The 127,159-nt window shown below is 39.9% G+C and overlaps 1 protein-coding gene and 1 long non-coding RNA gene across 5 annotated transcripts; one reads left to right on the top strand and one right to left on the bottom strand.

Annotated features, from left to right (window-relative positions):
• Window positions 1–26,834: 26,834 nt before the first annotated feature.
• LOC109277204 (uncharacterized) lies at window positions 26,835–49,289 on the bottom strand. Its single transcript, XR_002085033.2, has 4 exons — window positions 49,136–49,289; window positions 48,653–48,735; window positions 44,650–44,818; window positions 26,835–27,152 (listed from the first exon to the last, which is right to left on the bottom strand). It is a non-coding gene; the product is annotated as an uncharacterized LOC109277204 (long non-coding RNA).
• Window positions 49,290–49,405: 116 nt separating this feature from the next.
• SLC7A2 (solute carrier family 7 member 2) lies at window positions 49,406–125,355 on the top strand. Of its 4 annotated transcripts, XM_019466733.2 has the most exons (13): window positions 49,417–49,531; window positions 92,402–92,488; window positions 99,945–100,335; window positions 101,367–101,522; window positions 104,706–104,871; window positions 106,272–106,405; window positions 107,876–108,098; window positions 109,979–110,118; window positions 112,965–113,067; window positions 114,723–114,928; window positions 115,916–116,082; window positions 116,825–116,933; window positions 120,061–125,355. In XM_019466733.2, the coding sequence occupies exons 3-13, from the start codon at window positions 99,960–99,962 to the stop codon at window positions 120,255–120,257; spliced, it is 1,977 nt and encodes a 658-aa protein (XP_019322278.1). In that variant the 5' UTR covers window positions 49,417–49,531; window positions 92,402–92,488; window positions 99,945–99,959; the 3' UTR covers window positions 120,258–125,355. The 4 variants fall into 4 exon arrangements, with proteins under 4 accessions (XP_019322279.1, XP_019322277.1, XP_019322278.1 ...); XM_019466734.2 differs by lacking the exons at window positions 92,402–92,488; window positions 109,979–110,118 and adding an exon at window positions 110,396–110,532 and having other exon boundaries at window positions 49,406–49,531; XM_019466732.2 differs by lacking the exon at window positions 92,402–92,488 and having other exon boundaries at window positions 49,406–49,531.
• Window positions 125,356–127,159: the final 1,804 nt, after the last annotated feature.

The raw sequence follows: 127,159 nt of genomic DNA, 5'->3' as shown, positions 1-127,159 counted from the left end.
TCATTTCTAAGAAGACTGAAGCAAAGAACACATTGCATTTAACCTTGGCAAGCCAATTATCATTCCAAATTTTATGTCTTAAGATTATTTCGCTCTAAAAAATCAATAATTTTTGAGACTTACTGAAAGTAATCATCACTAGAAAAACAACTAATCTTTCATGTGTTAATAAACTGTGCTACTATCACTAAGTAGTCAAGTAAATTAAACTCAAATCCAATTTGATACATTTCTCTGTTTTAAAAACCCTTGTTTATACCGGGTAATTAGGTTGATTTAACAATCAAAAATCAACTCCCCAGCCTCCCCAGGTGAAGAAAAATCATTTGGCAAAATCTGGCATCCATATCTGATTAATAGAACAATACTCTTACCAAACTAAGAACAGAAGGGAACTTCTACGTGGTAAAGAGCATTTACAGAAAAACTACAGCTAACATCATACTCGGTGATGAAAGCAGAAATTTTCTCCTTACGGTCAGAAGAAGTCAAGGATGTCCACTCTCACCACTGTTACTCAGCACTGTACTAGAGGTCCCAGCCAGTGCAATAAGGCAAGGACAAGAAATTAAAGATTGAAAAGGAAGAAGTAAATCTGTCTCTATTTGCTACCAACACGATTCTATACACAGAAAAATCCATGGAATCTACAAAAAAGCTATTAGAACTAACAAGCTTACAGGATGCAAGGTCACTACAAAAACTAATTATATTTCTATATGCCAACAACTAATAGTTGCAAATTAAAAATAATGCCATTTACAATAAAATTAAAAAATGTGAAATAAGGATAAATCTAACCAAAAATAAATAAATAAATAAACAAAAAGTATAACTCCTAACTCTGCAAAGTGCAAACCTTGCTGAGAGAAATTAAGGAAGACCTAAATAAATGGAGAAGAATACAGTCTTCGTGTTTTGAAGCACTCAATATTATTACTATGTTGTTCCCAAATTTACTTATAGATTCAGTGCAATCACAGTCGAAATTCCAGCAAGTTAACAAAAATTCCAGTAGGTTGTTTTTGTATAATTGAAAACCTGAGTTTATAGATCAAATGCAAAAGACCTAGCATTGTCAAAACTAAGGACGAATTTGGAGGACTCACAGTATCTAAACTTGAAAATCATGAAACTATAGTAATCAAGACAATGTGGTGGTATTGGCTTAAGAAAAGACAAATAGAGTAAACAAAATTCAGAGTCCAGAAATAAACCCACATATACATGCTCAATTAACTTTCAACAAAAGTACAAAAGCAATTCAGTGGAGAAAGAATAGTCTTTTCAACAAAAGGTGCTAGGAAAACTGGATATCCATGTGCAAAAACACCCACAAAAACCCAAAAACAAAAACAAATAAAACAAATGTGTGATCCTACTTCACACCGTTCAACTCAAAATGAATCATAGACCTAAATATAAAACCTAAAACTATAAAGCTTCGAAAAGAAAACATGGGAGAAAATCTTTGGGCTCAGCGAAGTTTTCTTACATATAACAGCAAAAAACACAATCCATTAAAAAAAATCATAAATTGGGCTTTCTCAAAATCAAGAAACTTCTGCTTTGAAAGACATCTTAAGAGAATGAAAAGGCAAGCCATTGACTGAAAGAAATGTTTACATGTCACATACCTAACTTGCATCCAGAACTTGTATGTAAAGCACTCTCAAAACTCAGTAATATGAAAATAAACCATGCTTTTTTTAAAAAGAGGCAAATAAAACACAGAAACAACTAAAGTGTCCATCAACAGGTGAATATATATAAAATTATATATTATATATTAAACATATAAATATTTAATATATAAGTTTATATTATAAAAATATGTGAATATGGATATAAATATATGAATATGAATGTATTATATATTATGAATATATATAATATTATATATTTATATATGTATATATAAATATGCAATGGAGCATTATTCGGCCACAAAAAAGGAAGGCAATCCTGCCATTTGTGACAGCATAGATGGACCTTGAGGGCATTATGCTCAGTGAAATAAGTCAGACAGAGGAAGACAAATACCGCGTGATCTAAAAACATGGAACTCATCGAAACAGAGAGTAGGATGGTGATTGCCAGGGGCTGGGGGGTAAGGGAAATGGGGAGATGTTGGTCAAAGAGTACAAATTTTCAGGGGCACTTGGGTGGCTCAGTCAGTTAAGCATCACACTCTTGATTTCGGCTCAGGTCAGGATCTCATGGTTTGTGCAATCGAGCCCCACATTGGGCTCTGCAACGACAGCATGGAGCCTGCTTGGGATTCTCTCTCTCCCTCTCTTCCTGACCCTTCCCCATGTGCATGCACTCTCCCTCTCTCTCTGTCAAAAAAAAAAAAAAAAAAAAAAAAAATTAAAAAAGAGTATAGGGGTGCCTGGGTGGCTCAGTCGGTTGAGCTTCTGACTTTGGCTCAGGTCATGATCCCATGGTTTGTGAGTTCGAGCCCCGCGTCAGGCTCTGTGCTGACAGCTCAGAGCCTGGAGCCTGCTTTGGATTCCGTGTCTCCCTCTCTCTGTGTTCCTCCCCAGCTTGCACTCTGTCTCTTTCTCTCTCTCTCTCTCTCTCAAAAATAAAACATTAAAAAAAATTTTTTTAATAAAAAAATAAAAAAGGGTAAAAACTTTCAGTTCTAAGTTGGGAGGCAGGGGTCTAAGTAAACAATACTGTATTGTATAATTGAAAGTTGCTGTGAGAGTAGCGTTTTAATGTTCTCACCGTAACAACACAATAAAATGGTAATTACGTGACTCGAAGAATGTATTAACTAGCCTCATTGTGGTAAATAAACACTTCACAGTATGCCCGTGTATCAAATCATCACATGGCATACACCTTAAACTCACACTACGTTAGATGTCAATTATATTTTAATAAAGCTGGAAAAAATTTAAAAATTAAAAATGGGCAAAAAATTTAAGCAGTTTCACCACAGAACCTTTGGAAGGCAAATAAGCACATGACAATATGCTCAACGTGATCAGTCAACAGAGAAATGCAAGTTAAGCCATAATGAGACACCACCTCACGCCTTTAAGAATGGCTACAATTTTAAAGATTAATTCTACCGCGTGTCGGCAAAGTTGTTGAACAACTGGAACTCTCGTACGTGGCTGGGGAGAAGGAGAAATGGTGAAAACACTTTGGAAAACAGTTTGGCAGTGGCTCAAATAGTTAAACACATACATACTCTGTCAGGCACTCCATTCGTAGGTATTTAACCTAAAGAAACAAAAGTGTGTGTCCACACAAAGACGTGTACATGAAAATGCTCACAGCGCACTTCTTTGTGATATTCCCAAACTCGAAACAACGCAAATGTTCATTACCAGGTAATTGGATATATAAATTCTGGCATCTCCATATGATGAATAATCCTTAGCAACTGAAAAACAATAGAGCTATTAACTCGCACAACATAGACAAATGTCAAATACTTAGGCTGAATAAAAGAAGCCAGACATCCACCCCAACCCCCGTCCACACACAGACATACTGTATAATTCTATTTATAAAAAAAATTCTAGGAAATACAAACTAATTTATAATGACAGAAAGCAGATCAGTGGTTGCCTGGGGGTTGGGAGGAGGAGATTATTTGGAAAGTGTGGAGAGAGGAGAGGAGGATCACAAAGGGCACAGGCAATTTTTGGTGGTAATTCAGTATCTTGATTGTGGTGGTTTCACGTATATGAAAATCTATCAAATTGTATATTTGAAACATGGGAGCAGTGCGTGTCAATTATACCTCAGTGAAGCTATTATACAAAAGGATTTTTAATGGTTGCAATGTATTCAATTAAGGCAGTCTGAATTATTTCCACGTCCTATGATTTGAAATAAAAAATTATTTTTGGAGGAGCTCTAAGCAGTCGTTTTGTAAGAACATTGACACACTTTGAAGGGTATAGCTGACAAAGTGAAACTGTACAGTAAGATCGGTGAAAGGATCACCGCGTGAACAAACGATCCGACGTCATTCAGTGTCACCCGGTGCTGTCCAGAGTGCTCTTGGTGAAGGGTGCAAAGGCCTTGTCTCTGGGGACTCAGAAGGCTTGTGTGAGCCAGAGCATTGCGATCCTAGGGAAAAGCTGATATAAAAGAACATGGGCCTCGTAGCTTGGATTACCGGGATGGGGAAAGCACAGGCACAGAGCTGCCAATGGAAAGGCGCCTCAGCAACACTTGTTGGAGTCCCCGTGGGGTTGGCCCCCGCCTGCCCATGCACACAGCAGAGGGGACTATCTGACAAAGTGTGTGTTTGCTCTGCTCTTCCTTCTACCTTGTGGGAAGGCAACCACAAAGCTCTGTACTGGGGAATGAAAAAGCCACAATGCACAGATCCTTGTTCTCTGTTTCCTGAGAAACCGAGAAGAACCGAGAGGGCCATGGAAATCCAGGAAAAATCTAGGCCTGATTTTTACGTGCCCGCCAATTTCAGCAAGACAGTCAAAGTGTTAGAGTCAACAATACTGTTATTAGAAACTTCAAAGCTGCTAAGAGACTAGATCTTAAAATTTTTTTAATGTTTATTTGAGAGAGAGAGAGAGAGAGAGAGACTGAGTGCAAGGGGGGAGGGGCAGAGAGAGAGGGAGACACAGAATCTGAAACAGGCTCCAGGCTCTGTCTGAGCTGTAGCAGGAGCCTGATGCAGGGCTCGAACTCATGAACCGTGAGATCATGACCTGATCGGACACTTAACCGACTGAGTCACCCAGGCGCCCCATAAGAGACTAGATCTTAATTGTTCTCACCACAAAGAAATGATAATTAATGTGACAGAGGTTTTAGCTAAGGCTACCGTGGTAATCCTGTTACAATATATAGACGTGTCAAATGAGCATATTGCATACATTAACCTTACACAATGTTATATGTCAATTATATCTCAATTTTTAAAAAAAACGTTTGGGCCACCTGGGTGGCTCAGTCAGTTAAGTGGCCAACTCTTGGTTTCGGCTCAGGGCATGATCTCGTGGTTCATGAGTTCAAGCCCCGAGTCAGGCTCCACACTGACAGCACGGAGCCTGCCTGGGATTCTCTCTCTCTCTACCCTGCCCTACCCCTCTCAAAATAAATAAACTCAAAAAAAAATTCAGTGTGATAGTTGTGCTGGCCCTGGTGGCAGTTGAAAGGGCCACTGCGTATCTGTGGTCCCAGCAGCAGTGATCAGGAGCAAATGACTTGGGCTCCAACCAGGCATGCATAACACAGCTGCACTTGGAGAGCTATGCTAGGCCAGTGATCAAGACGATGTTGAAAGCTAACCTTCTACCCAGGTGCCCCCAGTTTCTCCTAAGGTTAACAAATTATGTAACAATGTACATTTGAAGAAATAATGCTATTATCTAAACTACAGACTTTATTTCGATTTCACTTTTTTAAAACCAAATGTCTTTTTTTCCTGTTTCAAGAAACCAAATTGCATTTAATTGTCACATCTCCTTAAACTCTCCTCTAGTCTATAACATTTTTTCCTTGTTTTTCATGACCTTGACACTTCTGAAGAGGGTAAGTCAGATATTTTGTAGACTTTATCTCATTTTGGGGTAGTCCCATGTTTTGGGGTTTTTGCTTTGTTTTGTTTTTTGTTTTTTTTTTTCATGATCACACTGGGGTTATAGGTTTTTGGTAAAAATAGCACATAGGTGAGGCACTGTTCTGTTCAAATCATTATCAGGAGATGGGTTATATCCACATGGTGAGTTTAGCCTTGATCACTTGGTTGAGATGTCTACCAAGTTTCTCTTCCATAAAGTTACTATTTTCCCCTTTCCATTCTTTATTTTTTGGTAATAAGTCAATAAATCCATCCCACATTCAAAGGTAGGGGAATTAAGCTCTACCTTCTAGAGAGAGGAATAGCTACATATATTATTTGGCATTCCTATGTAAGGAAGATTTGTCCCTTCTCATTTATTCATTCATTTATATATTTAATCATTTATACCAGATAAATTAATCAATACATTTTATAACCCAATACTGTCTTTATTTGTTCAAAGCATTCCAGCTTTGTCCATAGAGAATTCTTTCAGGTAGGCTCCTATGTCCTTTGATTTGTCCCCTTCTCTTTTTCCTCTTCTTTTCCTTCTTTTCCTTTTCCTGTTGGTCCTTCTTCCTTAGTATTTCCTTACTCTCTGGCACTATGAGATGGTCCGGGCTCATCTTGTGTTTTTCCTTGTGCCAGCCCTAGAGTAAACCGTTTCTCTAAGGAGCCCTGCTTTGTTTTATTGAAGAATGATATTTAGAAACCAAAATCTTGGGACTGAGTGTGCTTATTGCTATTAGGGTGTTACAGTTGCTGAGCCAATATATGGATGTGTACTAATTTACATATACACACATATCTAAAACTACTTTTAGTTCTATTTGCATATATATTAAAATAAACATGAATTCATACTGATATCTCTGACTCAAATCCAGAACCACAGGGTTCATTTTAATTTCTCTTCTTACTTTTTTTAACTTCTTATTTGACAGTGAGAAATATAGGCTCCCACTATCTGCAATTTATTTACTTATTTGTTCATCCCTGTATGTGTGTAAAGTAGTTTCAGAATTTCTAATTTCCACTCTGGCGAGAAATAAATTTACCAACTGGGGCATACTGTTTAGTTTCAGTTCTTTTTTGTGTCTAGCCTGTCATTACCAGATAAAAAAAAAAAATTCTTTTTTTTTTAATTCCTAATTTAATTAAGGAATAATTTAATTAATTCCTTTAATTAAAAAAAATTTTTAATGTCTTTTAATAATCAAAAGAGATTGGGTACCTCAACCTCTTATACCATAACTTACAGACATTTAAAAACTCTTATTTTTTTTAAAGTTTATTTGAGACAGAGACAGTGTGAGCAGAGGAGGGGCATAGACAGAGGGAAAGAGAGAGAGAATCCCAAGCAGGCTCTGCACACTCAGTGCAGAGCCCAACGTGGGGCTCAAACTCACAAAACCATGAGATCATGACTTGAGTTGAAACAAGTCAGACGCTTAACCGACTGAGCCACCCGGTGGCCCTAAACACTCTTATTTTTTAAAAATATAGTAAATGTCCTCTGTTTATAATGAGTTTTTTGCAGTATATTTTATCCTGATGTTTGAAATCAATTATACAGAAACTAAGTCCATGGTTAAATACTTACTACCTTACTTAAAATAGCAGAAATGAAAAGCTAGAACTCCCCTCTGCACAGCTTTTAAAAAGCACTCATCTAAAAGGGAATAAAAAAATTATGTGGTAATATTGCCATTTAATTGCCATGATTAGTTGAGTTTCAACATAGGTAATGGGAAGACAACTGATCACTGGTTCATGATGTTAATTAATATTTATTGAATGAACTGTGGATGGGCCAACATGACATCTATAATCATAACCAAAAGTACTTTACAGTTTTGTATACAAAGTATGGTACTTTGTAGTACTCCTTTATTTTGTATACCAACACTCTGAAGACAGACATTATTATAATTATCATCACAATAGTGATCTCAGCTTTCCAAGAATTGAAGCTGGGTAACTTAACTAAATAATATAGCTAGATTTAAAATCAGGTGATCTAACTCAAATTCCCATGACCTATCATTTCTACTGAGCTGTTGATTAGGTCGTCTTGCTATTAGGAATATTGACATATTGACATCACATAAATCACTAGATTTTTTTCAAACGGAGGCTCACATTTGGTTCATGTGAGCTATGGGGAGTCCCTGGGCCATGAGTTCAGAGCAATAATGTATCTCCCTTTGTCTTCACATTATTAGCCACACAAATCTATCATACAGTAGTAATGCTGTTGAAGAGATGGAAAATATAAACATTTAGATTTTTAAGCCTATAAAAATTTCAACTTCTCCCCCCTTTTTCTTCTTCTCCTTCTATTTGATAAATAAAAATTCTTAAATCACTAACTTATAAAAATAAGCAACTTAGCTACAGAGGATGAAGATTTTTACGTTTAACTGATTTTTACATTTTTACATTTGGGTTTACCACGAGCCTTCAGGACAAACCTAGAAAAAGACACAGGGTCTATGTTAGTTCATTTCATGGTAGTTGCCTGGTAAATGTTTGTTGAATTAATCAATTATTCAAATCACCAAATATTTACTGGAGCAAACTCTGTAAAAGCACCAAGAAGAAAAGGTCTCTGTCTTTAAGGAGCAATGACCTTGTTGAGGAGACTAGACACAAACACCTGCTCATACTGAAAGTCAACAGTACAGATTCCAGGATAATAATAAAAAAGCTAACATGGGACTTACTGCCACTTAAATGATGGGTAATAGTTACTGAAGAATTTCTGAGCGGAAAGCAATTATTCAAGCAGACATGGTCAAGTGGGCATTTTACAGAGAAGATGGTTTGAATTTGATCATAAAGGGTGGCTAAGCTTTGGATGGATGAAGGTGTAGCGGGCTGCTTTTGAAAGTCAGGGAATAGGGAAATGCAAAGATTTCTGATCTGAGAGCTTGTTTTTCCATTAAAGATAGAGTGCAAGGGTGTTTCTTGTGTCAGAGCAACCAGTGGTCTTTACTGATCTCGAAGAAGCAAAACATGTCAAGCACTCTTTAGGAATTTGGAGACTAAAATAAATTAGCTAAGATCCAAGTTTTTAAAAATCAGATAATTGTTTCATTCTGATTTTAACTCCTTGTAAAACTACACTCTAAAGAAATATCATCTGAAAAAGTAGCTGTCTGCTTTTAGAGTTTAAAGTTTAGCTCCAGTCTCTGTGGTTTTGAGTTAAAGTTTAATTATTTAAATGATCAACAGACTCCGTCATTCTCCCTGAATGTGAGTGTTCAAAGTAATTTTCAGTACAATGTGTTAAAAAATATCCCAAGTGTTTTTGTCTTTCATAAGCCACTTCATGTTTTATTTTTCCAGCTTCTACATTTTTGAAATCATGTGCTATGTGGGGAACAGTTTCCGTTTTCTCTTTGTTTTTGTTTTGCTCATTAGCAGGACATCAGTTTTACATGCCATTCCTCTCATCCCAATAACTTGAGGTTCACTTTGGTTTCTGAGAAGAACTTTGTTACAGGGCAGCTCCACTCAGAACTTGCACTTCGAGTTTCATGCATATGTAACAATCTATAAAAGACAACAGATTGGTGGGGCACCTGGGTGCCTCAGTGGGTTAAGACTCTTGGTTTTGGCTCGGGTCATGAGCTCACGGTTCGTGAGTTCGAGCCCCAAGTAGGATTCTCTCTCTGTCTCTCTCTGTCTCTGTCTCTCTCTCCCTTTCCCTGCTCATGCTTTCTCTCTCTCTCTCAAAATATAAACTTTAAAATAAATAAATAGATGGGGTGCTTGGGTGGCTCAGTTGGTTGAGCGACCGACTCCGGCTCAGGTCCTGATCTCACAGTTCGTGAGTTCGAGCCACGCATCGGGCTCAGTGCTGACAGCTAGGAGCCTGGAGCCTGCTTTGGATTCTGTGTCTCCCTCTCTCTCTCCCCCTTCCCTACTCATGCTCTGTCTCTCTCTGTCTCAGAAATAAATAAACATTAAAACATTTTTTTAAATAAATAGATAAATGGACAACAAATTGGTTCTTAGAGGTAGATTGCCTGGTTTTAAAATGCACACTTTCTATCCAAAAATGAGACCAGGATAAAAACTTTCCTTTAGCTGAGGGAGTCTAATAAAAGAAAATGAAAAGAAACATATCTAGTATTGGAGGAAAAATTGTCATTTTCCTTCCAAATAGTGCTAGAGGCACATGTCAAAACATACTAATAATAGAAGAAAAAAAGTTCTCTCTCTCTCTCTCTCTTTATTTTTTTTACTGTTAATGTAGCTTGTGTGAGGCAGCTGCAAATCCTCATTTTCATGGAAACAATCCCACACCCTTGTTCACCCCAAAGAGCTCTTTTCTTCCAACTAAAAACAGATTTTTTTCCTTTCATAGGGTTGTAGAATTTTGAAACTTAGAGATCATCGAGGCTAATTTTATAAACTGAATGAACAGACAAGAATAAGGCAAGAAAATAATGGGAGAATCTACCCACATACCCCATCTCCCACCCTGTACTCACCTATAAGCTAACTATACTCCAGAAACGTTAAGCATTTTTAAAAGATCTGGTGATCTTAGGGTTCCATATGTTGGCACAGGCAGTTCCCTTGCCTGGAATGACCGCCCCTCCTTTATCAGGAACGTGCCTGCTCATACTCCAAGACTTAACTCAAAAGTTGCCTCAACTATGGAGCCGTTCCCAGGTCTCTGAACGAAGCCCTGACCCCGTGTCTTCTTAGAGTACCCGGTTGATAGCTCTATCGTGGTATATTACAATAATGTGTTTCATATCCAGCCACTCACTGGACTGTGTGTGACTCAGTTTTAATTCTTCATTTTTATATATCCATTGCCTAGCACAGCACTTACCACATAAGCAGATAACTGATGACTAATGATTGGCTGGAGCTTGCATACGGTTCTCCTCGGCTCTAGTACATTGATTGCACATTCTCAGATCTGTTTCTTTTCTAAATTGAAATTATTACTTGCATAATAATTTTGAGCCCCACACTGTCTGGATAATACACTGAATTAGCATGGTTGCTTGTTTTCAAATTCCTTGATATGCGTTTGAATAAATGAATAACCACAACCTACCATTCATTAAATTCAAGGTGTGTAGGGTCATTCAGGCTTCACCTTAGAAAAATTTGATCACCAGACTCAGCAAATTTAAAACAAAATAAAATTAGAGTTTCATTATTTTTGCCTTTTCTTGTAAGGAATGTCTTTGTCCTTTATTAACTAGATGGGATTAGGCTTCATAATCAAGTAACCTCTGATCCTCATGTTTAGCCCTGGGGAGTTTTCCCTCATTGGTAAGATCTCCTCCATCCAAGTATTTTAGGAACTAGGAAGGATACAGTTTAAGATAACAGATATTGCTAAAATATTACCAAATGTAAGACGTCAACATTTTAAAACTTAATTTTTAAATTTAGTTCTATCTCTATCTTCCAGTCCAGTGGTAAAATGGAAATTATTTTCTCTGGGAGCTCTGACTGCCTTACTGATGAATCATTGCCCCTGTAACACAATCCCTAGACCTGGTTCCTGCGTATTTTCTCCATTGCCATCAGTGGTTTTCTATGTTTATTTCACATGAGCCAAACTGGTGCGAACGTTTCAGTTCCTATGCAAAGACCACTAACCTGTCTGAAGGGGGAGCTCATTTAGGAGTGCTGGACAAAACTTTTGGCTAAAAATCAAATGCTACATAAAGTTTGGTATAACGAAACTCTGTAAGGACACATGGAGCCAAAAATAAATGTTGTATATTGGCAAAGGCTCAGGGCTCAGAAGTTAGACTTTGAAACTTTTGGTATAAGTTTCAAACTTTCCCTGGAAACTGAAAATATTAATGTTTGCAACTCTTCATAGTACCAAATAGTGGCTCCCCAGAGAAAAATACGGGCATTCTAAATGTTATTCTTATCTGTTTTTCCCTTCATTAAGCCAATTACTGTATTTGTTTTTTAGAAACGCAGAAAGAAGTCTTTAAAAAGTGTCTTATCATTTCCTATGGGGAGCTTTACTAAAGGTAAAATCAAGTCTCTTTAAATATGCTACCACATTTTTTCTCCCTGAAACATGAAAAGATTACAGAATTTTTATTTTTATGACCTTATCTCTGGACACCAGAATGTTTTGCCCTCTTCTTAATTTTTTATAAGTAAACACATAAATACATACATACGGGGACAGAGAGAACTCTATTCAAATTACATTTTAACCAAATTACCAGCTAGATCTTACTGACTACTGAAGGCTTATGATGGACGCTATGGAAATAATCATCTACGTTGTCTCATTCTGCAACCCAATCATACCTACACATCCCATTTCACCTGAATGAAGGTGAAGACACACTGGTAAAACATATTTATACATACACGTCCTGATTAGAGCAGGAAGTAACTGAAAAATCTCACGAGTCTTTCTTGTGACCAAGCCAGGCAGGTTTGGGGGATTCCAGATATTTACGAGCTTATTACAAACTTTGCATTGCTATCTCATTGACGCTAACCAGTGACTCACCATTATTTCATCCCTCCTCCCAACCCCACCCACTAAGATTTGAGGCCGTATGTCTTCATACGTGGAACTTAAAAACGTGCGTGGCAGGGGTGGGGGTGGGGGAATCCCAAACTACCTGTTACCTTGGCAAAATCCTTAACCACAACACTCCCATCTATCTCCTCACCCTCTCCAAAACCAACAAAGAAACTCACCAGATCACTTTCTAAAGCTTTCAAAACGTAAATCCTAGTTTTCACATATTATGCATGCTCTTTTGGAAATCACTTGTAATATTAGAGCACTGATTTATTTTCTCTTCAAGACAGAACAGGGCTGAGTGAAAACACCAGGGGGCGTGCCCTATGCAAGCCCATCTACTCCCTGGCCCTCCGCTGCTCGACAGTCCCCCCACCACCAACCCCATAATCCAAACTACTACAGAGTGCGATAGCAATTAAATATTTCCCAGATTCTCTGAGTAAGTAAACAGATTTTACATTTTTTCTGTGTGGTCTTGCAAATAAAAGAGGAAGTCTTTTTAAATCCAGTGTTCTCTCAACAGCTTTATTTTTTTTAAGTTTTTTTCTATTTATTTTTGAGAGACAGAGAGTGGGGGCGGGGGACGGACAGAGAGAGAGGGAGACAGAATCCCAAGCAGGCTCCACGCTGACAGCAGAGCCTGACGTGGGGATTGAACTCATAGAACCGTGAGATCATGACCTGAGGTGGAATTAAGAGTTGGCTGCTTAAGTGGCTGAGGCACCCAGGTGCCCCTCTCTCAGGAGCTTTAAATACAAACGAAAGAGGGGCAGGCAGAAAAACAGTGCTAGGTGACAGAATGGCATTTGGCAATTTGCCGGAGTCTGTCCCCTTCCGCTTCCTCTGTGATGTTACCACTTGAGCTGGTGCATCATTCCCGCCACATGAGTTGGTCATCAAAGCACGTGTAGAACCTTACTAGTGTCAGGTGGTCCCAAGGGGAGACTCACTTTAAATCTAAGACCTTACTTTCACTCACTGATTTCTGTACCCAAGGCCACAGAAAGTGCATCACTTTTTAAGACACTTGTGTCTCAAGATACTTGACATCACTGAGTAGCGTTGGCAAAGGATGATTCAAGCCCAGTTAAGTTGTTAGGTGGGATCAGTAGTCAGCCACCCATCACACAGTTTTGTAAGGGCAACTTCAAGAGGGAAAATTGCTTTATGAGACTAAAACCTCACTTTGTATTGCCAGAGAAAACAATGCACCTCGTTAATAACAATAAACAAAATGTGTATCCTTTCCTCTCTCAGAAATGATCATTTTCTACTGACTATACGCTAATTACAAATCATAGCTCATTCCAGTCTCGTGACAAGATAATAGCTTTTAGAACAAACCAGTTGATTGCAGCTGTGTTTTTTTTGTCTCCCAGCAAACAATTTCTGAAAATCGGGGCTCTTTTGCCCCTTGGAAAGCTATTTAAGAATATTATAAAACAAAATAAACAAACAAAACAAAACAGAAGAAGACTCATAGATACAGAGAACAATCTGGTAGTTGCCAGAAGGGAAGGGGGTAGGGGGATGGGTGAAGAAGGGAGAGGATTAAAAGGTACAAACTCCCAGCTATAAAATAAATGAGACACGAAGATATAATGTACAGCCTAGGGAATATAGTTAATAAGCATTAACAACTTTATGTGGTGACAGATGGCAGCTAGATTTCTTGCGGTGATCCCTTTGTAATATATATAAACATTGAAATGCTATGATGTGCAGCTGAAACTAATATAATATTGTATGTCAACTATACATCAATAAAAATTTTCAGTAATAAATTAAAAGATTAAAGATTATTTTTCATCTCCTATGATGTTATTTATGACTCTCGTTACACGAAGCTTAGCAAAACCACATTAAAGAGCAATTCTTTCGTAAGGGAAATGTCTTCCTTTCCAGACATGTCTAATAGAATCATGTGAAATCTGGACCGAGAGGAGCCTGCAGCAGTGATGGGTACAGAGAAGGAATCTGAGCATAGAAAAGCCGTCCCTCACTGTGTCTCCAAGCGGGTGGACTTGGTAGCATTTAATTTTTTTTTTTAAACATTTATTTATTTTTGAGACAGAAAGAGACAGAGCATGAACGGGGAAGGGTCAGAGAGAGAGGGAGACACAGAATCTGAAACAGGCTCCAGGCTCTGAGCTGTCAGCACAGAGCCCGACGCGGGGCTCGAACTCACAGACCGCGAGATCGCGACCTGAGCTGAAGTCGGCCGCTTAACCGACTGAGCCACCCAGGTGCCCCTGGACTTGGTAGCATTTATAGATGTCCTCTGCTTTGGAAGACAGGGATCAGAAGAAGAATTCAGGTATAGATTCAAAAGGAAATTCTAAGATTAGGAAACACTCCCAGAAAGAAGGAAGCAGAATTTTTTGTTTTTGTTTTTGTTTTTGTTTTGGTCTGGTCCCAATAGTTTAATTATATTTTTATTTCTCTTGCCTGAGGAGACATATTCAGAAAAATGTTTCTATGGCCAGTGTCAAAGAAATGACTGCCCGGGTTTTCTGCTGGGAGTTTTATGGTTTCGGGTCTCCCACTTAAGTCTGGAATCCATTTTGAGTTTAGTTTTGTGTATGGTGTCAGAAAGTCATCCAGTTTCATTCTTCTGCATGTAGCTGTCCGGTTTTCTCAACACCTTTTGTAGAAGGGACTGTCTTTTTGCCATTGCATATTCTTGCCTCCTTTGTCATAGATTAACTGACCATATAAGCCACGGGCTTATTTCCGGACTCTCTATGCTGTTCTATCGATCTGTGTGTCTATTTGTGTGCTGGTACCATACTGTTTTGACTACTACAACTTTGTAGTGTGTCTTGACGTCTGGGATTGTGATACTTCCAGCTTTGCTCTTCTTTTTCAAGATTGCTTTGGTTCTTCAGGGTCTTTTAAAATTCCCTACAAATTTTAGAATTATTTGTTCTAGTGCTGTGGAAAATGCGGTTGGTATTTTGGTAAGCTAGCACTAAATCTGTAGATTGCTTTGGATTATATGGGCATTTTAACAATATCAATTCTTCCAATCCATGGCCATGGAATCTTTCCATTTGGTTCTGTCATGTTCAGTTTCTTTCATCCAAGTTTTATAGATTTCAGAGTATAGGTCTTTCACCTCCTTGGTTAAGTTTATTCTTAAGTATTTTACTCTTGTGATGCAATTGAAAATGGGATTGTTTTTCTTAATTTCTCTTTCTGCTACTTCATGTTTATTATATACAAATGAAACAGATTTTTTCATAGTTTGTATCGTGAGACCCTACTGAATTCACTTATCAGTTCTAATAGTTTTTTGGTGGCATGTTTAGGATTTTTGATATATAATACTATGTCATCGGCAGTGTTTAAATCACTATGTGTAGTTTACAGACAAATATGAAGTGATGTGAAGTTTTTTCTCAGTTTTATTGCAATATAATTGACATATGCCACTTAAAAGTTTAAGGTGTATAGCATAATGATATACATATGTTATGAAATGATTACTATAAGTTTGGGTAGCAAAATCCATCACCTTGTATAGTTACGAAAAGTTTATTTTCCCTGTTATGACAAATTTTAGGATCTAGTCTCTTAGCAATTTTCAAATACCCTATATAGAAGTGTTAACTATAAATGGATCTTGAGGGCATTATGCTAAATGACACAGTTAGCCAGAGAAAGACAAATACTATATTGTCTTACTTCTATGTGGAATCTTAAAAAACAAAACCGAAACCAAAAACAAAACACCAAACTTGCAGAAAAAGAGATCAGATTTGTGGTTAGCAGAGGTGGGGGGTTAGGAGATAGGGGAATTGGGTGAATGTGAACAAAAAGTACAAATTTCTGGTTATAAGTAAGTCCTGGGAGAGTTGCCTAAGTTTTGTGGTGATTCTCAATTTTGCTCCTTCTCCTGTGTCTCATTTCACCAGGCTTTACATCAGAGACCGCCTTATGAAATGTGTTGGACTAAATTAACGCAACAATAGCCAAATCACAGAACTAAATGAGAAGGTAAATAAAAACCAATTCACTAGCATTTGCTCTCAGATATCTGGACCCAGGCAGCCCCTGCACTGCTGCATAGGTTGTATTCAAAGGAGCATTTGTTCTGTCCCGCAGGAAGGAAACCCAGTGTGTCCTGAGCCAGCATCCCTGGTCCCAAGTCTACATGAGGCTGAGCCCTGTGGGTGTATCACAGCCAGTTGGGTGGTGAGAAGGGAGCGGGGTGAGGAGAAAGGGCTTCAGAGAGAATCAGTGATTGGGAGGCAATGTGGTAGGAATGAAATGAACTATCAGAGGAGGTCGGGTTCAGGAACCTTACAAGATGTATAGAGAATAGGGACAAACTTTGAAATGAGTTGCAGTCCCACTGGAACGTGAGGAATAGAAGTGTGGAAACCAAGAGGAGAATGAGGGCGACATAGGTACCTGGTTAATGCGGCAGTGCAGGTCAGGATGGTGTAGGTTCAAATCCGGTAAGAGTCACAATTTGGGTGTGCTGTGTTTATTGCAACTAGGCTCCGGATCCAAAGATACTAGGAACTGGTGAAGTGCCTTTGGGCTCAAGGAACTGAGAACCTATGAACTCTGGTTTTTCAAGTTGTGCTGTGAGAGCACTAGAGTCCCAGAAGACTTGTTAATTTCTGTCTAGTGTCACCTGCAGCTTCTGATCTTAGTCCTCAAAGATGAGAGATCCAAAGAATACAGAGCCTCATCTATCAGAGAGATTGCCGTGGAAGGGGTTGGGATCTAAGCTGTTGGTGGTTCTCCCAATTTTACACGTATTAGAGTCACAGCGGTGGAGCTCATTTGAAATACAACCCAATCGAGAGATCCTCTTTCAATAGATTTGAGGCAACAGTCCAGAAATCTGTATATGTAACCAGCATTCTAGGCCATTCTCTTATGGGCCAGCTGCTAGCACATACGCAATGTGGTAACAGTTAGAAAAAAAGTGCCTCCTGTGAGTGGACCAAGTTAAAGAGCTCTCCTTTCTTATGTCCCTCACACTCCTGCCGGTGAGCACATCCTAGCCAGGAGTGCTGGTGGAATGTCAGCCCCGGCTCCTGACTCCTTGGCTGGGCACAATTCAACCTTCACAGTCTCTTTCAGGCACTCTGATCCTTTAAAGGTCATTCTTGAATCACAGTGTGAGAAAACCTCCTTTAATTCAACATTTCCCAAGCTGTCCTGATGACAACCATATCCTAGTAACCTGTTAGAATGAAAGATGCCTGGGTCCAACTCTAAGCCTATTGAATTAGACTCTTCAAAGGCACAGATTGGGAATTAGTGTTTTAAACACGTGCCTTGGTCATTCTCATCCTCAGAGAAGTTTAGGAAACACTGACTTACGGGGTGGTACTGGGACAACCTTTGTCCTTGGGATATTCTCCCATCTTGGGAAATTGGAGGCATCTTTCCACTCCAGATCGTATTGTCCCTCAGAATGGAACAGAAAGACAAAATAATACGAACAGAAGAGCAGACTTGGAAAACGGTCAGGGAGTTCGAAGTGCAGTGAAGAATGATAACTCGAAACAAGCTGCGTGTTTTCAGAGAAGAAATTAGGAACACTTCCCTTGCAGTTGTAAGCATGAGCCGCTCTAATACGGGGTTTCTGTCCACAATACCTCTTTCCAGTGGTCACACCCTACGAGATCATATATGAAGTAAATTCAACTTTTCATGTCCTCCCTCCTATACCTTGTAAATGCTTTAAGATATTGTTGCAAGCTTCCTTGGTAGTGAGATGTGTTCATAAAGCTAAACGACATATGTTTTCACTTTCATTTTATAAAGCAACGCCAAAATAATCTGTCCAGGAAAGAACAAAAGACTGTCTGGATACAAATGTTAGAAGTGGATCTCTGATTTAAGTATTTTTATTCCTTCATGATCTTAACTACAACAGCAGAAAGGTGAATAGAATTGTTTTAGGAGGCTGAAAATTTTCATAGGATGACCGGATCCTTATAATGTGCAATGTTATAGGATCGAATCCTACAATATGCATAGTTGTGTAGTTTGAAGATACAGTACTCGTCAGTGTCTTATTCTTCAAACACAAAACAAAACAAAACAAAACAAAAAAAATCTCCATTATGGTGACCTGTGAAGTTAGATTCTATTCTTAAAGGCATTCGGGCCAAGAATGGGATTAGCAATGGGTGTATACTTTTAATATGTGTCAGGATAACTTTTGGATGTCCCTGGCTGGTATTTGTGACCAGCTGGGGTCCTTGATTATTTGATGGTCTAATGACCACTCATACCCAGGCCTGGAGATTTGGTTGACATCTTCAAGTCTCGTGTTCTTCCAGCAGGCTTAACAAAATTGATTCCTTGTGGATGTAGATGTTCAGATCTATTTCTGCAGAGGGTATACCCATGCAGTGAATATTTGTTAACAACTGATAAAAATGAAAACATAATAACCCAAAAATACCATTCTAAGTCAACAGGTATGCTGTGGCCAAAACCAGAATTCTTTGTGAGCAAGCCAGTAGCAACCTTGCCAAATAATCTGGTTAAACAGCCAAAGGTTTGGGTGACCCAACTCCATTTATAGAATATGGATCCCGTACCGGCTGGAGACACTGGAACAGCCTCCAGCCAGGGTTCCAAGGGCGTGGTGCTAGGAAACTCTTGGCCACCAGGCTCGGCCACGGCAGAGAGGAGGAGGTGAATGTAGACCTGCTGCTCCTGGTAGTCAACAACGGTTTCATTAACGTCAAGACCAATCTCCCTGAGAAACACATTTCAGCCTTTCTTTTTCTTTTTGTAACCAATATTCTCAGATTGAAATTAAGGAGCATATTTCCCCGCGTTGGCTTTTTTTTTTTTTTAATTTTTTTAATTTATTTTTTTATTTTTTTTAAATGTTTTTATTTATTTTTGAGACAGAGAGAGACAGAGCATGAACAGGGAAGGGGCAGAGAGAGAGGGAGACACAGAATCGGAAACAGGCTCCAGGCTCTGAGCCATCAGCACAGAGCCCGATGCGGGGCTTGAACTCACAGACTGTGAGATCATGACCTGAGCCGAAGTCGGACACTCAACCGACTGAGCCACCCAGGTGCCCTCCCCGCGTTGGCTTTTAAGGCATGTATTTGTTTCGGAGGCATCTGGGGTTGCTCCAGCTTAGTTCATCGTGTGGCAGATGCTTGCGTCTTCGGTCACCACCCTGTACATGACTAAGTTCACACGTACCTCAGAGTGGGCACTGCTCTAAAACTGGTCGTGAGCCTATATCACCACACATTATAACTGTAAAAGTAGGTACTGACTTCTGAGCTACAGATACAGACTGACAGCTATGCCGCAGTGACCCACTCTGGGCATGTGCCATCTTGAAAAAAAAATACCAAAAATGGATCCTTTGGAAAATCTGTGAGTTTGGAATCTCTGTTCGTGAGAAGAGTAACAAGAGGTATCTGTCGGGAAGTTAGTTTGGGGCTGGCTTCCAGATACAGCTTGCTTAACACTGGTAGTATTGCTTTTACCCCGATACTTTCTCCTTCCCTTATTTCCTGCACTTCACAAACTACTGAAATTCAGACAAGATGAAATAGATAACCTAAATAACTCCGTAAGTATTCAAGAAATTAAATTTGTAATTTTAAAACTTCTGAGAAAGAACTATCTAGGCCCACATGTTTTCACTGGAAAATTGTACCGAACGTTCAAATAATTAATGCCAGTTTTATACAAGGCCTTTCAGAGAGAGAAGGGAATACTTCCCAATTTATTTTACAAGGCTATTATAACCCTGATACCAAAACCAGACAACAAGAACACACAGAAAAAACTACAGACCAATAGTTCTTGTGAATTTAGATGGAAAAATCCCCAAGAATAGTCTAGTAATCCAATAATGTATAAAAAGAATAATTCACCATGACTAAGTAGAATTAATTGCAGGTGTAGAAAGATGGTTCAATATTCAAAAATCAGTCAGTGTAACCCACCAACCATATCAACAGGATAAAGAAGAAAAATCATATGATCATATCAATTGATATGAGAAAAGCATTTGATAAAATTCAATAATGATGCATGATAAAAAAAATAAACCCTCAGTATAATGAGAGTCAAAGGAAATTTTCTCAACCTCATAGAGAGCATCTGCAAAAAACCTATAGCTAACATCAGATTTAATGATGAAACAATGATTGCTTTCCCTATAAGATCATCAGGAATAAGGCAAGGAAGCACACCCTTACCATTGCTATTCAATGTTTTACTGGAAGTTGTAGCCGTAATAACAAGGCAAATAAGAGAAATAAAAAGCATGCAGTTTAAAAAGGAAGTAATAAAACTGTCTCTATTACAGACAGTGAGATGAAATAATCTTCAAAAAAATCTCCTAGATTTTAAAAGTGAGCTCAGTAAGGTCATATGATGCAAATCAACACACAGAAATTAAATCTACATACTGACAATGAACACATGAAAACCAAATTTAAAAATGCAATACCATTTATAAGGAAAATGAAATACTCATGTATAAATTTAACAAAGCAGGTACTAGATCTAGTTAATGAAAATTACAAAACATTGATTAAATAAATCAAAGAAGATTTCAATAATTGGAAAGACATACCAGGTTCATGGATTGGAGGACTACACATAATAAAGATGTCAGTTCTCTCCACATTGATCTATAAGTTTAGCAAAATTCTTATCAAAATCTCAGCAAGTTTTCTTGTTGACATAGACAAACTTATTCTAAAATTTATACAGAAAAAGAAAAAACCCTAGAACAGCCAAAACAATTTTGAGAAAGAATACATTGGGAAGAATCACTGTTCTCAAGATTAAGGCTTACTACAGAACTACAGTAAACCAAGACTGTGGTAGTGGCAGAGAGATAGACACACAGATAAGTGGAACAAAATAGAGACCCAGATATAGAGCCACACAAATATGGATTCAACTTATTTTTTACAAAGGAGCAAAAGCAATTCAATGAAGAAGATATAGCCTTTCCGATAAATGGTGCTAGAACAGTTGGGTATCTAAAACAAAACATGAAAAACAAAACAACCCCCAAAAATCTATAATCTAAACCTCACACCTTATGCAAAAATTTAATTCAATATGGATCCTGGAGTTAAATAAGATATAAAACTATAAAACTTCTAGAAAAAAAAGGAGACAGTCTTTGGGAATGAGGACTAGACAAAGAGTTCTGGACTTGACGATAAATGCATATTCATTAAAGGGAAATTGATAAATTGGACCTCATCAAAATACAAACTTTGCCTCTATGAAAGACCTTGTTAAAAAGATGAAAAATAAAAGCTCCTAACTTGGAGAAAATATTTGGTAATCACTCATCCCATAAAAGTCTTATACACATAATACATAAAAAGCTCTCAAAACTGAACATTAAAAACATTCAGTCAGAAAATGGGAAAAAGACATGAATAGACATCTAATAAGCACATGAAAAGATGTTCAATATCATTACCCAGCGGAGAAATGCAAATTAAAACCATAATGAGATATCACTACGTAACTATCAGAAAGGCAAACATAAAAAAATTGATGATAGCAGGAAATGCTGGCAAGGATGCAGAGAAACTCATCACTCATTCATTACTGATGGAAATGTTAAATGCCACAGCCACTTTGGAAAACAGTTGGCAGTGTTTCATAAAACTAATCATGCAATTACCCTACAACCCAGCGATTGCACTTGCTAGCATTTATTCCCAAGAAATGAAAACATTTGCTTGAAGAACTTGTACATAAGTAGCTCTATTCATAATTGTCAAAAGCTAGCCATTAAACAAATGTGCTTTACTGAGTAAATAGCTAAACAAACAAATAGTATATGCATACCATTGAATACTACTCAGCAATAAAAGGTACAAACTATTGATACATGCAGCAACTTGGATGAACTTCAAGGAAACTGTGAAGAATGAAAAAAACCTCTTAAGAATACATATTACAAGACTCCATTTATGTGACATTTGTGAAACAATATAATTATACAGATGGAGAACAGATAAGTAGTCACCATAGGTTAGGGGTGGGGAGGAGAGGTGGGTGTGGGTATAAGAGGGTGGTAGGGAGGAGTCTTGCTGTGACAGTATCGTATCATAATTGTGATGCTGGTTGCATGAAGCTACATGTGTGATAAAATTGCACAGAGTGGGGCGTCTGGGTGGCTTAGACCATTGGGTGTCTGTCTCTTGATTTCAACTCAGGTCATGATCTCAGAGTTGTGGGACTGAGCCCTGAGTTGGGCTCGTTCCACGCTGAGTATGGACCCTGCCTAGGATTCTCTCCTTTCCCTCTGCCCCTCCTCTCCTCGTTCATTCTCTCTCTCTAAAATAATGTTTAAAAATTGCACCAAGCTAAACACACACACACACACACACACACACACACACACACAATGCTCTGTGATTGTACCAATGTCAATTTCCTGGTTTGGATATTATACTTCTATAAAAACTTGCTATACTTATTCATGACATTACATTGGAAGAGGCAGGGTGAAGGTTGCACAGGACCTCTCCTCACATTTCCTTACAGATGTCTGTGAAGCTATAAATATTTCAAAATAAAAAGGTTTCGAAAAACAAGGTGGTAGACGAGATGGGCAAGAAATAAGTGTAGCTGGTGCTCTCACACCTTTCTAAGGGCACTTCGAAGAGATAGTCTTTGGGGAAAAACCACTTGGCACACATTTTTTTCCAAACTTTTACCTAGAAGTCTCCGTTTTGGGACCTCTGGAGAGAGCATCCTTAATAAGAGAAAAGTATAAACAGGAAGAAATGTTTCATAGTGTTATTTGTAGTAACAAAAAAAATTGGATGCAATATAACTTTCAAGTATCAGTGGGAGGATTACTGACATACGATATGCATCTATCCAGTGAAACACCAGCTGTAATTCAATGTGATGGTTAAAAACACAAAGTAGCAAAATAAAAAGGACAAAATCAGGATGCCAAATAGCTTGGATTACATTTATGCAAAAAGGAGGGAACAAAAATAAGTAAGAATATGTGTGTTGGTATGATGAAAACTTGGGATTGTTTTTGCTCTTCTGCGTTTTCAATGTTTTTTTAAATATAATGTTACCTTTTCATACCCAAAACAAACAGAGAAAATATGCCACCTGCCAAGTTATACATTTATCACTTTGAGCAGACCCAAGTGCATAGCTCCTGGATAACATTATGGTTCTGGGTGTTTGGTGGGAATAGGTAGGAAGGACAAGAAAGAGCACAGATCACACTTGCCTACTTTCAAATTTGGCGTATATCAGCCTTACATCAGGAGGAAGATATTCTCTGCTTTCTATTTTCTATTTCACGCAACCCAGAACTCAACTTAGCACTAACGACAATAATGATTTAGCTATGCTATGGGTAATCTATGGCATGTGAGCTGGTCTGGGCCCCTCTTCATCACTCATTGCATTATTTCTGAATTCTCAATTGCTGTCAACAAAATTGAAAAGGGCCATTGTACACAGTTGGTAGGAAGTAAATTGGTGGAGCCATTATGGAAAACAGTACAGAGGTTCCCCAACCTCTGTATGGATCGAAATACTGTACGATCCAACAACCCCACTTCGGAATATACATCCGAAGGAGATGAAATAACTCTCTTGAAGAGGTGTCTACATCCCCATATTCATTGCAGCATTATTTACACTAACAAAATATGAAAACAACCTGAAAGTCTATTGACAGATCAATGGATAAAGAAGATGTGGTATACACACACAATAAAATATTATTCAGCCTTAAAAAAAATCCTACCATTTTCAACAACAGAGAGGACATCAAGCTAAGAGAAATAAGTCATAAGAGGACCAATACTGTATAATGCCACTTATAGGAGGTATCCAAAGAGTCAAACTCATAGAAGCAGAGAACAGAAGAATAGAATGGCGGTTGCCAGACAATTGGGGTGGGTCGGGGTGGGATGGGAAGTTGTTCGATGAGTATAAAGTTACGGTTAAAAGAGATGAGTAAATTCTAGAGATCTGCTATACAACATAGTGCCTACGGTTAACGGTACAGTGTTGTGCACTTAAAAATTTGTTAAGAAGATAGATCTTATGTTAAATGCTCTTATCACACACACACAAAAGCAAAGGGGCACAGGAAATCTTTTGGTGATCATGCCTATGATTATTACTTTAATTGGGATGATGGTATCACAGGTGTGTGCATATGTCCAAACTCATCAACACGTATACATTAAATACATGCACTTTTTATATATAGAGTATATCCCAATAAAACTAAAAAAAAACAAACAACACTGCCTTTTTGGGCAATATAGGCTATCCTTAGGGCAAGCGTATCCATCATGTAGTCTTCTAGGCACAAATCTATTAGTAATTTGGCAGTTTATAATAAACGATGATAGTCTCTATATTGTTTGCATGTGTTCATACATGTCTTATAAGCACAAGGCTTTAAAACTTTTTTTAAACATTTATTTATTTTTGAGAGACAGAGAGTGGCAGAGTATGAGCAGGGGAGGGGCAGAGAGAGAGGGAGACACAGAACCCGAAGCAGGCTCCAGGCCCTGAGCTGTCAGCACAGAGCCTGACACGGGGCCCGAACTCACAAACTGCGAGATCATGACCTGAGCCGAAGTCGGACGCTCAACCGACTGAGACACCCAGGTGCCCTGTAAACACAAGTATTTACCCCTCCCTACTTCATAAAAATCGAATAGGACTTGAAAGCATCGCATGTGGCTGCAGCTAGGACCATGAAAATGCATTGGGTGTTATGAATCCTGATATTTGCCTGGAAACAAGCCAGCTGACCAGGAGATATGTCTGGTAACGGTGCTTACAGATATCTACTGTTCCTTCACAATGTGGTGTAATTTGTAAATACACATTCATTTGTATGAGGTTTTAATGTTTCTCTCTCACTCAGTTGGAAACCCCAAGAGAACACGGTCACGTCCCTTACCTGCACTCCAGGGTTCAAGTGACCCGACAGACTGCCCAGCTCGTAGTTGGTACCTGACAAGAATGCCCTGAAATCATAAATACGCAGGTATAGGTGGTTGTGATGCTCTTTTGAGTGTTGGAATAGACAGGGAAAAAACCTAATATTTTGAAAGTCCATTATGTGCTAGGCACTGTGCATATTTTCTTATATAATTTTCATTAGAGTCCTCAAGCTGGTTATTATAATTGCATTTGAAATAACCGAATTTAAGTTCAAAGAGGTTGAACTATTTCCCCACGGTTACAGTTTCTTTGGGAATCCAGATCTGTCTGACCATAAATACTTTGTTTTTGTCTACATCTCGCAGGCACCTTAAGCCCTGCTGAGAGGAGAGAATTTAATGGCAAAATTGCCTTTAGACGGCACTGGAAGATAATGGTGGGGCCATGTATGGAATAAGTTTAATGGAGGAAAGGGACCAAACTAGGGCCGAACTCCAGGCACCCCCAGGTGGGTGAAGACGTGGCAGAGAAACCCCCAGCCCTACAAGCACTGTCTTGGGAGAAAAACTTCTCTCTTGGGGTAGCATGGAAAGTCACTGACGCCAGAGTGAAGATATCCTATGGACTTTTTCCTTTTTTTTTTTTTGTAACTCTCCTTAATCTCATTTTGGTTATATCACTTCAGCTTTGAAAGGCTGCCTGGGGAATTTTTGATGATGTAATGATCTGAGTAGTTGAAGTGTTTTAAATCTTCAGCAAAACCCAGGATCAGAGTTACCGTTATGTCTTTACATTATCTCTGAAGCATGCCTACTATAAATAAATATAGGGCCACTTGTACTCTATCCAAGACCAAAGAACCAAAAGCAGGATGCCAGTCACCTTGACAAAACCAGACATACTCATTCCTTCAACTAATAGTCTTTTGTGTGGATGTAGGAACCAAGGCTGAAGAACACAGTCACTGGTTTCCGGCTTCGTGGCACTAACACTTTAAGTTATTATAAACCATAATCAAATTCTAACCAAAATTCCCTGAACGGAAGTCCAGTGAAGAACAAGAAATGAGAATTACCTGACTCCACAGCTGACAAGCATTATTGCTTACATGAAGAATTAGAGAGGAAAGCAAAGGAATATTTTACGTTGCTTGAGGAGAGAACAGATTTCTCTTTGCAGGCCAAATTCTTTCTGTTTCCCTTTCAAAATAGTGCAAGCAAAAAGGCAGTGGGCAGAAGGGATAGTGAGGCTTTATTTGGCTAAACATTTTATACCGCTTGCCTATTTCCAAAAGATAGCATAATAATGTGTATTAAGCCACATGAGTTCAGCAAAATTCCTGAGATGGTTTAAAAATAATTATACAGTTAAATGCAATCCAATTTTGCCTTTGAGTTTTATTTCACAAGGATAAGCATGGTTTAGAAGCTGCTCAGACTTCAAGAAGCTCGCACAAGCACATTTTGATGAGTTGAGTGTCAATGTATCAGAAACATACGGATTTCATTTGCTTTGAAATACATATAAGCCTAAAAATCAAGTAGAACAGTGGTTGTCAAAACATATGCTCTGGGAAAAGCATGGTGCAGTGTTTTCCTCAAGCAGACTCAGTGAAATCCTTCTCATTTGTATCCTTTAATGGATTCTAGTCAAAACTTGGCACACGGTTGAATTTTACTTTTCCTCATTTTAATGTCTCATCTGAGAATAGCTCTTTTTTTTTTTTTAATTTTAGGCCTTATGGATCACCATTGTATTGCTTATGGATTTCTATTAAAAACATGAAACTAAAAAGGAAAAAAAAAAAGTCCTGTGTTCAAATTTACTCATTTAAGTGGATGTGAAGTTAACTGTATTTCTTTCCTTTAGGAGTTAATGAGCCGATATGAGGGGAAAAAAATTATTTATTTATTCTTTAAAAATTGTATAAGTTTACTTATTTATTTTGACAGAGAGCAGTGGAGGGGCAGAGAGAGAGGAAGAATGAAAATCCCAAGCAGGCTCTGTGCTGTCAGCACAGAGCCTAATGCGGGGCTCGAACTCACCAACTGTGAGATCATGACCTAAGCCGAAACCAAGAGCTGGACACGTCACCAACTGAGCCACCCAGGTGCCCTGGAAAACAATTATTTATATAAAGTCAACTATTGTGTTTGAAAGAAGGAGGTTCAGGAATGTGGATCTTGCTATATTATCTGTATTTTGCTGTAATGTTTCATATTTGAATTTTTTTTCCCCTACATGTTGATTTGATTATTATTTTCAACTGAAAGCTCTTGGAAAGTAGACTCTGTAAGTTTTATCTGCTTGTACGGTGTTTTGGTTTTTTTTTAAAGCCCCATATTTCTCTATGAACCATATAGTGACCAATGCAATTGCCTTAAAGAGTTTTCTAAGCATTATAAGACTTCATGATTATTGACAAAGAAACTCAAAACCCCAGTAACTCCTTCTTCCTTTATTACAAAGTTTACTTTTTTAAGTGCCAGGCATATTATCAGTTATACTTCAGAATCACACGGGATTATCTTTTATTTTTTTATTAAGCAAAAGTTTATGTGTACCCCAAAGGAAAAGAAATTGTCTATGTATGTATTCTCTGCCATTTTTAGAAAGGTCTACTTTTTTCCAGAGAAATGTAAAGGCATATTCTTGAAATGATTTTTTTATAGCGAACTCTACGGTCACAGCAGATTAGGCATCATTTTTATATTCAAACCCCTGCAGAGGTGTCATAATATTCCCTTTTATGCTCACAAAATCAGGTTACCACTGTGATATATTTCCCTAAAATCATTGTTTCATGTTAGCCCAACCTGTGTTTTCATAATCACATTAAACTACAGTGCATGGGGGACACCTGGGTGGCTCGGTCGGTTAAGCGTCCGACTTCAGCTCAGGTCATGATCTCACGGTCCGTGAGTTCGAGCCCCGCGTCGGGCTCTGTGCTGATGGCTCAGAGCCTGGAGCCTGTTTCAGATTCTGTGTCTCCCTCTCTCTCTGCCCCTCCCCTGTTCATGCTCTGTCTCTCTTTTGTCTCAAAAATAAATAAACGTTAAAAAAAATTTAAAAAAATGAAAAACTACAGTGCGTGGTACAAAACAGGGACTTTGTCACTGGCGGGTTTTTGAATAAGAAGGCACATGTTGCCTTGCACCGCCCCACCTAACCGTTAGCTGAGATGAAATGTATACCATACATGCAGCAAAATCCGATTAGTGTCTGGAACTTCCAGCGGGTGGACATTTACAGTCTGTTTTTCACTGTGTTTGCCTAAGAGCAGAAGCTTGAACTAAGTTATCACAAGAATTGCCCAACATCAAGCTTGTCAGCTGGTTTTTGACACCTACGTCAACACCAGATAGAAAGCAGTGATTGCAGCTCCCCAGCTACACCCCTCCACACACCCCCTCCACACACCCCTTGCTATCACTAATCACAGGGCTGCCAGACGGGACAATAAAATTATTTAGCCTTACTCTATTTTTCCCTAAGTTGTGTTTAAAGCTTTGCCTTTTGTATAATGTTCTCTTTTTAACCTCACCTAACTGTAGAGACCTACCCTAACCTCTCCTGACCATTAAAAAAGACGTAGCTTTAATTCTTGATGAGAAAAATCAAGCAATACATTAGAGATGGATAAAGCAATGTTCGAAAATTAGTATTTTTATAATTACTTACCCCAGGTACTTTGCTTTTTGTATTTGTATGGGCTTGTGGCACGTTTCAACTAGTTGACAAATGGTTTTGACAAATGCCTAGTCATTGTCTCACTGTCTCTCCACCTACATTTCCACTCACATCTCTGTTTGAAATCACAAGGTTAAAGGACAAGTTGTCCTAAGTATTGAAATCCCATATTTGTCTAGTGCTGAAGCATGTTGGAGGCAGGAACCACTCTCCTGCCAACTGCTTCAACCTTGACCCGCAGGACACCTATCATCTTCATTACAAGAGCGGTGATGCGTTGGTGGTGCATCTCCCCTGCCATTTACATTCTTCCCTGGAGTCAAGATATCCAGTGGACTGGAGAAATTCCAGAGAACCGCCCTACCTTACATAGAGGCAATGTCATGCAACTTGCTTTGAGAAGTAAAACGATACTTTGAGAAGCAACAAGATAGCAGAAAAACCATAACATCCACTTTGGGGTTTTTTCCCCTCTACCTTCCTCTACTAACTAGGCTTATAGCCTTGGGAAAGGAAATTTAAATTATCCATGTTTCTATTTTCTTTTGTGACAAATGAGATAGCTGCACAGGGTTAAGCCAGAGCCCCTCCCGCTGCCCCCGCTCCCCATAGCTCTAGCTTTCAAAGGTTCTATGACAACAGCGTGCTTTACCAATGGACAGGAAGAACACCAAACAGCAAGAATACAAATCCAGGTTCTCCACTACCCTACGATGCCTTGGGTTGCAACTTGCTTCATTTTCTTGGAGGTAGTAGTGAACCAAAGCATAAAGAATAATCTTAAGAAGTTACCTAATCCAAGCTTGGTGATATCCACTCCCCTGCTCACATAGGCACATACTTGTTAGAGTATTGAAAATGTTACAATTTCACTTTTCTATTATCAGGGAAGTTCACGGAAGAGTAGACACCAGAGAAAAATGTGTGTGGAGGGGCTTTTCTTTGATGATTGGATTTCTTTTTATAATCAGTCTTGGTAGTGAAGACACCAAGGACGACACAGGTCATTCCCGACTTTGCTCTCCCTCACAAGAACAACCAACAATTATTCAGGAATGGATCACCACTGAATCCTAGAACATAGGGGTGAGGCCAAACATCTCCTGGACCCCAGAGACCAAGACAGACTGCATTATAAAGAGAAGCAGCTAAATGTGCCAGCATTGTCCTTTCCCCAGGCCAGTCTCATGGAAAGGTCTCTCCTGAGCCTCTGGTTCCCACAGTAGGAAAAGAACACCCAAGGGCTACCACCAGCCCTCTCCAGTATTGTGGGTCACTTTGTGGGAGCCCCTACTCTGATCTCACACCATGGGGATTGCAGAGAAACCTGGGATTTCAACCACTGAAAATCTGACTGTGAAGAAGAAGGAAGGAGGGTCTTGTAACAACCAGCACAAGGATCTTGGCAGATGGAGTTCATACCTGCAGTGCTCAGGTAATGATCCCAACCAGCAGCTTTGTTCCTCTGCACAACTGAGTCAGAGGTTCAATCTGACCAGGGAACTTGGCAAAGTGCATATCTACCTGGTTCAGATTTTCAAACAAGGAATTCTGCTGTCCTTACAGCCAGGTTTTCCCATGCCCAGGCAAGAAGTGAAGTCACAGCCCCACCCACTGTGGAGAGTGTCTTCTGGTCCTTTCGGACCAGAAAGGTTGGTGACAACTATTAGAAGCTGTGCAGCTCAGCACCGTTCAAGGCTCAAGAAAAGCAGGCAGAGCTGAGAGTTTACAGAGCAAAGTCAGTGACCTTGTTTGGCCAGGGAACTTGGGGTTCAGGTTGGCTTGAGAAAAGACAACAAAGAGCTTTACTAGGTTTAGAGCTGCCTCCCCACTGTGTATAGGCAGGGAATCTAATCCATAGACACTCGAATTACTGAAGATAGCCTTTAGCTTCTCCCACAAGGGAAAATAACCAGAGCACAGGGGCAGCTGTGTAGCCAGTTCAACAGCCCTGTGTGCAGCAACATTTGAACGGAGAGTATATTGCATGGCTTCCCCCATCTGCAGAGCAAAACCAGTGGCCTCACCTGACCAGGGAATTCAGTGCACGCTCTGGTCTGATTCAGGTCCCCAAAAAATGAGTTGTACAGGCCCTGAGTCCTGTCCTGTTGCCCTGCCCAGGCAAGGAAGCTAATGTATAGTCTCATGTAGTCCTGAACCATCTAATAAGCCTAACCAGAGAATCCAACCAACCATGGAGCCCATCTTTCAGCTCACTTGGGTAAGGAATCAAGCTAGCAATCCTAGGCAAGTATTCTTAGCCAGTGGCATTCCCCCCCACCCCCACTCATTCCTGTCCCCAGAGCTCAAACAATTGCCTTGCACAAAAACAGACCATAATAGTAGTTCCATCTCCCCAAGGACATTACCAGTAGACACACCCAGAAATCCAAACTAAGCTGACTGGTGAAGAATGGTCTCTGCTAAAGCAAACCTGTGAAGTATGGAAGAGGAGTCCCATTACCCAAATGTGTATATATCAATATAAGGAATTAAGGAACACACACACACACACACACACACACACACACACGAATCAGATAAATATGTACCCACCAAATGAAATAATGAAGTTCCAATTACTGACCCTAAAAAGTGGGAATTTATGAACTATCAGACAAAGAATTCAGAATAATGCTCTCAAAGAAGTTTTGTGAACTACAAGAAAACACGGACAGATAACTAAACAAAATTAAGAAAACAAAGTATGAACAAAAGAAGTTTGACAAGGAAATAGCAACCATAAAAAAAAAAGAAACAAAGAAAAACGGAAATCCTGGTGTTGGAAAATAACTGAAGAATTCAGTACAGCATTTCAAAAGTAGACTCAATCATGCAGAAGAAAGAACCAGCAACTTGGAGTTGAGGACGCAAGGTGTAATCCAGTCAGAGGAGCAAAAAGAAAAAATAATGAAGAATGAAGAAGGCCTGTGGGGATTATAGGACACAATGAAGAGAAAAGAAACAGTATTCATATTACGGGAATTCCAGAAGAGAAGGGGATGGGAAGTGTATTTAAAGCAATAATGGTTGACAGCTTCCAAAACCTGGGGGGAGAAGTATACATCCAGATCCATGAGGCCCAGAGGATTTCAAATAAGTTGAACCCAGATGGAGCTACACTGAGACACATTATACTTAAATTGTCAAAAGTCAAAGACAAAGAAAGAATTGTAAGAGCAGCAGATAAAAGAGAGAAGTTATATGCAAAGGAACTCCACAAGACAATTGGCAGATTTCTCAACAGAAACTTTTCAGGCCAGGATAAAATGGAACTTCATATTCAAAATATTGAAGGAAAATAACAATCAACCAAATCCGATACCCAGAAAAGCTGTCCTTCAGAAATGAAGGAGGGATACCGACTTTCCCGAGCAAACAAAAGCTGAGGTAGTTCATTACCACTAGAACTGCCTTACAAGAAATGCTAAAGGGAGTTCTTTGAGTGGAAGTAAAATAATGCTAATTAACATAATAAAAATACAATAAGGTAGTGTAAATCTCACTGGTAATGGTAAATGGATAATCATAGTTAGATTCTGCAATAAGGTAACGGTGTACATAATTCACTTACAACTCTAGTTTAAAACTAAAAAGAAAAAAAAGAATGTAGAAAAACAATGGTACTACAATATTCTGTTAGTAGTTACACAATAAAAAAAGCATGCAAATTGTGACAAAAATAACCTCAAGTGTGAGGAGAAGTACAAGTGTAAAGGTATAAATTCTTTATGTTAGTTAATCTAAAGTTATGTTGTTATTAGTTTAATCAATCAAAAATAGATTGACAGCCCAAGAGTAATTATTAAAAATAAATATTTTGGGGCACCTGGGTAGCTCAGTCGGTGAAGCATCCAACTCAGGTCATGATCTCAGGGTTCAGGGGTTCGAGCCCTGCATCAGGCTCTGTGCTGATGGCTCAGAGCCTGCAGCCTGCTTCGGATTCTGTGTCTCCCTGTCTCTCTGCCCCTCCCTTGCTTATGCTCTCTCTTAATCTCTCTGTCTCTCTCTCTCAAAAATAAATAAACATTTAAAAATAAATAAATAATATTTTAAACATCTAATTCCAAGTAAAGTCATAACTGCAAATAGAGAACACAGCACATCAGCATGAATATAGAATATTCGTTGCATGAGTTGGGACAAATGAATCTGAAAGATGATTTTGTATAGAAGTAAATAAGAAGAATCTTACAAAAAAAAAGGAGAAGGATCCTGGGAATATCTGAAAACTTTCTTATTACACTGTTCAACCCTGCCACCCATAGTCCCCAGGTCACTGTTTGTTATAAAACTTTGTCAGAATGGCAAAAAGCCATGGAAGCTCTCATATCCTTAAAACAAAAAGTTCAATGACCCCTCTGGTGAACCTATTTCCAGAACGAGTACAAAATAATACCTTCTAGTATAAAATTGATTAGTTTTGTTGCTAAAGATGGAGAAGAGAACAAAATACAAAGATATTCGAAATTGTACTTTGTAGAAGAGACAAAAAATAGGTAAGCCTCACATATGAGTCAATAAAGCTTGGCAAACCAGCTACGAAGTTGAAGGCAAATATTATGCTAAGAGAAAATAGAATTATCTCCTCCCCAAATCTCTTTACTAAATACCACCAGTGAATGGCAAATATTACAAAGACACTGTCTTATCTAGGGGTTTGGGTTAATAGGTAGCACAAAAGACAAAGCAATAGCATTCCCCTTGAAAATCTCTTGCGATGGTGATGTTGGGATGTCATCGGTCACCACACAAGAGACAAATAATCTCTTACTCATTACAAGACCAGTTTTTCCTCCAACACTGGGACAGATTACTCCTTCTTGGTTGGCACTGCATGAGGTGGACAGATTGCATTTAGAGACCATGGTATACAAAATATATGTACCTTTAAACCACAGAGTCATACTTGGTGGAACTTGCTAACTGAATTGTTCCCCTCTCTCTCACTTTCTGTCTGTAATAAGGTTGAATCTCCCTAAATTAAATGGGCCAGGGACACAACACTTTTGCATCAGTGTGTTTTAATGAAAGAGCAAATCTTGTGCATGTCTTCCTATCTGTCATATTTTGCTTCATACTTCAATAATTATGGTGAAGTTCTTGAAATATATGTGAAAGAAATGTACTAGACAACTTTGTTATGGGGGAAGACACATTTCATTTTATTTTATTTTTTAAATGTTTATTTTGAGAGAGAGAGAGAGAGTGAGCAGAGGAGGGGCAGAGAGAGGTGGGGGCAGAGAGAATTCCAGGCAGGCTCCATACTGTCAGCACAGAGCCCAATGCGGGGCTCATGAACTGTGGGATCACGACCTGAGCTGAAATCAAGAGTTGGGTTCTTAACTAACTGAGCCATTCAGGCACCGCAAAGGAGATAGATTTCAATTAAAGGATATTTAATAAACTAGATATCAGCTGAAAAAACATGTACTGAGATTAGTGCTGATGTTAGCGATGTGTGAAGCAAATTAAAAAACAAAACAAAACAAAAAACATGGCATCTGAATGCCAATCCACTTATTTATTTACAGGGGACAGCAGCCAGCTTGATGCTTATAATGACATTTGACTCAGTCTATAATTCCAAACATTTTCTCAAGTAGCTCATCCCAGTGCCATATTAGTACCTGAACAGACAGAATCTTTCTCTCTTTCTCTGCACCGGTTTCTTTATGTGAATCTACTACAGTTGTCTCAGCCTTGGTGGTGGGGAGCAGTACTGAAAAAAATGAGGGGGAAATTAAGCTGTCCAGGTTCTGGTAAAATAAATTCAAATCAAAAGTGGAGGTGTAGAACCTTAGGTCCAAGTTAATTCACCAATTCAGTTATAATGAACCAAAGATAATATTCTGACCCCAATTTCTATTGGTGTCTATTTCTTGAGTGTCTCAGAACCCTGAGGGAAAATAAATGAGATTAATTCCTGAGCCTGAGCACATGACACACTGGCCAAGAGACCTTGAAAATGAACTAGCAGAACTAACATAGGGTTATGAAGATACCATAGGGTAGTGGGGCTTTTCGGTTGGTTGTAGCATTTGGTGACTGCAAATGAATGGCTAGCTTTGTAACCAATGTGTATTGCAAAATTTCAGCTCACTAGACTATAAAGAATAGCAGTCCCCCCAACTGTGTTTGTTAACCTACCCCATTTCTGTCTGAGGAGGACTCAATTCTCTCTCAGGCCAATTCCATAACTTTCCAATACCTTTGATTATTAGATAAGTCTCATTTTAGCTCCTATAGCTATATACAGTTCTTTATTTTTTTCTGCTTTATTGAGGTGTTATTGGCATAGAATGGGTTGCACATGTTTCAGGGGTACAATTCAATACGTTCTGACACATATAAGCATCTGTGAAACTGTCCCCAAGGTCAAGGTAGTGAATACAACCATCACTCTGCAAAGTTCCCTCTTGCCCCTCGGAAACTCTCTCTCCTACCCCTTCCTAACCCCTCCTTCCCTTAAACAGCATGCAGTCATTTTGTTCTCTGGTTTCTTACCCTCAGCCCAAATATTTTGAGGTTTATCCATGTTGTTGTGTGTACCGATAGTTCATCTCTTTTTCTTGACTCGTTGTATTCAATTACATGGTTATACCAAAATTTGTATATCTGTTTGTATGTTGACAGACATTTGCGTTGTTTCCAGTTTGAGGTTATTACAAATAAAGCTGCTGTGAAAATTTGTGTACAAGTTTTTATATGGGCACCTGTGCTTTTATTTATTATTTTATTTTATTTTATTTTATTTTATTTTATTTTAAAGAGACACAGAGAGAGCATGAGCAGGGGAGAGGAGCAAAGGGAGAGAGAGAGAGCATCTTAAGCAGGCTTCACCCTCAGCACAGAGCCCAATTCAAAGCTGACCCCACGACACTGGAATCATGACCTGTGCTGAAATCAAGACTCAGACGCTCAGTTGACTGAGCCACCCAGGCGCCCCTTTTTAAATTTAGTTTAATTTAATTTAATTTAATTTAATTTTATTTTATTTTATTTTATTAATTTTTCATTGCACCTTTGCTTTTAAAATTTTAGATAAATACCTAATTGAGGAAAGGCTGGGTCATATTATAGGTATTAGCTTAATGTATTTTTTAAAAACTGCCAAATTGTTTTCCAACATATTTGTATAATCCTATCAAAAGGGTTGAGAGTTCCAGTGCCTCCAAGTCCTCCAAGCTAATGTGTGAAATAGTCAATATTTTTGATTTTAGTCGTTCTGATAGGAATGTATTGGTATCTCATTTTGGTTTTAATTTGCACTTCCATAATGACCAACAATTTTGAGCATCTCGGCCAAAAGTCCCATCCAGTTCGTTTCAAAACTTTAATCTCATATCTATTTCAAAGCTAGCCACCTCTCTTCACCCCAACAGAGGAGCCAGTCTAGGGAACAGAGGGAGGCACGAGATGGACTTCTGACTTTGGAGAATCAGAGACAGACAGACATTTCATTACTATAATCTGCAGGGATACGGTCCCTTTCTGTAGACCATCTCAACTGCCAGTCTAGTTCACTGTCTTGGTGGGAATAGTTGAAGACAGATCACTCTGGAGAAACTTCCTTAGTCATTGGTAGCCCCTTTCAAGAGCTGGTCATAACTTCCAGCCAGCTGGTAACCTCGTATCAAGTTGCTCTAATGTGTCCACCTCCTTGTCCCCAACACTGCCACGGTCCTGGCAATGCCGACAATCTACCCTGCGATGCTGTTCTCTGGTCAGTGGGCACATGAAGGTCAAGCTCTGTCCTCTTCTTAAATCAAGAACTCAGTATGGTTTCTGGTGGGATTTTAGCTCCCTGAGTGTCTCAGCCCCACACCAACATTACCTCTTTATTCTCTTAAGCCAGCAGCCAATCAGGTCGCCCAGTTTGTTGACCCAATATATGTTAAATAGTGAGCTTCCATGCTAATCTCTCCTTCCCATCTTTAGAAATGATTTTCCTGGGTCATCCCCATCCTTGGCTCTAGGGAAGGTTGGGAATCACTTGTTTCCATGAATGTCACATCCTGCCAAAGCCCACATCTCTCACCCAGGCCCCAACTGCTGGTGTCTCTGAACTTAGAATGTAGGATACTCAGCCCCTGTTTGCCGCGGGCTTGGCTTTAACAGCAATTCTGAGACAACAAGAAAAATCCCACTTACTATCTGTTACCCTGCCACAGCGGCAGCAGAATTCGAGGCATATGGCTGTTTTTAATAGACATGAGTCCTTGTACGCTCTGATGTGTGAATTCTGCGGCTGAATTTAACCTCACCTGAACTGGGGGGAACTTGCAGTTGTAGCTGAGGCAGGTATTATATTTCGAGTAAAATGGTATTTTAGTTGTGTGGACTTTCTAGATTCTTGCTTTTTGCTGCCTATTTATTAGCAAGGAATGTAATTTAGGACATTACATTTCATGGGATATAGAACTTTAATGTCTGACATTTGAGCTCATATTTACCCTAAAACTGCCTTTTTCCTTTATATGGTTTTGATTTTTGTCCAGTTCCATTTCAAGAACTACATGGGGGGTTAACCACTCTGTTTCCTGCGGCTTCTGGAGGATCACTCTGTCACAGGGTCACGTTGGCTCTGGTTTGTTAATTCGATAAGCTCTAATCATATCTATAGATTTCAGGGGCTGAAACAATGAGTTCAGCCACAGAGGAGTGACAGATTTCAACCAGAACTGGATAATAAGAAGTCTTTTTCATTTCTTTGGGCTGAAGAGATTCATCTCAGTTAATTAAAACCCAAAAGCTAAAAAGGAACTACTAAAAAATGAATATAAAACTGTGCCTGGACCACTTGGCTTCTAGAAATTAGGTTGGTTCAATAATCACAATTGGGGCACCTGGGTGGCTCAGTCGGTTAAGCGTCCGACTTCAGCTCAGGTCATGATCTCACAGTTCATGGGTTTGAGCCCTGCGTAGGGCTCTGTGCCGACAGCTCAGAGCCTGGAGCCTGCTTCGGATTCTGTGTCTCCCTCTCTCTCTGCTCCTCCCTCGATCATGCTCTGCCTTTCTCTGCCTCTCAAAAATAAATAAAAGTTAAAATTTTTTTAAAAAAAATCAGGATTGGATTAAAAATGTCTTGATCTTAGATCAGTACAGAAGCTATGACATAATTAAAGACAAATAATGGCAATTAAGCTTAATTACATTATTTTCCCCAATACTTTTCCTGATTTTATCATGTAAAAATGTGTTAATTATAAAAATTCAAGTAAAATCTAAAGAAAATTAAAATCCCCAAATTCCTATCACCCAAAAATAAAATAGCCAAAATTAAATAGTCAAAAGTAAGTAACTTCCAGCCATCTCTCTCTGCTGAAAGAAAAAAGGAAGGGAAAGAGGAAAAAAATCAAAACAAGTAAACAAACAAAAAAACACTAGGATCATGGTGTACATGTAATTTTTTTTAAGTCAGTAATGATTTTATTTGCTTATTTTTTGAGAGAGAATGTACATACTCACACATGGGAGGGGTTGAGGGAGAGGGAAAGGAATCTCAAGCAGGCTCCATGCCCAGCCGGGAAGCCCAACCCAGGGCTTGATCTTACCACCTTGAGATCACAACCTGAGCCAAAATCAAGAGTCAGACGCTTAACCAACTAAGCTACCCAGGTGCCCCACATTATTTTTTAATTAACGGTATTCAGTATAACTGTAATTCGACCAAAGAAAAAGTTCGTAATGAAAAACTGATAGAACTGATAAATTTGAGATTAGTCTTTCTTTATTAAAAATATGTTTCTTAAAAATGTCTCCAAAATCAAGAAAAAATAAAAATCTTTAAGAAGTTGGAATATTCAATATCACAATATTATTATGATCTTATCGGTACCTTTAGATACCTTATTTATTACCCATTTATTATTACTTATTTATTAATACAGAATTCCTTTAGATACCTACAGATAACTTTGGGATGTTTTGAAAGATGATGACCTCAGCACTTACAGTTAGACATTTGCATGTTTCCAGACCCACATACTAGGTTGGATTCATTACATTTTTGTATCGTCAAGGTTTACGTCATTCACGTTCTATTCTGTAACCCAAATTCCCACATTGGCCAGTACGAGTTCGTACGTTCTTAAAATGGATACAAAACTCTGCCAGTTCAGCCCGGCAGTTTCTCAACTGGAGTCTGTGGGCTCTCCAATAGTGCCGTGTCCCTCTATGTGATGTAATTTTTTAAAATTATTTATTAAGTTTGAGGGAGAGGGAGAGAGTGCACGCACATAAGCAGGAGACAGGCAGAGAGAGAGAGAGAGAGAGAGAGAGAGAGAGAGAATCTCAAGCAGAGCTGTCAGTGCAGAGCCTGATTTGAGGCTCTGTCCCACGAACCTTGAGATCATCACCTACAGCTGAAATCAAGAGTCAGACACTTAATCAATGGAGCCACTGAGGGACCCCTTCACCTGTGATGCACTCCTCTTGATATCACACCTTTTAGTTGTTCCCTTTCCTTCCTCTCTTAATTCCCCATTCCCTTATTCTTCCCAAATAAATTTCTTGCAGTCAAATCCTTGTCTCAAGTGTTTGTTTCTGAGAAATTCCAAGGTAGGATCCTGGAAAATTGTCTTTTGTCTAAAGACATGTCAACAACATTCTTTAAAACACTGTTGAAGATGTCGTCAACCATGCACACTTCAATAACCAGTGGGATAATATATATGATAAAACAGTACTCTAATTATTGATATGCTCCTAAGCCTGACCCAAAGGTATAAGATAATTCCTTCTGCATAGTCTCTTTAAGGTTCCAGGGAATTTTACACTAATTTAAAAATGCCATTAAAAATATATTATATGTACATACACCACATATGGGCACTTTAAATTTGGGTACTTAAATGGACAGATTTCTGTTCTGCTGTACCTATGCAGAAGAGCTTACTTAACTCCTGAATCATCCATCAATGAGGCTTCTGTGGCTGAGTAAATTGTACTCCAAATAGAGGGATGGCTTTTACATTGTTGTCCACGTGAATCGCGCCTTGTGGGTCTACAATATGTAACACGTTGGGTGGGTTTACAACTATACAACATGTAGTTGTAACAGGAATGCTTCCTCTTTTAGATATTACTGCCAAATTACTTAAATATAAAATGATGTGAAACAGTCTGTCAAGTTGAACACCCCCACCCCGCAAAGTTAATGTTAAATTATTGATGTCAAATTTCCTTTTATTCAGTGCTCTTTTCATTGTCCTGAGTTGCTTTATCTGATGCCGGAATGTACTCACTGAATCATATTTTAAACCAGTATTCTCTATGATTCTATATGTGCCTCAAAGTATAATCACATTGGAACTAGATAAAGGGGCTCTGTCAAGTTCAATTTAGCCAAGATGACCTCCTCAACAATACTTCAAAGATTTTATTCACATAATTCATAGAGGCGGATTAGAATATGCACTCGGTTAAAAAAGATCACTTTGCTGTTCTGATGATCATGCACAATCTTACTGCTAAAAAACTCTGTTGTAAGTTTCCCACATGAACGAGTGGAGTTTCTCATGGGAAATGTTATGTAACTTTCTGAAAGAAATTTATACTAAACCTTGTATTCATCTAAAAATCAACAACTAAAACAGTACCTTCAATTGAAAACCGTATTAGAATATTACAGAATACTAAATATCCACTAAGCCTGTAGCGAATGGGGTTTAAAAAATAATTTTGGTCAACAATTTCAATTGCCTTCTTGACTATATAAGTAAACCTTAGAGCAGACGTTGAAAATTTGCAGCCCTGAGGTATGATTCAGGCTATATTTGTGTCTTGCTATCCGGCTCAGTGTTCTTGAATTTTTGTATTGGAATGCTTTATTAGTTCCCTCGTCTTCCTCCCCAACCTCATTATGGTCCGATGCCCATCTGGATTCACATTTTGGTGTTAGCTGCCTGGCCTCCCTGGAAGGCTGACATGGCAGCTTCTGCCATAGAACTGGGGGCCCTGTAGATTTTTTCGAGAGCCATACTTACATGCACATATTAACAAAATACAGACATCTCTTTGTGTCCTTTCAGAAACTATTACATACCAGCAGACGCTCTGATATACTTAAAGCTTAAAATTAAAATGTTGTCATTTCAAGATTTTTTTCTTCTCTCCTATTTTTCTTCTGCTAGCTGCTTTTTCACGAAGGTGCTCCACATTGTGAGAAGACTAGTAAGAAGGTCTACACAGGGCCAGGAGAAGGGGAAGCAGTGGGGATCAAGAGGTACAAACGCCCACTTATAAAATACATCAGTCATGGGGATGTAACACACAGACGGTGCAAAGAGTCAGGAATAATACTGTATTGTAAACTTGAAAGACGCTGAGAAGGTCAATCTCAAGACTGCCCTTCGCAAGAAAAAGAATTTTGTACCTTTGTACGGTGGCAGATGGTAACTAGACTTATCGTGGTGAGCATTTTGCAGTGGAGACAAATGTTGAATCGCTATGTCATACACATGAAACTAATACAATGTCGTCTGTCAGTTATACTTCAATTTAAAAAAAGAAGAAGGGGGTGAAGCACGACCAGCATGCGGAAGTCCTTTTGGCCAGTCCATGGAGTCACGGGTCATGCTGTGCAGTCACTGCTGCTGACAATGGAAAATGGTGCCAAAGATGGAACCATTGCTGAAGGGCTTATTTGGACAGATTAATTTGGTTTAAAAGGTCAGTTTCTAAAACCCTATTTTATTTGTCTCCATGTAATGTTAAAGATAATGCTACATTACATGCTTTACATGTATAACCTAAGAATTACGAGGTAGATTTTTTGAAATGTTTAGTTTTTTGAGAGAGAGAGAGAGAGAGAGAGAGAGAGGCAGAGCATAAGCAGGGGAGGGGCAGAGAGTGGGGGAGACACAGAATCTGAAACAGGCTCCAGGCTCCGAGCTGTCAGCACAGAGCCTGATGTGGTGTTGGAACTCATGAACCCTGAGATCATGACCTAAGCTGAAGCGGGACGCTTAGCCAACTGAGCCACCCAGGTGACCCCAGTAGGTTTTTAATTTTAACTCATTTCTGGAACTGAAGTTTAAACTGATGGGGGTATGAAATGATGCAAGAGTAAAACCTCAGTGACTTAACTTGTTCACAGTTTTTGCGTGCCTGTGTATTTCCTCACAATCTTTTGAAGGAGTTAAAGTATTATGATTCCCATTGCTCAGAAAAAAGAAACTGAAAAAATGCAGTTGAGAACTTTTTGTTCAAAATTATACATTTAGTGAAGTCAGCAACCAATAGGATTGATTTGTACTTTTCACTGTACCTCTGTATGCAATTGTATCCTTTTTTAAAAATTTTTTTTAATGCTTATATTTTGAGAGAGAGAGAGAGAGAGAGAGAGACAGCACAAGCAGGGAGGGGCAGAGAGAGAGGGGGACACAGAATCTGAAACAGGATCCAGGCTCTAAGTTGTCAGCACAGAGCCTGACGCGGGGCTCGAACCGACAAACTGTGAGATCATGACCTGAGCCAAAGTTGGACGCTTAACCAACTGAGCCATCCAGGTGCCCCTCAATTGTATCCTTTTATTTCATGGAAGGATAAAAATTAACCTAAGCAGAACTGGAGTGCTTTCCAGATTAGGCCAGAATCCTATTCAGGTTTAGCCTGGTTATATAAGAGTTCTCTTGGGGCACCTGGGTGGCTCAGTCAGTTAAGCATCAGGCTCTTGATTTTGGCTCAGGTCATGATCTCACGGTTCATGAGGTCAAGCCCTGCATTGGCCTCTGCACTGACAGTGTGGAATGTGCTTGGGATTCTCTCTCTCCCTCACTCTCTCTCTCTCTGCCCCTCTCCTGCTCACGTGCATGCTCACACTCTCTCTCTCTCAAAATAAACCAAAAAAAAAAAAAAGAGAGAGAGAGAGGGAATTCTCCCTCCAGTTCCATGCAAAATCACAAAAGGTCAGGTTTCCTCTTAAGCATCTGGAAAAAAATGCACAGTTGCTCTGCACAGTGTGGTCTGATTTGATAGTTGAGATTAGGGGACAAGCCACTGAGAGTCAGCAGCTCCGACTCTCCCGTATAATTAAGGGAGAATCCCAGGTGTTCTGGCCCTCCCTGAGTGAGCCAGCATTGACTTGTTATGAAGAAGTGTGGTGGACCAGACTGCTCATCGTTAAAGCAGACTTTGCCTCCCTGTCTGGGACACAAAAGGGGGAAAAAAGACTAATGAGCCAAGAGGCATCAATTCATGCCAATCCAAATATAAAAGCAAAACGGGTGGGATCTTTTGAAATATCCTCTCTGAGGCACGTAGCCCCTGAGGTCTCAGGACACATTACCAACTCGTGGAGCTTTTTAAGGAGTGGATCTTGCGAGTCTAAGCCAGACAGTCAAACACATCAAAGTCATGCTTCGCAGGGAGCCAACTGCCCATCCTTCCCTCCACCACCAGAGGCTCATTTACTTTGCATTGTTTGATCTCAAAGAATTTACATTTTTTTTTAGGCTTATTTATTTATTGAGAGAAACAGAGAGAAAGAGAGAGAGCAGAGGGAGAGAGAATCCCAAGCAGGCTCCGTGCCAGCACGGAGGCAGACTCGGGGCTGGATCTCACAAACTGTGAGATCTTGACCTGAGCTGAAATCAAGAGTAGGACCCTTCGCCGACTGAGCTACCCAGGTGCCCCTCAAAGAATTTAATTTTTTGACGAGGCTACCAAGAAGCCCTGGAAGGTGCTAGACAGTAACATTTTCCACATGAATATTTTGAGACTTAAGTTTTGCAACTTAGAATTCACAGCCCTGTGCAAGAAGTTGTTGCTAAGTAGAAATTGGAATTTAGATATTTTTTCAGACTGATGCTAGCACTTTGGGGTAGGTGATTCTAAATTTTTTTTTAGTGTTTATTTTATTTTATTTTTTTAATTTTTTTAACGTTTATTTATTATTGAGAGACAGAGAGACACAGAGCATGAGCAAGGGAGGGGGAGAGAGAGGAGAAGACACAGAATCTGAAGTAGGCTCCAGGCTCTGAGCTGTCAGCTCAGAGCCTGACTCAGGACTCGAACTCACAAACCATGAGATCATGACCTGAGCCGATTAGCCGACTGAGCTGCTCAGGCGCCCCTGGGGTGGCTGTTTCTAATACAGCTAGTTTTATGAATCTGTGACATGGGTGGTCAGTTCAGTATCTTAAAAGTTCAAACCCACGGCCTACCCTTTTCATCATCGTGGCTTCATTCCTTTGGACTTAGAAGTTTCTGAACCACGTAATCCTTTTGCTGCCACAACTTAGAATTGAACCTGCTTTTCTGAATTTCTTATCTAGGGGTTTTTCACTTCATTCTGATGCTGTCCCTTAGCTGATAGCCCTTGAGAACAAGAAAAGGACTTACATGAGAAGCATGGCTTCAGAGGTGCAGGAAGTGGTCCCAGGAGGACATGGAACTGACATAGATAATTAGGTTCCAATGACGAGATGAGTCTTGTTGCATGTAGGATTTCTGTTCCCACTTTTTGGAACTGAAATATCTCCCCTGATTTGATTGAGTCTATAACGCCTTTCCTCCTTACACTATGCAGTGACATGTTTTTAAAATGGAAGATGAATGAATTTAATAGGAAGAATGGTGACCCTCTCTCTCCCCCACAGAAATCACAAAACCGAGGTTAAGAAAAAATGTTGTCAAGTCAGCACTGGTGTGGCCAGAGAAAGCAAATTAGCAGGAGGCCAGGGACTAGAAATGAGAAACAAAGTCAGAGCCTGGAATATGGCAGAGTAGGTGAGGTGGACCAACCATCTCAGTTTCTCTGGAAATGGAGGGTTTCCTGAGGCCTAGGACTTTTAGTGCTGAAACTGGAAAAATCCCAGGCAAATCAGAATGGTTGGTTAACCTAGGTAGGTGGCAATTTAAATAAACACTGAGCCCTGTTCTTTACATGGGTGGGACTCTCCATTCAAAGGATTACCTGGTTGAGGAAAATGTTTCCTCAGTGAAAACACCATGCTGTGTCATTGTCCAGGAGCATGCATTTGAAGCACACGTTCCAGAAGCTTGGTCAGAAGCAGGGTAAAGATCTGGCTGGCAACGTGCATATACTTTTAGTTTCTAGCTTCAAGTCCGGAGTATGGTACAGTCTGGAAGGAAGCAGTAGGACAGAAGTGGATGGAAAGCAGGCAGAAGTCATTCTGGAGGTGATTGAGTGCATCGAGGCACAGGAGATTGTGTGGACCTGAGTCCCTTTCAGGGCATAGTGCTCATTCCAGACAAATCGGTTGATGAATTTTACCCCAGGCCTACTCGGTGCTTTCTACCTCCTCTCTCTCCGAATGCCTTCCTCTTGCTTGTACAGCTGCAGAAAAGAAATACTATTTACCCTGAAAGGATCTTTTGAAATTCTGCTTCTTCAGAAAAGGTATTTCTGACCAATTCTCTCCTCTAAGCTCCCACAAGGGGAATCCTCTTGCCTCATTTGGTGTCTGCCTTCTGGTTGTATCAATGTCTTATCTCTTCAGCTGGGTTGTGAAAGGTGGGCTGTCTGAACTTTTCTTTCCTTATTAAAAATTGCCTCTGATCTGTTTCACAGTGTCCAGCCCAGAATTGGCTCGCCGATTATCTAAAACAGCACTGTCCAATAGAAACATAAGATGAGCCACGTTTGTAATTTAAAGTTTTCTAGCAGTCGTGTTGACAAAAAAAAAAAAAAAAAAAAATCAAAAGAAGCAAGTAAAAATAATTTTAATAATATACATTACTTAGCCCAGGATCTCCCAAACATGATTTCAACATGTAATCAATGGGAAAAAACTCTTAATGAGACAGTTTTACATGATTTTGATTGTCCTAAGTCTTTGAAATTCGGTATGTAGTTCACTCTTCAGCACATCTCAATTTGGACTAGTCACAAATCAAGGGCTCAAGAGCTACATGTGGCCAATGGCTACCATATCAGACAGCACAGATCTGAATGATAATTTGAGGAAATGTATTGAAGCAGTTGATGGAGACTTCCATGACAGAAGAGTTTAGTTTGGTTTTATCATCAATAAAAAGTTTTTTAAAAGACTACAATAGTATTTCTTAACATGATGAAGATAGAGATTAAGGATACAAATTCATAGAAGTCAAAAGAAAGGAGTGTTTCCGTTATAAAGAATAAACAAACAGAGGAATAGTAGCAGAACTTTGTGGATGACAGAACAAAAATAAATAAAGGAGAGAAACAAGTAAATAATAACTCAAGGTATTAAGCCTAGAGTACCAGGAGAATGGTAAGATGGAAGTCAGAGAGGGAGACGAGTGGAAGAAAGAGAGGGAATTTGTTTTCAACCACATAATTTCAGGCGCTGGGAAATTCACCTCACCAGAGACACAGTTTGGAGCAAGGATGAAAGATGAGGCTTAGTAAAGTAGCTTTTCGGATCAAGGCCATTAAGTTGGTTGCGACTTAGGATCTTACGATTGTGAAGGCAGATAGAGACAAGAGTGATTCAAAAATTTAATCTTAAGAGTTCCATAATTAGCAAGCAGGACAAAAAGTCATAAGAATGGTAGGAAAAAAATGAAGAGATCACGGAAGTCAGGAGGGTGGGGGAGACCATTTCAAAACAGGGACAGCAAGCAGGAGAGAATTTGAGGCAGAATAAGAACAGAGAAAAGCCCATTGGACGTTCTTAGGAAGCCATCTCTGAAGCAATTAGAATCTTGTTCAAGGCTGAAGGAACAAAGAGGATTTACATTAGCTGAGCTCTCTTCCAAACTCCTGGTTTTCAATCCTTAGACCAATAGGCCGACTGAAGACGTTTGGATTGAGAAAGCTGACTTTTTCCAGCAGATACAGTCCCAGCAGGAATCCTGGCAGAAGGAAACAGAGACCAGCACAGAGCGGGTGGAGCTCTGGGTGATTCTTGATTAATGGCCAATGTAAAGAAACCCCAGAAACAAGCCAAGTGACAGGATGCAGGGAAATTCGTAGGGAGAGCAGCACAGGACTGAAAAACCGTTGCGAAACCATTATTTGGTCTTAGTTAAAAGACAAGCAGAAAAATACAAATTTAAAACATAATTTTTAAGGATTTACTGTGGGTTTTTTCCAACCATTTTTTCAATATTTTATTGCTTATCTTCAGGGATGGGCAAACATGGAACGTATCCAGTGGAAAATTGCCTTTAAGTTTTGACACGTTTTTGAAAGGGGAATGGAGAACAACACTAGCCCGAAAAGTCCTGGAAACCCTAGCGGCCTGAAACTCAGATCCAATCCTTTTTGTCTTTCAAGCCAATTCAATTATAACAGTGTCCAGTATCCAAAGATCTAAAAAAAAAAAAAAAATGGGGATCTTAGCTTTTTGTCTTAGTGCAACTAGCTTCCAGATAATGGAGTCAAATTAGAACTTACAAGAATCAACTCAGGTCTTGGTAGTTGCAAGTAAGTCCCTCATTCACGGACATGAAATTTACTTTGGTTGTATTTGGCAAGTGTAGGAGTAAAGGGTGTGGAACTTATTGAGCCACAAAAGTCCCTTGAAATCCCCTGCAATTTCATAAAACTTAGCAGTTCCGATATGCACAAATGTTTCTGAAATCTTTGGAAGACAACAACCTAGATCACTCCTGCTGCTGAAAATGACTAAGCTGGATTTTCTGTTTCATTCCTAAGGAGGAAGGTAGACGGATGAAAGTGAAAAGTGTGGACTCCAGACAGGATGAGGTAGAAGGAGGTGGGTGAAAACAGTATTCAAGGGGGAAGAAGATGCAAATTCCATTCTGGGTAGCAGGAACAGAGTAGTGCAAATGGAAACGCAGATGAAGTCAAAATAGCTTCACCCATTTCAAATGTTTTGTTTCTAACTCTTCTGTTTCCCTTGTCTCTCATAGTCCTTCTTAAAGACTCAAAATAATAGATCTGCGACTGTTCTATTCTTTCTTCATCTGAACACATTTTAAAAGTTGAGAAGTAACCAAAAATGAGATGTGAGATAAATAGTTAATCAATAACTTCAGACAGGAAAAGGAATACCTAAGTCGAACTCTAGTGCGTCAAGAGAGCTATCAAACATTGTGCTTCTTAGAAATGACTTGCTCATTTTTGCTTAGAGATGAAACAGCTTATTATTCATACATATGCACACAATGTGTTCGTGTTTCAGGAAGCACCAAAATCAGATAGTCAGATTACTAGATAAACTCAAAGATTGGTATTCTGACTAAATTGGCAGTTTTTAAATGTCAGGTAGATTAGTTTACCTCAAATCATTGTCATGCAACCTCATCACAGACTGTCCCTTCAGGGTGTTTAGATAAAAACGTGTAGGAAAATAATCTCTTAAATTTAAAATAGCAACCCTTATTTATTGTTTTTAAGAAAACGGGGCAGAAAATTTTATATCAGATCCCTTGCCCTTAGAAATTAGACATACTCTCTTAAGTCTTCTTCACCCCTTGGTGCAATGCCTCCCAACCCTCATGGGATGAGTAAATTTGTGTCAGATTCACCACGTATCTCTTCCTTCTATATCACTAATGATTATTTGCCTGAGAAATCTGTTTTATACTGTAAAACTAAGTTTATATTGACAAAAACTCTTACTTAGGACATTTAACAGAACAGAAAACAAATATCCTTGCAGTCATGGTTCACTTTGGACCTTCTAGCTCTTCAATGGGCTCTGTTGCCTGGCTTCCTGAGTTGCTCAACAATGGAAATAGTCACTGAGCTTTTGTGCATGTAGCATTTTTTGGAGTGAAGCCCCAAATCTTTAATGAGATTCTGTTGGTAACACACGGCCGTCTTAAAGAAGTTAAGAATGATTTAGAACATCACATTAAAAATATGTGTAATGCATCAATATGAACCTGGCACTTCGCCAAAGTTAATAGCATTATTAGGTGAATAAAAAGGATGTTTACCATCACGTCAAACAAAATACGGTGGATCTTGCTCTCAAACAGAAATAATAACATATACTCACTGCTGACTTCAGGCCCATGTTTTGTCCCCTTTTGGGTTAAAACCAGCAGTTTCACATTGTGACTTCAATCTTATCAGAGACTCCTAAAGTAAACAATAGCGCAGTATGAGAAACCTTGATTGTGTAACTTCTGCTCTTTTTTGGAAAAAGCAAGTATCCCTTTCTTATTGCCCACCCTCAAAGTGTCATGACAGCCTATTCACATTACTGGAATTTTCAGAATAGCAGCTGCACATTTTTAGAAACTTTCATGCTTTTTACTGGTGAAGTAGTACTGTTGGACAAAGCATACCCGTCTGGGCTTCTATTTATCATTATCATTAGCATGTTATGATTACTCTTATTTACAAATTCTTCTCTGCAGGACAAGTAAACAGGGGGACAAAAACCCCACTTGGAAGAATTCCCCTTAGAGCTTTGGCAACGCCCCGGAGGTTGGGTCCCCCGAGGGAGGCAGGAATTCACTCTTCCCTGGAGCCAAACCTTGCTTCCCAGACCCGACGCCCCTGGAGCCGGCCGCACGCCCCGCGCCCAGCGGGCGGAGCCCGAGGGAGCGCACGGCCGCGGTGCCCGGGCTCGGGGCTGCAGAGCGCCCCCGCGGCGCTGCGGCCGGACGCCGCCTACCCCGGGGATTGGCCCGCGCGGCCGGGACGGGGGGCGGCCGGCGCGGGGGAGGGAGGAGGCGGCCCCGCCCTGCCCCGCGCCCCGCCCCCCGCACGGCTACACAGAGGGGCGCCCACGTGCCCAGCCCGCCTTCTGCAGCGCAGCGGCCCGGGGCGCTCCTCTCCGCGCGGACCAGCGAGGCGGCGGCCGCTCCTTCAGCCTCCCGGAGCCGCTCGCCCACCACCGCCCCCTCGGCTCGACCCTAGCACCGCCCCAGTAAGTTGCCAAGGGTCCGGTCGCGCGGAGGGACCGCAGGCGAGGGGCGGCCTGGGCTCCGGGGCCGGACGGGAAGGGCCGGGCTGGGGCGCCGAGGGCCCCGAGGCCGCGCCGCCGGGACTCGGAGATGAAGAACCCCGGGGCCGCGGGAGGGGGCTGCCGCCGCAGACCCTCGTCCCTGGGGGCTGCGCCTCGCCCTGGCCAGCCCCGCGCGGTCGCGTGTGCCGCGAGGCGTCGGGGTCCGCGGGGACTGCGCGGGTCGCGGGGGCTGGGGACGGCCGGCACGGAGACCCTGCGGGGGCCCTTGAGGCGCTCTTGTCCGGGGCGGGGAGGAGAGGGGCCCTGGGCACCCGTCTCCGGGAGGGCACACTGAGGGGTCCCCGAAGTCGCCTTCCAGAGAGTTTTGATTTAAATATAGAACAGCGCTTGGAGCCCTGGAAGCCTTTCACGTCCTAGACCTGACCGGGACGGGTAGGACAGGTAAAATGGCCCGTCGCGGTGTGTGTTTGAAAGTAAAGGGGTGCCGTTTTAAGCCCGTCGGGGACGGGCTATACTCTTAAAGCCTACTGCCTGGAGTCTTCAGCTTTGAACTCGAAATGCCGTTCTTGATGCTTCGGCAGTCACCTAGCCCATCGCCTCACAATACCCTTCCAGCGGAGAACTTTCCAACACGTGTATCCAGACGATGGAGCAACGTGTTCAAAGACGGTATCTTAAAGGGCCTTAAAAGTACTCTCATGGAGTCCTGTAAGTCTTTATAAGTGGGAACAGTGCCCAGATTTCGGGAGTAAAAAGGTCCAACCTGTTGAGACTTTGAAGTATTCATGCAGAACTGCCTGCAAAAGCGTTCAGGGGACTCTTAGGACTGGTAATAAGATTTATCTAGTCGCAAGTACAGAAACATTCATCCTTGAATGAGGGAGGATCCTCAGATTTTAGGAGCGTGCTGAACGTTGGCGGGGGCCTGGCATATCAAGTAAGTGCGTATGTGACCTCTGACTTGATACTTTGGCACTCTTGCAAAACCTCAGTCACCTCTTTCTCCACTGAGCCTTAATAATAATTATCTCCCCAGGAAATCACAAGTATTTGTGTTTGCGCTCTTTTGTCTAAGGGGTGGACAGGATAATAATAGTTTTATATGCTTTCTTATCTTGCTTTTTCCCTTTGTACTATTAAACCCTTTTTTTCTTTTAGTTGCACTGACGCTTGATATGAACTGTTTTAGTGCAGAACAGCATATGCATTTTCTTAATATTTTGCTTTACTACAGAGTTTCTACTTGGCTGCTCTGTGTTAATGCTGAGAGGCCACATTATTTATTAGGATTTTTTCACCTTTCTCCCTTGCCTCTCAGTTGTTTCCACATCATGCCTTGATTGGGGAATGTCATTTACCTTAAAGCATTTTAATCTTTAAGGGTGTGATGTGGCCTTGGAGACCCGAATAAAACTCTGTCTGGTATCTCCTGGGATTCAGTTTGCAGAATCCTCGGCCTCTTCAGCACATCGTCAGCAAAGTCCTTTGGATTCCAAAGTCTCTAAGCATTATCACTGGACTTAGAGTCTGTAAAAGAGCATGGAGGATGGGAGTGGAAACAAGGTTGAAAAGACAGAATACTCTAACATTTTCCATCTCATATTCTCATATATTTTTGGGTTTTGGACATATGCACCTGAAGAATTTTAAAGTTCTTGCTTTCCACCGGAAGCCGGCTCCCCTTTGCGGAGTGGGAGTGCCTAGGCTCCATTCTACATGGCCCACCTTCTGTTGTCTTCTCATGCTTCCTTGCTGAAGTTGTCATTGCTTCTCTTGGCTCTTCTGGCCAGACCTGGGCCCTCATTCATGGCCATTTCTTCTTCTTTCAGTCCACTTTTCAAATGGGCTTTCTCTCATCATTTTTCTTTGGTGGCTTCTCTACTTAGCCTAGTTTCTGTCTTCTCTTCTGTTTTATTTGTTTGCTATTCCATATACCTTTACTATATACCTATATAAGTATTTTTTTTAAGTGTTCAAGGCCATCTGCTAGTTTTATTTTGATGCCCTTCAGTGACCAACTTTCAGAACAGAATATTGAAAACATCCTACCTTGCTGTGTGTTTTATTATTTTCCCAAACATGATATGAACACATTGATTCTTAAGGACTGGCTTCTTAGAGGTCACTTACTGGATGTTAAGCATTTAAAACAAAAGCCAAATTTTCAGTTGAATCTATTTCTCAACATTCACATGCTTAGTACTGTATGCTTCATTTGAACGTTTTGTCATCCAACTAGTACTGAAAAACTCATTTAACGGTAAGATTTCACTTACGTGAGACCACTCATCTAAATGGTTTGCAAAATCTGTGTGGTTAACCCATACTACACCTTTAATCTGAGTATTCAAAAACATACTGATAAAGCCTTGATTAAAAAAAAAACTTGGGGCGCCTGGGTGGCTCAGTTGGTTGGGCGTCCGACTTCTGCTCAGGTCATGATCTCGCGGTCCGTGAGTTCGAGCCCTGCGTCGGGCTCTGTGCTGACAGCTCAGAGCCTGGAGCCTGTTTGAGATTCTGTGTCTCCCTCTCTCTCTGACCTTCCCCCATTCATGCTCTGTCTCTCTCTGTCTCAAAAATGAATAAACGTTAAAAAAAAAAAACACTAATGAGATCATTCTTTTCATCGTCACCTGTTGCAGTAACTTTTCATTCTACTGCCTAACAATGTCTGCACGTGACACATGCTCAATATGTCATTGTTGAATGGATGCCACTGATTTCAATAATTTGAGAAAGGGTGCTATTTATGTCTTTGACTGTATATTCCTTCATTAAGTTTCCTTCACTGAAAATCCCTATTCTGTTCCAGACACTGGACAACCAAAAATTATGTGTAGCTCCAGTTTTGGAAGGATTTTTCAGTTAGTTTTACATTAAGGAAACCTTTCATCGATGGATTTATGAGTAGGTTTTTTTGTTGTAATTTTATACGAAGTAACAATACCTATAAACAGATGACTTGGGTACTGTCTATACCAGAAAGCAAGTAAGGAACACGCTCTCTAATACATGAAAATGATGCTGCTTTCTATTTCATCATCAAAAGTACCTGTGCTTGGCGTTTTTGTTTTATTGGTAGTAACAAATTTGTCTTGGTTCTTCTCATATAGTCTCTTACTTGCCTTTTTGGCTATTGTTTTAGAATTGTTGTCCATGGCTGTGGCAGTGTTGGAGATGCCTTTGATAAAACCAAACCAACAGCTAGGGGTTCATTCTCAGCAGGCTCTAAATAGTTGACCAGGTTCTCAGTAACTTAGTTAAGATAATCAGAGCATGGTTGATCTATTAATTTTTCATGTCCAACTTAATAAACATAATATTAATCTCTGGAAGCAAACAGTGTACTATTGTTTTCTTTGTACTTATGGACTCAAACTTTGCATGTTTGTAGGAAAGCCCTCTGCTGTCATTAGTTAACCTTCTCATTGATAAGTACAAGTTGTATTGACTTTAAGATTTGAGGTAAAGTGGTTTTTATTTAAAATGCTGGATTTAAATATGTGGGTTGCATTTCTTCTGTTCCTATTCAGACTTTTACTTTGGAATCTCTGTTCAGAGAAATCCATGGGTATGTATGGACATACATTATTGAAGATCTATTTTTCTGGGTGTGTATGGACATACGTGGTTATAAAACTTGGGGTTTCTTACATCTAAGATGGAATCATCAGGCTACAGTGTCCTATGTGATGATTTCATTCTGCAGATGTCATAAATTTAATATTATGCCTCTCTCCATCCTTCTTCAAGAAATAAAATAAAAATAAAATCCATACCCACCCATTCATTTCCGGTGCTGCATATTAGTACCTCTCTTCAGAATGTGAGCCAATCTGGGATTCTGCAGTGAGGCAGATGGTATAAGAACGTTCCTTAACCTTTCTTCCAGGAGTTAAAAAAAAAGCCCTATGTTGTATTCATTTTTGGAATATTTTGTGAACAATACACAGCAAAGAATTTTTATTTCCCTTGTTGATTCTTGCTAGTTTTTCCCACAGTTCTGGGGAAAATTCTTTTCTTTCCTTAACCCAATCTGGCTTCAGGAAGCCTCCCTAGGTCTTTATACAATTATATGTCATACAATGCTGTTTATTGCCTTCAAAGCCTACTTCCTAGTGAACCTAGTGATCATGGTGGATGGAACTCCATGTCATTAAGGATGCTGAATGATACTGTAATTAAGAGTCTCTCATTTGATACTTCTTTTGCCCCCCCCTTTTTTTAGTTAAGATTTTAAGATAAGTGGATCTGTTCTGCTTAAAAACAAATGCATGTCTCTTCAGAAAATCAAGACAGTACACCTTAAAGCTTCTTTATTTTACTTCTATGTAAAAGATGTTATAGAAGTTGGTACTTTGATCATTAGAAGAATAAAGATTGGTTAGTTAGGATCTTTTCTTGCCTTGGCTGTGGGTATCTAGCTGCCATATTGGTAGATGATGATAATGATGAGAGTCACCAGTGGAATCAGTGGTAGTGGAATTAAGTAGTCTGTATATTGAACCTTAAGGAAAAAATGGGGTCTTTTTGCATGTTCAGTCTTATTTTTTTATGCTCAAATATGAACTCAGGACAAATTTTCAGAATGCAATTCAATTTCTACTTTAAAAAGCACACTAAGGGGCATCTGGTTGACTCAGTCAGTTGAGCGTCTGGCTCTTCATTTCCGCCCAGGTCATGACCTTGAAGTTGGTGAGATCAAGCCCCGCATTGGGCTCAGCACTAATAGCGTGGAGCCTGCTTGGGATTCTCTTTCCCTTTCCCTCTCCCTTGCATGCGCGTGCACCTGCGTGCTCTCTCTGTCTCTCAAAGTAAATAAAAAGAAACTTTAAAAAGTCACACTAAAATCTCTAGAACTTTAAAAATATTGGAGTGGTGGGAGTAAGAAGTCCTCTCTGTATCATATGCAGAGTGTATTTCCTGAAGCACGTGACTTATCTTCCACCCTTCTCCCTGTTCATGCTGTCTGGGTTCCAAAAGCAGTTATGCATTTGGTGGAAACAACTGGGTTTGATTTTTGTGAAACTAGTAGGCAGAATTTACCACAACTCATATGCAAAACTTAGAGTATTTAGCAATTGTATGTGCATCCAAGTTACTTAATACTGTTTTGATCCATTAGGATTCCTGGAATAGGAAATGAGACTTTGTAACTTTGCTTCTAAGAATATCCTATGAGATAACTCTATTTGGAGTCTTCCAAATAGATGAACAGCGGTTAGTTAATCCATTTTGGAGAAATATGTGTTGTATATATTTACTGCCCAGATCTGGAGTCTGTAGAGAAGCAAAAAATGAGTAACTTGTTTCCTGTTCTCTGGGCATTGACCACCCAGTGGAGGGGTTAACGAGGAAACATACAATGGAAGAACAATGATAAAGCTGTCATCCGGGTGGCAAAAAAAAAGCTGGAGGTATAGGGAAGAGAGATAACAATCTATTCCAAACTTTACTTTAAAAAAAAATATGTGTTGTGTTTCTGACATAGACAAAATGCCCAACCAATTTAGGTATTGTCATCATTATAGTTACTATTACTGCTGCTAAAACTACTCTTTCTTTTCCTCTAGTTGCTTTTTGGTAAAACTTGAGTCACTTGGACTTGAGTTCTGGCTGGGCAGTTATTCACCAAAATATGCATTTGGGAGGGCAATAATACTTACTATTAATTTGGCAAAATTGTGTATCATTTATTACCCCAGACCTCTAGAAAATTATGATATATATATATATATATATATATATGTGTGTGTGTGTGTGTGTGTGTGTGTGTGTGTGTGTGTGTGTATGTGTATATATATATATATATGAGAGAGAGCAGATACTAGCATGCAGGGCAGGGGCAGAGGGAGAGAGAGGATGGAGCCCGCCATGGAGCTCGATCCCACAATACTGGAATCGTGACCAGAGCTGAAATCAAGAGTCCAGCGCTCAACTAATGGAGCTACTCAGGGACCTCTAGAAAATTACATTTAATTGCAAATTCAAACTATTCTGAAATGTTTTAGAAGAAGAGTTAAAATGCATTAGGAGATTATATTTTAGATGGAAATCGTTTTTTAAAATTTTTTAAAAATGTTTTTATTCATTTTTGAAGGAGAGAGAGAGAGAGAGAGAGAGACAGAGCCAGAGCATGAGTGGGGGAGGAGCAGAGAGAGAGAGGCAGACACAGAATTTGAAGCAGGCTCCAGGCTCTGAGCTGTCAGCACAGAGCATGATGCAGGGCTCGAACTCACGAACTGTGAGATCATGACCTGAGCCGAAGTCGGATGTTTAACCAACTGAGCCATCCAGGCGCCCCTAGATGGAAGTTTTGAAGAATAAAGCCATTATTAAATTTTTAAAAAATGTTTATTTATTTTTGAAGGAGAGAGACAGAGTATGAGTGGGGCAGGGGCAGAGAGAGACGGAGACAGAATCTGAAGCAGGTTCCAGGCTCTGAGCTGTCAGCACAGAGCCTGACCCAGGGCTCGAACTTACTTACAGCCTGTGAGATCATGACCTGAGCTGAAGTCAGACACTCAACCAACTGAGCCACCCAGGTGCCCCACATTATTAAATTATTAAATTAAGAGAATGAGATTATTTTAATTTCTTTCTTTAACAGTTGGGTTGTTCCATTAAGCAAGGAGGTATATTTACACAAACTTAATGAGTTTGAAATCCATAAAGGGCCTTGTCAAGAATGGAAAGAGGTCTTCATCCATTTTCCCATTATTGCTTCTCCCACAGAACACCCACTGCAGATCAAGAAAGCAGCTCTGTCTACACTTTAGCGTTGGTTGCAATCTTTACTTTCAGCTTGGGATGGACAAAGGACTGATTAGAAATGCTGATAGCTGAAGAGATACTTGTCTATCCCACATTAGAGAGGGAAGGGTTGTTTTGTTAGAAGAAAGCACATTTAGTTTAGTGTCTACCATTGACCTAGTAGAAGAAAAAAATGCTGTTTTTTTTTTTTAAGTTTATTTATTTTGAGAGAGTGAGAGGAAGTGTATGAGTGCAGGAGGAGCAGAGAGAGAGAATCCCAAGCAGGCTCCACACTATCAGCACAGAGCCCAATGTGGGACTCGATCTCACAAACCATGGGATCATAACCTGAACAGAAATCAAGAGTTGGATGCTTAACCAGCTGAGCCACCCAGGCGCCCCTCGGGGTGGGGGGTGGGGGACATGTTTTACAAGAGACTATATAACCCAAACTATATTTACTATAGTCTTCAGCTCCTGTCAGACAGCTCCTGTCTTCAGTCCTAAGTCAGGCTTTAAGGTGGTACAAGGAAGGTCTCCATGTAGACAGGGAGCTGGTGCCAGAGCTCCACCTTCCAGGTTTCAGGTTCTTGCGAAAATACCATCTAAAAAAAAAAAAAAAAAATCCTCCTGAGGGGGATGGAGGTGGGAAGGACAGGTAATTAATTTGCATCTTTAGTTTACTTGACAAATCTTTCCATTTCTACTAGATAAAAATCGCTTCACAATGTTTTTGTTTGATGGACCTTAGGTGCTCAAAATTCCATTAATTCTAGTTGTTTGCAGCACACTGGTGTCATGTCATTGCTGATTGGCTCATGTTTGACCAATAAGTATTATTTCCAAGTTCTTGGGTTGGATGGGGTATGGATATTCAATGTATTATTATTTTAGAATAATACATGAATAAACAAAACTTTAAATAAATTTCTCCTAAATAAATCAACAAATAAAAATCTTTACAAATGTCTTTGTGTTTTTCCTTCAAGTAGAAAACATTTGTATTAAATGAAGTTTTCCCCTTTCATTCAGAAAGACAGTTTTCTTTAGAGTGACTTTTTTTTCCTCCTGAAATTCACTCAGTGTTCACTCCCATGATGTTCCTGGTCTCCTGAAGCAAAGAATACTTAATATTTTGCATAGCCTTCATGGTCTACAAGATGTTTGCAACTTGATAAAAATCTGAATGAAAACTTCACTGATAGTTTGTATCAAATTTAGGTATGAATTCCTCTGGGAAAATTCTTTGTCCGGTAAATTCAGGCTAGTCTGCGTGACCTTTTCTCTGCTTTTAATGATCATATTAAACAACACAATTTTATATTTCTGTTTGAATCCAACAGCAAGTTTCAATTCTGTTTCTTTAATTCAGTTGTTATTTGAGCAATCATTTAGGAGCTGTTTCTTGGAGACCTAGAAGGAGCCAGGGATGAGCTTTGATACTCCATGCTGAGGGCTCATTAACACTCTGGAGTTATCTTGGCCATGTTAGGAATTTAACTCTTTTGTCCAGGCCAGTCAATGCAACAAAATGACTTCAGATTGGCTGTGTTTAATCAAGCAAAATGAAATTGCTGTTTTAATTCTTACGTGTGACATTTTGCACTCATCTAGACTTATATATGAAAGAGTTGACAGAAGAATAAGAAACTTCCTCCAAGTCCAAAACCTACTGAGAGTTCATTTTGTTCACCACGTGAAACAAACAGCGCTGCCAAGGTTCTTGGCCAGGTCCTTAGTGAGTTTCTTCGCGAGTTCCGGCGTGCAGTAAAGATTGAGCACCCACTGTGTGCTGTGTGAAGGGTGTGACGTGTAGTGAATCTCCACCCTGGTGGGTCATGGTTTAATCTCTGTGGAATTTGGTGGTGTTGAGAGTTACTTCCCTACCAAATCCTCTTCTCTTTGGCTGCTCAATCTATATTACAAATTTACATGAACAGTTTCGGAGGGGAAGGTTATAGAACCATGTTGATATATTAATGAAATTCTCGCGGTCCATGCTGTTTGAGCAGTCTCTGAAATTTAACTGTCCAACTCTTAAAAGATTGGACAAGTGAATCAAATGGGAGAAATTAATTTTTTTGTTTATTTTTGAGAGAGAGAGAGAGCGAGCACGCGTGGGGGAGGGGCAGAGAGCGAGAGGGAGACACGGAATCCGAAGCAGGCTCCAGGCTCCAAGCTGTTGGCACAGAGCCCGACGTGGGGCTGGGACCCACGAGCTCTGAGACCATGACCTGAGCTGAAGTTGGACACTTAACCAACTGCACTACCCAGGCACCCCGCCCTGTCTTTTCCTTTCTCTTTTCTCTTTTCCTTGCTTTGCTTTTCTTGTTATTTTCAGAGAGAAAGAAAGTGCAAGTCAGGGAGGGGCAGAGAGAGAGGAGACAATCCCAAACAAGCTCTACACCTTGAGTGCAGAGCCCAAGGCAGGGCTTGAACTCATGAACCATGAGATCATGACCTGAGCCGAAGTCAGACACTTAACCAACTGAGTCACCCAGGTGCCTGCCCCAACTTACTGTTTTTTCTAATGAAAAGTTTCATGACAAGTTTCCTATAATTTGCATCAACTGTATTTGAACTAATGGTACTTAACAGTTTTTTGATAGAGGAGCGCCTCCTTCTTCTGTCCATTCTGATTATATTTTCATAGAAGGAAGAAGAAACACACATATGCATGAAAAATACAAATGCCCCAGTAGTTTTCTGTAATATATCTGGTGGTAAAAGCTGCCCTGAATTCAGTGATTAGGAACCCAGAATGAGGCCCCTGCAATTCAGAAAGCCCTTTCAACTCCTGGGAAGGGTATCTTAGGAGAGACCGTCTGGGGGCCGGATGGGTCTTCATGGGTCCGACATCCTTTCTTCTTGCTGATGTAAAGCTGCTCGTGGCCCACGGAGGGGCTGAGATCTGGCTCAGAGGTAGGTGTGGCTGTGGGGGCTGAGCTGAAAGCTGTGACAGTAACACCATGATGCCCAGGGAAGCAGTGGCCTGACATCAAAGGAACACTTTGGACTTACGTTGTTTCCAGAATCACCATCTTTCTCTCTTCCATATTCCCAGATTTCTATGTCTACATATGGACCAGGAAATAAATTTGATTCTAAGCATAGCTGAGATCACTTTAATTGAATAGTTGTAAATATATACATAAATGGGAAGAAAAACATAAGAGATAAGAATAGTCAGTGCCCTCTTCTCTAAAATTGGAGCATCTTTGGAATGGCATTTGAAATTCAGCCGTATGGCTCAGTGTCAGTCTGATGTGGATATTCTAGAAATCTCTGGAAGTTAATACACTTCAGTGTGATGGAACTAAAGACGTCATGCAGAACTGAAGAGTGACTGCATCACTGCAGATGCTTAATAATGTGCCTAATGAAAAACAGGCAGAGTGAAGAATTTTAATTTTTTTTTTAAGATTTATTTTTGGGAGACAGAGAGTGCAGGCAGGGGAGGGGCAGAGAGAGAGGGAGACACAGAACATGAAGCAGACTCCAGGCTCCAAGCTCTGAGCTCTGAGCTGTCAGCACAGAGCTGCACAAGGGGCTCGAACCCACGAAGTGTGGGATCATGACCTGGGCCAAAGTCGGATGCTTAACTGACTGAGCCACCCAGGTGCCCCAAGAGTGAAGAATTTTGAAGTGGATTTCTCCACTGACATGCTTGTCTTTTGCAAAACTTGCTTTATAAGTGGTTAAGATTTGCACTGTTTTGTTGCAAAGAGCCCTCTTTAAATGCATTACGTTTGTGACATAGTGGTTGTGTAGGTGGCGTAGGACTTGTATGCAGTATTCATCAAGAAAAGAACACAAAGCACATTTCCATGCCATTGAGAAGCAATAGTGGGTGTCGATAAAATGTGTAGTACTAGAGTTTTGAAAACATATCTTGGGCTGGTGCCTGTTTTAAACTCTCCTGAAACAGTTTATTTAAAACAAAATCACTTTTTTTTTTTTTTGGTTAGATGGTAACACAGGCATAAGGCTCCGTATCCCAGAAATTTGGTTCTGCCGCTATGAAAATGGGGAGATACTGTTGTGATAACTGGTTTTTCCATGCCAAACCCTACACTTAACAGTGCATTGAAAACTGTCTCGTGGGCGATTTGTGAAGCTTTGAAGTGTTCGCTTCCTGCCTCCCTGGCCGTGGACCATTTCTGAGCTCCTGGCACTGTGTATGTGCCGGCCAAGCACAGTGCTAGACAGGTTTGGAAGACGAGGAGGTAAGCTCCTAAGAATGACAATTTAGGGCTCTCTTTTTATAGGATAAGAAACTGAGATATTAAGAGGTGTAACTTCTCTGAGGTTAGACAGCTAGGGGCAGAGTGAAGGCTTGATTTCCAGATTTCGACATAGCAAAAGCACGGATTTATATCAGGCTATTCTGCTTTTGTAAAAGTAAATCATAATCACTTGTAATATATTACTTAGGTGGTAGGAAGTTTATAAACGGGGAATCGAAGTACAGTTTTTAACCTAGGTTTTTAGATTTTAAAATTTCTTAGAAATTAGCATATTTGAATAAGATATTTTCATGTAGTGGCATTCTTAGGATGTGAACTATTTTTTTTAAATGGCTTGTTTTTACCCCCCACCCACCCCCCAAAAAAGGAAAAATGTAATCTTAACCTAAAAATAAAGTGACTTTAATATGGGTTCTAAGCTATCTAAAGTCATTAGGATTTAAACCTCCTAAGTGGTGCTTTTAAGTAAATAAGTTCTGTTTGGAGTGCTATTGTGCTATCTAGAGGAAAAAAAAAGGCTCGATTTTTTACTTTTTCTGATTATCGTAGGTAACAGATGGTTTGCACTTAGTTCAGTGAACCAAACAAAGAGCAGACTTTGCATAAAATTTCTGTTGATGGTGCATTTTATCTCACTGAAATGGGTTGTATGGACCTTCTGAATAATGAATAGCATATTTGTGTTATTCTGATCTTTTCTGCTACAGAGTGCCAGATAAATGTGAAGGACAAACGACCTGGCTTTGCCACTTTAAAAGTTGTACAGTATCAGGATGCCTGGGTGGCTCAGCCGGTTAAGCGTCTGACTTCTGCTCAGGTCATGATCTCTTAGTTTGTGGGTTCGAGCTCTGCCTCGGTCTCTGTGCTGACAGCTCGGAGCCTGGAGTCCGCTTCGGATTCTGTCTCCTTCTGTCTCTGCCCCTCCCCCATTCGTGCTCTCTCTCTGCCTCTCAAAAATGAATAAACGTTAAAAACAAAACAAAACACACAGGCCAGTCCTGAGCACCTCAGCGCAACAGTCAGAGAGCACGTCTGTGTGTTGTCTCCCCTCCGGGCTCCTGTGGCATTGCTCACCATGCCCCAGGAGCTGGAAGGTGTGGTAACAGGAAGGGGACGGGTCTCATAGCTCCGCCCCACCACCTGCTGCCATTGGAAGATCAGAACAACTAGAGGCAATCATTTAAACAATGACTGTTCCTTCCAGGGGATCCTGGGTGTCCAGCTTCAGCTCAGGACATGATCTCATGGCTCATGGGTTCGAGCCCCACGTCGGGCTGTGTTCTGACAGCTCAGAGCCTGGAGCCTGCTTTGGATTCTCTGTCTCTCCCTCTGCCCCTCCCCTGCTCACACTCTCTTTCTCAAAAAATGAATAAACATTAAAAAACAAAAGTTGTACAGAATCTATTTTTTACTCTTACTACTGTGCCAACTCGAGGCATGTTGCAGGCCCTGACTAATTTTACAACTGATAAGTTGCTCCAGTGACTTTGGAAACTGCAGCCACTTTTATCTCCTTGAACTACATTGAAATTGTAGTGACTTGGGGCGCCTGGGTGGCTCAGTCGGTGAAGCATCCGACTTCGGCTCAGGTCATGATCTCACGGTCCGTGAGTTCAAGCCCCGCGTCGGGCTCTGTGCTGACTGCTCAGAGCCTGGAGCCTGTTTCCGATTCTGTCTCCCTCTCTCTCTGCCCCTCCCCCGTTCATGCTCTGTCTCTCTCTGTCTCAGAAGTGAATAAATGTTAAAAAAAAAAAAAAAAAAAATTTAAGAAATTGTAGTGACTTAATTTTTGTAAGGATTTTAAACCTGAAACAAAGCCTGGGGAACCCCATCGTACCTCTCTAATCCCCCAGTCTTGAAATTATTTAGTACAGTTGCTGTCTAATGTTTGACTTTCTGTCGATCCAGCAGCCTGTTCTTAGTTGTCGCTTAACTCTTGTGTGGCGTCAAAAGACGGAGGCGTGAGGCAGGCAGGATGACGTGGCTGCCGGGAGGTCACTTGACCAACCAGGAGTTGCAGACACACCTGCAGTTGATAATTGAAAGCTCAGTTGAGAACTTTACTTCATCTCACAGATTTTCTTTTTAACTTTTTTAACGTTTATTCATTTTTTGAGAGACAGGGCATGAGCGGGGGAGGGGCAGCGAGAGAGGGAGACGCAGAATCCGAAGCAGGTTCCAGGCTGGGAGCTGTCAGCACAGAGCCCGACCCGAGGCTCAAACTCAGGAGCTGTGAGATCATGACGGAGCTGAAGTCAGGCGCCCCTCAGGCGCCCTTCATCTCACATAATTTTAACGCATTACGTAGCAGACAGGGGAATCGGTAAAGTTGAACTACATATTTTCACTTCTAACTTTGTATGCATGAATCAGAATTCAGGCTGTTTTCAAGAAGTGGAAGAAAAGGAAGATTTGAACCAAGTGTAATTTCCGTTGAGATAAAAGGTGAGAAAAGAATGCAAGGATCCTTATTTTTTTTTCCGCCCCCCAGAAAATGATATATGTAGAATAGTGTTTGAAGGCAGAGAAAATAATTTTTCTCTGGGGTTCACTTCCACAGAACTTGCACTGAGATTATTTTCTGAAGCATAATATACAGCATTCCTAGTTTTAATAAATCATGAGATTCTAGGCTCACAAGACACCTGTACATTTCATCCCAAACAGAATCATGCCTCACCATTCCTCACAGGTGTGTGTATTGTGTAAGAGTGAGCTGGAGGTTGTATGTGTGCAGACACATCTGCAGAAAAGTCAACATTTCCTAACTAGTAACATTAACGATAATAGTTTGTATTTAAAAACAATAAAATGTTGGTGATATCTATAGTTGTAGAAAAATCAGCATTTTCTCCTTAACTTCTTAATTCCCAACACTAATTGTTCCAACTCTGATGGTTCCAACTCTGTTTCAGTGCTTAGGAAAAGAAGGGCTTAGGACATCAGAAGATCCCTTAAGCTCCTTTCCTGCTCTAGAAGTAAAATAGCAAGTTCCCTTTTATTATTCCCTAGGTTTTCCTATTATTCCCTAGGCTCCCATCAAGAGCCTCCTGATGTCTTTTGTGACCATGTCAGGTATGATGCACTCAGACATAAGAGACCTACTATATGGCTGGGATGCGCGGGGTGGGGGGTGGTGGACAGTGGCAACTGGTGGCCATTTCAGGTAATTCAGCTTATAATCAAGGAAACATTTTCAGCGGGCTACAGGTGTCCTCTCTTCCCTCCTACCTCATTTAGTCTCCTGTCCTCTTCTTAGTTCTACTCCACCCGCCTCTGCCTCCCCCCTCCTCTTCCCCCTCCTCCTCTTGGTCCCTTTGTCCTTTTCTTCCTCCTCCTCATCCCCTGGTCCCCCTTTCTTCTGCCTCCTCCTCCTCCTCCCTCCTCTTGCTCCTCCCTTATCATTCTTCTAGTTGGAAGTGTGAGGGGGCAAACTGTCTAGATAAACCTGAGCCCAGTGCTCACCAGAGACTCAGCTGTCAAGACTGAGCTCTTCTGTGAACCATGCTCTGGTGTCATCCTTAACTGTCTACTGTCCTTGGCGCGTGGGGTGTATTTTCTCCTTTGGATGAGGTCAGCCTTGAAGAACATTGTTAACGGGCACTTGGCAGAGGCTCTGGGGAGCGTGCTGGTGAGTGGAGAAGCTGGTGTCAGCATCTGCTTTCCCTCCACTCCCTCATTCTCTTCGTATACTCCCTTTCCCTCAAGCCTGACTCTAAATGCTAACTTCAGGATAATGGGCAACCTTTTCAGAGTATAAAAATCGACAGTGGATGTAGAGAGGTACTTCTGTAATAACTTTTTAAGAAAAATCTGCTTCACTTATAGCATCACATTAACTTTGTGTGGAAGAGGCCCTTGTAGTTACTCTAAAAAAAAAAAAAAAAAAGGCCAATGCATTTTCTCAAGAGGTCAGCCCCTCTATGAGTCATCGCTTTTAGTTATGGCTTTTCCAAGTAACTTTTAAATGGAGCTAGTTTATGGCTTGAATTAGAGTAATATAGTTACTGCTTTTTGAAATCCTGTTATGACATTTGTTATTATAGAAATTACTCACAGGATAGAATTCAGTGAATTAGATTTCTATTCGAGTAATATTTATCTTTAAAGCATTAATTATTATATATTTTTAAATTATTGCATTTAAAAGACATCTACTGGCAGAACATATTTTAGATCAGGCTTTTCAAGGATAATAACCATTTTATAAGGACTTGCTGTTATATGGTACTAAATTGGAGGTTGTACAAAGCCCAAACAGCAACCCATCATTGAAGGAATTTCCCATTGAAATACAAATCAAAACCACACTCAGATATCACCTCACACCAGTCAGAGTGGCCAAAATGAACAAATCAGGAGACTATGCTGGAGTGGATGTGGAGAAACGGGAACCCTCTTGCACTGTTGGTGGGAATGCAAACTGGTGCAGCCGCTCTGGAAAACGGTGTGGAGGTTCCTCAAAAAATTAAAAATAGATCTACCCTATGACCCAGCAATAGCACTGCTAGGAATTTGCCCAAGGGATACAGGAGTGCTGATGCATAGGGGCGCTTGTACCCCAATGTTCATAGCAGCACTCTCAACAATAGCCAAATTATGGAAAGAGCCTAAATGTCCATCAGATGATGAATGGATAAAGAAATTGTGGTTTATATACACAATGGAGTACTACGTGGCAATGAGAAAGAATGAAATATGGCCCTTTGTAGCAACGTGGACGGAACTGGAGAGTGTTATGCTAAGTGAAATAAGCCATACAGAGAAAGACAGATACCGTATGTTTTCACTCTTAGGTGAATCCTGAGAAACTTAACAGAAACCCATGGGGGAGGGGAAGGAAAAAAAAAAAAAAAGAGGTTAGAGTGGGAGAGAGCCAAAGCATAAGAGACTCTTAAAAACTGAGAACAAACTGAGGGTTGATGGGCGGTGGGAGGGAGGCGAGGGTGGGTGATGGGTATTGAGAAGGGCACCTTTTGGGATGAGCACTGGGTGTTGTATGGAAACCAATTTGACAATAAATTAAAAAAAAAAAAAAGAAGAAAGAATTTCCCATTTATAACTTAGACTCTGAAAGCTAGAATTTAGAGGGTTTGAACCCATACTAGGGCCACCAGAGTTTATGTTTCTTCACAAGCCACCTCTTGACAAACTGTGACTATGGAACCAATAATTGCACGGCATTATATGCCATTCTTTAAGGAAATGAAATCTTTGGCTCATTGGCCCAAAGATAAACTTTAAGCTATTTTATAATTTCATTTTTCTCCTTTAAAAACATATAGCCACTCAGTAGTTCTGGAATGCCCACTAAATGCAGAACTTTTCTGTGTACTTAGATACACACACAAATTTTAAAAAGGATATGTTCTTTGAGCTCTTAGAATTTATACTCTAAGTCAGACTTATTGGTGTCTCTATACCCAGAACAGAGTAACAAACGACATGGCTCTTTTCCTAAGCCCTAGAGACATACAATCCAATATCTATCATTAAAAAATAGAACCCCAGGTGGTTCTGGAGTAAATAAAAATAGCCTTTCTCAACACTCTTAAAGTCCTTTTTTCTACAAAAAAATTTTTTAATTATGTTGAAATAAACATAGCATAAAATATACTGCCTTGCCATTTTTTTAAATTAAAGTCTTAACATTTATTTGTTTATTTTTAGAGAGAGAAAATGCATGAGCAGGAGAGGGGCAGAGAGAGAGAGGGAGGGGGAGAGAATCCTAAGCAGGCTCCATACCATCACCATGGGAGCCTGACATGGGACTCGAACTCACAAACTGGGAAGTCATGACCTGAACTGAAGCCAAGAGTCGGGCACTTAAGCAAGTGAGTGAGCCACCCAGGCACCCCACCTGTCTTAACCGTTTTTAAGTGTACATTTCAGTAGTGTTAGTTTATTTAGTTGTGTAACCAACCTCTAGAACTTTTTCATTTTTTAAAACTAAATTCTGTACCCAGAGGACAACTCCCTTTTTCTCTCTCCTCTCAACCCCAGGCAATCATTCTATGGATTTGACTACTCTAGATACTTTATATAAGTGCAATTCAACAGTATTTACCTTTTTGTGACTGGCTTATTTCACTTAGTGTAATGCCCTCAAGGTTCATTCATGCTGTAACATGTGTCAGAATAGCCTGGTTTTGTTTTTTTGTTTTAATGTTTATTTACTTTTGAGAGAGAGAGGGAAACCGAGAATCCCAAGCAGGATCCACACTGTCAGTACAGAACCCCACATGGGGCTCGAACTCACAAACTGTGAAATCATGACCTGAGATGAAATCAAGAATCAGACACTTAATTGACTAAGCCACCCAGGCGCCCTGAATATCCTGTTGCTTAGGGCTGAATAATATTCCAGTGTGTGTATAGACCACATTTTGTGTATCCATTCATTTGTCAGAGAATACTTAGATTGCTTCCACCTTTAGGTATTGTGAATAATGCTGCTGTAAACATGCGTGTGCAAATATCTTTTTGAGTCCCTGTTTACAGTTATTTTGAATATATACCCAAAAATGGAATTGCTGAATCATATGGTTATTTTAATTTTTTTAAAGAATCAGTATAGGGATGCATCGGTAGCTCAGTTGGTTAAGTGTCCAACTTCAGCTTACGTCATGGATCTCGTGGTTCGTGGGTTCTAGTCCCACGCTGGGCTCTGTGCCTACAGCTCAGAGCCTGGAGCCTCCTTCAGATGTGTCTCCATCTGTCTCTGTCCTTCCCCCTCTCTCGCTCTCCCCCTCTCTCTCTTTCTTCTCAAAAATGAATAAATGTTTAAAAAAAATTTTAAAGAATCGCTATACTGTTTTCCATAGTGGTTGCACCATTTTACATTCCCACCAATAGTGCACAAGATTTCCAGTCTCTCTACATCCTTGCCAACACTTAGTATTTTCTGTTTTATTTTTTTAAATTAATAATCATCCCAATAGGTGTTAGAGTGCTTTTATAATTACAAATTTTCTCTAACTAAATAAATATAAAATCAAATGTTTTACTTTCCTTCACACCAAAAGAAGTTTGAAACATTGCCTTGTTGTTTTTCTAAGATTTAAAAGTCCATTTATTCTCAGGGTAAGTTGCCTTTTGTATACAACAGGCAAAAGATATACATAAGTTGCCCTTTGTATAATAGCATCTGTCAGTAAAGAAAGCCCTGAGCTTGTCTCAACACACAAATAGCATGTGAATAAGGATGTACACGCTCCACTCTTACAGGATTGCTTGGGTGTCAAAGTCCCTCTCCACGTTCGTGAGGCTTCCCACTGATTCGGTCCCAATTCCCTGGGTCCAGGTATGTAATGCAAACGAATGAAACAGGCGTGTGGTGAACTAGAAAGCAAACTTTTAAAAGTACCACGTGCACTGAAGCATAGTTTGGGAGGTGGGAGGAGTGGCTGATAGAGTCAGCAGAGGCCTGGAAACTGTGGAAAGAGTAGATGCGACTTGAGAATGCAGCCCAGGAAAAAACCCTATTTTTATTCCATCTCTCTTTAAGTATGTCAGAACACGCTATATATAAAGCACTTCCAAATATCTTTTCCCTTAAAAATGCACACAGAAAGGATGAAGCTGGGAGATCTGTAGCTGCAGTTGATGGCAGTTGACTCCTTGCATTTAATTCTGAAATAACTTAAACTTTTAAATTTCCTAGATTTCCCTCTTCTCTGAAAGCTATTCTGAGTGGGAACAAAGCTTGGTCTTGCCTGGATGGAATGACTTTTTCCTGTTTCTCAGCTTCTGTATTCACCTTTTAGGCTAGCTTCACTATCCTTTGTTTCAGCCAAAAATGTTGTCTTGTGAAAATGATCACTTAAAACCTCATCTTCCAGAAGATTCTACTTTTTCAAATTGATGGATCACAACTACCTTAAGTCTTAGAAGCATGACAGTAATAAGGATACAGGCAGGAGAGGGTCCGATAAATTTTACTGAAATGAGAAAGACAATCTCCTGTTAGTGTGCGATCTGAATATTCCCAGTGTTGAGTATTATCATAGTCTGGGTTAAGAGAGTAAGAGCTTTTTTTTTCCCCCTGGTCTTGTAGCACATTGGTTTTTGAAGGTACATTGGTAGAGTTGCCATTAAAGGCAGGTGAAGCTTTAAACTTAAGAAAGTTTACCAAGTGGGTATTTATTTAATCTGAATAACAGAAATGTAATGGTGTAATACCCTTTGACACCTTCCCAAAGTCATCAGTGTAATAAGGCCATACCTGGTGGGGTTTTTTTATTTTCTCGTCACTGTGGTCTTACAAAGATGGAGACTGCCACTTTCTTGAGAAGGGTAAAGATAAGGATATTGATTGGGGTGGGAGATTTTTTGGCAATATAGACTTTGGTGTAATCTGACTGCCGGTTTATATATATGCAGAGAATCACGAAAAATATACCTTTTCAGCCACAGAAAAATATCATTAAATCAGAGAATCTGAGTTGGTAGTTACCTTAGCTAAAACCCTTTTAACTAAACCCAGTTCTGCAGATTTCTGAATCACCTGTCCTCTGTTTAAAATAATGACAGAAATCTGACACCTTTATTGGTGGGCAGCTTCTTTGGGCAGAAACACTCTTTACTGGGGAGGTGTTTATTTTATTGCGTCAATATTTTACTCTTTTTGTATTATGGCCTTTATTTGGAGTTTTGCCTCCTAGTATAACATGGCTAGTGTTACTGTCTTCTTATATGTTGCCATTCACATATTTGAAGAAAGTTACCGTCTCTAAGTATTTTTCTTCTCCCAAGAGTGAAAAGAAGCAAGGATGTAGAAATAATACCAATTTATTTTTCATAAGTGTTTTGCTTTTGCCAGACACCTTTCTTGTTTATTTAATGCTTGTAGTAGTTCTATTTCAAAGGTGGAAAGATGGAGACTCCAGCAACTGGCCCAGATACATGGCCAATAACTCTCAGTCTTACAGGCTAGGCTCAGAGCAGGGTTCTTCCTAGGCTCCAGCCACACCCCTGCTTTTTATACCCAAACACCTGCTACTGCTCTAATTGTTTAAGTGCTGACATGGTTTCCAGACTCCTCAACCTATCCAGGTTGCTCCTTACTGGACATACTTGGTCAACATTGAAGAAAAAGATGGTGGCCACATACAGCCAAGCAGTCATCCATTCGGGCACAGTTTGAGTGCCTGCTGTGTGCCAGGCACTCTCTGGGGACTTGGAAAACATCAGTGAACAAAGCCATCGAACGGAATCTCTGCCCTTGTGAAGCTTGTGCATCATGAGGGTTTACACTGAAGCTGAGGCCCCTTCCTGCACAGACAACACCCAAGAGGAGTTTGAAACAGGAGACTGAAGGGTTAGAACAGCGGGCTTTGTGCCATTCAGGAGTTAAGTGGGAATTCTCTATAAAACTCCAAATGGTGTATCAAATACGTATCTCACATCTCTGCTCACTTCCCCCTTTTCATCCCTTCAGACAGATTCCTTTTATGGATTAAAAAAATAATGTTGACTTTTACTGAATTCTATCAGTTTATTCCCAGGCACAAAACAAGGCCACAGAAAAAAAGGGAGAGGTGCCTGATGTTATCAGAGGCCATTTGGAATAAAATCTAAGCAAAATGGAAACATGAAAGATGTGATTTGCAGAACCTAAAGACTTCATTTGTTCTGAATCAATGTTTTGAATTTAGAAATATGGGGAGAATTGAGAATATTAGATATTTCAGAACCCAAAACATGGATAAGGAATGAACTAGGTAAATTATAAAATGAGTATAATGTTTCAGAAATGTTGTGTATTTTAGTAAAAGCAGTAAAAGCCTTCATGTTTTTCAATTGCAGGAAGCTTTCTTCTATTAGATCATTGGGGTTTTTTTTAGCTAGAAGAAATGAGTTTTAATATATGTTAAAATTTTAATGTAGACATAAATTATGATGCTCTTAATGTTTTTCCTTCATCACTTATATTTTAATAACGATTACACTTTCAGTCATAGGTGGTAGTGGTTCACGAATTTGAAGGGTGAAACTCTATTGGAAGTAAGGTTTTTAAACCCCAAAGTGTTCCAGTTACATTTTTGGTAACATCGTTTGTTTTTTTTTTTAAATTTTTTAAATGTTTATTTCCTTTTGAGAGACAGAGCACGAGCAGGGGAAGGGCAGAGAGAGAGGCAGACACAGAATCTGAAGCAGGCCCCAAGGCTCTGAGCTGTCAGCACAGAGCCTGATGTGGGGCTTGAACTCATGGACCACGAGATCATGGCCTGAGCTGAAGTCGGATGCTCAACCAGCTGAGCCTCCCAGGTGTCCCCGTTTTTGGTAACATCTTAATGATACTCTTCAAATCGTCTTTCATCATTTGAGTGTTGGGTGGGCTGCCAAAAGCCTGGGAAGAGCTGGAATTCTACATTGTTCTTTGCTTCTAGGTTATGTGACTTAGAGGAATGGGCATGGATATTGGAGCTACACACCCTCAGATTCAAATCTTGCTCTCAGATCTTTTTTTTTAATTAAAAAAAATTTTAATGTTTTATTTATTTTTGAGAGAGAGAGAGACAGAGAGAAAGAGAGAGAGAATGAGCGGGGGAGGGGCAGAGAGGGAGACAGAATCTGAAGCAGGCTCCAGGCTCTGAGCTGTCAGCACAGAGCATGACTTCACTGACTGAGCCACCCATGCACCCCCCATTTTTTTAAATTTTTAACATTTATTTATTTTGAAAGAGAGAGTGCATGTGTGGGCACACAGGGAAGGGGCAAAGAGAGAGGGAGAAGGAGAATCCCAAGCAGGCTCCACACTGTCAGCACAGAGCACAACGCGGGGCTCGATCTCATCAACAGTGAGATCTTGACCTGAGCTGAAATCACGAGTTGAATGCTTAACCAGCTGAGCCACCCAGGGGCCCCTATAGCTCTGAGATCTTAAGCAAGTCTCACAACATCTCTGGGCAGCAGTTGCACCATCTGAAGATGAGACGGTGTTTGCCCCGAGGTGGTTGTAAGGATTAAATAAAGGAATGTATGTCGAGCGCCCAGAACATAATGGGAGAGCTGAGAATGACCCCAACTGATACTTTTTATTTTCATATCTCAAAGCCTGTGGTTAAATGGAACCCCCTTTGAATTGTTTTTCTTTTTTCTCTCTAGTCAATAGTCTCAAATATTTATTCCTTTTTCTTCCTTTCCCCTCCCACACAATATCCAAAAGTAAAGAAACAGTGTCCTGCAACCCCATCAATTCTGAGCTGCTCCTGAGCGTGCTATATTGAGCTAGATGATGTAACCGTTAGCTAACATTGGCTTTTAAGCAGGCTGTGGCAACAAGTTTCTTTCCGTAAGGCACACTCTGGATCGTATTTCTGCTCAGTTTAGAATGTGGACTTCATAACTGGACTATTTATTGGCCGAGAACTGCCTGTGTTTCATTCTGGCATGTGGCAGTTAACACTTCGCTCATCAGACCACTGTTTCCTCAGCGCAGCCCTTGTCCTGGGAAACTTTGAGCTCTGAAAGAAATGTAAATTTCATGCTTGTCTCTTTAGATGGTGCAGTCCAACCCAAAGCTTCAGTGACTGTAATGAAAGAAAACCAAGAAAACCATTAGCAAAGAGAGAAAAAAAGAAGTAGTAGTTTTTTGTTGTTGTTTTAAAATTGTGAGACTGTGACATTGCTTCTGAAAAGCTGATGCTTATGTTATATCTTATTATAGGGAGCCAGGCAGACTTGATTTTGTGTCCTGACTTTGATAGGTACTAGCTAGTGTACCTCTTGGAGCTTTGGTTTTCTCATCTGTAAAGTAAGGATAGTAAGAGTACCTACCTCATAGGAATCTTGGGCAATTTGGGTGGGCCACCAAATTTGATGCACTTAGCCAGCCCCTGAAACCAAGAGTGCCCTTGATAAATGTGAGCCCCAGTGCTAGCAGCAAACGTGAGTCATACAGGTGATATATTTGTATACACATTGTGAACATGTCTCATTCCAGGAACTTACCAGGACCCTTCTTAAATTTTAAATTGATGATTGACTTTTCATTAAGCCCTGTTCATATTCTTGCTGCCATTTTCTTTTCCCAGGATAACAGCAAGCTGCTTGCTCAAAATCCTGTTCGTTCCAGCTCTGTGCCTCCAGGTCAGCCTCCACTAAGGGCATGGTGCTTGTTGCCAATTGCTTGGTGGCTCCCTAAGTTTTGCTTCAAACCCTTTAGAATCTTTCTCTTTTTCCCCAGCTACAGCCTCTTATTTTCTTCATTCACTTCAGAGTCACTTAGATACAGAAGATGAGAGTTTATCCAGGTCTTCTGAGAGAGTGGCCAGGTTCCTCCAACAAATGTTCATTTTCAGCTTGCCAAGCTGACTCTTTCTGATTGCTTAAAGTATTCTCTACTTTGTCCTCTCCATAAAGCCTTCCAGACTGACCCAAGAGGAATACTCTGCTGCTGCTTCTATGAATCCTGTTAATGGATCCAGTCTGCCATCATTGTCTACCGATTTCATAGAATGAAACATCGTATTCCTCAACAATGAATTGGGGAAATTAAGAGTATTCTATAAGAAGGAATTATTAGTCACCAAAAAAAAAAAAAAAATTATTAGTGATGACCATAGTAAAACACATATATTAAAACTATATTAATTTGAATACTATTTGGCATTGATTTTAGATTTGGAACCATTTTGAAACTTTGATGAGTGACAGATGTTTTAAATCTTAAAACAAGTTATGTGTAACAGATAGCAAATGTGTTTTAGGGAAGAATCACCGAAGGTGGAAAATTTCTTACTATGGCATATGTTCCATGAAATATTTCAGAGTAGACTCCTATCAAGTTTAGAGATATATGAGAAACATATTTTTGGCTATAATAAAAATGTCGGTACTTCTTCAACACAGAGATAGTTAAAATTTTTTTAAAGAAAATTGTAAACAATTAAAAATATTTTAGTATCTTTTTCAATTCAGGGGATGTGTGGTAAATTCCAAAGGGATTATATGAAGATACATAGAACACAGTTTCTGCCCAGCAGGTTGATACAATGTGTATGTTTTGAGGACAGGGTGATAAGCCAGATACATATGGGACTCTAGTCCAGGGCACAGGTGATGAATACCGTATCCAGAGAGGTGTCAACAGGAAATTAAGGGCTCTTCAAAGAGAGATCACTTCCACTTGAGGGGATCAAGAGGAAGTTTCATGAAGAAGATAGGATTTGAAAATGACCTAGAAAGAGGAAGATATCCAGAAAGGATATCCAATAGTGGAGATGAGGTTAAGAAGACATTTTTGGTACAGAAACAGCATGAGCAAAGGACTGTGAAAAGTATAGGACCTATCGGTAAAATAGCACATAATTCACCTTGACTGAGGTAAGGTGGAAAAGGAGGGAATTGGGGAGAGGGGAGAGGAAGAGGGAAAGAAAAGGAATAATAGTAATACCTCACACTTACTAAGTTTGTACTATGTGCCAGGTACTGTTTTAAGCCTTTACTTGTATTAGCTGTTTAATCATAAGTAGGATAAGGCTAGAAATATAGATTGGGTTCACAATTTTGACTTTGAATGATGAGATAAGGAGCTTGTATTTTGATGGGCGGTGGTGTCTGAATTGTGAAGCAAGGACCATGGGATGAACTAAGACTATAGCAATAAGAACAGTGTTCACTGACACTTTAAATTGAGGTCACTGAGCCTAATTGGGAAGGCCCCATGAACAGTAGTGTTCGTATTTTCATAGTTACAAATTCCCAAGTCTTTAAAGAAAGAGGATGTCTTTTTAAATAGAATAGCATGTTTATTTTATATCCCAGAATTATTTGTGACCAGAGACCTGCGATATAAAATGTTAAGTATCTTAAAAGCAAATAAATTTTTACCTGCTTTAAAGTCACTTAAATTTTTTTTTAATTTTATTTTTGAGAGAGAGAGAGAGAGAGACAAAGACAGAGCGCGGGTAGGTGAGGGGCAGAGAGAGCAGAAAACACAGAATCGGAAGCAGGCTCCAGGCTCTGAGCTGTCACCACAGAGCCCGACGTGGGGCTTGAACCCACCAACCTTGAGATCATGACCTGAGCTGAAGTTGGATGCTTAACTGACTGAGCCACCCACGCACCCCTCAAGTCACTTAAAATTTTAACCTCAAGCTAAAGTGACCTTTGTGAATCTATGTCAGGATTAGATACGATTTGATTTTGAAAGAAAACATAAGACCATAATGATATTTACTGTCACTGATCTGTTGATATTATTATTTAGGCTAATATATATGTGTCTATGTGAGGTAACTACATCTTTTTTTCCTGTTAGTCTTTTTTATAGTCCTTGAGCCTTTTTAGGGTACTTGTCTTCTAGGAAAAGTATATTTAAAATATGATGTTGTGTATTTTGATAGACGGAGGTCAAAAGACATGTTTACATTTCAGAAAAATGGAGGGAAAGCCTCACAGAATTTAGGCAATGTTTGGCATACTTGTAGCTGTGTTTTTCCCACGCACAGAAAGAAAAGATGGCCTGTGTTTGTTCTTTGTGATTGGTGGGAAGGGGACAGTGTAGGACTGGAAGAATTTACATCAGGTTCACTTGGCAGGGTTCTGATAGGTCCTTGCTAGTTAATTCTAGGCACACTGTTTCTGTCTTGTTAGCGCGTGTGAACTTCTTGGCTAAGGAATTACAGTGGGACAGTTGTGCTGTCTTATGCGTACAGGATTGCCATCCATTGAGGGTCTCCTGCTCCTGGGCCAGACCTTGTTGTACAGACAGCCATGGCAGGACCCAGCCCAGAGGTGATGCCAGGAGCCCCAGAGAGGGGCGCTTCACTGGAAGAAGTGGCTCTGGGCTGTGACCTCTTTTCAGCTTACTGGCAACAGGTCCCTCATTAGCATGGGGTGCTGGGATACACTTGGCTCAGGAGGAAAATCCAAGGCAAAGCCTTGAAGAAAACCCAACTCTTTCCTTGCATGGGTGCCTAGAATGATACATTGTTAGCATGCAGCCCCGGGTTATAAAAGGAAGAAATCAAACCCAAATGTGGAGGCAAGTTTCTTAATGCTTTCATTTCCCACTTGAAAGTTTTCTGTCAAGCAGCTTCCTTAGGGAAATGTGACGCAGTAGGTCATGCCCAGGAAATTGTATTTGGAATTTCTTTTAAGTTTCTTTAACCAAAGCTACAGAATATCAGAGTAAATACAGATGGCTGCAGCAGCACCACCTCTTATAGGCAAGAGGACAGGAATGATCCGGACTGTACTTGAGACCCTAAAGACTGAAAACCCTCCTGGCCCCAGCGAAGCTGAGTGTGTGTCCGGAGACCTGAGTGTGCCACACACTCACCTGCACCACCCTGGTAAACTGCTGACGGGAGAGTGGCCAGGATTCTTTCTTTCTTTCTTTTCTCTTTTGATTCAAGTTAGTTAACATACAGAGTAGTATTGGTTTCAGGAGTAGAACCCAGTGATTCATCACTTACATACAACACCCAGTGCTCATCCCAACGAGTGCCCTCCCTAATGCCTGTCACCCATTTAGCCCATCCTCCTACCCACCTCCCTTCCAGAAGCCTTCAGTTTGTTCTCTGTATTTAAGAGTCTCTTATGGTTTGCCTCCCTCTCAGTTTTCATGTTATTTTTCCATCCCTTCCCCTATGTTCCTCTGTTGTGTTCTTAACTATATTTAATCACATTTTCTCAGATGATCTAATAGAGAGTGCTGTTTTTCCTCCACATCTTCCCAGTTTTTACCTGGGTATATACTTAAACACCTGAAATAAAGACAAGGCTCTCAGCCTCCCTTGAAGCATTGGACTAATTCTGCTAATGCCAAGTAAGGAAAAGTGTCTTGTGACTTTTGGGAAGTGTCTTTTTTAGTATATTCACCCCTTCTGTTATGGATTAAAAGTGTCCCCCTGCAGTTCGTATGTTGAGAACCTAACCTCAGGGTGAGGATGTTAGGAAGTGGGGCCTTTGGGTATGATTAGGTCATGAGGTTGGGTCCTTCCTGAATGGAATTAGTGTCCTTATAAAAGAGACCCCTGAGAGCTGTTGTGCCACATGAAGACACAGCCAGAAGATGGCCATTTATGAACCAGGAAGTGGGCTCTCACCAGACACTGAATCTGCTGATGCCTTGATCTTGGACTTCCCAGTCTCATTTGTTGTTTAAGCCACCCTGTCTATGGTGGTTTTGTTTTAGCAGCCCAAACTGAGACACCTTCCTGCTTCCTACTTCTCACTGATTGGGAGGCAGATCTGGGACTGAAGTTTGAAGATCTCCTTTAGACCACGAAGTGAATGCTGTATATTGAGAATGGGTGGGAGAACAAGATAGAAGAAGCCTGTGCCCTTGGTCCAGTGGAGCCCCAGCACATGGCCTCTGGACTTTCCACGACAGCAAAATGAGCCTCTGGTTCAGGCCACTGTTATCTGGGGTTTTCTGTCACTGAGAGCTGAACCTAAATCCTGGTGAATAGAGATTGGGGTAACTAAGTTGAAATGAAGATATGCAAAAGAGGTTTAAGTTTTCAGTATAGGATAATTTTTTAAATAGTGAACAGTTTTTAAAAAAAGACTAGGGGCGCCTGGGTGGCTTGGTCGGTTAAGCGTCCAACTTCGGCTCAGGTCATGATCTCACGGTCCGTGAGTTCAAGCCCCGCGTCTGGCTCTGTGCTGACAGCTCAGAGCCTGGAGCCTGTTTCAGATTCTGTGTCTCGCTCTCTCTCTGCCCCTCCCCTGTTCATGCTCTGTCTCTCTCTGTCTCAAAAATAAATAAACGTTAAAAAAAAAAAATTTAAAAAAAAAAAAAGAAAAAAAAAAGACTAGAAGGAACTGTTAAGCTCTGGGATAAATATATTAGACAATTCAGCCCAGCTATACTAGAGTTGCTTATATGTAGTTCTTTTCATAAAAGTGAGACATTTAAAACTTGGAAGATTTTTCTAAACCTGCAGTTCTCTGAAAGCTATCAAGTTATTCTGAATTTCTTCAGCATGCTCATAAACTTCCAAAACGTCCAAAACTTTGGATTATAAAATGGATTTGTGATTGATAAAATGGATTTGTGATTGATCTAATTGACCGATCTACATTGTGGTCGGATTCATATGATTTGGTTTCCTTTGAAGTTCATTGAGATTTATTTTAAATGGTCTAAAGTTATATCCATTTTTATGTGTGTTTCTCATGGGCTTGCAAAGCGTATGGATTCTATAATTGCTAGAGGCAGGTTTCTGTGCGTGTTAATGCTCTACATTTATTTCCATAGTGTCGATTGTCTCATCCTCTAGAATGTGATTTCTGTGGGGGTAAGGACTGTGTTTTGTTCACTGCTCTGTTTCTATTACCTAGAATCTATACGGCAGATTCTAATTATTGATTGCAAGTGAACTAAGTCAAATCAACTGTGACATTCAAATTGCCTGTAGCATTGATAATTTTTTCTTTGTTTAACATCAACAATTGAAGGAAGTGGTTGAAATCTCCTACTATGGGCATGCATTTGTCAGTTTTTTTCCATAGTTCTCTCAAATTTTGCTTCATGTATTTTGAGGTTATCTTATTAGTGCATACAAATCTAGAATAATTTCCCCCTAATAAGTTGCATATATTCACATTATGGACTTAATAAGGTTTTTAGTCTTAATGTCTATTGTATTTTATGTTAATATAACTTCCTCAGCTTTGATTTTTATTAGTATTTATTTACTTGGTTTTTCTGCATCTGTTCATTTAGTATGGGAATTTGTCTGGTTGTTTTTTTCTCTATTTCCAGCATTTCCAGGTTCTTTTGACTTGATATTTCTTTTCTCTCTCTTTTTTTTTTTTAACTTTTTCCCAATGTTTTTATTAAATTTTTGAGAGAGAGAGAGAGACAGAGAATGAGCGGGGGGAAGGGACAGAGAGAGAGGGAATCTGAAGTAGGCTTCAGGCTCTTGAGCTGTCAGCACAGAACTCGTGAACCACAAGGTCATGACCTGGGCCGAAGTCGGACACTCAACCGACTGAGCCACCCAGGCGGCCCTTGACTTGATATTTCTTTGTAATAACAGTAATAACTGGAATTTAAAAAAACTCTATCTGATACTGTGACTTTTAACTGGAAAATGAGTCAATCATATTTAATGAGTGAACTTTTAGACATGTTTCTGTCATCTTATTTTGTGTTTTATGTGTGTTCTATATTTTCTCTCGTGTTTTGGATTTCTTAGATAAATGGAAATTTTTATTGTGAACTCCTTCGTTAAATTTATTTACTGGGGTTCCTGAAGGCCTCAGTGGGATGGGCTTTCCTATGGGGAGAGGATTTGTACTTCTATATACAAATAAGCTAGGAGACGGTTTTAGAAGGTGCACAAAACTGCTACTGGGCTAATCTAACCCCCTTTGTCCTGTCTTAGAATAATAGCCCTGATTTCAGCTGCCTCATCTTGAGGAGGGACTGAGGCTTTGTACTTGCATAGGCATTCATTCCCTTCATATAAACTTAACCACCCACCTTTCTGCTTTCATCTTCCTCGTGGATGTTTATCCTCTGTCTCTCAGTCTGTCTCTTTACCTTGGGAAATTTCCATTTTCTGCTGAGCCCCACCATACTGTGTTGCCATTTATCCAGGATTATGTTATCATTTATCCAGGAGTGAGTGGTTTTTTTGTAGAATAGTGCTTCGGAGTATGCAGCCTCGTCTACTTTTGGAAACAGAAATCCTCATGTACTTCCTAAGAATTAATAGTAGAGGCAGATTTTATAATTTTCAATAAGCAGTTACAATATGTACAAGTTATCCTTCTACCTACAAGATTTAACTCTGATTTTCAGGTCTCCTGATCCTTAGAAGATTGTGTGGTAGAGCCTTCAAGTGACTTTGATCTCAGAATGTTCATGTGTGAGTGCAAGGGAATTTTATGTTAAGAGAGAGAACTTGTGCTTCTCGAACACCAATCAAGGATTTTTTTCCCTCTCCTTAAAATATCTCTACTCTACAATTTGGTTAAGGAGGAGTAGACTTGTTTATATGAACTCTCTTTGGGGGGCAAGGGTGGGATGGGGACAAGGAGGGAAAGGGAGCCTACCCCTTTGGTCTTACTGGGGTTCCCCTAAAATGCCTTCAGGGAGCAACTGGAGAACCACTGAGCAGAGGTACAGCATCAGCCACTTACTTAGGAAGTAAGTCCTTTCCTGTCCGAGCATTGCAAGGTGCCACGTTTGGTTGAGGGTGGTGAGAGACAGAATACAGCAGTAAGCCGTATGCCGTCATCAGCCCAGCATGGCGGGAGTGGGGAGCCAGTCTCCTTGGCTGTCTGTCCCTGGCCTCAGTTTTCATCTTGAAAAGTTAGAGTACTAGACTAGCAGGCTATTTCATTCTGAATCTTAATTTCTCCCCATCTATAAATCTTTTGAAATAAAAATAAGTGGCTTTTATAAATGGATTGTATTTGGTGCTCCAAGATGCGAATGTCAAACACATGTCTTCGGTTTATATTATAATAAATAAGTTAACAGCTACTATCTTCCATTGAGTATCTGCTCTGTAGTGGACACTTCACATGTATTTATCTCATTTGACCCTCAGAACTATCTAATGAGAATGAGAAAATGAGGACTGACAGGTAAACACCCATCTATCTGCCTCTAAAACCCTCTCAAGCTTTCCAACACTGGGTTGCTTTTAGGAATCTGCTTTTATCACTTAACTATAGGTTCAAATGAGTGTGGTAATGTTATAATTACAGCTGATACTCATTAGAATTTTCTAGAGGTGTTTAATTTTGCATGAGAGCCATCTTAAATTTTTGTTGGAAGCCTGGAAGGATGGCAATAATTACCGTTTTCTTGTTATTGCCATTGTAAAGGGACAAACAAAAGCGCTTTGCCCACCTTTTCCCCCCTTCCTGCTCAATGCCTGGAATAAGTAAAACAATTGGCTAAAATGTGTATGCATTTATGTACGTAGTTGTGACTTTCACATCTAACTGATTTTTTTTTCTATGTTGTTTGGATTAGGGAAAAATTCAGAGGCACAATATGCTCTTAGGAACAAGTTCTTGGCATAGATGACTAGTTTCTCTTTACTTACTTTCTGTGTAATGATAGCCCTTTAACTTTTGGAAGTAGAGAAATTAACCAACAATTATTGATTGGGGCAAGAATCAAGAATGAGTCAGAGGTAGTGGAATCTAACATGGAGTCATTTGCCACATTTTTCCCTTAGATTTTTGCTGTATTTGTGTTGGAGTTAGCCTTTCAGCCCAACAGAGAAGTTTGCCTTGACTCTTTAAGTTCAGTAGTATCCTTCACTGAGTATCTTAGATGTGCAAGGCTCTTCGTATGCCCCATTAGAAAGGATATTTTGGTTATGAGCATTTCTCTATTGGAATAAAAAAGGAATTGTTTAGAAGTCGTAAGGGGAAAAAAAAAAAAAAACGAGCTTTAGAATATGAAACAAGAAAGTGGCCAAAAATCATAGTTGTAATTGTTAGTATTGCATTTTTTTCATATTCCTCAATAAATTATCTTTACACTCACAGAAAAATGTCCTGGAAAAAGGACCACAGCTAGGGGTTTGGATGTGTGAACTGTTAGGACTGACAAGTTCTGAGGGAGGCACAAGTGATAAACCGGAAGGATTTGTTTGCCTGGGTTTTAATTTGACAATGAGCTGTGATTCAAAGGATCACAGTAGAATTCTTTGTGCCTCTCTGGTGATGACTGGGTGCGTGTGGGCTCGTGCTCAGAGTACATTAAACAACTCGATGATGCTAGAGCCACAGATGATGAAACTTTGTTTTGTTGCTTGCAAACAAGGACATTCCCGCAAGCAGGATTTGTTGAAACCTTCCTGTGAAAGATTCTTAAACAAACTTGGTCTTTGTTGACATAAGATAAACCACATAGGGAGAGTGAGTATGGAAGTTTAGAAGGTTCAAAGAATTTGCACAAACTATACTTTTTGGTCATATTCATAAAATGTTAGTCTTTTGGTGACAAGGAGGTCATTTGATTGTACCTTAGAACATTCCCTAAATGATCAGCTATTCCTGTTTGGCTTTTGTCTTTACTAGAAGGGTGGTCATCTAAACAGAAGGACAGAACAAATAACTGAAAGCCAAAGCCCAAATTGTTGAGGGGGATCCTAGCTGCTTTAAGCTAGTTCCCAACTGTAGGCCTGGATGAATTATGCCTCGTGATATTAAAATAATTTGTAGATACGAGTGTGGAGTGACCATCTATAATCTTGGAGGTGCCCTGAAGTACAAGAAAGGGGGCAGAAAAAAGGAAAGATCCAGTACCCTTTTTTCAAAATGGAGGCCAGTGTAGATCTTGGAAACCACAGACGAGGGAGCTGGACACAGTTCACCAGCAAAATCTTAGCAGTTTTTGGCATGTAGTGGGAAAAGAAGTGACTGATTTCTAAAAGGCATGAGTTCACCAAGGCCAAGTTATGCCTAACAAACTCTGTGTTCTACTTTTACATGGCTGTTAGGCTGGTGGATTTAGGAGTTTAAACATAAAGTATTAGGATTTCAGAAAGCATTCCACGTTATGTGTTGTGATAACCTTGGGATGATCTGGAGAGAAATGTGGTTTCCTGGTTGGTTGCATGATATACCCAGAGTGTTGACTAATGGGTCGATACCAGCTTGGAGGGATGTTCTTTGTGGCGGGCCATGGTACTCTGCCCTTGACCCCGTCAGGTTTAACAGTTCTAATCATTTATCCTTGGATTAAAATGGAACACATGCTTATTAAATTTGCAGCGACATAAAGATGGGTACAGTACTTAGTATATTGATTGGTGGATTTATAATACAACATAATCCTGAGTAATATGAAACTTAGAATTCTGAATTTGACTTTTAAAATAATCACTGAAACAAAATCTAATCTAAACAACCAATCTGTTGATATCTTTGAGAAAAGAAACCTAGGGTTGTAGTTGACTGCAAATCAAGTCTGATTCATTCATTCAGTGAACAAATGTTTATTGTGCCCCTATCCATATCGCTAAGTACATGGGGAATACAAGTGAATAAAATAGAGACCTTGCTTTCAAGAAGCTTCTAGTTTAAAGGAGCACGTTAATTTCCCAGGGGTGCCATAAAGAAGTACCACAAACTGGGCGGCTTAAAAAGACCAGAAATTGTCTCACAGTTCTGGAAACTAGAGGTCCCAAATCAAGGTGGCGGTAGGGCCATGATCCTCTTGAAACCTGTAGGGGAGAGTCCCTCCTTGTCGCTCTGGCTTCTGGTGGTGGCCGTGAGGCTTTCGGGCTCCTTGGCTTGCAACTGTGTCACTGTAACTTCTGCCTCTGTCATCACATGGCATTCTCCCTCTGTGCGTCATCACATGACATTTTCCTCTTGTAAGCACACCAATCGTAGTGGATTAGGGCTCACCCTAGTGACCTCATCTTCACTTGATCATACCTGCAAAGACCTGTTTCCAAATAAGGAACCAGGCTTTAGGACTTCAACATATCTTTTGGGGGAACACCGTTCCACCCATAACAAGGATTAAAAACTATTCGTCCAAGTGGTTGACTGTAATTCTGATAGGAAGAAGTGCCATGAGAACAACACGAGCTCGGTTAGCTTGAGGGAGGCCATCCAGGATGATTGGGAGCTGTCCAGGCAAAGAGGAGGAGTCTCTTTCCAGGAAGAAGAAACAACTGTGCTGAAAGCCTGGAGGCAGGCAGAGGCTTGGAGTTCCGAGAAAGTTACAAGGAAACCCAGTTTAGCTCAAGGGTATGAGGGGAAGGCAGAAGATGAGCTAAGGAGATAGCCCGGAGCCAGATCCAGCAAAGCTTTGTACACAGTGTTGAGGTGGCTTGGGGTGGCTACTAAAAACAAACAAAACCAAAAAAGATTAATAGAAGTACACAGGATGGAAGAAGATAATAGGCACACGAGACTGTACTTGTTTGACCACATCTGGAGTGCTTTGTTTTGTTCAGAGTGTCATTTTTTAAGTTAGTGCTTTTCAAAGTGTAGTAGTTGTACTTTGCTTGTTTTTTAAAAAACTTTTAAAAAATGTTTTATTTATTTTTGAGAGAGAGAGACAGAGAGAGAGGGGAGAGAGGGAGAGAGGGAGAGACAATGCAAGTGAGGGAGGGGCAGAGATAGAGGGAGTCACAGAATCTGAAGCAGGCTCCAGGCCTGTCAGCACAGAGCTCGGCACAGGGCTCGAACTCAGGAACTGTGAGATCATGACCTAGGCTGAAGTCAGACGCCTAACCAACTGAGCCACCCAGGCCCCCTGTAGTTGTGCTTTGAAGTCACGTATTTACCCTAGAGGAGAGAAATCTTGGGATGGCAGCCATTTGGAATTATTTGGGTGAGAAGAATTTTCTGTAGTTGTTCTTGGGGCAGACTTAGACTGATTGGCAGGAGCTACCGGAAAGCTTCTAGAAGTCAGAGCCACACGGAGCCACGTGGGAAAGAACAGGTGGATGCCTGGAGAATGAGTCCTTTCTGTGCCTTGGCCATCCATCAGCTCTGAAAGGTGTTCTGCAGTGAAGGTAAGGTGGAGAATGATGTTCTCCAAGGTCCCCCATGAGAAGTATCTGGTAGGTTTTCAAATGTGCCCTTGAGATTTCTAAAATACATTTACCCATACTTTATAATTAAAATGTAAGAGCATTAGAAAGGTTTTAAGATTAAATGTCCATGGGGGATTATGAAACAACTGAATTCTTTAAAAAGCCTTTGTAATACAATGTGGTCTGTCAATCATATCTCCATTCAAAAAATCTTTGCGGAATTATTTCAGTGTGCTGGTCTTTCACGAAACTCTGCTGTGATTGTGGTGGGTGTCCTTCCCCTCCCGTCCTTGGTACAAATACCTCTTTCCTTTTCCTCATGTTCTCTCAGCTGTCCTTATGTGGCTCGTTCTATCAGATTCGTTCCCAGGGATCAGTTGCCAGTCATTTGTGTTAAGCCAAATAATTTCTATTTATAAGTGATGGTATGTAAATGTGTACATCCTTTTTTACACCAAGCAAACAGTTGTATGTTCATTGGGGAAGGAAGAACCAGGAGGATGCACAGTGTAAGTAAAAGTTAGTACTACCCAGGTGCCATGGCACCCAGTCCCTTGCGGGGAGGCCACATTCAAAGAAACACTGCCAAAAGTATACCTAGAAGGAACTTGGACTTTGGCTTGTATCTACTGAAGGAGACAGAGCTCTTATTCCACACCAGCACTTCCCCAAGTGCACCCCCACCCCCAGCCCTTTGTTATATAAATCAGCCTGGCTTTTTGGCTTTAATTTCTTTAAGTGTGTGGTGTGTGTTTTTTTACTTCTTTGAGTCAAAAGGAAGCTCCTGAACTACAGCATTCATGTGGAGAGTAGCAAAATGGAAGCTTAGGAAGAGCGCAGGCTGAGCACCATGGCAGATGGGGTGGTTGTGGAAGTCCAGGCTGCGGTGTTGGGGTTGCTGGAGAAATGGCAGGAGGCAGATTAGATCCAAGTAAGTCAATAATAGATCCAAAGCATTGACGTTCAGCTCATTCTATGCGTTTCATCATCCTCTGTTATTTTTGAGTATGCTGATATTTAGAAGCATTTCCAGGCATGTTTTAAAATGACAGACATTAAACTCTCTTTGACCAAAATAATTCTTTTCAAATCTCTGCACAGCATGGTTTCATAGTTGGTTCCTCTTGCAGGGACCATTTAACGTCAGGGCTGGGAAATAACAGTGCTGGTCTCCTGGACTTAGCTGGAATTCACAGCCCCGCGTTTGATATTTCTCTCTCTGCATGTTGGTGCTAAGAACTGCTGAAACAGCTCTTTGCAAAGAAGCAGCAGTAGTATGAGGATGAAGGGAGTTTATTTATCTTCCTGTTACATTCTTGTTTCCCTACTCCAGGTGTACCATTGCTACATTGTAATACGGAAGCAATATAGAGGCAAGAAGGCCAAGATAATAGTTTTATTTTGGGGTGATACAAAGTGAGTGTTTTTACTTAAAAAATGTTTTTAATGTTTACTTTTATTTTTGAGAGAGAATGTGAGTGGGGGAGGGGCAGAGAGCGAGGGAGACAGGATCCCAGGCAGGCTCCATGCTGTCAGCAGAGAGCCTGACCCAGGGCTTGAACTCACAAACCGGGAGATTATAGCCTGAGCCGAAGCCAGACGCTTAACTGACTGAACCACCCAGGTACCCCCAAATGAGTGTTTTTTAAAAAGAAGTTTGAGAAACTGTGTGAGTAGTACATATATGTGTTCATATATTTTAAATTTCTGCTTAATTGGCAGGTCTTATAATGCTCTCTTCTGTTTTTATAAATCCTATTTCCTTGTAGAGCCCGCTCTTCACACATTATTTAAATAATTGATTTGTTTAGGAAACTGTTACGGATCAGCCATTACCCCATAGAATTTTTAGAAGATGATTTGATAATCTGACTTTTAAATTGTAGTGCTACTTAGGCCACTGCTATTAGAATTTAAGATCAAAATAGATGTTTCCAGGAACTTCTGATTAAGAATTTACAGATATATAATTATTTTAAGGATTTGCTACTATTTATTAGGGAAATAACTTCAGTTGTTATTAAGTATTTATATGAAATTCAGGATCTTTTTCCAGAAAAGGAAATTTTCAAATAAAGTAAGAATGAGGAAAGGTTGAACTTTAAAGTAAGTGATTTTTAGAAGTGGTTGATTATATTAATTGCCAGAATTTCAAAATTAGTTTTTAAAGATTATGGATGCTGCTTTGTTCTGAGGACCAGTTAAACAGTATTAGGCTTTTTTCTTTTTCTTTCTTTCTTTTTTTTTTCTTTCAATGACTTCTGGAGTGGAAGAATGCATAAGGCATTCAGATTAGTCATGGCTCCTCCCCCCCCCCAGGAGTACTTTCTCTAAAGACCCCAGCACCAACATGAGTCTGAACAGGCTGCTCCCCCCCCCCGCCCCCCCAGACACCTTATATGTCCCACAGTTACTCTGGACTTCCCTTACCCACAAGCATACTATATGGTAACAGCCATTTATTTTTGTCTTTCTTCCTCTGCCTGTATCTCCTTGCCACTTGGACTTTTCTTTAGAAATTGCATTTATTTATTTATTTTTAAGTTTTTATTTAGATTCCAGTTAGTTAGCATACATCCCTATTATAATCCTTAATCCCTATCACCTATTTCCCCCATCCCCCACCCACCTTCCCTCTGGTAACCATCAGTGTGTTCCCTATAGGTAAGAGTCTGTTTTTTGATTTGCCTTTCTCTCTTTTTTTCCCTTTGAGTAAAGGGTTGGTTTCATTTCTTAAATTACACTTATGAGTGAAATCACATGATATTTCTCTGACTTATTACGCTTAGCGTAATACTCTCTAGCTCTATCCACATCATTACAAATGGAAAGAGTTCATTCTTTTTGATGGCTGAGTAATATTCCTTTGTAAGTGTCCATTGATTGATGAATGGATAAAGAAGATACATATTTTTATAATATAAAAATATATATGTATGTAATATAAATATATAAGTTGCATTTAGACTGTTTCCTTTTGTCTTTTTTTCCTTTTATTTATTTGTTTATTTTTATTTTAGAGAGAGAGCATGAGTGGGAAAGGGGCAAAGGGGAAGAGTGAGAGAGAATCTTTCCCTGCTCAGCATAGAGGCAAACTCAGGGCTTCATCTCACGACCCTGGGATCATTACCTGGGCCAGAATCAAGAGCTGGATGTTCAACTGACTGAGTCACCCGGGTACCCCTCTTTTTGAAATTCCAAGAGTTAATCTTTTAGAGAAATTGAAAGTTCATTTAGCAATCAATAGGTTGAATTCAGTCTATGCAATAATATTCCAAAAATTAAGAAAAAGTTTGGTGAAAATTTAAGTTGGAGAAATTATTTGCAGTCATGGCATATTAATAAGTGGAATATGAATGTGACAAGAATGTCAGACCTCAGTGTTAGGAACATTATTTCAAGTTATTTTAGTTTTAAACTTCTTTGTTTTCATCTTCTGAGCTTAAATCGTAGGCTCTGAATTATGATAATGAAGAACTGGCACTGCTGTAATTACTTTCCCTGAGCACAGAATAGAGATGTTTTATTCAGATTTATTTGAAGCCAGCATGAACTTCAAACCCGTCTCAGCCAATAGTGGTATTTCCACAATCTGCCAAGATGCTAATGATAAAAATCTCTGGAGACACATTGTTTCTGTATTTTAAGAAGTACCAAATCAGAACATGCTTTGCAAAATTGAAAATATAGTTATTCAAACAAAATGACAAAATTTTAAGAAAGGGCTTTCCAGTGAAACCATAAACCATGAATACACTGGGCATAGTATCCATCCAAATTTTGTGAACTTGAACTCAAAATGAATCTGAATTCCGCTTGAATTCCTTTCCTGCCACAGTTTGATAGAAGGAATTTTGCTTAGCACTGAAACAAAAGTGACTGAATTCTAACAATGAATTAAATTAGTTAGCTTTTGGGGGAGGGTGTAGGGTGTAGGGTGGTGACTTGAGAGGGATACTTTGGCTCTGTTTAGAAAGAGAATGGCAAGGATGCTGAGAAAGGGGAACCATCTTATGCTGTTTGTGGGAATGCCAACAGGTACAGCCACTCTGGAAAACAGTATGGAGGTTCCTCAAAAAATTAAAAATAGAACTACCCTACGATCCCACAATTGTACTACTAGCATTTATCCAAGGGACACAGGTGTGCTGTTTCGAAGGGACATGTGCACCCCCATGTTTATAGCATCACTATCAACAATAGCCAAAGTATGGAAAGAGCCCAAATGTCCATCGATGGATGAATGGATAAAGAAGATGTATATCTCCTATATATATATATGTGCGTATACATATATATATATATATATATATATATATATATATATATATATATATTGGAGTATTACTCGGCAATCAAAAAGAATGAAATCTTGCCATTTGCAACTACGTGGATGGAACTGGAGGGTATTATGCTAAGTGAAATTAGTCAGAAAAAGACAAAAATCATATGACTTCACTCATATGAGGACTTTAAGGGACAAAACAGATGAACATAAGGGAAGGGAAACAAAAATAATATAAAAACAGGGAGGGGGACAAAACAGAAGAGACTCATAAATATGGAGAACAAACTGAGGGTGGCTGGAGGGGTTGTGGTAGGGGTGATGGGCTAAATGGGTAAGGGGCACTAAGGAATCTACTCCTGAAATCATTGTTGCACTATATGCTAACTAATTTGGATGTAAATTTAAAAAAATTAAAAATAAACTTCAGTTATCTAGAAAGCCCATTTATTTAGAATACCTTGTTCCATGAAATGACTGTGCCAAATATTACTGTTTGTTTTCTGAGAATGCAAAGAACTCGACATGGAAGTTTTGACTATAGTCTAGAAGCACATACTTGAAGTTACTATGCATTTATTTTTTTTTTTAAGTTTAGAATGAGAGTACAAGTTTTCGATGATTAAAACAAAACAAAACAAAGAAACATCCATGCACAAAGTTTTACTGAAGTCATTCTGACATTATTTGTTCATTCCCTTTTATTATTTATAAATTACAATTGCCCCTTGAACAACATGGTGGACAGGGGCACCAACCTTTCTCATAGTCAAAAGTCCAAGTATAACTTTTGACTCTCCCCAAACTTTAACTACTAATAGGCTACTGTTGACCAGAAGCCTTATAGGTAATATAAACAGTGAACACATGGTTTGTGTACTGTAACTATTATATACAACATTCTTACTTTAAAGTAAGCTAGAGAAAGGAAAATGTTACTAAGAAATCCTAAGGGAGAGAAAATACGTTTGTGGTGCTGTGTGGTATTTACTGAAAATGTGTGTGTAAGTGGGCCTGCGCAGTTCAAGGGCCAACTGCATATGCCACATACAGGAAGGATTTTAGGAGTTCTCAACAGAAAGCTCAGCAGTTACCATCTGGCCTACAGCCTGTCTGCCCCTGCCCTGCCCTGTCCCCCTGGACTCTTAGGGTGTATGTGCCATTTCTTCTACCTGACGCTTCATCCCAGCTTCGGATGTCAGTCTTCCACATCTCAAGAACCTTCTTTATCCTTTCTCCCTTCTCTATGTTTTACCTCTCTCTCTGTCTCTCTCCCAGCACTTTCCTCTCAGTGTCTAAACGCAGTAAATTCCTTCTTTATCCAGAGTCCCCCCTCGACTCCATGGCCTCTCATGTCATTTGCTGAAAAAGCCACCTGAACTTGTTTCATTGCCTCACCTCTCATCATTTCTCAGCCCAGTGTACCCGGCTTATACCCCCACCAAGCCACAGGTACTTCCGTTGTCAGGGTCACCAAAGATCTGCTCGTTACTACATACCCACATCATGCTTCTTGCCTTCTTTTCAAGCACTGTCCGACCCGGTTGAGTACTGTTTGCTTCCTCAAAGCCTCACTCCCTTTTTGGGTCAGAACCGCTGGTTCCTTCTACCACTCTTGCCTCTTCTTCTCACCCCTCCATGGGTGGTGGTGGTGGTGGTGGTGGTGGTTGTTGTTGTTGTTGTTGTTGTTGTTGTTATCCCCCTCCTCCTCCTGCTCCCCCACCCCTCCTTCCCATTCCTTAGATGTATGGATCTTTGGTGTTTTGTTCACTTCCCTTCTCGTGTACAGTCTTGTTACTGGGTGACACTGTCCATTTAATGATCATCTCTGTGCTGATAATTCTCATATCTCCTGCCTTCTGTGCTCTCTTGAGCTTTGTTGAGACCGCATGACAGTCCTGTACATACCTTAAAATCAGGGTGGTCAAAAAGAACCGCCTTTTCTTATTCTTTTTTTTAATTTTTTTAAATGTGTATTTATTTATTTTGAGAGAGAGAAAGAATGGAGGAGGAGCAGAGAGAGAGGGAGAAAGAAAATCCCAAGCAGGCTCCACACTGCCAGCACACAGCCCAGTGGTGGGGCTCAAACTCGCAAAGTGTGAGATCATGACCTGAGCTGAAATCAAGAGTTAGACGCTGAGGGGTGCCTGGGTGGCTCAGTCGGTTAAGCGGCCGACTTCAGCTCAGGTCATGATCTCACAGTTTGTGGGTTCGAGCCCCGCATCGGGCCCAGTGCTGACAGTTCAGAGTCTGCAGCCTGTTTCAGATTCTGTGTCTCCCTCCCCATCTCACACTCTGTCTCTCTCTCTGAAAAATAAATAAACATTAAAAAAAGTAAAAAAAAAAAAAAAAAAAAAAGAGAGACACTGAGTGACTGAGCCACCCAGGCACCCTTGTCTCTCTCTCATTCCTTATGTGAAGGACACACAAACCATCTAGAAGCCCTGGGCCTGAATTCCACAGTCGTCAGTTTCTGTATCCTTCACCTCCTGAGCAGTTCAGTGGTCCATCCATTCCTTTTCACCCCACTGCCTTTACCCGAGAGCAGGTCTTAGTCCTTATGTCTTGATTATTCCAGAAGCCTGATTTCCTTTCTTCATAACCCCAGTCTTGATCTTTCTCATCCCTTCCCTTCCCGTATTATAATATAGTCATTCTATCCTGTGTTACGATACAGTCAGAACGATAGTTGTCAAGTTGTAGATCTGGCTTAAAGTCCATCAGTGATTCCCTACAGCTCTCAGGATGAAGTCCAAGCTCTTTGCATGACCCGGGGACCCCTCTGTTTATCGTGCTTCCCTCTAGCTTCTCCTCAAGCCCCTAAGCTCTTGGTATATAAAGCCACTTTCTGTTACTTGCCATTCCCTCCACGCAAAACACCATAATCCCAGCCCCTCCCCTCCCGGACTCCTTCCCACGGCACATGCAGATGGCCAAAACCAGTTCATCCCTCTCTGACTCAGCAAACTCTTAACCTTCTGCAATGTGGTAAAATACTTCCTGTGCTTCCTTAGCTATCCCTCCTTTCATTAAGTGAACAGTTGATTCGTCAATGTAATTCATTGGTGTAAAAAGGTTTTAAATGTCTTTAGTAATTACTGTAGAACCCTTGATTGCTATTCCTGGGATCTTGACTACATGTAGGGTGCATTAAAGAAATAATGTTATCTGGAGCCCAGATTGGATGTATGTATGTCCAAGAAGAAAACGGTTTTTTCTGCGTTATAAAAAGCTGTGTCTTGGGGCGCCTGGATGGCTCAGTCCATTAAGCGTCTGACTTCAGCTCAGGTCATGATCTCACAGTTCCATGAGTTTGAGCCCCGCATCAGGCTCTGTGCTGACATCTCAGAGCCTGGAGCCTGCTTCAAATTCTGTGTCTCCCTTTCTCTCCGCCCCTACCCTATTCTCACTCTGTCTCCCTCTCTCTCAAAAATAAATAACATTTAAAAAATATGTTAAAATTTTTTTAATTAAAAAAAATTAAAAGCTGTGTCTTTCAGGTAGAGGGTGTGTATATATATATATATGTATATATATATATATATATATATATATATATATATATATGTATATGTAGGTGGGTATAAAGGAAAGGCCTTGGGGCGCCTGGGTGGCTCGGTCGGTTAAGCGTCCGACTTTGGCTCAGGTCATGATCTCGCGGTCCATGAGTTCGAGCCCCGCGTCGGGCTCTGTGCTGACAGCTCAGAGCCTGGAGCCTGTTTCAGATTCTGTGTCTCCCTCTCTCTGTGACCCTCCCCCATTCATGCTCTGTCTCTCTCTGTCCCAAAAATAAATAAACATTAAAAAAAAAATAAAAAAAAATAATAATAAAAAATAAAGGAAAGGCCTTAATGCATGTTAAACTCAATGAGTGCCTTATTAGAAAAAATATCTAAACAAATTCAAGTTAATTCCATGAAGATACCTGCTCTTGGTAAGAAGAGGAATTATCAGGAAATACACCAGAAATGTCAAGAAGTAGCAGCAGTCTCGAAGGATTGAGATTGGAAGTGGAACCCAGTAGAGTAGGCCCTGCTGATAGCACCTTAATTTTCTTTAGTAGCTTCTGGTTTCAAGGAACAGAGACCATTCAAACTGCGAGGGGCATTGGAGTAATAGTGTTGTCAGGAGTCCCCATTGGTTGGAGGTACGTCCAAGAAGAACAGATTTTTCTCTGCCTTGTAAAAAGCGGTGTCTGTAATATTGCCTTGACTTTCTCTGTCTCAGTGCCTTCAGCTATGCCATGAAATTCATAGCAGTCCTGATCTCATATGGATACTGGGAAGAGTCTTGAAGGAGTAGACTAAAAGGGCTTAGATCAATACCGGGCACAATGGAAATGCTTAATGAATCTTAGCCGGTTTTATTAGCATAGCACTTCCAGAGTTGGGACCTCGCTTTGGAAAGGGCCTCTCCTGATGTTGGATGTGGCAGGTATAGGGTGACTGGGCCCAGCAGAGGACACCTCCCTCGGTAGCTGCCAGGGGAGAGGGAACAGGTGGCACCCTCTGGCATTCAGAGTGATTTATTAGCCAGAGATCGCTAAAACCTAACGGGAACGGGTTTCTGTCTGTGCGAAGATGCCACCAAGATCCTTGAGTGTGAAAGTGGGGCGCTGACTGGGCAGATACTCCGGTTACCAAGGTACTGGGGGCTCTGGTTTCTTTTCCTTCTTTCTTTCTTTCTTTCTTTCTTTCTTTCTTTCTTTCTTTCTTTCTTTCTTTCTTTCTTTCTTTCCTTCCTTCCTTCCTTCCTTCCTTCCTTCCTTCTTTCTTTCTTTCTCTTCTTTCTTTTCTTTCTTTCTTTCTTTCTTTCTTTCTTTCTTTCTTTCTTTCTTTCTGCTCTGGTTTCTTTTCCTTCTTTCTTTTTCTTTCTTTCTTTCTTTCTTTCTTTCTTTCTTTCTTTCTTTCTTTCTTCTTTTTTTTCCTTCCTTTCTTCTCCAACCCTAAAAATTGAAACTGGAAAACTTAATGTTTTTTTAATTGCTCTGCATCTATCTAAATGAGGCAGCTGGGGATGCCTTAGTCCTGTATTTTTGCCTTTGCTAAATAAAGCTAAATGGGTCACATTTTATTTTTATTTTTTAAATTTTTTTAAATGTTTATTTTTAAAAAATTTTTAAGTTTACTTGTTTATTTTGAGAGAGACAGAGCAAGTGGGGCAGGGGCAGAGAGAGAGAGAGAGAGAGAATCCCAAGCACACGTCGCACTGTCAGTGTGGAGCCCAACGTGGGGCTCGAACTCACGAACTGTGAGATCATGACCTCAGCTGAAACCAAGAGTTGGACGCTCAACTGACTGAGCCACCCAAGCGCCCCTGTTTATTTATTTTTTGAGAGAGACAGAGAGCAGGAGCTGGGGAGGGAGAGACAGGAGGGGACAGAGGATCTGAAGCAGGCTCTGCACTGACAGCAGAGAGCCTGATACGGTGCTCGAACCCACGAGCTATGAGATCATGATCTGAGCCAAAGGCAGACACTTCACCCACTGGGCCATCCAGGCGCCCCTAAATGGGTTCACATTTTAAAGCATCAGCCAAGTACCTTTGCAAACTCTATCAGCTGTCTGTTTGTTGCACGTCCTTAGAAAAAATGCTTGTCTCTGGATTTTGTGTCAGAAATTTTGAAATAGTTTACCATCCTTGTACTGATTTCGTATAAAAGGGCCCAAAATACAAATGTGATTGCTACAATGGTTATTGACTTTGTGTTGGCCTGAATTGAGTCATCGATTTCTATTTATTTCTACATTTGCATTCACCTAGCTGCAGAAAGCTTTGGAGGAACTTTTGAGAAATTTGTTCAGAAAACTTGCTTTGAAGGAAAGATAAGCTTTGGAACAAAATATAAGTGAAATATATATGAAAAAGTACTTTTGTTTTCCAGAAAAAAGAAAAGTTTTGAGTTTGAATGAAAACGTTTGTTGTTTTTGTCTTTTATCCTGCACTATACTTTTGATGTATTGTTTGAGAAATTAATCTCTTAAAAGTAAGTGAAAAGTGAAAAAAAAAGTCAGTAATCTCATGGTATTATGTCCATATCCCTTTTCTCCTTTTCACTAAATTATTTAACCTACAATATAATTTGAAAATAAGGTTTTGAAATTTAAACTTTTAGAACTGTATTTGATGCTGAACTTGGAGATTGCAAACCCCAAAGGCCTACGTCAGACGAGAGAAAAACAGAGTGGGGCAGGGATCCCAATTCTGTGTGGTTTAATTCCTTTCCCCCTGTCAGTCCAGAAACAGAAAGTACAGATTGTTTCACCATGAAACTAGCAACTCAAATGAGGCAGGAAGAATTGGTTACAATTCTGACCACCTAATTTGTTGAGGATTTGTTGGAAGGCCCACCCCTCTGTCTTGCTGCAGCTGCTTTTTCCTGTAAGATTTATTGTCAGGGCCTGTGACACTGGCACAGAGTATTAAGTTTGAAATTTCACCTTATTTAGGGAAGGAGGGGAAAGATCCATTTCTATGACACTAAACACTACATCAAAGTTTTGATTGACTTTTGACTGTACGTAGCAGATTCTAGAAGCTTTCTGTGGTTAGTTGAAAGTCTGCTCTATGGTAGTGTCCTATCATCGGAGCTAAGAATTTACTTGACCTAAAATTCTGTACCGTCGTTTGCAATCTGGATTGGAGAAGTTTGAGAAGGAGGTGATTCCCAGCTGCTGAGGAAGTACTTTAGTTTTCTGGCAAGAATCAATAGGGCTCCTTCACAGAGTTAGGTGTCTTGAAACAGTTATACTTCAGGGTTGGGGCAGGGGGCTGAGGACGATCTAATTGTAGCATTAGTCTCATTAAATGTATTCAGAGACTTCTCTGTTGCAGAGTCTGTCGAAAATCCCTTCTAGCCCTCTGTTGGCTAATAGCATTTTCAGATCTAAGCTAAGGTGTGTTTATTTTCCCTCCTCAATAGAGAGGCTGCTATCTTAGCAATTAGTAAAATAACTGTTGAAGAAAGATACGTATCTGTTTCTGCTATTACCAGAATCATTTGTGACTTTGGGAATGTTGATTGGAGCTTTTATATTCTAAGGCTAAGGCCATGAGGTAATCAGTGTTGTGTGGGCCTCTCCCAAAAGTCTAGATGGTCATCCTTTACTACATTTCTGGAGGTTTGGTTTTAAATACCAGTCCTTGGTCACAACAGCAATAGCTGACAGTGGATATGATGGTGTGGATTGTTGTCTGCTCTTGGAAAAACTGTCTGTGCACCCTAGACCAATAGAACCACCTTCAAAATCCCTGCATATTCTCCCTGCATAGTTGTGTGTTGATGAGACAGCACACAGGAGCCCAGGCAAGGACAGTGGATACAGACCTGACTCAAAGGAGAGGTATGAGTGGATTTTTTTCAGAAAAGAAAATCACTTGGAGAAGTATGATAAAGTTATCCTATCTCACATAAGGAGCATATCTTTTTTTTTATGGATTTATTTATTTATTTATTTATTTATTTATTTATTTATTTATTTTTGAGACAGAGAGAGAGCGTGAGCAGGGGAGGGGCAGAGAGAGAGGGAGACACAGAATCTGAAGCAGGCTCCAGGCTCTGAGCTGTCAGCACAAAAGCCCATGCTGGGGCTGGAACTCACGAACTATGAGATCATGACCTGAGCTGAAGTTGGACGCTCAACCGACTGAGCCACCCAGGCGCCCCAGGAGCATATCTTTTTTAAATGTTTTAAAAGGAAAAATTATAAAAACTATGTAAATACCAAATTATATCACTGATAGAAAGCACAAATATCTTTTATTTTTCTTATTCCCCTGTTACTATTCTACTTCCATGTATTAGGTGGTCTCCACAAAAACCTACTTTACAAAAGCACAGTTCTTTTTTCTTTATTGACTAAAATCTACAGGATTGAATACATGTTTGTTGAATAATGGTTCATTAAATGGACCCCGTATGTTTTTACATTGCTTTTCTCTCATCCCATTATATTTCTGCAAAATTGGTTTTGTGTCATAGCGTCTGCAATCAGTGTTTTATCAGATAGGTGTGCGTAGTTGAGATTGTTTGTGAGGGACATTGTGTAACCTGTTGGTTCTGAGAAGAGTTTCTGACGTATGTGTTTCTGTTACTCAAAGCAAATGAATGCTTGACAAATGGCAGCTTTGTCTTATTTCCTCAGGGCAACAGAGAAAATACTTTCCATTTTTAATACAAAAGAGGTAGTAGATCTTACCTGATTAAAACTATACATTTCTGCAAAACCATTTTGCTTCCTATGTAATCTGGAGGAAATGAAATTCACTTTTCTGTTGACAAGATGACGGTCACTCATGTATTCATTTTGGATAAATGTTAAGAGTTTTTGCTGTTTTTAACATTTCAGAGAGGTTTGTAGTATTGGTTGGCTTGCTTAGCCCCTTTAATTTTTATGCTGCATTTTCTGTGTGTGTGGTTTTTTGTTTTTTGTCTTTTTATTTTTTAGAAATTTCACAAAGAACATTGTTACTCTATTACCAGAAAAAAAGAATTAAAAAAATAAGAGCCCACCCAGAATCCCGCCACTTTCTTTTTAGTTTGCTTTGCTTCCTTCTAGATGCTTTCCCTTTAATTAGAAATAGTTGCAATAGTTGCAGAATTTGCTTCTTTTATTCATGAAAACTGGGGTTAATCCAGTATTTTATCAAGAGTGTTTCACTTAGTTCAGTGAGGAACAGATATGCCTCATTTTGCCTATCACTTGTTTCCTAAAGTCGTAGGCGACGTGTCCCATTTTCACATGATCTTAAATCATTACTAAAATTCAGTGGATTTGGGCGCCTGGGTGGCTCAGTTTGTAAAGTGTCTGACTTTGGCTCAGGTTATGATCTCAGGGTTCTTGAGTTCAAGTCCCACATTGGGCTCTATGCTGACAGCTTAGAGCGTGGATGGAGCCTGCTTTGGATTCTGTGTCTCTCTCTCCCTGCCCCTCTCCTGCTTCTGCTCTGTCTCTCTCTCTCTCTCTCTCTCAAAAATAAATAAACATTAAAAAAATTTTTAACTCCGTTCTTCTTCATTGCTGAGCACTTTTCAGCTGGCAGTGATCCCTACTCCTTGCTCTTTGCACATCTCTGTGTGAAAACACTTCGGTGTTATGGAAGGCGAGTGTAGTAAACCCCTTCACTTCCTCTCACTTGGCCTTTTATATAACTTCACCTTTTCAAGTCTTCATTCTTTTTTAAGCAGATCACTTTCTTACCTTATCTTCTAGCTGTGTTATCTGAGAAATAGCTACTTAGGGCTAGGTAGGGGTAGAAACTGATACACATTTGATTTATAGAAGTATTCGGTCTTGACTTTGGAAGCTAGAATATGTTGGCAACATTGGAGAGGTCACATGTATTTGCAGATTTTTTCAACAAGTATTTGTGAAGGGCCGTGCTGGGCACTAGGTCAGGGGGTGTGGACAGTACTGATACGTAAAACTTTAGGGGCACCTGGGTGGCTCAGTCAGTTAAGCATCCGACTCTTGATCTTGGCTCAGGTCATGATCTCACAGTCTGTACTATCGAGCCCTGCGTTAGGCTCCTGCTATCAGCACAGAGCCTGCTTGGAATTCCCTCTCATTCCCTCATTCCCTTCCTCTCTGTCTCTCTCTCTCTCTCTCTCTCTCTCTCTCAAATAAATAAATAAATAAATAAACATTTAAAAAATGTTTATTTTCACTGTCAAGGAACTTTTCACTCATTTTACTATTTCTGCAGGGTTTTTCTCTACCTTCTTTTGAACTAGCTGTTCTTGAAATCAAGGACTTGCACTTACATTGATACATGAATTCTGTTCAGGGAGTGAGCTTTGTCTGCTAGGTTTAGTGTAAAACTGGATGATGCATATCCCAGAAATGTCTGTGTCTCTTCTGAGCACCAAGTCGTTTACATTTAACATAGAATGTTCATCTTATTTATTGTTTTTAAATAATTTTAATAATAGCTGTCTTTTATAGATATGAAGGTTGAGAAATGTTCGAGGGTTTATTTTATAAGATAGAAAGCTCTGGGTTCTTCAGAGAAGGTGGCAAAGCTGTGATCTCATGAGTTTAGAGAATTGATAATAGAATGCGATTGAAGGAGGCCTCACGCAATCTCTGCATCATTGTGCAGAAGTGGCGAACAGGACTCGGAACTTCTGAAAGTTAAATACATTTAATTTTGCTGACTGATAAGCTGCATATGCTATTATATTCCCCGTTCCTTAGTTATTTCCTAGTCTGCTGAGTTATATGTCTCTGTAGACAAGGCCATGTAGGGCTTTTTAATTTTAATATGTATTTTGCGTATAAGGTGTATATGTCTACTAGAGATAATTTAGAAATATATATTAGCAATATAATACATATTCTATGAAATACGTGGAAGTAGAAATTAGCTTCTACCCAGAGATCATCATGGTTAATATTTTGGTATATTTTACTTCAGACTTTTTACTGTAATATGTATACATTTTTTTTCCTTACTAAGATCCATACTTTATTTTATAGCCTGATAATTTTTTGCGGTGTTAGGTTGTTTGGGCCTATAGAGTATGGGGAGTAAGTCTTTCTGTCTACCTTATTCATTCCATTTTAAAAAGAACACAGCATATTTGGCATGGACTTTGGGCTTATTTATTTATTTATTTATTTAGAAATCTCAAGTCATTGTAAATGAGCGTGTATATTTTACTACAAATTCATACTCAGACTATCACTGAATAGCAATTTTATTTAGATAAATTCAAGTGTGTTTGGGGAGGAATTTTTTTTATTCTAAAATGTTCAAATGGCTTCACATTAAAAGAGACTGAAATGAAAACAGAGCTCACATGTATTTGATAAAGCTGTAAAATACGTAATAATGGTGTTTTTTTACCAGCTTTTAGACAATAAATAGACTGCAAGCCCCATAAAATTGGAGACTGTGAATACATACCACCCCATTCTAGACATGTTTCTTTTTTTTTTTTTTTTTAAGTTTATTTCTTTATTTTGAGAGAAAATGTGTGCATGCATTCATGGAAGGGAGACGCATGGAGAGGGGAAGAGAATCCCAAGCGGGTCAGTGCAGAGCCCGACAGAGGACTCTAACTCACAGACTGTGAGATCATGACCTGAGCCAAGATCAAGAGTCAGATGCTTAACTAACTGAGCCACCCAGGTGCTCTGTTTCTTAGCACAATCCCTAGCATTCAATAAGGCATAAAAAACATGAGTTGAATGAATGATTAAAGAAAAGAAAGATGAGGTAATTCATCTCCTTGCTTGTAGTGAGGACAAAGGAGCCTTGTCCCGGAAGAGATTTCTATCAGCATATCTTTAAAAATTGTAGCAGCACAAATGAACAAAAATGGCAAATCTTTTTAACCACCCAAAGCTTCTATTCCTGTGTTCCCCAGATAAGCCATTTGTTGTAGTCTCTTAGAAAAGGCCGTGTATTAGTGGACTCTAAGAAATTCACAACTTTGACTTTTTCAGCCCTCTTTCTGATTGCTCTAGGCTGTGTTTCTAGTAAAAGTCAAACAGAAACAAAAATGACGTGGTGCCATAATTGTGTTGAGAAGCTAGGCCAATAGTTGGAGGGATGATGATTCCAGCTCCACCTCTAACCTCCTCTCTTCTCTTCCTCAGGCTACTTTCTTCAGAATGATTCCCTGCAGAGCCGTGCTGTCTTTTGCCCGATGTCTGATCCGGAGAAAAATCGTCACTCTGGACAGTCTAGAAGACTCCAAATTATGCCGCTGTTTATCCACCATGGACCTCATCGCCCTGGGGGTTGGAAGCACTCTTGGTGCTGGGGTTTACGTCCTGGCTGGGGAGGTGGCCAAAGCAGATTCTGGTCCCAGCATCGTGGTGTCCTTCCTCATTGCTGCCCTTGCTTCCGTGATGGCAGGCCTTTGCTATGCTGAATTTGGGGCCCGAGTTCCCAAGACTGGGTCTGCGTATTTATACACATATGTCACTGTTGGAGAGCTGTGGGCATTCATCACTGGCTGGAATCTCATTTTATCTTACGTGATAGGTACGTTTCAAAAAAAAAAAAAAAAAAATCAGGGGCGCCTGGGTGGCTCAGTCGGTTAAGCGTCCGACTTCAGCCTGGGTCATGATCTCGCGGTCCGTGAGTTCGAGTCCCGTGTCGGGCTCTGGGCTGATGGCTCAGAGCCTGAAGCCTGCTTCCGATTCTGTCTCCCTCTCTCTCTGCCCCTCCCCCGTTCATGCTCTGTCTCTCTCTATCTCAAAAAATTAAAAAAAAACGTTAAAAAAAATTAAAAAAAAAAATCAATCTAGTTTTGTGAAATGGTAGAAATAACACTGAGGTGGAGGCCTTGGCCTATCTTTGTAGGTCTTCATTAGTTAGTGACCATGTGATCGTGAGTGACTCACTTGATCCCTGTATGTCCCATTTATCTCACCTCTAAAATGTCTCCCTAGTTGCAAAATCCAATGATTCTGCTTCATCTCTGAATATGCTTCTTAGTGGGTTTGGAAACCTGCTTTCTGAAAAACTATGGTTCCATGGGGTGCCTAGCTCAGTTGGTTGAGCGCCTGACTCGATTTCAGCTCAGGTCATGATCCCAAGGTCATGGGATGGAGCCCCGCATCAGGCTCTGTGCTGAGTATGGAGCTTGCTTGGGATTCTTACTCTCTCTCTCTCTCTCCCTGTGTCCCTCTCTCCCACTCTTGCCCTCTCTCTAAAATAAAATAAATAAAATAAAATAAAATAAAATAAAATAAAATAAAATAAAATAAAATAAAATAATAGAATAAATAACCATAGTTCTTTAATGCAAATAAAGTTAGCTGATTCCACAGTTATATACTTGAGCATTTGGTTACCAATGTATAATTATAAAATTATTATATATATATATATATTATATGTAATAATATGTATATTCTATATAAAATTATCAGGGTAATTTTATATGTGATTAAAACTTTGAGTTCTGTCTGAACTAACTCACGTTCCTTCTAGAATAGAGTAGCGAATGGTGTTATGTTAATCTTCTCCCAGCGACCTCGTATTCTCCGTATGTTCTTTATTTTGGGAAGGTACATCAAGTGTTGCAAGAGCATGGAGTGGCACCTTTGATGAACTTCTCAGCAAACAGATTGGTCAGTTTTTCAGGACCTACTTCAAAATGAATTATACCGGCCTTGCAGAGTATCCTGACTTTTTTGCTGTGTGTCTTATATTACTTCTAGCAGGTAAGAAGACCAATCACACTCCTCCCTGAGATGAGCCAGACTAATCATCCCGGCAAACTAAGTTACCACTGGATTTCGGGCCTGAGTTCCCAAGATGAGATGGCATATTTATGTGTTTAGGTTACTGTTGGGTAACCATGGGCCTCATCACTGGCTAGAATCACATTTTTTCTTATGTGACAGACATGTTTTAAAAAGAAATCTAAATTGTATGGAAGGGGAGAAATAGCACTTCTAAGTAAATGGTACTTGGAATGCACTGAAGAATAGGATAAGACACATCATTATAGTAGCAATTGGAGATTTGCAGGGATGAAGTTTCAATAAGGAGGAATGTACACTTTTTGGCATTATTTTATCTTGTTGGCTACAATAAGCATATTGGCAAACATACGGTTTCTAGAAGAATTTCTGTCTATTCATGCCTTCATCTATGTAATGTAGTATCTAGCTGAAAAAGAAGCATATTCAAACCACCTGTCATTTTTTAATACAGATATTATGTGGCCAAACATACTTGAGGCTAGAATTTTCCCATGTTTATCAGTCATGTAGCATAGTGATTCAGAAAGGCACAGGAATTAGAATCAGAACAACCAGATTTTCAGTCCTACTTTGGCACTCACTATCTTTGGACCATTGAATGACATAATCTTTCTGTGACTCAGTTTGTTCATCCATAAAATGGGGATATCAGTGTCTGTCTTGTACAGACTTCTTGCCTGGTTCATAGGAAGCACTTAGATGGCAGACAGTTTTATTTTGTAGGCATACTTAATCCCTGTTGCCACATTATATTTGTTTTGATTATTTGAACATTTTCTACTTCAACTGTCATCCTCACTTGCACTCCTGCTTAAACCAATCAAGGATTTTACTAAGAATAAAATCTATGTTCTCACTTCCTACCTGATGTACCCTGGATAGCTGCCCCTTATTTTCCTGTCCAACCTTCTCTCCATCTACTCTCTCCCATGCTTACAAAGGTGTGACAGAAATATCTTTTTATAATGAACGTTTTACTTATACAATTATACAATTAAAAAAAATTGTATCTTTAAAAAAGTTAGTCATTTATTAAATATTTTATGTAGGGTTAAGGACATGAACAAAATTTATAGCTCAAAACTATTTGACATTTTACCTGTAATGTCAAGAAAAATTACAACAATTGTTCTCAACAGGTGAGAGATTTCATTTGTTTTGGTTTCTAAATAGCCTAGCTAACATTAAATTAGTTACATCATATTTTATTTAGGGATGATTTCAATGATCTTAATGTATTCAGCTTTAATCTCTAAGCGATGAGAAGCATGTAGCTGTGACAAGGTTAGAATCATGAAAGTCCATGGCAGGACTCAGGCCTTGGCCTCTATCATTGTCCTGTGTCGTTGACCAGTATGTTTTTACTTTATATATAGGCTAAGCTCACATGATAACTTTGTCCTTAGAATATCTGAAGATCAGAACCTCTGAATATAAGTTTCGGTTCATATTGTAATACCAGATGTCTTGTCAGCTGAAGCTTTTGCTTTATTAAAGACACAGGGAAGTAAGTGTATACAGTATTTAGAGGAGATATTCATTGGTCTCTAATCTATTGGCAGGAGGTAAGGATCTCAGGATAGAGCATGCACAAGGGGTATTGGGAAACTCTATAAACATGACAGTGGCTTTATTTTTTTCCAAATGGATAGGGGTGCAGCGTATAGAGTGTATTTCCAAAGAGTGTAGGTGTATACAGGTTTCTAGTGTGAAAGAGCCAATAATTATACCGTTCATGCAGTTCCCTTTTTTTCATTATAGTTAACATTATCATAAAATTCTGGGAATTATATAGGTAGCAGAATGAAACCCAGCCTCCCTCTTCTTTACTTGGGTAATTTTGCTTATTCGATCCTGGGTGGTATGGATTTGTGGAAGAAGCAAGTAGTTACGTGACATAATCCCTTCATCACCATCCTCTCCCTAGCAGGAACAAGTAAACTTTCTTTGGTCCATAATTCGTATGTTAACATAAGATGGATTAAAAATAAAAATATGATAAATACAGTCATGATAGAAGGAAACAAAGGTAAACATTTGGGGTTAATATTGGGGAGACTCTTTCTAAAGGTAGAGAAACTAAAGAGGAAAAATTTATGTTCTAAAACTTTCACATATGTATATATAATCAGCACTAAGAATAAAAGTAAATGATAAACTGGGAAAAACATGCAATACATGACAGGAAGACAGCTCCTTGCATTATTATATAAATAAATCTAACAAATTGATATAAATAGAATAACCTAATAGAAAAAATGGGCAGCTTCAATTGGGCCACACTTTCTGGAGAATATTTCTGATAATGCGAACCGAAAGCCTTGTATGAAAGGACATACCTTTGATGTGGTATTACCTTATATAACATTATTATAAAGGAATAATTAGAAAATGTACAAAGATATTTATAAAAGGATGATGATGTGATGTCAGTACTATTTATAGTTGTAAGAAACTAAGAGCTACCTGTCAGTCTATAAATAAGGGATTATAGTGTCTTCATATTGTGGAAGAGTATGTGGCTGTTAAAAATGAGGTTCTCTGTTTGTCAACATGAAAATGTGTGTGTGTGCATGCATACGTGCTCATGCCCAGAATTCTGGAGAAGAGATTATACTTGATCTTTATTTCCTTCATATTTTTTCTGTATCTTCAAATTACTTGAATAGGAAATTGATTACTTTTACAGTAAGAATATAAAATAAAGCTATTAAAATGAGAATCGACTTTTAAAAATATCCTTTTGGTGTAACAGTTGAAGAATTATTTTGTTGTATGTATTATTTGTTGTATGTATGTTGAGATGGCCTTTTTAGACGAGCATTTCATTGAAATTCAGTTACTTTACCTCTGTCTATCTATTGGTGATAATAGCCAAAGTCACTAGACCTATTGATTTCTTGAAGTGTGGCGTCTCCTGGCTATGAGCACAGCCGGCCTTCTAAAACCAAGTTGGTTGTGTTTAGGAGACATTGTTACACAGTTAAATGAGTCAAAACGGGCGATAGAAAAGGATAAATGTAAGTTAAATATATGAATCCTGGTGAAATAATATCCTAAACCGTGTAACAGCCTCAAAATGCCATTGCTTTTGCTAAAACTTGGGTAAAAATTAAAATACCCTTTCTTTTTCCGTAGGTCTTTTATCTTTTGGAGTGAAAGAATCAGCTTGGGTGAATAAAATCTTCACAGCTATTAACATCCTGGTCCTTCTTTTTGTTATGGTTGCTGGGTTTGTGAAAGGCAATGTGGCAAACTGGAAGATTAGTGAAGAGTTTCTCAAAAATATATCATCAAGTGCCAGGTATAATATTTGGGTTTTTCCCTTCTTATTTTGAGTGCTTTCTCCACCACCACCCCCCCCCACCCCCGCCAATTTTCCTGCTTTTGTCTTATGTTACATTTTCCTTTACCAACAGTGGTTCTCAATTTTTGTGCTTAGGAGAGATTTCTGAGGGTCTGTTCTCTTCCGAGACCCTTCTTCCCAGTGTCCCCCCACCCCCACACAAATGCATACTTGTGCTCACTATTGAGCAGCCGTTGGAAGGCCTGCAGCGGCTCCTTCTCAGCTTCAAGCTCTGCGGTTGGTATAGGAGTAGAGCGAAGTGAGATCCTAACTGGAGGAAGGATGCTCCTTCCCCACAAAGGTTTGCCCCCTTTTACAAACAATGGGTGTTCTGGAGACTTGAATTCCTTAGTGCTTCCGTTGGGGAACACTGTTTGGTTTCGTTGCATTCTTGCAGCCTTGTAGTGCTTTTCAGGCCTTGATTTTTGGAAAATGTTGGTTGCAAAAGCAGAATTGTCTGTGCATTTTACTTTAAACCTGATAGGCTCAAAAATTGAATTCGTAATAATTATATACAGAAGGTTTCAGCCCAAGATTTATATTAATATTCCTATGTGTAAATAAAATAAGGTTACAGAAATATCTGTTACATGAAGTGAGGTGTAACTACATGGTTTTCTTTATGTATGTTGTTTATAGTCATTATTTTGAGGCAAAAAATTAATATCCTCTGGTTTTATACAATTTTGAAAAAATGTTTATTTATTTTTTAGAGAGTATGAGTGGGGGAGGGGTAGAAAAAGAGGGAGACAGAGAATCCCAGGCTGTCAGCAAGGAGCCTGATGCAGAGCTCCAACTCACGAGTTGTGTGATCATGACCCGAATCTAAACTGAGTGTCAGATGCTTAACCAACTGGGTCATCCAGGTGCCCCTGGTTTTATACAATTTTTACCATGTAATAAAATACTCAACTTCAATATTAGTAATCAAGCCTAGAGAATTTGATCACCTTTTCAAATGCCTTATTAGGAAAATTTTTAAGTGTGCAGCCTGCCCAACTATCCATGAGAAGAGGAAGTGTCATGTCTTTGTTTCAAGGCATGGCTCATATATAGCGTCTCTGCTCTCACAATCCTGCCTGGCTGTGAGTTCCAGCCAGAGTGGATCTGGACTTTGTGCTTATGCTATTGATCAGCCTCCAGATGAGTGTTAGCAACCCGGGAGGATGCCATTGTTGGAAACACCACTACATTCTCTAGGACAGGGTGAGAAAAGTAGGATTTACTCTTAATTTTATATATGTAAGTTTCAAAGAGCTGGTGAACACAATAGCTTTCCAAAGAGGTAGTTTGAGACAAATCACTAGAAGAAGTTTTCTATGAAAATAACTTTCCCTTGTGCTTGTTTTCCGCCTTAGAGAGCTGCCTTCTGAAAATGGAACAAGTATCTATGGGGCTGGTGGCTTTATGCCGTATGGCTTTGCAGGGACTTTGGCTGGGGCTGCCACCTGCTTCTATGCCTTCGTGGGATTTGACTGCATTGCAACAACTGGTAAGGGAAGAATCTTGGTTCTCTGTGGAAGGAAAGGTGTTCCTTGTTGTACACAAGTACCCATGGGTGGCAGCAGAAGGTCAAGGAAAGAGTGAGATTTGGGGTAATCAGGGCTGGTTCTGGACCCAGCTGTGGCGCCTACTGTATGTGATAAAAAAGAAACTTAGTAAAATGCTCTGAGCCTTGGTTTCCACTTTGGTAAAATAGGGAGAGCCAGTACCTATCCCTCATGTTAACCCCTCATGTTATGAAGGTTACTTAAGATATAATACACATGAAGGGCATCTGGGTGGCTCAGTCGGTTAAGCGTCCGACTTCAGCTCAGGTCATGATCTCACAGTCTGTGAGTTTGAGCCCCACATCGTGTTCTGTGTTGACAGCTTGGAGCCTGGAGCCTACTTCGGATTCTGTGTCTCCCTCTCTCTCTGCCCTTCCCCCGCTCGCACTCTGTCTCTCTCAATAAACATTAAAAAAAATTTTTTTTAAATATAATACACTTGAAAAATACTTTGCAAGCTGTCAAATATTTTATAAATGTTAGTCATAATTACTGTCCTTAACCTTCAGCCTGGAAGTAACCTTCAGTACTATCACAATGAGTAACAAATGATGACCATGCTCTTAAGTTGTCTCTTTTTTAGTAAGATAAAATATATTGTGGTAAAGCCATCATGTCAGAATCACTCTCTTACGTGCTTCTTCTGGGTTTCAGATTACTGTATGGCCGTGTGATTGACCATTTTGAGGCATTGCAAATGCCAACTCTTACTAGAAAGATTCAAAGCACTATTTTTGTTGTTATTGAAACTGCAACTTAATATAAATTGGCACACTGGGTAGAAAAAGTTTACCTTCATATTTATGGAAGCCTTCCTATGTAGGAGCCCACAGAATGCCATGGCAGTCATTTAATTTCTGTGGATGAATCATTTTCCAAATGATTAAGACTGCTATGCTATCCCAAAAAATTTAATATGCTGGTATACCATGTTTTCTTTCTAGAAATGGGAAACTGACCTGCATGATATCTTGCTTTCTCTTCTTGCCTCTGGGAATTGGAATTTTGTGTAATAACGGAGTACGCTTAAATTTTTTTTTAACATTTATTTACTATTGAGAGACAGAGAGACACAGAGCATGAGCAGGGACGGAGCAGAGAGAGGGGGAGACACAGAATCCGAAGCAGGCTCCAGGCTCTGAGCTGTCAGCACAGAGCCCAACGCGGGGCTCGAACTCACAAACTGTGAGATCATGACCTGAGCTGAAGTCAGACGCTTAACCTACTGAGCCACCCAGACGCCCCAGAGTACGCTTAAGAAGAGAGAAAATTTCATGTAGAATAGATGGATCAAGCTAAGAAAACAGAAGGGACAAAAGCAGACTGAAATTACCATGAAGGAGAAGAAGAATCCGTGTTTTATCTATTAACGTTTTAGTAAATATGCAAATATTTTGTTTATATCTCCTTAGGTGAAGAAGTCCGGAATCCTCAGAAAGCGATTCCTATTGGAATTGTGACTTCTTTGCTTGTTTGCTTTATGGCCTATTTTGGGGTCTCTGCAGCTTTAACACTTATGATGCCATACTACCTCCTGGATGAGAAAAGCCCTCTTCCAGTAGCATTTGAATATGTTGGATGGGGTCCTGCCAAATATGTTGTTGCAGCGGGCTCCCTCTGTGCTTTGTCAACAAGGTATATTGCATTGCCTGTGAGGCAGGGGCTGTGGGTGTTACTGCAGAGGAGTCATTGTTTAAAGAATTGCTTCAGTAGGTTTTAAAAATACTCCTAGTATAAGGTATATGTTATGCAACTACATATTCTCTGAATAGTTTGACCAGAACTTCCATATGAAAGTCTTAAGTGACAAAACGTTTTTCACCCATCAGTTAAAAGTCAGTTTTTCAAGATAATGGTGGTCCAAGCTTCAGTAGAAATGTATGTATACGGCATTGATACACGTGGACACATACACACACACGTATGCCACACGTATTCATATGTGTATATATTATAAAACTCTAGGACACTTATATCAGCATGTTTCCCTGCTGGCTTCGGTATTACTTGTAGTGTTACAGACCACTGAGACCTGGTGTGCAGACTTGATGTTCTCTGTCGTCTTTTAAAATAATATCAAGTCTCTGTGACTGGGAGCTGTATGCTGTGACATTGTCCAATGTAATATGCTTTTTACTGTGAAACACTGAGACTTTCTCTTAGTACTGATCGGAGTGAACTTGGTCTAGAAATAGAAATTACTGTTTTGAAATTGATGCTGAAAGTTCATATAATGTCTATGTGGAAAGAAAAAGGTAGTTGAATCTCAACTGCCCAGATTTTCAGGGGCTACTTGTTTTCGTACTTGAGAATCCATTTCTCAGGCTCCCTGAGCTATTCACGTTTCAAATTAACATATGATTATAAGATATTTCATTCTAGTTTATATCATGGGATACTGTATAAAATTCTTACAAAGAGAAAATTAATCTCTTTGCCTGATTACTAATTTTTTTAAGTGAAAATAAGTTGTTAAAAGTCCGAATTAGAAAAAAAATCTTTTCATATAATTCATCAGCCTAGCTTTTCATCGCTCTCAAAAAAATCCTATTTATTTTCTATTCAGGATAATATTTAGTAGCAAGTAGAAATTGCCCCCATTGGTTTCTCAGCCATCCGCTAATGTTGAGGTTTATTCTGAATAGTTTGAAAAAATCTGAACTATGAAGACATCATGCCATCATGGTCTTAGAAGATAGACAAAGATTTATCCATGGCCAAGTCAGCCCAGCTTTATCAAAAGATAAAATGAATATTTAAAACAAAATATTTTACATATTTTCTTTCAAATGGTTATTTTTTTTTATAACTAAGTCATGTATGGATTCGTGCAGCCAGTAAACACACAAGAAATTTGAAACATCTAAAGCAAAGAGCATTTTCTTAAAACTTTGCTGTTCCTGACTTTTAATCGTGGCTACTTCTGTGTACTAAATTTACAGTAAGTTGGTGTATTTTTGTGGTTTTTTTTTTACCCTTTCTCTCTTGATTATCTTGTGATGCTGGGTATTATTACTAATATGATCAAATACCAAGCAATATGAGGAAAAATAATGGTAAAATAAATACAAGAAGTACATAATCATTGAATAAATGAAGTGACTATACTATGAATTCAAATTACTTAATCTCTAATTTCATATCCGTTTAGAAATTTTGTTTTCTGAGTTATTGCCACTAAAAATGTCTTAATGCTATGATTGGTTTTGGTTTTCTTAAGTCTTAATTACTTAGTTTTAATTCAGTAATAATTGCGGGCATGCACAAATTACTTGCACTATTGTTCTTAGTGTGGTGAGTGTGCGGGGCAAATATCTATAACAGAATAATAGGTAGCACAATGGTAAATATTGGCAAGTATTTTTAAATGCCCAATCATAACACATTTAAAAATAACAAGACGTCATAATCATGGTTGTGATGCTGAGTTTTATAGGAGTCGCTTAATTTCAGTTCTGAGATGTCATCTTGCATGAATGTATTTGCCATCCTGCATGTGTTTGCTTTTTATTCAGTCTTCTTGGATCCATTTTCCCAATGCCGCGGGTAATCTATGCTATGGCGGAGGATGGGTTGCTTTTCAAATGTCTAGCTCAAATCAATTCCAAAACGAAGACACCAGTAATTGCTACTTTATCATCGGGTGCGGTGGCAGGTGAGAGTTGACTTTTGTTAAGAAAAGGGGGATCTTTTTTCTCATCAAGGATTCTGAAGAGAAATGCAGTTAGGTAGTTTTCTGTTTTGATCTAAATAAAGGTCAGTAACTTTTTTTGTGAATGTTTCCTTTTTTGATGTTTTTTTTTGGTTTGTTTTTCTGGGTTTTTTTGGCCTAGGTTCTGCATTTTAGTGTGTCCGGTCTTTACCTGTGTATGCCTGTCTAGAGTAATACTTCACAATAACTCACATGCGGATTATGAATTTTTCTGTTCTAGTCTTCTGGGCTCTATGTTTCCTTTACCCCGAATTCTATTTGCCATGGCCCGAGACGGTTTACTGTTTAGATTTCTTGGCAGAGTGAGTAAGAGGCAGTCACCAGTTGCCGCCACGTTGACGGCAGGGGTCATTTCTGGTAAGCTTTTCAAACATAGGATTCTTCAGCATTGGCCTTAAACGTTTTATGCGCATGCATGGACTTATAAAGAGGGTCTGCTTGCTGTGCATGTAAGTTAAGAAAAAAAAAATCACTGATCAATTAGGTTATGAACATTGAGATCTGAAAATTGTGGTGGTGGTGGTCTACTGAAATTCATTCTTAACTGACCCTTGGGGATTTTTTACCATTTCATTATTTTAATTTTTGGGGCACCTAACAAATGTGCAAAGGGTTATAATGGGTCTTCACCGTATTTTTACTCATTTTTAATTAAATATAAGAAATGTCAGGGTAATTTATACTTGCTGTGGTAAATACCCACCCTCAAAGTGGGGATATCTGCACTGCCTGGACCACCATGGTTCTTTAAGACTTACTAACAACTGTTTCCTCTTAAACCCCATTTGGACTCTATTTTTGCTTTCAACTGTTTTGGTGTTTAACTCATATTGAAAAAAAAACTTGCAGATGCCTATCTTTGGGGATGTCATAATATCTCTGTAAAATGCCGTTGGCCAGATTCTTATTTATTCCATGAAGAAATTTTCAAGGAGATTCATACAGATTGAGAGAACGGCCTTAAAGGTCCTGTTCTAGGAAGCAAGAGAGAGACTTCAGCAAGCTTTATAAAGCTGTTTTAGTAGTAAAAATTCAAATCAAAACTGATAACTTGATTGAGGCTCTGAATTGGGGGGAAATTACAGAATGCTAATGCTTAAATTATGCATGAAATAGTATTTTTTCAGAGTCAGAAAATATTTGCCTAAACAACTTCACATTGTAAATGTTTTTTAATAAATTTGGCACTTTATTAGACACACATTGGAAGGACAAGTCACTTATTTTCTTAATGGCGGCTTAGATTTCTGCCCCCATAAAATGAAGGTTGCACTAGATGATCTATAGCCCATTTTGTTACTAAACAGTACATTATGCTAGTGAAAAGAATTTATAAATCTTGACAAAGGATCATACATTTTATTTATTCCATAAAAATGTTTATTTTTTCCCAGTGAAATCTTGCCCAGTAATACTTTATTTTGTATTCAGAGTTTTACAAAATATATCCTTCTTTCTTCAGAAGGAATTTAATTTGGCAGTATAACATATTGACATTAATAACAAAAGAAGATAATTAGAGCAGAAGGCTTTTTTTTAAACGTTCTGAAATACTATATTTTTGTTATTCTACTCCCACACCTTACTGTGCTTGTTTTGAGCTTAGATTAGAGAGCTTATCTGGATAATTAATCATCTTCCTCTTTCTTAGCTACTTATTTTGCTATTTGTAATTCTTACAAAACATACTGAAACTGTAATAATCTAATATATAAGTATACTAGCAACGGAAGGTTTTCAAAGTAAGGCATGAGGTGCATTTAAAGAAATGATGTATCATGGAAGGAACATGAGGAAGCAGGGTAGAAGTAGAGTTTACATGGAATTCTATTGCCACCAGTTATAACCTTGCCAAATTAGCCTGTCTATAAAATGAGGGTCATTATCTTATCAGGTCAAACCATGTGAAATTGCTGGTTTGGAGGTCAAAAACAGTCAGATTCTGGCCACTGCATATAGTTAAGCCTATATAATTTCCCTGTCTCATAGGATTATTGGATTAAAGATAAATTGAGATCATAGAGATATAAAGCTTGCTAAGAGACGTCTGGTAAACCATGGGAATAGAATGTGGTGTTTCTACTTAACAATGATAGAGACAACTATGCGGTCAAGTCAAGTTAGTATTGTCGGTATTTGATGTTTCAATGGAGAAAAAAATTGCCAAGTGCAAGTTAACTATTCAGCTAGAAAGTATATTTTGCCTCATAACATTACTGCAATTTGAGTGTAGGACATAGATTCATCCCTCAAATTTAGTCCCATCTTCTCAGAGTGAGGAGTTTTAACCAGCATGGAATTTCACCTATACCAGAAATGTAATTTAATTGGAAATTACTTTCTTTCATATATGCATAATTCAAGATGCAGATGGAAATGCAAATGATCATGGAATTTCTGTAATGAAAGTTCTTCCATTTCAATTTTTTAATGGTTGTTTCACAAGAGCTAGTTCCTATTTCTGAGCAATGTTTTTCTTTTGAAACATCAAAGGAGAGTGTTCTGTCATATGATATTTTCATTCTTTGTCAGGCCAATATTTTTTAAATAATCAAAGTAGATGTGTTTTATACTTGATAGATAGCTAAGGGGTTTGGAGGTTTCACCAGCAGTTTGTATGACCTAAGGAACACCTTTTTAACTGAGAGAAATATATTTTCTATAGTTTGTTTGATTTATCATTGGTCCTGGAACCATAAAATGACAACTGTCCCTGACCTGAAAGTTATCAACTGTATGGAGTTACATGAGAGGCCATTTTCTTTACCATTCTGCTCTCTCCCCAATAGCTGTGATGGCATTTCTTTTTGACCTGAAGGCCCTTGTGGACATGATGTCCATTGGCACTCTTCTGGCCTACTCTCTGGTTGCAGCATGTGTTCTCATCCTCAGGTGAGTGTCCTCATTGGTCCCGAATGCTGCATGTCACATGGAGCCCAGGGAATAAAGAAAATCAGGACTCACCATCCTTGCTTTCGAGGAGCTACTGGTCTCACGAGGCAAGAGGTCATGGGCAGAAAAACATCACTATAAAGTATAATAAACATACTTAGTCCTTAGCAAAGAATTAATGTTTATTTTTGAGAGAGATCGAGAGAGCTCCAGTGGGGGTGGGCAGAAAGAGAGGGAGATACGGAATCCAAAGCAGGCCTCAGGCTGCAGGCTGTCAGCACAGAGCCCGACACGGGGCTCAAACCCACAAACCACGAGATCATGACCTAAGCCAAAGTCGGATGCTTAGCTGACTGAGCCACCCAGGCGCCCCGGTCCTTACTTAGCAAAGAATTAAACACAGTTGATAATTAGCAGTAAGTTGGCCTAATCTATATGAACCACAAGTTCTTATAATGTATAAAAACACTTAAAAATATTCTATCTTTTGTCCCAGTATTTCAGCTGCTAAGATTTTATAATAAAGATTTTAATCAAAGAGGCACACACAGATATATATAAATATAGAGAAAGATATCTATATAGATTTATAAAGGATGTTTATGAAAAAGGCAATTTGCAAAAGTGAAAAAAATTAAACTGACTTGCATATCAATAGCAGAACGGTGAAACAAATGAGGATACCCTTTTTCTTCTACAAAAGAGGTAAACGCTTTTTCTTCTACAGCAAATATTATAATTATATGGATAAATGTATCTGATTCAGCAAAGCTGTATTAACATCTGAATTTATTTAAATAATACCATAGATTTACATGAAGAAATCATTTTTACGATTTCACTTTAATGCATCTTTTATGATCTCTTTAATGCATGTCATATATATGCATTTCTGTTTGGCTGAAATTGCCTCAAAACACTGGGTGGTTTTGATTCTCTTCTGTGTATTTTGTGAATTTTTTCCCTCAGTGAGCATATTTCTTCTTTAGATTGAGGTCAAATGTTACTTTTGCATTTAAGGAAAGGCTGCTCAGAGGGAAGGAGACCACACTGAGGAGACAGGGGCACATCCTAGGAGGTGAAGTAGGCTGGTATCCTGACGCAGGCTGGAGAGGAAGGGGATAAATTGATCAAGAGACTTGGCATACATGAGGTTGGGAAGCATGGTGGGCGGAGCTCATCTGGGTTAAACTGGAGGACTGGGAGAGGAAGGTTGAGGAAGATGAGGCCAGAGAGGCAGATGGCCAGCGGCAGTTGAATGCCAACCTGAAGACTGGATGTCCCTCTGCAGCTGACGCTTAAGCAGAGTTTCTGTGCTGTTTTCTTGAAACGCATTTCCTTTGGACCCAGATATTTTCAGGATAATTCTCCTCTAGTCACAGTCGCCTCCCTTGGAAAACGTAACTCTCTTCCGCATCTACTGTGTCACTTTGTAATGAAACGGCTGTCAGAGGAAATTCAGAGTTGCTGCAGATGTTTTATTGAGCAGGTTTGTGGCCTGGCTCAGCATGCTCTGGGGCGGAGTCATGAAAAGTGTCAGTTTACTGCACAAGCTGGGACCCTGCAAGGGGTCTCACTTAGAGTTTACGGTGTTCGTTTCATTTGGGCCAAGTGTCTGTTGGAGAATGAAGACACGGACGTTTATTTGGCAACAGGTACCAGCCCGGCTTATCTTACGAGCAGCCCAAATGCTGTCCTGAAAAAGAAGCACTGGGATCATGTGCCAGCGCGGCCTCGAAAAGCGAGTCCCAAGTCACCATGCTGCAGGGGCAGGGTTTCAGCCTGCGGATTCTCTTCAGCCCCTCAGCTCTGCCTACGCAACAGTCATCTTCTCTCGTGAGCTTTCTGGTGGGCTTCCTCGGTAAGTCCGCCGTGCCGCGCACAGAGCACAGGCCCCCAGGGGTGTGTAGCTGGAGCGGGTATGTGGACGCGGACAAAAGGCCTTACCTTGCCTTAGACTAAGTTTGCCGCTGCCCTGGGCCCTGAAGGTTCTGCCCAATGGATCACTGGTAGTTGAGAGCATGTATTAGTGGGATGGATTTATCATGTAATTGAAGAAGAAAGGAAGACATTCCCTAGGGTGTGAGTGGCAGCTGTACAAAGCTGGAACATCTCAGTGGCCGTCCGGGGGTCCCAGGAACACCTGCCAGTAACACACTGGGACGCAGTAGAGAAAGTCTTGTTTGCTCACCTGCCGTTATGTCATGGGTGATATTTTCAGCAACATTTACCAAGCACTGGCAACGTGCCAAGAGCTCTGCTGGGCACCTGGGACAGCAGGAAGAATGGCCCCTGCTCTCGGGGGGCTGAAAGGAACAGGATTATTGGCGGCAAGCTGAGGGAAGTATAGACTTCTCCAGAGCACAGAGGAGGGACGTGATGGTCAGAGATAGGGTGGGCGCGTGGTGACATCACCTTCTGAAATAGGGGGAAAAGACACAGATCATGTATTATTTGTTTGCATTAACAATCACTGTTTACAACCGTGGACAGTGGACAGACCTGCCATCTCCCATTTGAGAACAGAGAAATCTCCAGCCCAGACAGCATCCCATCAACCCATGTGATACAGTCAGAGGATGTCACGAAGGGGGACCCAGAGGACGCATGGGGAGGGGGAGCAAGATGGTAGTCCCAGGAGGGGAGGAGGAGACCGTCAGGAGGAAGCGAGTGGAGGTTAAGTCAGTGGGATCAGCCATGTCTTCCCCTAATGGAAATGAAGAATCTTAGTATTTGGCAAAGTAGATCCGGAAAGAACTTGATATCTTATCAAAATAGACGGCTTGAGCTGAGGGAATGAGTGACGTGCGCGTGCTGATTTTGTTTTCCATACGTGTCACCTTTACAGCATTTCTGGTTCTGGGTCTGAGCATCCTGACCACTTACGGAGTCCACGCAATTGCCCGGCTGGAGGCGTGGAGTCTCGCTCTCCTTGTGCTCTTCCTCATTCTCTGCATCGTTGTCGTGCTCACCATTTGGAGGCAGCCCCAGAATCAGCAAAAAGTAGCCTTCATGGTACGAATTGTGAACATTAGAGATCCTAAATATTTCGCACATTTTCTCTTATGGGTTAGTTTTATAAGTTTAAAAAAAGTCACTTCTGATGACGTTAACCAGGGAACTAGAGTGTCACGATTCTTGGAGATGATACTTTTTGTCATAAGTATTCTCCCTACGTGGCTTTTCAAAACCCTGAATATGCTCCTATCACATTATTATGTATAATAGTAAACAGATTTCTTGTCAAGTAATCTATGGAATCAAGGAATAAAGAAATTTTATTTTAGAGATTCGGTACTCTCTCAAGAAGATTATTCCCACTAAAAGCCCTTCTGCTATAATTGTCCTGTTGGATTTGAACTAAGAGCAGGTTTGGGCTTGAAGAGAGCTTCCTGGAAGGATCCCTCTGAGATGCCAAATGTATCCAGACTTCCAGAGGCATGCCTGCTGATATCTGAACTAAACCAGTAAACCCTAAACTGAACCAAACCCTAAAACCCATTGCATCTTGGTGATGATGTAGATGTTAGCAGGCTGGATAAATCCCTATTGCTCTGGGCTGCACGTAAATAGTGTAAAATGGGACGTTGCCTTTAGTATACTCTACAGGAATGATTTTTCTCCAGGTTGTTCTTTCTGTAAGAATTAAGCTTACTGACACAGTGTGAAAGTACACATGTCAAGTTAGTGTTGACACAGTTTGGGGAATGTGCTTTCCAAATCTGAGTCTAGTTAAGAAGATATTTTTCCCCCTTAGGTTCCATTCTTACCATTCTTGCCAGCCTTCAGCATCCTGGTGAACATTTACTTGATGGTCCAATTGAGTGCAGACACGTGGATCCGATTTAGCATTTGGATGGCACTTGGTAGGTCTTTTAATGTTTTAGCTTTCTGAACCTTGGCTCTGTTTCTCCAGTTTTCATGCTCTGTGATTAGACAGATTCATCCCCTCCCCCTTCCTGGAAATAAAGGGTTTTGTTGTTTGTTTGTTTGTTTGTTTTTCAGTTTCTTCCTTTCCCAATTTTAGATCATCAGCATGCTTACTTTTCCAAATATTTTCAGATACCTTTTTTTTTTAATTTTTTTTTAATGTTTATTTTTATTTTTGGGAGAGACAGAGACAGAATGCGAGTGGGTTAGGGGCAGAGAGAGAGGGAGACACAGAATCCGAAGCAGGCTCCAGGCTCTGAGCTGTCAGCACAGAGCCCAATGTGGGGCTCGAACTCACGAGCTGTGAGATCATGACCTGAGCCGAAGTCGGACACTCAACCGACTGAGCCACCCAGGCGCCCCCCTTTTTTTTTAAATTACATTTTCCCAGTAACTCTGTAGAATCTGTAAATTCTGCTTTCTCCAATTAATGGGTGAGAAAAAAAAGAAGCCCCAAAAAGTCCAGGGATCAAATTTGTGAATGGCATTGTTAAGACTTTGATTCCAAAGCCCGTTCTTGTCAGTGTATACCAGTAGACTTCTGAAGATATTTGGGGTTTTGTTTTGTTTTGTTTTTTAATTTTTTAAAATGTTTATTTATTTTTGAGAGAGAGCGTGAGTGAGAGGGGGCAGAGAGAAGACACAGAACTCAAAGCAGGCTCCAGGCTTCACGCTGTCAGCACAGAGCCTGAGGCGGGGCTTGAACCAACAAACTGTGAGATCATGACCTGAGCTAAAGTCAGATGCTTAACCGACCGAGCCACCCAGGTGCCCCTGAAGACATTTTGAGTGAGCTGATAGCAAGAAATTTCTGTTATCTAAAGTTCTTACTGTTTGAACCTTGGGATTTAGCATTAAATGACGTCAGTATGCCTATTTATATCTATACTATACTGTTTTTCATTATGATTTCTTTCCTATGTGAAAAATTGAGTTATAAAATAAAAGTTTGCATTTGTTGTAACTAAAGCCCTGAGCACTTGTCTTAAAAATGTGAGGAGAGGGGCGCCTGGATGGCTCAATCAGTCGACTGACCGACTCCTGTTCAGGTCGTGATCTCACAGTTGGCGAGTTCAAGCCCCACATCTGGCTGGGTGCATTCAGCACAGAGCCCTCTTCAGATCCTCTGTCTCCCTCCCTCTCTCTGCTCCTCCCCTGGTGCCGCTGTCTCTGTCAAACACAGATAAACATTTTTAAAGAAAATGTGAGGAGAAATGTCTGTAAGGTGAAGCAGAGAGAAACAAGAGCTAAATCTGCATTGTTTGGGTTGCCCGAGCGGTTGAAGAGTGTGTTTTTTGTCAGTCTTCCCATTGGCTTAGCAAGAATGAACCTGATTCACTCTTGTGTATGTAATTGTTTGCTTTGGCTAGAAATTAACTTCATTTCAGTTTCAAGCCACCAACCCACTTGAGTTGATGGGAGATCTGATCTCTGTCAGTTTTGCTCATCTCCCCACACCCACACTAGGGCTTTGCCCATACTTTGGGGACCTCACACTGTGCCAGGGAACGGGGGTGCTGGTGCCTCGGGTCACAGGTTATCCATTCACACAGGTTACAACCAGCTTGTCCTCTCTTCCTATCACTGTGGCCACTTCTGGTAGGTGCTTCTGTTGCTTCAGGGCCAGGATCCTGACAGGAATCCCCTGCCGGTCAGCCCCACCCTCAGGGATGTAGCAACACAGCCATTCCTTTGGGGTCCTGTGTACATGCTGCCAGGGAGCGGAGCCCAAAACCCCCAGGGCACAGGACTCTAGAACTCTCTCCCCTCCTCTGAGCCCAGAAGAATCTCTTTGAAATCTGGCAGAGAACTTCAGCATGCTTCCTACCTTTCCATGAGCCCTTGCTTCTTTCCTCAAACATAGTCCACTCTAGTTTAATGTACTTGATCTTAGTTAAGAGCATCGACTATGGAGCCAGATTCTCTGTGTTTGAATCTACATCTGCCATTTATTCACTGTGTGGCCGAAGCCAAGTTACCTCTGCTTTTGTGCCTGTTTCTTTGTAAAATGGTGATCATAAAAAAAATAAATAAATAAAAAAAAAATAAAATGGTGATCATAGTACCTTTATGTGAGGACAGGGAGGGCTGGGTCTTTAAACCATTGAGGTATGAGAGGAAGTAGAATCATTCCTCAACATACCTGCCAAAATGCTAATTGGTAGCCTGCTTCCTGTTATTTTAGATAGGAAGATTATTTTTTTTTAATTTTTTATTTTTTAACGTTTAGTTATTTTTGAGACAGAGAGAGACAGAGCATGAACGGGGGAGGGGCAGAGAGAGAGGGAGACAGAATCGGAAGCAGGCTCCAGGCTCTGAGCCATCAGCCCAGAGCCCGATGCGGGACTCGAACTCACAGACCGCGAGATCGACCTGAGCTGAAGTCGGACGCTTAACCGACTGAGCCACCCAGGCGCCCCTAGATGGGAAGATTATAATGCATTTCACATCAACCCCAAACTCTCAACCAATGTTTAAATATATAACTCAAAGCAAAATACCTACATGTAAGTAATAAACTATCTAGTGGGGATACTTAAAACCTTTGCTTCTAATTCCCAGCCAGCGTAGCTGTTAATAACTAGTTGCTTTGTACATGATTGTTTGGCCTCTCCTGGTGACAGTAACATGTTTACACATGCCCCCTTTGTTTACATAGGGCATGCTTTCCAAAATATCTCACTGTGAGTCTGACACCCCACCACTTGTGTTTGGGATGTCATTTGAGATCTTACCCCCCCCCCCCATATCCTTTTGTTTAGAGTTTAGTATTGAGTTTTGAGAAAATCAGTGTATTTTTTTTGACCTAGATGTCTGAAAACACTTATTGAGAGAAACATAAGTTCTATAAAGATTGGGTGTTAACAATGGACAAACACATTGTGCTGAGAAAGCATCCATCAGGGACCTTCTGCAGGGGAATCCTCTTGCCTTGTGTTCTAAAATAGACCAGAAAGAGAAGGCAGAAAACTCTATTAAGTTCTATATTAAATTTCCCATGTTCAAACTGTCATTTTCTGATATACTTAAAACATTGATTTTTTTTTCTTTTCCCTCCAAAAGGTTTCCTGATCTACTTCGCTTATGGCATTAGACACAGCCTGGAGGGTAATCCAAGAGATGAAGAAGATGAAGAAGAGACTTACTCAGACAACATTCATGCAACAACAGAAGAAAAATCTGCCATTCAAGCCAATGACCATCACCAAAGAAACCTGAGTTTGCCTTTCATATTCCACGAAAAGACAAGCGAATGCTAACGCTTAAGGAGCTGAGTTGGGCCACAGTCTTAACATACCTATCCTCCGTGGAGTAAACCGTGACAGGGTGTCAGCATCGCGCTAGGTTGCTGTGGGTTTGCTGCAAACATAGTTCACCCTAACTTATGCTTACCTGAACAGCACCTCCTCAGATGGTGAATTATGTACCTGGGGAGACCTCCCAAGCCCTCTCCTCAGTGGCGAATACCCCCCAAATAGCAGGAGCGTGTGTGTGTGTGTGAGTGTGTGTGTGTGTGTGTGTGTGTGTGTATGTGTGTTGGGGTATATGAATATGGAAAGTTGGTTGTGTTTTACTACTACCATATTACATTTTTCCGGTGTTGTCATTAATTGGTGGCTTATAGCACATGCTGAAATGGAGGCAATCACTGAATAGAAGTGTTTTGTATGTGCCTGGTGCGTTTGGGGAAATACCTGTTGCTTTTCCTTATTAGGTGTCATTAATGTCAATTAGAACATGCTAAAAATGCACTTACCCATCTTGGTGTCTGTCATTGGTCAGGAGCAAGAGGAGGGGATAAGAAATGAGCCTTTTCTGTAACTTATAAATGCCAGCAGTGGGTTTAGTAGAGATTTGTATTCTATGAAGGATGGCACTTTGCCCAAACTTCAGCCGCCACGGGGATTTGTACCTGCGATATACCACATGGGGCAAAAGTGGTGTTCCGTGTCACCCAATGGGGCCTCTTTCAACCGCTGTCTATTTTAAGAGATGTGCTCTTTACATATGAAGACTTCACCTACTGTGAGTGCTGTATATCCCTCAGTCCAGTCAGGGATTTGAGAGCAGTATGTGTGATCTACATGGGGCCCTTTATGCTAGAAAGTGAAGCTGGTCCCCATGGCTGGAAAGCTTGCGTGAGTGGCAGTGATGAGGGTATATTTGAAAATCAGAGTTAGACATAAGCTTGGAAAAGTAGACACTAAGCATCCTTGTGTTTAAAGTCACTTAAAATAAGCCAGTAGAATCTTCTAGGTCACACAGTTGGTAGAACGATTCATACTTTTTTCTATTACTTAATAACTAATCACAGTTCAGTTTTTCTAAACCTCCTCAGGTACAGATTTCACTCCTTTGTTTCTATTATTTTGTCTTGTCCTAGACATGAGGGGCTACAGTAGCAAATTATGTCTTTATTACGTGCCAAAGAGGAGAACTGAAGGGATACGAGAAGAAAAAATTGCCCTGTTTTGAGTTTAAAGTGCCTATTCAGATATTAAATTGCATTTGACCGAGTTTGAGGGGTTTGGATCTAATTTGCCTTTGTTGTTTCATTTGGAAACATTGAAGGATGTTTTTCTTCCCCCAATCCCATAAATTGTTTGGCACTTTTTATCTCATTTATTTTTAATTGACCACACTAAATCTATTAATAAAAACTCTAGTAACCCAACAGTGTTTGGGGAATAAAATATTTTAGTTAAATACGTGATTTTTAAAACCTCCAACTGAAAAAATGTAACCTAATTAAATTAAAGCTATATAAACACAGTAACGTTTATATAAGTAAATGATTTGTTTTTACATGTGAGATTCTCTAATTACTATATTTTACTGGATAGCGTTCTCTAGTAGTGGACTGTTTATCTGCAGTGTGCTTTGCTTCTAATGAATTGTTTTTCTTACAAATAATTACATGGTTTACTAGGTGAGGCTAGAGGCTAAAAACTTATATATATGGGTTACATTCCCAGGATAAATGTTATCAAGCACACCAGTTGACCAGCTTAATCGAAAGGCAAGGAAAACATTTGTTTTCTGACAGCACTTCCAAGAGATTAGTTATTTCACTGATACCATTAAAAAGCAAGTTGTGATTGTTTTGTTGAACCAAGAGTTTATTGTGAGTAAATATCAGGTAAACAGGTAGAAAGCCTGGGTTTCTGGCTGCTATTGTTGAAGCATCCCTGACCTAGAACTCAGTCCTGACATTCCACAGTTTCCAGGCTGCACAGGGTAAAATCTGAAGCCCAGAATTCTCTTTTAAGCATGTTTTTCTAGAGAGGAAGAGTTGGATATGCAAGGGGTAAAATATTTCTGTAAGGACTTTAGGTATGATCACAAGTCCTTGCTGTTAGAGTAATACACTGAGAACACCCTTTTATTCTATAATCAATCTAGAATAGACCCTTAACACAGGGAACATAAGGAATTTCCTACATAAATATTTAGGTCTTTTACTGTAACAAAAGAAATTTATTTAGAATGTGATAGGCAGCTAAAACTATTATGCCCACTGTGTTCAATTAGGAGAAGAATTTAGTTAAAAATTATTTTTCCACATTAAAACACTTTGCAAACACAAGTATCTATGAAAAGATGCTTCGTCGGTGACTGTGCTTTTTTTCTGTGAAGACTCAAATATGTATGAGTCATATCCCTGTATGAGTGTGTGTATATATATATGTATATGTCTGTGTATTTCAAATAGTGTATAAGTCGGTTGGGTTTATGATGGGCTTTGGAAACAATACCATTATATGGATTTAAAAAAAAAACCCAATTGATGTGGAGAAAAAATAATGTTTTATATTGATAGGTATGCTTATACAAAATTTTTAGGTTTTAAACTATTTTGCAATATACAGCAATTTTATATGTATGATATTTTCTATAGATTCTTTAAGAAAGATATATTTATAATGTAATATGGAATCAGTAAACTCTATTATAACAGGTGCTTTATAATCTGAAATGGAGTAGGGGTAGGAGCTATTAGGGTATTTCTGTTTACTTGTTTCTGTGGCCCCTTTTCTGACATCTCTGTCTTGCTCTGTGTTTATTAGTAAAAGCCCGTACTACTGGCTCTTTTACCAGCCTCCCGTTTCTACATCTGAATTCATAACCTTAAGAACAAAATATTGCTTTTACTTTCTTAGGATTACCAAAATGTTTTATATAGATTTGACTAGTAGTCAGTCACACTTATACAAACTCCTCTCCAGGAATGAAAAAATACATACCACACAATCTCTTAATTGTGACTGAGTAAAAACAGTTTAAATTACTTTTCTTTCCTGCACTAGGAAATATGCTGTATTAACATTTTCAGTGAGAAACTTATAATAACACCATTATTTTAAGCTCTTGAGAAAAGGGAAAAGATGACTTATGAATAACCATATAAAGGCAATATGCCTACCCTCTATTTAAAAAGGTAGCTATACAAATCCAAGTTTAAAACCTATTTATGAGAAAACTTATGTTAGAACTTTTGATCAATACCGAGATACAGATTATTGCTTACCCACATTTTCCCCAGAGATAAACATCAAGAAAACTTCCTAAGACCAAAAACATCTTTTGGGATATATACATTAGAGGAAAAACTAACCTTGATATATGTAAAACTTTACTGTTACCATCCATAGTTAATAGAAAGTATCTGTTTGAGAATTATTTTCCTTTAAAATCCAAAAGCCTGTCTTTCAATTTTACGAATAAAGGATTTTAAACTTTTTTTTTTTTTAATTTTAGAAACTAGCCAGCTTATTTGCTAAGTCCTGGTGGTTGTTAACCATATTTTGAATCAGAGTCTGTATTTACTGAGTTATTTTCTAAATTAATGGGAATGCTTAGCAGGGGGAATGAGGAGGTTTATTGCCCTGCAATACTGATAATGCCAGAGGAGTATATTACTCTTCTTTCTTTGTAAATCAGGGCATATTCTGAGATGACAAACCACGTGATAACATGCCAAGATTCCAACTCTGCCTCGTGATGTGGCTGCCTGATTTCCTCCTGATGCCCTTCAAGCAACTGCTACTTAAGACACAAACTACAGTTTGCACAGCATTTTAAAGGATTGGGTTTAGAGTGTATATCACAGCGTATTAAAATCCACATGATTAGTGTGAATGGGGGGGGGCGGGGAGAGGGGATTAACTTTTTTTTTTTTTTTGCTAGTGCCAAAATACTGCCTTCTCTGTACATTTTCTGCTTACAGTCTCTGACATGTCCTAAAATATCAAGGGGAAAAAAGTACCAAAGTTCAAGTAGTAAATAATGCCAGCACAGGTCATTTTTCAGTCATGTAGATTTGCAGATAAGGTTGCTTAGCTTTGTTGTTTAGCTGAGATTTTTTTTTTTTCTCTTTGTATAATTATATTTAAACATTTTTAAATGGATTTCTGGTTTCTGGATTTTGAGAGGCCTGCTCTGTTTTTGTGGTTGTTGGTTTTTGTAACATTCATTATCGTTTGTATGTACACAGTTTAGTCTCACTGATTTCAGACGTGTCTTGTGATGGCTCGAGTCTCGTGACAGCCTTGTTGAGAGTAGTACTTAGCTTTTCTTCACCCTGGCTGAAGCCGCTGCCATTATCTGGCCCTAAAGACCCTTTGCTGACCACTGGTGCCCCATGGGGATCATGACCAGGAGCCTGGGCTGGATCTAGAGTCAGGCAGCCCGTAGAGCGTAAGCATCTAGAGCTAGCCTTGTTGGGTGGGGTCTTGGGATGATAGGGTGGGATACGAAGTGAAAGCCTTCACATGAAAGTAAGGAGTGTGGGGTCCAAATATCCCATCAACACATCACGTAAATGATAGGGACTAAGGAAGGTCTGTGACTCATAGGACGGATGGCTGCTTCCTGAAACTGGTCCCATGGGGTCGGGCCCACTACAGTCCCCGTACTGCACGGACAGCCTTGAGGTGGAAAGTGCACGGGCCCAGGCTCAGCTGGTACTTCCAACAGGGTGGGTTTCACTGGCCCAGGCCCGGGTAGGGGGCCTTTCGTCTTTGGTGTCCACTAGGCTGCCCCATTGTTTTATTGCTCTATTTTGTTGTCATTGTACTTAACAGAAACTGTTGATAGGGCCCAAAACCCTACAGAAATTCTATGTCTGTAAAAAACCCACAGGTTCACAGGACTTGTCTGATCTGAATGTAAAGACTTTCTGTTGAGTAGGTAATTTCAAATTTAAATGTTTTAAATGATAATCAGAGTTCCTTTTTACTTATAACATTAGATTATGTTTTAGAAGTGTAATAAATAAAAACTATTGCTGCTTTACCACTGTAAAATATGCTTTCTAATGTGACCATGTACTTTTTAAATAAATTGTAATATGACTTATGATAATATAATATGCATATGTATCACACACCCCAAAAGCATACATGTCACACACTTATCTAATGTAACCTTTTTTTTTTTTTTTTTAATTTGGGAACTTTTAAAACTCAGAAATATGGTGCAATCTAAATTGAAATGATTTTATTGTCAAGAATACTCACCTGGCAGCCTGAGGACTACCCAGTCCTGTAAGATATAAGACATGTTTTCACAAAGCCTCAGTCCTCCTGGCACGTTCTAAAAAATAGCACTGGGTCCTAAAGCATGCCGTCCCAGGACAAAAGAGCTGAGATCTTACCACTTCAACTGCCGGTCTTTTCATTGCTTTTATCTGTAAGAAACTCCTTTCTCAATGTTCTCCTCAGCAAATCATAGCCTTTAATAATTGGCAATCAGTTATGTACAACTAACTAATTTTTTACAATATAGTAAAGCATTCTTACCAACTTCAACCCTCTGGGAGAAAGGATTCAAAGAGCGTTCTGGACATGACTCAAAGTTATTTAAAATTGCAAATCTCTTGAATTAATTAATTTTGAAATGTCTTTGTGTATATACTTAATTCCCACTGATTTTACTAAATTGGAGGGAACGCATATTGAAGTAAGAAAACAGTAGTTATCACTTTAGCCAGCATGGAAAACCAAGCTGAAACAGAAAAGTATTTGCCAAGTAGAAGCCTAAAACCTAATTTATCTAATTGTTGGCTATTAGGATTGTTACTAGGTTTTGATGACCCACATCTGCCCTGGTACCATATGGTCACATGCAGGCAGTAATCCGCCAGGAACTGTGTCTGGGCTGTGGGTCCAGCCAGGAACCCTTGGCGGTAAGAATGCCATCTCCTTTGTGTTCTTTAAAGAAGGCCACGGGTAGCCTTCCTTTTCAGGCAAAGGGCCCAAAGCCCATGGATTGCTAAGAGATTGTACTCAGAAATCCCTATCTCTGTGGAAAAAATGATTCATTTCATCCCATAAAATATCTCCAAAAAAAAATCCCAAAGACATACAAAAATAACCTATTATCACATTATCTCAGCTTGTTTAGAGTAGGTCAAAAAAGAGATGAACTGTCCAGAAAGAAACTCAGCTCCATACTGATCTACTTACTTGAACTTTTCTAGTCAAAGCTAAGTAAAGAATCCTTGCTCTCTTCTAAAAATGGAGCAGCCACCATGAAGAGGAAAACAAGATCAGCTATTCTGCCCAGGAGTACTCTATAGCCCAAGGTGGGCCTGTATCTCCATGATGATGGGGAACAAGCTTGTTTCTGGGCTCTGAGTCCCTTAACCCACAAGTACCATACCATTGTTGTGATTCATTTCTGGGCTCCCCAATCGCTGAGTCTCCAGGTCTCCCCAGTCTTCCCCTATCTGTGCACTGATGCCTGCCATTTCTTCAAGCAAGGGCCAAGGGTTTCACTGCCCTGGTAGGAATGAGACTTAAAATGCCACTGTTCTTGGACTGAAACATTGACTTGGCACCAAGTTGTAAATAACAGAAGACACTTTGGAAAGGTCAGCATTTAGAGCAAGTAAGCAAGGATAGTTGAGAGTTTACCATTAAATAAATAAAAAGGACGGAGAGAATGGGGGTTTCAAGTCCCTTCCACCACAGCTCAGAGTTGCCCCTCTTCCCCTAGCCACTTACAGGCTCATGTGACCGACAGACTGGCAACACATCTTTACAGCATGCTATATCCTGGAGTAGGAAAGTACTACCAGCTTCTGGGATCCACAATTGGCATTCTATTAAATTTTCAGAGCTGTATTTAAAACCCTTAACGTTAGCTCCTACTAAAACCT

Source organism: Panthera pardus, unplaced genomic scaffold (genome assembly GCF_024362965.1).
Source record: "Panthera pardus isolate Hobbes unplaced genomic scaffold, ASM2436296v1 HiC_scaffold_13, whole genome shotgun sequence".
NCBI lineage: Eukaryota > Metazoa > Chordata > Mammalia > Carnivora > Felidae > Panthera > Panthera pardus.
This window is presented reverse-complemented; position numbering and strand designations above follow the sequence as displayed.

Coding starts and splice junctions, on each gene's coding strand:
- SLC7A2 (XM_019466732.2), top strand. CDS start 99,960: ATGATTCCCTGCAGAGCCGTGCTGTCTTTTGCCCGATGTCTGATCCGG. Junction 106,406..107,875: donor TGACTGCATTGCAACAACTG/GTAAGGGAAGAA, acceptor ATATCTCCTTAG/GTGAAGAAGTCCGGAATCCT. Junction 116,083..116,824: donor AGCAAAAAGTAGCCTTCATG/GTACGAATTGTG, acceptor TTTCCCCCTTAG/GTTCCATTCTTACCATTCTT.